The following is a 144,179-nucleotide window of genomic DNA, read 5'->3' as shown; positions in this document are numbered from 1 at the left end:
GAAGGTATCTGCCAGAACAATTATTCTTACTCATTTATCTGTATTTGTCAAGTGTAACTCTGTGCATTTGCTACACTGTGGATACTGGCAATAAAGAAATAGGTGAAAACAGACAGCCAGTAGTTTACAGTCTGGTTAAATTTCTGCACTTGCTCTGAATGAGAATTAGCTAGCTTCTCTTGGTGATCATCATTAACATAATAGTAGCTAACATATATGGACTTGGCACCTATGCACTGAAAACATTTTCATGGCATGTTCCTAATTATTATACCCATTTCCCAGATGAGGAAATGGAGACATAGATAAGGTAACTGGACCAAGATATGAAGCCTCCATTCATCGTGAGGGTGGGCATGAGAAGGCACAGATTTAGGATTCCTTCATCACATCCTCGATCTTGGGTGTTGCTTGTTCTTGATCTCTGGGTTAGAGTCTGAAGTAGGTCACGCTCTGTTAGTGCATTAATACAATCTAGTCTCCAACCACACTGAGGATCATTCTGAGGAATAGGGATTATATTCAGGCCCAGAGTAAAAGAAGAGAAATGGGATTGGCAGTATCTAGCTTTGGAATCTCAGGGGAACAAGAGAGGAAGGAAGAGTCTTAAATTTTGGAGAAGGTTACAGGTTTTCCTTTGGGTGGATCAGAGGGTGAGGCTCTTTTTATGAAACTCTTAAACTGTAAGGAGTCAACAGGACATCTAAATCTGACTTCCTGGGTTCAGAGGGTCAGCTGGACCTAACCCCAGTGGGTCAAGGAGACTAGCCAAACCTGAGGAGCAGGGTCTGGCCAGGTAGCTCAGTTTTAGTTAAGTTTTGTTCCTGTAATACTGAAAAAGCTTTGTGGATGTGATTCATTTTAATGAGATTTAGGTGTAATGCAACAGAGTTGGGGTTCCTCCAGTTTGTAAACTCTGAACTCTCTTATGGAGATATAATATCTCATAAAGTAAATCATTATTTTGATTTTAAAAAAGATTCCCTTGGGGTGCCTGGGTGGCTCATTTGGTTGAGCTTCTGACTCTTGATTTCAGCTCAGGTCATGATCTCAGGGTCCTGGGACTGAGCCCTGAGTCAGGCTCTGTGCTCAATGCAGAGTCTGCTTGTCCCTCTCCTTCTGCTCCTCCCAGCTCACACTCTCCTCTCTTTCTTTCAAATAAATAAATAAATAAATAAATAAGTAAAATCTTTTTTAAAAATCAAAATAAGATTCTGTGTTCTTAAATTACTAATTTTTAAATTGCTCCTTCCAAGCAGATTTACCACATTCTTATTTACAGATTATGTGTTTATCTTCATCAAGCCAAGGATGGTATTGCCTCTTTACAGCTTCATTCCAATATTTACCAAAATTTTTTTTTTTTAATTTGAGAGAGAGAGAGATCACAAGAAAGGAGAGGGGCAGAAGGAGAGGGAGAAGCAGGCTCCCTATTGAGCAGGGGCCCACATGGGGCTCAATCCCAGGACCCCAAGATGATGACCTGAGCTGAAGGCAAGAGCTTAACTGACTGAACCACCCAGGCACCCTTTACTGTGTACTATTTAAAATTAAAGTTGGAATCATTATACTCTGTATGTATATATTTGTATTATTTTCCCCCTAAACATTTTCAAGAATATTCCAGAACATTTTATGTCAGTGAAAAATTTATTACCTATTTTATTTTGAAAGGATGAATATTTTGTCATACAGATAAACTGTGATTATTTAATAATTCCTCTCTTACAATAACTAAGTTTTCACTCTTTCATTTTACTATTCACATTTTTTTAAAATTTTTATTTTGTTATATTAGTCACCATACGGTATATCCCCAGCTTCAGAGGGGAGGGGGCTGGGGGACTGGGATAGGCCGGTAATGGAACATTGCATCAAATACTTCACATTTATAACAGTGAAAAAAAATCAGGAACAATCTGAATGCTAATACACTTGACTATAAATCTTTCCAATAAGTTAATATCCTGGGAAAATATTGATATTAAATTTTTTTTTGTATAACATCTAACTATTTTGCAGGATGGTTGTATTAAATTTAATTAGTAACTGGGAAAGTTAACCTTTCTGTGCTTCACCTTCCTTATCTCTATTATAGAAATAACATTAGTACCTACTTCATAGGTTTGAGTTGCCATGTAGAAGGTACTTAGAACAGTGGATGAATAGTATTGAGAATGGCACAGTCTGTACAGTTGTTTGCTCTTTTGATTATGCTCCTACCAACATTAATGCCACTTTTCTGTGGCAAGTTTGACAGCTTTTCCTTTTATTATATATTTTAGAAATACTAATTTAATAGTTGAATGTTACCCCCTTTTTATTTGCACTTTTTTTAAAAAAAGATTTTATTTATTTATTTAACAGAGAAAGAGAGAGCACGGGGGGGGGTGAGGGGGGGTCGCGGAAGGCGCAGGGAGAGCAAGAGGGAGAAGCGGGCTTCCCTCTGAGTAGGGAGCCAGATATGGAACTGGATCCCAGAACCAGCATGATGTGAGCCAAAGGCAGACACTTAACTGACTGAGTCACCCAGGCACCCCTGTCTGCACTTCTCTGATTACTAGTGAAGTTTGACATGTTATTCTGTATTTGTGTATCTCCTGGTATTTCTTTTGCCTTCATTTTACTCCTGCTTTAACTAGAGTCTCATTGTTTCTCCAGTCAATTTTGTGACATCTTTTTATGGTGATCCTTTGTTGCCATTTATGTTACAAATATGTTCCTGGTTTGTAAGATACCCTGAAGACACCCTGTGCTTAGCACTAGTTTGTTGTTGTTGTTGTTGTTTTTAAAGGTTTTATTTATTTGTCAGAGAGCCCACAAGCAGGAGAAGCAGCAGGCTCCCCGCTGAGCAAGGAGCCGGATGCAGGACTCGATCCCAGGACCTAGGGATCATGACCTGAGCCAAAGGCAGATGCTTCCCAGACTGAGCCACCCAGGCGTCCCTGCACTAGTTATTTTTTATTGTAGTTCAGACAGGACTGGGAAGGCTTGAGAGAAGAGATCACGCTTGGGCAGTGGACTTTGCAGATAGATGCAGGGGCAATGAAAATGGCTGTGGAGAAAACGTCCTGCGCCAGGGATCAGACACCACAGGGTTATTCCTGATTTTGTCCTTTGGACAAGCCAGTTAATATATCTGAATTTAAATATACTTATCTATAAAATGGGCTCATATTAATGATTGCAGAGTATCTATCGGGTCAAATGAGTTCACATAGTCTAAGCTTTTGCATAAACTAAACAAACCCCGTGTAACTCTGAATTGATCGCTACTTTTTCTTTTCTTTTTTTTTTTTTTTGGTCATATACAAATGTCGGAAGAAAGCCTCCTTTGCATTTAGAGTCTGTTTTGCTTGCCCAGGATAGGATTCCTATTCCTCCTGACCTTGTTAGCTTCTTATGCAGGTATCAGCTCAACTGACCCGTTGGAACCTACCCCCTCACTACATGCGCTTTCTCTCCGCACACGCAAGCTGCTTGATGAGGTCAGATCCCGCCTCGTTCCCTTACAGCACAAGGACCTCTTTGTTGTAGCATTCCGCACAGTTATAGTTTCACATTGACTTATGTGACTACTTGGTAAGTGCCCATTTCTCCCTCTAGACTGGAAACTCCGTAAGGGCAGAGACTAGGCTTTTTTTGCTTACCCTAGTTTTCTGCCTGTTTACTATGCCTGAGTTGGCCCTTCGTTAATATTTCTCTAGCGACTGGCGGGACAGTTGAATATGCATAAAAGCACTTCAGAGAGCATAACAATATAAGGAACATGTAAGAAAAGAATATGTCATGCTACAGTACTGATGAGGGGACAAGCATGTCTGCATCAGAGAGTAGTGTGTAGAGGACAGCCCTGGGAGACAGGACTGGGAAGGGGGCCTGGGTTTGATCATGGAGAGCCCTGGACACCAGGTGGAAGACTTTTTGTGAATGAGTCATGAAATGGAGAGCCAGTGAAGAATTCTGAGCAGGTGTGGCCTATAAAAGACTTGGGTAAATAAGATGAAAAGTGCATGTCAGTAGAGAAAGATTCCTAAAGTATTAAATAAGAAATTAAAGATTTTATATTAAATGCCTTTCATATTCCAAAAGGTGATTTACAAAACCATGATTAATTAGAAATTTAAAAAATTTCTTTTTTTAAAAATTGCAATTTTAGGGGCGCCTGGGTGGCACAGAGGTTGAGCGTCTGCCTTAGGCTCAGGGCGTGATCCCGGCGTTATGGGATCGAGCCCCACATCAGGCTCCTCCTCTATGAGCCTGCTTCTTCCTCTCCCACTCCCCCTGCTTGTGTTCTCTCTCTGGCTGTCTCTCTCTGTCAAATAAATAAATAAAATCTTTAAAAAAAAATAAAAATAAAAATTGCAATTTTATGTTTTTCTCCATGGTATTAAATGCCATTAATATAGAGTGCAAAATTGGGAGTTTGGGACATGGCATACCTGATTATACTGAAAATTTTGGATTTAAGAACTAAAAGCAAATAGTGAAAGCATCACATGTTTGTAAAACAGAACAGAATTTATAGTGAAATGTAATGCAATTAAACTCTACTATATCTATGAAAACAATAATTTTGATGTAATTGTTCAAATAAAATTTAAATAACCTAAAAATTATATGAAGCAATAGAAAGGTTTACACTTTCTGGGTAAAGATTAATAATCCTAAGGGCTCCTGGGTGGCTCAGGCAGTTAAGCGTCTGCCTTTGACTCAGGTCATAATCGCAGGGTCCTGGGATCCAGCCTCCGAACTGGGCGCCATCCTCAGGGGGTCAGTGGGGCGGGGTCTGCTTCTCCCTCTCCCCACCTCCCGCTTGTGCTCTCTTGCTATCTCTCTCTCTCTTTCTCGAATAAATAAATAAGATCTTAAAAAAAAAAAACGATTAGTAATCCAACATTTGTTCATTTTCCCTCAACTCTTTTCTGATTTGATTATATTTTATTTTGATATATTATGATTTTTAAAACATTACTAACTGCCTTTGGAAAATTGAAATCACATAGCATTAAGCTAATGGATATTTGCATATATCTCAAGGTCTCTGAGAAATGGGAGCATTACAATGTGGGTGGTTGTCACAAATGCTGCTTGTCAAATATCTTTGGTTCTATATTTCTCAACACTTGTAGCATTGGATTTCTTGGCCCCCTTGTGATTGAATGGGGCCATATGCATTAGCTCATCTGGTTAGAGTTGTGAATAGACATGACTTTGTCACTTGTTGGCTGAGCATTTCATTGCAAGATGCTCCAGAGTGCCCTGCCCAGGTGTCACCTGGCAGCATTTGATATTGTGAGTGTTCTTTAGCTGGGATCCTGGAGTCATAAAAATAAGCAGAGTTCCTAAACTACAATGGACATGTAATATATTAAGAAATAGCCTTTGTAGTTCAAAGGAACTGAGATTTTTTAGGATTGTTTGCAATGTAACATAACCTACCATACCCTCATTCACACATTTGTGTCACATATAATCTATAAGTGAGAATGCTAGTAACAGATATATGAAACAGGGTCTAACTTTGACACAAGTCAAAAAATTTTTCAAAGATTTTGTCTGTATTTACAGTATTTTTTAGTCAAAAAATTAAGGATCTTCTTGATCCTCTGCAATAAAAATTAAAGTTTTTTTTAAATAGTACTAGGTCATTTAAAAATTTTAATAACTTGATTGAAATATAATCGACAGACAATAAATTGCACATTTTAGAGTGGACAACTTGATACATTCAACATACACATATAGCCTCGAAACCTTCATCACAATCAAAACAATGAGCATTTCCCTAACTCAAACTTTTCTTTAAGCCCTTTTCAGTTCTGCTCTCCCACTTTCATCTCCCTCACCTGAGTACTGATCTACTTTCCACACCATGTAGTAATTTGCATTTTCTTTAGTTTTACATAAAATCAGGCAGTATTTAATCTTTTTAATTTCTTTGCCTCAGCATAATTATTTTGAGATTCACCCATTTTTTTGCACGTGTGAATAGATCATTTCTTTTTATTATTGAGTAGTATTTTGTTGTATAGATATAACACTATGTGTTTATTTGGTCACCTTTTGATGGACATTTGAATTGATTCCAGTATTTGGCTACTAAAGTGCTTTAAGAATTCCAGTACAAGTCTTTATATAAAAATATGCTTTCATTTCTCTTGAGTAAATACCTAAGAGCAAAATGGCTAGAATGAATAGTAGGTGTATGCTTACCTTTTTAAAGGAACTCCCAAATTGTGTTTCCAAAGTGGTTGTTGTATTCTGCAATGCTACTAGCTGTGTATGAGAGTTCTAATCCCTTCACATCTTCTCCAACATTTAGGATGGTCAGTCTTTTTAATTATAGCCATTCTGTTAGGTATGTAATAATATCTAATTGTGGTTGTACTTTTCATTTCCCTAGTTGCTAATAATGTGAAGCATCTTTTCATGTGTTTATGTGCTGTTTGTTTGTTTCTGGCCAAAGATCTGCTTAAATCTTTGCCCATTTTTCAGTTTGGTTTGGAATTCTGTTCTTATTGTTGAGTTTTGAGAGTTCATTACAAAGAGGCATGAGAAAATTTGGGGAGGGATGGAAATGGTCATTATGTTGATTGTGGTGATGGTTTCACATATGTATACCTATGTCTAAAATTATGAAATTGTACTTTTTAAATATTTAGGGTATGTCAGTTGTATCTCAAAAGAAAGAAGGGGGCTGTGCATATTTGCAATTTTACATATTTATAATCACAAGGAAATTTAGTTAATTCTAGTAAGCTATATACATTATACATTTAAAATGATTGAGTAATTGATATACACACATTTTCAGGTTGAGATCTTCCTATGTCATGAGTTCTCACTGTTGCAATATCTAATATAGTTAAATTTGTCAATTTTACTACATTTATAAAAATTCATTAGTACTGAAAAAGTACTTATTTGTTAAATCTACCAATTAAAATACTTCAAAGGGAAATTAAATTTATAAATGTAGCTTTGAAAGTTTTAGCGTATTTAATTACCTAAGCTTTAAAAAGATAATAGATATTTTTCAGAAGCCACTTAAAAATGATTTTAAAAATTTGGTTAATTTTAAATGCTTTATAAATGGAACAAGATTTGCAAACAAATTTAGTTACTTAAAAGGAAAGCTCTAAGATTTTACTGCCTAAGGCAGTTTTTATTTTAATCTGGAGAGAAAAGCTGTTGTACTGTGGCTTGTACAGCAGACCTCAAGGTGGTATGAATAAAAGTTTGGTTACAGAACAAATGAGCTCAGTATTTGTTGTGTTGACCAGGAAAACCACAAAGCTGTTAGCACCAGAGGCATTTTTTCCTCACTTCTCACAATGTCCATCTCCTTCAATGATCTCTTACAGGGATGGTGAACAATTACACCGTCACTATAAAATTTACAGCCTACTGGACATGGAGATGTAAATATGTTGTATATATACGAACTGTGGACACCAGGCCCATCAGCCCTGTAGAATATGACCAGGCCTTATGTCAGTAATGGTGGTGGAGGTGGCTGAGGGGCTGGAGTTTAAAGACTCAGCTAAAGACATCCCTGATAAATAATGTAACCCTTTTATAGATCATAATATTTTTACCAGATAAATTCACAATTCCTTCTAAATATATACTGTTAGCACCCTTTCCCAAGTAGTTTTTTGGATTTTGCTCTTCTGGGCTACATCCTGGTCCACCTTCCTTCCCTTTCCCAGGGTCTCCTTTTCCTACGGGTGCCTGAAAGCCTTTCTCATCTCTTGGCAAAAAGATGATCTCAGAGGAATATTTAGGTTATAACTGCATGAAAGTAAGTCTGGAACTTTGATATTTTGAGGAACTGGGATGAGGTAGTTGGTTCTCATCCCTGGCTGGTGAGCACTGATTTTCTTTCTCTCAGCAAAGCAGTTTAAAAAATTAATCAAGGATACAATTCTTATTTTAAAATTCTAAATGTGTGATCTTCCTTGCCACCATAGAAGCTCTGAACAGTTGAGCAATATAAAGTAAATCATGGGGAAGTTTTAGTTTAATAACAACTGAAAAACCACTGTGCTTGAGATCTATGGCCAAGAGGCTATCCCTACCTGGACATCAATTCCTTCATCTGTGGAAAGAGGGGCCTAAGAACAGATTTAGTACCAACATCACCTTACCCTGATGAAGAAAACATAGTTGCATGGGGGGCAGAGGGATGCCTAGCAGTTTTAGAGATTCTCAAGTTGGTGGAAAGCAAAATAGAGTAGAGATTTGAGATTTGAATTGAGCTAGAAGGCCAGGATGAACAAAGATTTTGATTCTGAACATCCTTCTGGATCTGAAGTCTATTCATTACAGGGAACAATTACCCTCTGGTTATGTAAGTTGTTTTGTTTTTGCTTTAAACTACCAAAACTAAGACCTGGTAAGGTCAGATTTCACCAGAAAATCTTTGCCTTTTTAAGTAAGATCCACAAGGGCTCAAGAAGAATTATAGTGAAGCTTACTCCCATCTCCCCAAGGGATCTAGACTTGAAGTTTAGACCTGGGTACAAGTCTTGCCAAACATTTTTGTAAAAAAAATTTTTTTTTAAAGATTTTATTTATTTATTTGACAGAGATAGAGACAGCCAGCGAGAGAGGGAACACAAGCAGGGAGAGTGGGAGAGGAAGAAGCAGGCTCATAGCGGAGGAGCCTGATGTGGGGCTGGATCCCATAACGCCGGGATCACGCCCTGAGCCGAAGGCAGACGCTTAACCACTGTGCCACCCACCCAGGCGCCCCTTGTAAAAAATTTTAAGTAAGTATTTTTGGCTTTGCTGATTGCAACTACTCAACTCTGCCACCTTGACACTAAAGCAACCACCGGCAATACCTCAATGAATGAGTGTGGCTGTGTTCCAATAAAACTTTATTTACAAAACCAGACAGCAGTCCATATTTGACCCATGGGCCGTAGTTTGATGATCTCAGTGAGTCAAAAGAAGATTGGCATAAAAACCAATTTGTTGGTGGTCTGGTCTTAACCCTGTTCTCAGCCAAGTGTGTGACACCAAGAAGTCCCCTTTCCTTTTCTGGAATTCATAGTTAACGTTGAATGAACATTTCTTATGTTGCCATAATTTTATGAGTCTTATCTATTTAGTGCTCATAGTCTCTCAATATGCCAGTGATATTATTAGCTTAGAGCACAGCTAGTGAGTTTCAGAGTGACAGCTTAAGCCAGGTCTGTGTATCTCTAAAGCTCATATTTGTAATTATAACCAGACTGTCTACTAGTGAAGTGGTGGATTTGAATTTAATATTCCCTAATTGTTCTTCTATAATTGACACTCGGTTTTTGGTGGAAATGAGAGAGTTCTCTGTAGGATGTTTCTGACTTTTTCTGGTCTGATACTTGGGGCTTTTCTTAAGAGACTTGCTAAATTTCTTTTGTTTTGTTTGTTAGCTGTAAGCTTTTTGTGTTTGGTCAGCCATTGGAATGACACTTTAAGGAAACACTGATACATTCCTACTAAAAACAAAGTTAGCCAAACTTTCCCACCCTCTACAGGACGCCTTGCCTGTGACTGGCTGCCTCTTGCTAGCAGTGACACTTGGGCTTTAACTCAGAATTCTTATGTCTCATTTTTTAAGAAACTGCATTGCATTTTTTATATTTCTAAGCTAATGAGAGATAAAGCACATTCATTAAGGCAGCTACTCCAAAGGTGTCTAGGAGGCCATGCCTAATTTTTCTACCCAGGATGTACAGGCATTCAATGTTCATTAGCAGGACAATACAAATGTGAAATGCTCTAATTAACCTGTGCTCATTTAAAAACAAATTTTCCCATGAAATATCTTTAGAAATCAGATTAAGTGTAGGTCTACAGAGGAAAAACAAAGGCTTTAGAACTTGAGTAATATATTGAGCAATAGTAGACACTCAAGAAATGACAGAATTAATTTTTTTTGGCTATTGCTGTTAGGTTTTAATTTAAAGAAAACTATGTGTGATGAAATTACTGATTTAGAAGATATGTAAGATTTATAAAGCCAGCTAGAAAATAATTTGCAAGGTTACATCACTGTGTATGTGATCCAGTGGTTTTTTTTATCTATTGCCTTTAGGTTAAATATTTGATATTTAACTGAAACATCTATTAGAAAAAAAGCAGTGCTCTAAAGAAATTTTTTTCCCATTCTTTTGGAAATTGAGGGCTAGGAGGGGATGGATGTCAGCAAGTCAGTGATACAGAAGGAGAAATTGAAAGATAAACTAGAAGTAGGGCCAGGGGAAGAGGAGGAGAGTAATTTTCAAGATAAAGATAATTGTTCTAGAATCTAGCTGAGAAGGAGAGAGATGGAAATGAGAGAAGAAACCGAAAGTTCCCAGAAAGTTCATGGAACCTGTTAAAAGGCAGGAGGAAATGTAGGACAAAAAGAGAAGTTGAGAAGGAAGGAGGATGGCCGAGGAGAAAGGGAGATGGGGATATCAGAAAAGGAGGTAGAGGGGCACTTGGGTGGCTCTGTTGGTTATGTGTCCGACTCTTGATCTCAGCTGAGGACTTGATCTCAGGGTCGTGAGTTCAAGCCCCACATTGGGCTCCATGTGGAGCCTACTTAAAACACACACACACACACACACACACACACACACACGAAATGAGAAGCCACTACAGAGTGAAAAGGGTGGGTTAACAAAGAGCCAAAGCTCAGAAGGACTGGGCAGGTGAGAGAACAATCGTAGAAACAACTAGTGAGGAGAAAGAAGAACCTCAAGGAAAGAAGGAAAGGGGAGGAGGTGGAATGTGAGAGCAGGTTACAGGTGGCCCTCCCCAACTGCCTCCGCTTAAATGTCTCCCTCCCACACACTTCCACACTTCCTCTTCCTTCTCCTCTTCACTCAGTTTCAAACCTGACACCAAAAGGCAGCAAACTCATGAGACACTTGAAAGTAGGGCAGAAAGGCTTCAGGAGGAAGGCAGTAGTCATTAACGTCTCATGACCTTCTCCAGATTGGCAAATGAGTTTCAATTTAAATGCCAGCTTTAACTGATGACAGTGCCCAAGCATTGAGGAGTCTCCTGGGCTCAGCAGAAAAAGGTACAGAGAACAAACATGTAAGCTTCTCATGCCCTTGATAATATGTAGTGGTGTATCTGACAAGTGTTTGTCATTTCAGGGCTAGAACCTGAAATAAACTGAAAACCTTGTCTCTTAAGGGACTGGTTTTATCTTTTTTTCCCCTAAAGTTCTTTTCTGGTTTGATAATGATTTTCCCAATTCCTTATTCCCACCTCTCAATATAAATAAGTTAAAAGCTCTATTTTTCAGGCATCTTGTCCCCTGAGACCTTCTTAACTGTAGTCATTTATCACACTCATTTAGCAAACATTGGGCCTTCGCTAGATGTCAGACACATGGTAGGGAATAGGATTTCAAAAAATTATAAGATGGAGTTCCTGTACCTAAGAAACTGTAGTCAAGTGACATAGTCTGGCCAGTAATAGGGCAATTACAGTACTGCCTCAGGAGTGGAAAGCCTGGTGTGCTTCGGGACGGCATAGGTGGGACATCTCACCCAGCCTTGTAGGATGAGGGTCAGAGGACAATGAATGTCAGAAAAAAAGTAGGACAAATATTGAAACTTGAAAGATTCCTAAGAGTAAAGTCAAGGAAAGAGGAGAAGGAAAATTGAGTTCTAGGCAAAAGAATCATGACTGGGGAACAGGAAGTAAGTAGTTCAGCATGTTGAAAAGAAGAGACATGTGTTCAAATGATGTGTGATATGGAGCACTGTTGGTAAATCTGTTAAAAAAAAAAAAAAGAAAGAAAAGAAACCTCATTTGTAACTTTTGCCAATCTCCATAGTGTAAATATTCCCACCATGGCCAAATTCAAGCTACCAACAGTTTATCGATGGACTTGGAAATTCCTGCATATTTAACAATCATTTCCCAAAGGCCAGTAAGAACTGGCTCTAGCATAGCAGAAATAAGCAGTAGCCAGGTCAAGATGGATCTTCAAGTCCTGGACTTTATCCCAAAGGCTCTGAAAGATATCGAATATGAAAGTGGCATAATCGTATCTTTCCTTTAGGAAGATTGTGCCAGCCACTCTGTCGGGGGAGGGATGAGGACAAGGGTGGAAGCAGCCGCTTACCAGCCTTCCGGAGCTCAAACCTTAACTCACTCCTTCTGTTTCTGTGAATTTGAACAAATCATTCTGTGGTCTCTTGTGTTTGTTCATCAAGAAAGTATTGATAATATTACACAGGTTGTGGTGGTTTTTTGGAGCAGAAAGAGATTCTATGGAAACACTTTTTAAATGTAAAATTATTAATTCATTCTTCCTTGACTCTCCTCAGTCCCATCCCTTTCTCTTGCTCTGTCTACCTGTTGTTCCCATAATCTTCTCTAACCCTGAGTGGTACAGCAAGTAATACATTTGTTCTTCTTTAATATGCTAATAAGTAGTTCAGCCCCTCAAATAACTACCATAATTTCTAAATAGCAAAGAATATTAATATTTCAAGTAATATAATTTGTAAGTATGATTTCTATCAGTGACAAAGCCAGAATATTGCTTGTATTAAAATGTATGCTCATTTTTAGTTCCAGATTAGTGAAAGCATTTAAAAATATTTTAAATGACTGTTAAATGTCGTAAACCATAAAGGTGAAAAATTCCTTCAGATAGAATTTAAGCTTCGAGTGGTAAGGTCTAGGGAAGGTTAGATTACGTAAACTTTAGAGATTTTTTTACATTCCGTAGGTTTTATGATCTGTGATTGTAGAGGATGAAATATATCAATATTCTTCAGCCAAGGCAATGTTGGTGCTGCTGCTGTTGATAAAATAGCAGATTATGTTTGTTGACCTGACTATATGCTAAGCACTATGGTAAGAGCTTGACATTGATCATTTTATTAATCCTCATGACAAACTGTTGGTAGGCAGTACTATATTTACATTTTGCCAATGGTAAAAGTGAATTACTGAAAGAATATTTAAGCTACTAAAATCTTATACATCTAGAAGCTGGGTGGGAAACCTAAATGCGTTTGACCCCAAAATCTATGTTTTGAACCATTTTATCAGTGTTTCCTGTACTCTAATCATTCTCATACTATTTTCATGAATTTTTATCATATCACCTATACTATTATTTGCTTAATATTTTTCTCTAAATTGAATGATCTTAAAAGAAAAATTCATACTACCATCATATTTGGAAAGCTTGTATCACTTGGCATAAAGAAAAGGCTATCATAAGAATATAAATAGAATAAAATGAAACAAAACTGCCCACTGTCAATTTCATAAAAACAGAGATTATCAAGTCACAGAGATTCTAAAGTTATATTAACACCATCCTGAGACTTTCTCTTTGAAATAAGTAAAAATATTTTAAAAATTGTTAATGGAACTCTTTTTCAGTGGAAAAATGTGATTCAGCATTACCTCAAGTCAACTAAATCTTCTTGTAGGTTACAAGGGTAGGAGGTCCCAAAATTTGAGAACCACTGCTCTGCCCCACCACAGGGCCATGGCCTAAGATTGCTGGTGTAGAAAACTCACAGCAGCTCTAAGAACGCTATCACTATCCTGAGGAAGCAGAGACCAGGAGGCATGAGCATTTATTAGATGTAGTAAACACAGGAGTATTTCACAGGGTCCTGCCTCTGCCGTTTACTGCCTGGTTTTATCGCCTATAAAAAATCAAAGACATTTAAAATAAATATATTAAGGTCCCTTCTACCTCTATGACTTTAAATAATTTGAGAAACATTATTGAACTTGCTACTTTTTGCAGCCATACCTAAACGAAATTAAGAGGGACATTTCTTTACGTGTTATATTTGGTTTTGCTCCTGAAAGAATTTAAGGATGGTGGGAAATGATAAGAAATTGTTTTCAAGGACACGGAAACAAGAGAAATGAGAAGTGATACTAGGTTACCTTGCATCAGTAAACGTTTCTTTGCTCAGAGCTAGAAATCCCCAGAGCATGTGGTTGAGCTGCTTTCCTGAGTGGATCTTGGGGTCATCCTTGTGAAGGACAGGTCAGTTCACCAGAAGCTAACAGTAAAGAAACTGATGCCCAGAGATAAAAAGTGACCTCTTCAAAGTCATAGAGTAAACTGGAGTCAGGAAGGAGGGGAAAGGCTCCAGAATTCTCAGTTACCAGCAGGTACTCCCATCCATGGTATAATTTTGAGATTTTTGTATAAAACTTAGACCTTACACTTCTAGTCAGTGGGTTTTCCTATCTATTCAATGAAGGTTTCCTAATGGAATTACCTCCGGAAGGTCTTTGTTCATGTGCACTTATTCGTAAGATTTTCACCTTTCTCCCATAATGCTGTCTTAAATGTCACAGGGCAAAGTAGCTTAGCAATGTGTTAATAGGCAGTAGGAAAAAAAAATGCAATGAAATGCACAATTGAAAGGTACTGATTTAGTGTGCCCGGACAGAGCTTAAGAATTTGCATTTTTAGCAAGCATCCCAGGTGATTTTGCTGTAAATAGACCATGGACCACATTTTAAAAAACTGTGGTTGAAAACATTAAAAAGTACAGGCCTTGGAGACAAAAGAGTCTGATCTCAATTCTTTCATCTCTTATTATTTATATACCTGGGTCAAATTGCTTAACCTCCTCTGAGTTTCAGTTTCCTCATCTGTGAAATGGTCATGATAATAATAATAATAATAATAATAATAATAATAATAATAATAATAATACCACCTACCTCAGGGGCTTTCTGACGATTAAATAAGATTATATTTGTAAAGTGGCTAAGTACTTAACACAAGGGATCATGTTTATTATTATTTATTTTTAACTATTTAAGCTTTGGCTTGCATTTTTAATGATCAGAATATTCTGGACAGAGAGTTGTCTGTCATATCTTCAGGAGACATACGTTGTAGTTGGCTGTCAGGTCTTGTTAGAGCTGCCCTTGGGAAACTAGCCCTGCTTCCTATGTATGTCTTCATGCAATTCCATTTTTCTGCTGGCATGTAACATTTCTCTAATACTTAGGGTGTTAAGTCACTTCTACATAACAGAGTGAACATTAGTCTCCACTCTATTGCTGCTAAGCTGGAAGTATGCATATGTTTATTTCTTTTACCTATTTATGATGTCTCATTATATAGGTATATAGCCATTTGTTAACCCTGATCTCATGTGTTGGGCCATCCTCCCATTCTACTTTGTATAGTATAGAAAGAAAAATATTGCATATAGTAATTTACATGTCTGTCTGCACCTCTTTACCCCCAACACACAGACTTTAATGAATTTTTGTTGGTATACTCACTGTTTAGAATGCTACCCAGCATGTAGCACTTGCTCAGTGACTGTTTGTTAAATTGATTAATGAACTTTGTAAATGAATTTACTAAAAATAACATGCTGTTATTGTAATTTTTGCATCCTTTACAAATGATCATTTTCTGCCATTCAAGTTAATAGACCATTGAAATGTATGAATTGTATTGTCACTCTAAAATGTTAGGCATTGGCTTCAATTTTAAAGAAATTTATAAAGCCAGTGCTATCATCCAACTTTAGGACTTCCACTGAAGCATTCTTTCTTGTGGGTCCTATTGCTGCACCAAAGATATGCCCACGTGTTAGCCTCTAGTAACCATTGTCGTTTCCCTATTCAACAGTAATCCACCCTCCTCCTAACAGAAGACTGATTTTGTTCTCTGTTCATCTCCGCATGTAACCTTGTGCCTCTAGGAAGCTGACCTTACCCACAGCTCCAGGCTGGGCCTCATTGACATGAGGGAAATGCTATTCCCCTTGCCAGTGCTTAGCCTCAAGAATGACCTGAACTCAATACAGGCTGATGGTGTGTGTCCTGGGCTCTTGGGAAAGGTTCCTCTCTCCTAACGGATACCTGAAGGAGAGATGGTCTTTTTCTCCTCTGGCTCCATGCCAGGCGCTGCTGCAGCCAGTTGGCCCCTGCACCAGGAAGATGCGAGCCATGGTGCTGAGTCACCCAGTCTTGAAACCTGCTCCACCTCGGGACTTCCTGTTATGTGAAATAATGACTCCCTTTCTAAGATCTTTTAATTGAAACAGGAGGCTCCTTTCAGACAAGCCATTTTGCAAACCGTGTAAACGTAGTGGTTCTCAAGTTTCTGTGGTGAGGAGGGGTTCCTGGGGTTTTGCAAGCTGCTAAGGGGTCTGTATGCACATCATGTATCATCGGTAGACTGAGTAAATGAAGGTACAATTTCTGATTCACTAAATCCTAAAAATTATTTGATAATGTAAAAATAGGTTGCTCTGAGAACATCAAAGAGTAACAGAACAGTGGAAATTCACTCCTGGGGAATGCAATTTATGTTTCAGCGAAAGTCCTCAATTAGTAGTCTCAATTCTCCAGTCCCTATACAGGGAACCTTGCCAAACTTCAGATACTTGTTTGTAAAATGAGAAAAATACATCACTGATGTGTTTTCCTAGCAGTGTTCTGAGAAGTTAAACGAGATACAACAAATAAAAGGGCGTTGAAAGTACAAAAGCACATCCCACATGGAAGAGGTAATTTCTCTTATGATATTATTGCTAGAGCTAATCATTTGTTCATTCACTATGCTTCTCCTCTCCCACCCATCTCCAGATTGATACCACTTTTCAGGTAGCAATTTGAAAAACTTGTCCCTTTTTTAAGCTTGCCAAATTTTTCATTTACTTTCAATGATAATACTTCAGCATAAAAGTGTCACTTCATCAAATCTTGAAATCCTAGCTTATGCTAGACATTGTATACACCCAGAGAATTATAGCTGATTATTACTGTCCCATCTATAAATTAAAGACTCAATAAAACGTCTACATCCTCAGTTCAAAGACTTCCAATTCACAGGCTTTATATCTAGGTAGGGTTGGCACTTAAATTTAAGAAGGGAAAATTACACATGTATTTTCTACAAGAAATCCTGGCAGGTCTGGGAAAAATAAACAAAAACAAAAGGAAAATTGATTTGTTCTTTTAAAAATGTAACTTGAAACTGAAATCACAAAATAGAATACTGAGAAACAGAACAGTAAGCCTTAACATCCACAGGCTTGGGAGGTATAGAGGCATGAAGGTCAGGTGTGTGAACCTTGGCAGATGCATGCAAGAGGAAGGACAGGGAGATGACTGTTCATAGGAGGCAAAATGAGGGCAGGTATGGTCCACTCTCGGGGAGGGCTGCCATTATGAGACAGTGCAGCTGAATCAAACTAGGCACAGAAAGATAAAGCAGAAATATATATGAAGCCATCCTTCCAGACATGCATACATGCATATATACATGCATATATATACATACACACACACACACACATATATGGTACCTGGGATTTTTGTAATTACAGACTAGTAGTAATACTAATAATATGGAATATAAATGATTGCCAAATACACAATCTCATATTTTCCTTATGGGCTTGAGGCTTAGACAGGGATTATTAGTATTTTTTCATGAAAAAAGAAAATGAAGCTCAGGAAGACTAATTGGTTTATCTCAAGTTGCAGAGCTGGTCATGTTTGAATTGGAATTTCAGTTGCTATCTCTGGACTCAGAGTCCAAGGCTCATGCTCAGTCCACTGTCTGTCTGGGATCATAGAGTCTCAGATGTTTTCAGGAATCTTAAAGTGATATAGTCTAACCCAATTTTAATTTAAGGACTAATCCTACGTCTGATTAATTAGTTGGTCACAACATTATTTTATACTCTAAAGAAAAGAGAAATACAGTTACTGTAGCCAATGGGATACATCAATTTTTCACCATCTCCCTTACCAAACATATGTTCACAATACTAATAACACAGTAATCACACTAGTATCTTGCTTCCTTTTTTTCTATCTCATAAATAATCAGGTTTTGTACCATGCTAATAAGATAAAATATAAAATAATAAGAAGAAGAGCTTCAGGGTGCCTTGGTGGCTCAGTTGGTTGAATGTCTGACTCTTGATTTCTGTTTAAGTCATGATCTCGGGGTCCTGGGATTGAGCCCTGCATCGGGCTCCGTGCTCAATGGTGAGTCTGTTTGGGATTCTCTCTCTCTCCCCCTCTGCAACCAACACCCCACTCTCTAAGTAAGTAAGTGAGTAAAATAAATAAATAAATAAATAAATAGATAGATAGAGCTTCAGTTGCATAACTCCAGAGAGGAAGGAACAGCACATTGGATGCTGATGTCCAGCATTGACAGTGACTCACCATGTGACCACGGGCAAGTCATTTATTCTTTCTGTGCATCAATTGCATCATCTGTAATGTGAGGGAGTTGCAAGAGATGACCCTTGAGGCCTTTCCTACTCAAAGGTTCTATACCACTCTCAGGAGCTGAATGGAGGTGATTGTATCTCAAAGCAAGAGCACAGAATGAGTGGCTTCTGGAGGTTTTTTTCCTTTCCCTTGTGATTTTCCAGTAAAAATTAGCAAGGGTTGGTAGAAGTCTCCATATTCACTGATTCTTTTTTCAGTGGTGGTGATTGATCCTGCTTGTAGAGAAGTGTTGAATGTTCATGTGGCTTAGCCAAAACTGGTTAGGGAAAGCCAGGGTACTCTAGGAGGCAAATTTATTTTATCACAGTAAACTTTCAATACCATTAACAAAATCTTCCCTTTCGTGATTCCTATCCAGATTTACCTGGGATCTTGCTTCACTGTTACTTCATTCCTTGTTTCTCTCCTACCATTAATTATATAATTTTATTCAAATCTACTGGGTCATACCCTCTGGAACATTGGATGTGGTTACTTCATGCACTGAGTGGATTATTGTTCTACCCCAAGGGACATTGTGGTACAAAGATGTGGTGAGGAAGGATGAAGAGGCTGATAACATCTTAGCCTCAAGCAATTATACAGAACTGAATTTCTATACACTTCAACATAGTGATGGATCAGACTCAGTGCATTTAATTTTCTGTATTCCTTGCCTAACTTAAACGTGTTTGAAGCGTCCTTAATGTACAGTGTTTTGGTGTTTGAAATCTGAGTTTCATGGCCGTGCCACTTGCTAGCTATATTAAACCCAGAGTAGTCAAATTATCTGTGCCTTAGCCACCCTCAACTAGAGAGTGGGATTTATGATCTGTGTGGTGTCAGTTTCACGGAGCTTTTGGGAGGATCAAATAGATGACGTGTCATATCATTCCAAGCATAGCCTGGTGAACTTCAGTGGGATTTAATGACTGGGAGAGGCTGGAACTTGGAACTTCGTCCACCCACTTGGATGGGACAGGGGCAGGGACTCAGCTGCAGCTGGTGCAGTTAGGAATTTTAGCCAGTCAACACAGTTCAGTATTTCCAAGAAGGGTAGAGTGAGAGGCAGGTAGTGGTTAAGGTAGACTATCTAGCTGACTAGTTAAGAGCATGGCTTTTCAAGTTTCACAGACCTTATTTCACATTTTCCACTTATTAGCTGTGTAACTTGAGTAAGTATTTAGTCTCTGTGGCCTCGGTTCACTTATCTGTAAAATGAAAATAATAATACTTTTCCTACAGTACTGTTGTGAGATATGCATATAAAGCACTTAGCCGTCTCCCAGACACAGTATATTGTATTGCTGTTATCACTAAGCTGTTAGCATGAAGGGAGTTTACTGTTAAATTTTGGGGGAGTGGTTTCTCATGGACAAAGCCAAGCATTATGGCAGGAAGTGGAGAGGACATTACTTGGGCATCCCGTCAAGTGACAGCATCAGAGAACTCTATTAGTACGTAGCTGTGCTCTACCTAATGTTCTGAGCTGTGGGCAGGTAGAGAAAAAGCAATGCAAATCCCCAAGCTTAAAGGGTATGGCAGTTTCTTTGGGTAAATAAGACGTGAGGCGAAGCGGAAGTCAAGCAAGCTGCGTAGGCCCCTAAGGGTGAAGGAGAATATTAAGAAGAGTGCATCAGGGGGAGTCCTGAGAGTGCTAGGCTGGGGTGGATCTGAATGAGGAGCCCAGAAGCCTCAACAGCTAGTAGAAGAACATAGCAACCCAGAACTAGCTAGCGTCTGATAAAAAGATTCTGAAGACCTTTTCAAAACTACAAAGTGCTAGGCTTATGTAAGATAGTATTAGTAGTAGCAGGAGGAATGTGGACTCAGTTTCTTTCCAGGAGAAAGAGCATAGTAGGCAATGTTTGAAATAGGCCTGTGATGTCAGACAGACACCTGCAAGGAAGCACTTGCTGGGGAAAGGATTTACATGGGCAGCTAGCTGGCCTGGGAGGGAGTTCCTGCAGCACCAAAGATGGAATTGTCATGGGATACTCTTCCCTACAGTAGTTTTGGTGTCTGGGTCTGGAGAGAGATGCTTGGCTTTCATTCTTCCTCTGCATTCTTCCACAGACTTCGACTCTGCAGTGAATGAAACTACATGGATAGACCCTGGCAAACACATGTCCTAGTTTTCATACATCATACAGAGAGTTTTAAGTTTCATTAAGTACAATTTCTTTATTTGACAGATGAGGAAATTTGATGCAGTCAAAGGAATTTTGGCCTCTTAGCTGTGTGACCTATAAGACACTTAACCTTCCTCAGCTATTGGAGAAAATGGAGAATGATAGAGAAACTTGAAAACAGTACAGTATACTTTGTAAGTAAATGGTTAATCAGTGGGTCAGATTCTGAGATATCATAAATCTGGACTAGAGGATCAGTTTCTTTCCTGCTTCTGGGAATATGTTGACTGGTATTAGCTGTTTGCTTCCTAAATTAATGAAAGGTCTAAATCCTTGCTTTTTCCTGTCCACTCCCTAATGGCTGTGTTTCTCAAATATCATATTAATGAGAATTACCTGAGGAACTATAAAAGGCAGTTTTTATAACCTTTCCCTAGAGATTCTCAGTAGGGTGAGGTTAGGACCCAGGATTCTAGTGCTGGGAGCCTGGCAGTTACAGAAATATAAACTGAAATTTGTCCCTGGTGAGTGAATTTGCTATGAAATGCTGAGCTCTACATGTTGCAACACAAGAGCCCAAAGCTGAGAATCTGGAGACCTGGACTTTATTCCTGGCTAAGGTACCAACCCAGTACTGGATACAAGGTAGGGGTTCCATAAAAATCCGCCTAAATGAATAGATGAAATAACTTGTCCCATGACCTCGGATGTGTGCTATTTCCCCTCTCCAGGCGTCTCTTTCCTCGTCAGTAAAATGAAGGGGTTGAACTAGATAATCTCTAATACCATGTTCCGCTTTGCATTTCTTTGACCCTTCCAACTCTGAGGCCTGCTGTGGAAACAAGTAAGAGCTCGTACAAAGTTGTGTAAGCATCTTGAAAGCCGTACTTATTCCTTCCAGAAAATAAAGGTTCAGTAATATAATTTCATTGTCAAGTTGGCATCGTGTTGAGTTAATGCAGTGTGACTGATTTCATTTCAAAGAATGTCTCTATTTATTTATTTTTATAGTATATTTTTTATTATATTATGTTAGTCACCATACAGTACATTCCTGGTTTTTGATGTAAAGTTCAATGATTTAGCAACAGGGAGGTTATGTTGGTTAATTTCTTACGTTATTATACTTAAATTTTAGAAATTTAGAGATAACTCCTTTTAAAACTCCCATGCTTTTCTCATGCTATGAGTAAATGAGTATGTTCTGTCCCCAGTTAGTCCATGTTAGTCCAGATCCAACTATCTTTTACCATACCCTCCAGATGGTTTTCCCGGCTGCCCACCCCATTCTATCCTTTTGTTTTACATTCACCATTCTTTTCCCAAAACATATCTCTCTTTTTTTAATGGTATAAATCTTCAATGGCTCTCTTATTAGGGTATTGGAATGACATTCAAAATGTCTCATTATCTCTCTAAATTTCCAGCCCATCCTCTTCTGTCATGACTCCTCTCTTCAGCCACCCTGGAACCTTGAACTTGCGATTATCTGTCATGCTTTAGTTCTCTGTCCTGAATGACCTTCTTTAACTCTGTTTATTTTTCTCAAAATTTAGAACCTAGTTCAAACGTCACTTCTACTTTATGGCCTTCCTTGGCTACCCAGCCTGAATTAAGCTTCTCCCTGTGAACTTCCACAGTACTTTTAAAAGAGTATGATTCCACCAAGTGGAAAAAGAAAGGGGTCACTTCAGGCAAAAGAAATAGCAAGAACCAAAACATAAACTAAAAAATAATTATATGGTATAAATTTAAACATTACTACATATAAATAATAATAATAGCAATACTAATAATATGTACGTAGACCAAGCTTATATAGAATAAAGAGAATACAATGAATACTCATCTTAAGAAGTAGCATATTACCAAATATATTGAAGCTCCTAGATCTCATGGCCTTCTCTTCCTTCCAAAGATAACCACTGTCCTGAATGTGCTTTTTGTGATTCTTTTGCTTTTTATATACATTTATAAGTTTGTTCCTAGGTAATCCATTTAGATTTTTGTATGTTTTGAACTGCATATGAATGTTATTATACACTATATTCCCGCCACTTGCATTTTTTCTTAATGTTTTATTTGTAAGGTTTTATCTGTGTTGATAGGTGTGTGTGTGTGTGTGTGTGTGTGTGTATATATATATATATATGTTAATTGCTCTGTACTATTCTACCATGTGAATAAATCACAACTCACTTATGTAAAGCTCTTGCTGATGGATATTCATGTTGATTTACTTTTTCTTTTTCTCCTTTTTTTTGTTGGAAAAACTGATATTTGAATATTCTTGTACATGTCCCCTAGTGTGGGCATACGAGAGTATCTCTGACATGTTCATCTAGGATTTGCATTGCTTGCTCAGGTGGTACATAGATCTTCAACTTTTCTGGATAGTGTTGTTTTCCAAAGTGTTTTTGGAAGTGTGTAATATTAGTGATTGGTAATTAGTCATGAGTAAACTTTTGTGTTTAAGAAGACTATTGGGAAATAAAGCTGGAAAAGAAGGTTGGAATTAGACTTGCAGTAAGCCGAGGGGCCAGGGTGTTTCAAAGGAAGCCATCACTTGTGAGACCCTGTAGGTTACTCACCTTCTCTGAATCTTAGTTTCCTTCTGTCAAATGGGGGCAGTAATGCCTTCCTCACAAGATTGTTGTGAAGAGCTTGGCATGTGGTAATGGATCAGTAAGTTTTTAGAGATTAGTATCAGAAAACCTGGTGAACTGAGCATGATATATATAGATTTATATTTTAGAAAGCTAATGGCATCCAGGTGTAGAGTGAATGTTTTCGAGCAGGTAAAAAATCTTCATTAATCTTTTCTGATCTAATTCAGGGTTTTTCAACTTTGACACAATTGAAATTTTGAGCTGGTTAATCCTTTGTTTTGGGAGTGCTGTCCTGTGCATTGCAGGATGTCCCTAGTGTCTCCCTACCTGATACCAATAGCAATCCCTCTCTCTCTTAGTGTGACAATGAAAAATGGCTCCAGATATTGCCCAATGTCCCCTGGGGGACAAAATTTCAACCATGTGAGAACCTTTGATCTAATTGCAGTGTCAACTTACCCATGAAGCCTTCCTTGACTCCTTTAGAAAGATAGCGTTGTTCTCTTCCTACAACTGCCTTTGTATGGCATCTGTCACATAGTTTTGTCATTATTTGTCTATTTCTGTACAAGGCCACATTCTTGTAAACTACATTGATCATCATTTGTAAGCACTTAGAACTTAGTAGGAACTAATGTAGATTTTAAAAATGTGAATTATCGAATAAATAATTCAGTAATTATTACTGAGTGTATCCCTTGTCCTAGAGACTGTGTCAGGTGTTGTGCTGAAGCTACAGTGTTACACAAAATGGCACGGTTCTAGACCTTGTAGAATTTATAATGTAACGGAAGAGAAAGAATATGTATGTAAACAATAAATTAACAAAATAGTTACAAATGTGATAAATGCCATGAAAGAAATCAAAATGGTGCTTCGACAAAAAATAATCAGGGCCTTTATCTATTTTAGGGCCTTTAAGTTTTTCATGGGAAACAGTGACATTTAATTCGAGATATGAAAGTTGAGATAAGTAAGTTATGGAAAGAATTAGGTAGAATAGTTTTCCAGGTAAAAGAACTAACTCAAAACTCTTGGGTTAGGCGAGTTGGTGATACCTTACAGAGAAAGGTAGTGCAATCAGAGCCCAGCGAATACAGGTGAGAGCAGCACAGGACGGAGATGAAGAGCTGGCAAGGATGAGATCATTGTTGGCTGCAGTAAACAGTTTGTGTTTAATTATAAATGTAACGGAAATCTGTTGAATGGTTGCTTAGGAAAGGAGACACATGACCTGGTGTCATTTAGGTCTTTGGCCTGAAGCAACCTATTTTACTTCTCTGAGTCTTGGACCTCACAGGGGTGTTGTGAAGATGAAGTTAATTAACATGTGTGAAGCACTTCAGCAGTGCCTGGCATGTATTCAATGTGTCTGTATTATGTTTCTGATTATGATTACCTTTTTAAAATGCAATCTGCTCTTTAATATTTTGAAAATTTGTGTATACAGAATAGGTTGAAAGGGGGTTATAGGTTAGGACTGAAAGTAGGACAGCTATTTAATATTTTAAAAGTAAGGTGAGAGACATTGGGTGGCCTGATCTAAGGATGTAGTAGAGGTAGAAAGAATGTCATATTAGTTCATGATCATTAGAAGGTGGATCTTCGAGAATGGATGATGGATTGCATGTGACCACTAGGAGAAGTGGGAAATCAAAGACAAATGCTAGGTTTTTAGCATCTCTGACTGGGAGAATGGTAGTGTAATTCACTGTAATAGGACAGACTGCAGGTAGAGGTCAAGTTTGGGTAGGGAAAGTCAGGAGTTCTACCTTAAATGAATAAAAACAAGTGAGCAAGCATGCAAGCCTTAGTAATGAAGTTAAACATATAGGCATAGATTTGGGATTTTATGGATACACCCAATAAGATGTTGTGATCAGTTAGATGTAGCTAGATTTAAAAAATGTTAAAATGACTTCTACATTTTTAGCTGGGGAGGGGAAGCTCTAACTATAGGGAACAAAAGAGGAGGAGACTTGGGTGTGAGGAAGAAATAGTTTGGTTTTGGATGGGTGAGTAATAATGACTGATGGAGAGTTGGAAGTCTGGATGAAGGGGAACACTGATATGGAGATAATGATTTGGGGTTGACATCAGGTAGCTGAAACTTAATGGATCAGGAATTAAACTGTGAGACATACCTGGTATGAAAGCTAGGCAGTAAAGGAAAGAAAAATAAAGAAATGAGACTGAGGAAGAATGTTTTGTATGGTAGGAGCATAGTTGAAGGGAGTAATGGCACTGAAAGGGAAGGCAGAAGGTTCAGAGGGAAGTGCAACAATCATGTCAAATGTCTTTTAAAATATTTATTTATTATGAGAGAGAGAGAGAGCATGCATGTCGACAGACAGAGGGGCAGAGGGAGAGGGAGAGAGAATCCCAAGCAGACTCCATGATGAGCACAGAACTCAGCACATGGGGCTCAAACCACGACCCTGAGATTGTGACCTGAGCCGAAACCAAGAGCTGGACACTTAACCAACTGAGCCACCCAGGCACCCCCAATCATGTCAGATTTTTATGAGAAATTAAATAAAACCAAAAAAAAGAATTTATTTTTAAATAGCTAATGCTCAATGTTTTTCAGTACAATTGTAGGAAAGGAGCTAAATTAAATTTGGTGAATGCTGAACGAATGAGAGGCAAGAAAGTAGAAGCCATGAGTAGACACTGTCCTTTGGAGGACCTTGGGAAGACAAGAGGCAAGGGAAAACTGAGGGAGTAATTTATAGAGAAAGATAAAGCATGTTTGTGGGTTAAGGGAAGAACATCCTGTTGTGGTGAGAATATTAGAAGGAAATTTGATAAGGCAATGCACTGAAGACGTGGGAGAACTTGGACTACAGAGAAGTGGGTGATTAGCCTTGGAGAATTGTCGTCATCCTTCTCCTAAGGCAAATTGGAAAACAGAAAGCCTGACTGAAACTGTAGATGTATTTCAACGTGAAGAAAAGGAACAGTAATTGAAATTAATGGTTATTTCCATGACATTAAGGAGGGTAATGTTCCTTTCATTCAACAGATACTCACCTTGCATCTGATTTTTGTCAGGCACCATGATCGGTACACAGCAGGGAATATACCATACAGAGAGAATTGAGGCAGAAAGAAGTTAAATAAATGGCCTTGGTTCGAAGAAACAGTAAGTGGAATAATTGGAATTAAAAATTAGATGTGCCTGAATTTAGAGCCTCGTGTCTTAAATATAAGCTATACCCCCACATGAAAATAGCTGTCCTTTATTGATTAGGTTTGGAATTTTGCTAAGAGAACTGGTAGAGGCTCAAGATTATGTGTCACTAAAGGTAGGGTTGTACCTGATGTGTTCAGCGTTGAATTTAGGCTGGAATAGAGAGACAGCAAACTAAGACAGGATATTCAGTCAGCAATAATAGAAAGAGGAGAAGAAACTTTGGGTGTGGTGAATGTGAGGAGCAAGATGAGTGAAGGTTAGAGAGTGGGAAAGACAGAAAGAGGTAATCTGATCAGAAAGGGCACTTCAAGTTTTGCATCTTGGGGGTGGAGAATATCCACATAACGATGACGGCTGGAGTGTGGTTGTGTCGTATAGATCATAACAATCTATAGAAAATTTGTAGAAAATTCCACAAAGAAAGCCTCTAGGAGTACTCAAAGAACATGTAAATTGGGGGATAAAACAGTGCAGGGCAGATAACCCCATGTACCTTAATAAAATCCAAAGGGTGTATCTATATTTTATAGAGTTGTCAAGGATAGATAAAATTTTGTGGATTACATTTTCTTCAGGAAGGCAAAATATGTATGTATAGATTTTTAGAGAATTTCCCTCTCCCCAGACATGGTTAAACCATATGGCATGTAAAGGGTAAATTCTGAATTATTTGGAAAACTTGACCATATCGAATAAGTAATTCTCTAAGGTGTTGGCTTACTGATATCATATTCTTTAAAATTATTCCCATTACCTGTGTACTCGCTTCATGTTCTGGTCCAATTGTTTAACTGGTTCTTCTGTCACACATGGCCAAGTTGGCTATGTGTCTGTCAAGTATAGTGCCAGTATGTGCAGAAGTCCTCAGAATACCAAGAAACATCTCTGTTCTTTGGTATTCCAACTGAGCAGCCCTTCTACCATATTTGGTAAGCTCTTCCCTTCTCCAGATAACTATTCAGGAAATTCCCACCTGCATTCCACCTGAGAGTTCCAGCTGCTTCCTACCCACTCAGTATTTTTAATAGCTCCCAAAATAGCTTCTGTCATCTAGTTCTTTTGTCTTCCTCCTGATACAAGTACAATTCCTCAAGTAATAAAACCAATAATAAATACATATGGTAGTTTTCAAAATGCTTCCATAGGCACGTTTTTATCTTCACTCCAATAATGTGAGAAAGCTGGAATTATTTTAGCTTTACTGACTGATGAGAGAAGTCAAATGATTGTCCAAGGTTGTTTCCCCTAGTAACTAAAGATGACCAGCGTGAAAACCTAGGTCTTCTGAAGTCAACTCTCACCCCCAAGAGCTTCATTATTTCAAAGAAATATGAAGTTCAGAGTTTGAAGGAAAAGATTTTAGGAATCATCACTTGCAACTTTCCACTTATTGCTAATATCCCATCCTCAGTATCCTTGTAGATGACCTTTGGATTCTTCTTGGCCCTTTGCATTTTTATATGTAATATAAATTCAGCCACTCATTTTCTACAGTGTCTTACTAGAATTTGAATGCTATTGAGTTGACTTTGTACATTAAATTTGGGAACATTTGAAGTTTTTATAATTTCGAGTCTTTGTATCCATGAACATGTTGTATTTCTCCATTTATTTTAGCATTCTTTAATTTCTTTTCAAGTATTGTTTCATGGTTTTCATAGAGCTTTTGCACATCTTTCATTATATTTATTCCTAAAATGTTTGTTTCTGATGCTATTGTAAATGGCATTACATTTTTTTATTTAAAAAATTCTTTTTAAACAGTTTTTAAATTTATTTTTTAATTAAAGTATAGTTGACATATATTAGTTTCAGGTGTACAACATAGCGATCTGACAATTCTATGCATTATACAAAGCTTGCCAAGTATAGTCACCATCTGTCACCATATAAAATTATTACAATATTATTGACTGTATCTCCTATGCTATACTTTTCATCCCCGTGACTAATTTATTTTGTAACTGGAAGCTTGTACCTCTTAATTCCCTCCACTTATTTCACCTATCCCTGCACCCCTCTTCCCTCTGACAACCACTAGCTTGTTCTCTGTATTTATGAGTCTGTTTCTCTTTTGTTGTTTGTTCATTTGTCTTGTTTTTTATATTCTACATATAAGTGAAATTACATGGTATTTATCTTTCTCTAACTTATTTCACATAGCATAATATCTTCTAGTTCCATGTATGTTGTGACAAAAGGCAAAAGTTCTTTCCTTTTTTTATGGCTGAGTAATATTCCATTGTCTGTGTGTGTATCTTTTTTATCCATTCATCCATCAATGGACACTTACATTGCTTCCATATTCTGGCTATTGTAAATAATACTGCTATGAACATAGGGGGTGCATATGTCTTCTCAAATTAGTGTTTTTTTAAATTAATAATTGAGAATTGAATTGATGATAATTGGATTTGGATCTACCATCTTACTATAGATTTTACAAGTTTTCCCTCCTGTTTTTTGTTCCCTTTTCTCATTTTCCTGCTATTTTTGCATTGAGTATTTTTTATGATTCCATTTTTGTTCCACCATTGTTTATTAGTTATACCTTCTTAAAAATTTTAAAGTTTTACTCTAGTGTTTTCAATATACATTTTAAGCTTTTGCAGTCTATAATTAAATATTATGCCAACAATTCATCATGAAATAACCTTATAATAATGTTTTTATTTCCTCTCTCCAGTCATTCATACCATTGTGGTCATCTTTAATTTCTTTATATATAATAAACCCACAAATATATTTAACTTCAGGGCATCACATCATTTTTTTTTTTTATTCTTTTAGAGATTTAAAAAAAATTTTTTTTAAGATTTTATTTATTTGAGAGAGAGAGAGTGCAGGAGTGGAAGGGAGGGCCAGTGGAGAGGGAGAAGCAGACACCCCACCAAGTGAGGAGCCCCCTGCAGGGCTCCATCCCAGGACCCTGGGATTATGACCCGAGCTGAAGGCAGATGCCCAACAGACCGAGCCACCCAGGTGCCCTAGGGCATCACATCTTTTAAAGTTATTAATTTAAAAAATGTTTAAATTTGGGTTTGGGAGTTAGTAAAAGTGAAATTTCATCTCACTTCATTCATTTTTGTTCCAGATATCATGGACTAAGTTTGACATTTTTCCTCATCCTTTAAAAAGATAGGACTTTTCCCTTCTATGATACATTTTTGTTCTGTGAGATGTTAATATTCCAATCTAATGATAATTTAGTGGTTAAATGATTTTAGAAAATGCTATATAGCTAATCTTTCTCTAGGGATTTCACATGTGCTTTAGCACTTGAAAGAAGTCGTGCAGCTAAGCAAAGTTATTCAATTTGTTTTAATCAAGATTGTCAAACCAGGGGCACCTGGGTGGCACAGCGGTTAAGCGTCTGCCTTCGGCTCAGGGCGTGATCCCGGAGTTCTGGGATCGAGCCCCACATCAGGCTCCTCCGCTGTAAGCCTGCTTCTTCCTCTCCCACTCCCCCTGCTTGTGTTCCCTCTCTTGCTGGCTGTCTCTATCTCTGTCGAATAAATAAATAAAATCTTTAAAAAAAAAAAAAGATTGTCAAACCACATTTGACCTTGAAAAGCTTTTATCTAATGGTACAATTTGTAAATACTTGGTCTTATATGGAACATACTTTGAAGGCCACTGCTTTAGAATATGTAAAAGATTTTTATTTTTATTGTTCCTAAATTCAGAGGTTAAATTATTGATCATACTTCATTCAATCATCCTTTCACACTCCCCTCCCCTTAAAAATAAATTGAATGCCTACCGTGTGCCAGACATTGTCATTTATACAAATAATGGTGAAGTTGATCTTTAAATACAAATTATCCGCCTTCAAACTTCAAACCTGCCTTCAAATACTGTGCTTTTTCCACAGTATGGCAGGAGCCTCCATCAAAACTTCTTTACAATTCCAGGTAATTCCAAGTCATTATAGTGTGAAATGTAAAATCCAAACCTGGCTTTTTCATTATTCCATGATCTTGAGTAAATTTCTTCCCTGTTCTACAAGCAATTTTCCACATCTGCAATCCTAAATGTAATTCTCAGTGTACCAAAAAATGGCCTCTGAGTATAAAAGACGAGATTCCCATAGGCCTTTTAGTATACAGGCAGTTATTTTCTATTTTCATTTTCTTTTTAGATATAAAATTTTATACACTAAAATTTGTGAGTCTTAAGTGTACAGTTTGATGCATTTTTATGAATACATAGACCTGGTAATTATCCTTCAGATCAAAGTATAGAAATTGTCTTAAAGGTTTCTTTATGTAAAAGGAATTATATACCATGTAGTCTTTTTTTTTTTTCTAAACAGGCTTAATCCACTCTATTCTTCTTGTATAAAAACATTGGGGCGCCTGGGTGGCAAAGCGGTTAAGTGCCTGCCTTCGGCTCAGGGCGTGATCCCGGCGTTATGGGATCGAGCCCCACATCAGGCTCCTCCGTTATGAGCCTGCTTCTTCCTCTCCCACTCCCCCTGCTTGTGTTCCCTCTCTTGCTGGCTGTCTCTATCTCTGTCAAATAAATAAATAAAATCTTAAAAAAAAAAAAAACATTACATGGTGGCCATGTAGTCTTTTGTATCTGGCTTCCTTCTCTCCACATAATGTCTTGAGATTCATCCAAGTTGCTACCTCGTGTTTTAATGTCAGTAGGGCTTCATTCTCTTAATCAATACGATGAAATGGGTTGGGCTACATGGGCTCTAAGGGCTTCTTGAGTTCTGACAGTAAGTGAGACGCTCTTTCCACTGTTAGGCAAGAATTAAAATGCAGGAATTCTGACCTGAATCAGTTGCCATGATACCATAACAACATTGGGAACGACACCTTTCAATGTGTAATCCAGTGAGAGCTTTCATGTTGCATGTCTGGGCTGGGAACATTTTATGCACCCGTGTTATGTAAGGACAGAAACCATGCTCTATCACAGGATGCCCTCACTGACTTCTGGGTCCTCCCCTATTCAGCATTTTTTCTGTGTGACTTACTAAGTTGAATTACCTATATTACACTTCTAAAAGCTGTTGATAAACAGGCTTAGAATAGAACCCTAGTGAAAAGCTCCCTCCTAATTTCATTTAGAAATCCATATGTGTAGTGTTGAAGAGTTTAAGAGTTGGGTAGCTCAGTTGGTTAAGCGTCCAACTCTTGGTTTTGGCTGGGGTCATGATCTCGGGGTCATGAGATCAAGCTCCACATGGGGCTCCTTGTTCCGAGCCTGCTTGAGGTTCTCTCCCTCTCCCTCCCTCTCTGCCCCACCCTCCTCTCCATCCCTCCGCTTGCTTGCTCATGCACTCGCTCTCTCTCTCTCAAATAAATAAATAAATACAATCTTCAAAAAAAAGAAAGGAGTTTAAGCACTATCCATGGTGTTAGGAAAACTCATATTTAAATCCGAGTGCTTCACTTCTCCTGTGTGACCTTGAGCAAGTCTTAAACTCTCTGAGTCTGTGTTTCCTCACCTGGAAATGGAGATAAGGCTAGCTCCCTCACAGGGTTGTTGTGAAGAGCCGAATGAGAGAACGCATGCAGAGTGTTCACCGTGCCTGGCCCACGGGTAGAGCTTTGTCGAGGATGGCTATCAGCCCTGACAGACTGCAGAGTCACCTGCATCTACGCTGTTTCCCTGAGCTTCCTCTGTACGCCAGTCCTGTTTGTTCACATTTGCTGGGATAAAGGTGGGCATAAGCAATGAGTAGGGAACAGCCACAGAATTGTTAATCAATTCTATGAAGAGGGAAACTTCCAATAGAGAATGGAGTGGGACAGATAAATGAGAAGAGCAAGCACTGGTCTAAGGGATGAGAAACGGGTTCTAACAACTTGTCTGGTCATGAAACATTTCACAGTCTTGACTGAAGCACTAAATATCATTGGGGATAGCAAAATAGTTGAATGGTTTAGTCTGTGTTTTTCATTCAAACCCTATTCTGCCATTTATTCTCAAATTCCTCAAACTCTCCCAAAGGAAATTTTTGTCATATGTGAAAGCGATTTAATGTAGAAGTTAAAAAAATGAGGCTGGAGCCAGACAAATTGGGTTTGAGTCCTGTTATTGTCATTAACAACATCTGTACAATATCATACTGGTTCATTAATTTCTCTTCTTCTTGGCTTCCTGACCTATAAAATGTTAGTTGTCATGAAGATTGGTTAACATAAGAAGAGCCCTTTTAACAGTGCCTGATACAAAATAATAAGTCAACAAATGTTAGCTGTTATTCATGAAATGGGCCTGATGGTATCCACCCCTTCAGGTTGTCAAGGTCATCTAAATGAGACACCATAGGTGAGATGACTGACACAGATATAGATGACACTTTGAATCCTATTGCTATAGAAAAATAACAATGTATAAAAAAAGGTCCGGAAATGTGATCAAGGATAAGAAGATTTAAGGAAAAATAAACATCATCAGCACCAAATTAATGAATTTACTACTTTTTTAAATGGGAGCATAAGAAAAAAATGAGTAGTAGAAATTATGTTTGTGGTTTATGCGATCTATTTATATAAAGGAATGCTCTTACTTTTGCTCTGAAATAGGGGAAACCAAGAGGAAATTCTCAAGTCACACAATAAATAATAATGACAGTGATAATACCAATAACAATAATCATGAAATACATCCCCAGGGAGTAAAATCTGAGAAAGAGTTCTTTCTCAGGAAAGGTCCTTGCTTTATGGAGCCTATATTGTAGTGGGAAAGACAAATAGTAAAGAAGTAAACAGATTAATAACAAGAGGATTCCAGTTACCGATTATTCTACAAAGAAAATAAAATGAACTGTCATGAAAATGACCAGTATTGGGGATGCAGTAGATCGAGGGTCTGCTTAGATTTGGTTGCAAAGAAAGGTCTGTCTGGAAAAAAAAAAAAAGAAAAATTAAGTTGAGTTCTCTATGGGAGTCAACCCCTCACAATCTAGGGGATAAGCTTTCTAGGCAGAAGGTTAAGCAACTCTGAGATTCTAAGGTAGCAATGAGCTTGCGTGTTGGAGAAACAGGAAAAGGGCTGATGGTGATAGATTATAATAAGTGAGAAGAAACAACAGTACAGGTTGACATTGGAAAGATTCATTAGCATTTTGTCGGCCAGAGCTGAAAGTCTGGATCTAATTGCAGCGTGAGGTCTGATGGAGAACAATCAGAAGCTCTGAGAAGGTGGTTTAATTGATCTGATTTGTATTTTTAAAAGATATTTCAGACTACTGTGTGAAAAGTTGACTGGCACGGGGGTCAGAATGAAAGCAAGGAAATGAATGAGGACACTGGGGCAGCAGTCTTTATGAGAGATGCTTTGGTTCAGGTCACAGTGTGGAGGCAGGTATGTTAGGAAAACTTGACTTACTGGAAGATTAGGTCGAAAGGAGTCAGATAAGAATCATAGGTTTTGGTTTGAGAAATATATTTACTGAGATACACTCAGGATAGGTGGGATAGGTAACAGGGTACAGTTAGGTTCAGAGGTCGATGGGCTCAAGTCTAAATAGCTGAACTGTGAATACTCTATGGCTTATTTTACCATTTTCCTTTAGGTGTACGTTTAAGTTGTTATTTTCTTAAGTTGTTATTTTCTAGAGCTATACAACTATCATACTTTTATGTTTAGGTTAGTGAATTTGATCTGTTATATCATTGGCATAAAGAAGTAGATTACAGATTAAGATATGCACTTAAAATAGTTGTGGACTCTCTACCTTGCTCTTCAGAATGGCTGTACGGGTTTCCACAAACTCTTCCAGCATAGTCAGTGTCTTTCTTTTTAAGCTTGTAAATTCAAATTACATCCTATTTCAAGTTATTAAATATTCAGGACCCTCTCTGTGGCCAGCTAATGCTAAATATTTTGGGGGGTTGCTGGCGAGAGGGTTATCAGAGAGAACAAAGAATGAAATAATAATAATAATAGCAGCAAATACTTGTTGAGAGCTTATGATTGCCAGGAACCATTCTAAGTATTTTATATGTGTGCTAACTTATTTAATTTTAATTATTTATTTAAGAGATAGCTATTATTATTATCCAGAATTTCCATGTGAGCAAACGGAGACAAGGAGAGATAAATTAACTTGTCCAAGCTTACACAGTTAGTGGCTGATGTAAATCCAGACAATTTACTTCCAGAATCCATCCTTCTAATCATCACATTCTGTTGACAATCTATAAGACACCTGATCGGTGAATGTTTTATTTATATAAAGACAACAATGTGAGATAGCCTATGTGGTTCAGATGTCAGTCTGTGTAATAGTTAGGGAAAAATACGTGTGGGTTGAATAAGTCTATATTGATTTAGTTAAAACTCAGTTAAAGTATTGAAAGAAATTTTTTCTACTTTCTGCATCTCTGCTCAGTGGCCAGAAAATCATCTCCCTCATTATCACCATCACTGCCAACTACTGAGTGCCTACCGTGTGCCAGGCCCCGAGTTATAAACAATATAGGTATTAGCAGCAATCCTTACATTACCATCACATTTTCACAGATGGAGCTAGGTTAAGTGAAATGCATAAGATCCCAGAGATATGAAGTGGCAGAGCCTGTATTCAGTCTCAGTTTTTGTGTCTATGACTAGCTTTAAAATCTTTAATCTTTCTACAGTGACAAATGGAGGGTCAAGAAGACAGATTCAAAAGCTAGGTAGTCAAGGTCTAAGGATTCACACAGATTCCCATGTATTCCAACAGGTAAGCTGCACACAGATAATGTGGTCTTTGAAAAGCAAAGGTGAATAGGAAGATTTTGATTCTGAGGCTGGGAGGAGTTCCTGGAAGATTTTTGTGGATGAAATCACAAGGTAAGATTTAAAAATTAAGACTTTATTTTTTAGAGCAGTTTTAGGTTCACAGCAAAGTTAAGGGAAATGTACAGAGATTTCCCGTACATCCCCTGCCAACCTGCACACTCATAGCTCCCCCACTGAAGTGGAACATTTGTTACAGTTGGTGAGCATAAGATATCATCACCCAAAATCCGAAGTTTACATTATGGTTCACGCTATGTTGTGCATCCTGTGAGTTTTCAGAAATGTGTAATGACATGTATCCATCGTTATGGTATCATACAAATTATTTTCACTGCCCTAAAAATCTTTTGTGTTCTAATTATTAATTCCTAACCTTACCCCTAATCCCTGGCCACGACTGTTTTTTTGACTTTTTCCACAATTTCATACAATTGGAATCTGACAATACCTATCTTTTTCAGATTGACTGCTTTCATTTAGTAATATGTATTTAAAGTTCCTCAATATCTATTCATAGCTTTTTCTTTCTAAAAGCTAATTTCTTTTTAGACTGAATAATATTCCATTTTTTGGGTATACCAATTTATTTATCCATTCACCTACTGAAGGACATCTTGGTGGCTTCCAGATTTTGGCAATTATGAATAAAGCTGCTGTAAATATGCATTTACATGTTTTTGTGTAAAGGTAAGTTTTCAAATCTTTTGGGCAAATACGAAGGAGTGGTATTGCTGGATTGTATGGTAAGATTGTGTTTAATTTTGTAAGAAACTGCGAAACTGTCTTCCAAAGTGGCTGTACCATTTCACGCTCCCACAAGCAATGAATGAGAATTTTCATTGCTTATATCCTAGCCAGCATTTGGTGATGTGTCAGTATTCTAGATTTTGGCCATTCTAATAGGTATGTTGTGGTATCTTTGGTGGTTTAATTTACATTTCCCCGATGAAATATGATATGGAGCATCTTTTCATATGCTTGTTTGTTATCTATATATATATATATTTTTTTTTTTTTTGGTGGGGTGTCTTTTAAGGTTTTTGGCCCATTTTAAAATCAGATGGTTTCTTTTTTTTAAAACAGATTTTATTTGTTTTTTAGAGAGAGAGAGAGAAAAAGGTCATATGCATGAGAGGAGGGAGGGGCAGAGGGAGAAGGAGAGGGAAGGAATACCAAGCAGACTCCTCACTAAGCTTAGAGCTCGTCATAGGGCTCAATCCCATGACCCTGAAATCTTGACCTGAGCCGAAACCAAGAGTTAGATGCTTAACCAACTGAGCCACCAACTGCCCCCAAATCATACTGTTTCTTATCGTCGAATTCTAAGACTTCTTCATAGGAATGTAGATTGGTAGTAGAATGTAGATCACTGTGCAGGATTTGAGACTGTTGGGGGCATCAAACGTAATAATTAAGGTGAAAAGGTTTTAAAATGTCTGGGACCAACATTAATGACAGAAACTATTTTGCATGAACCAGAGAACACATAATTGTAAACACATTCAAGGTATTTAAATTTTTAAATCTGAGAGAACACAAAAAGAAGTTGCCCTTATCAGCAAGTATTCACTGTCTTTAGATACTCTATCACGTATTGTAGTTACCAACGTGTATGAGGCTCTGTTAACTATGTGTCTTCTCAGTTAACTACACACCTATGAAAACAAAAACCAACTCATAATTTAATCATTAAAATAATGCGTCAAATGGGTGATCAAGTCAATATGCTAGAGGAGGTCACTGCAGGGAGTGTTCCCAGGTGGACAGGAAATCTCTCTGAAGCAGCTGGGGCTCCTCTCCACTTCAGTTTTAAGGTAGCAGCCAGATTCCCTGATTGATATTCTGCTCCCATGATAACATTGCAACATAAAAGTTGGGAGGGAAATGAAAAATCAACTAATCCTACTCCCTCAGTTCACAGAAGTGGAAACTGAGACTCAGAGGGTGCAATTTTTGTGAAATCTAGCTTTTTGGATGATGAAATTATCCTCAATTCTAAATGTTTCTGGCTTTCAGATTAGCATGTCTTTCCTTTACTACAGGGAGTTTTTAAGTTGGGAGACCACTGAAAGAATGAGCTTTCTCATGTTTATGTCACTGTTTATATACTGGCAATTTGATTTAAGTTGAGTTGTGTGCCTTAAATGCTTTTTAGAACAAGGCGGGGTGGAAATAAATTAGCAAGTGAGCAGAAATAGAACATGAGTAGTCCTGGATAAAATGACACTCTTTAAATCTAAGGAAATCCTATATGATGAATCATCTTCATGCATTTCACATTATAATTTGACCTTTGAGAGTCTGATAGATATTAAACACAATGTGATTTAAGTCTTAAAAAGAGGGTGGGTGGGATCAGGAGTGAAAAAAAGAAGAGAAAGATCATGTATTGAACATCTTTTATTTGCCACTTACAGAGCTAGATTTCATTTAATTTTAATCCTCACACTATTCTGTGAGATCGACGTCATTATTGACATAGAACTTCTTATTAGTGAAGTGCCGAAGTTCATACAGCTGGTAAGTGGAGGAGACAAGCATGTGTCCTTTCCTCTGCAATAGTTTGCTTTATATGATTTCCAGATTGGGTGGGATCGTAGGTTTCTGTATCTGCAAAATGGAAATGATATTACCTTTCTCATTTATCTCCCACATTGGAACAAAAATATGAAGATATGGGCTAAAAATATGGAAGTATTTTGAAAAATGTCACATTATTATTTTCAGTAGAGGTGTGGGATAACAACCCATTGGAACTTTACATTTATTTGGAAGGCACCACAATAATGTGGGCTCTGTAGTCACACATTTCTAGGTTTGAAGGCAGTCTATACCACTGTCTAATTTTGTAATTTGGGATAAGAATCTGAGCCTCAGTTCCTAATTTTAAAATGGAGATAATAATAACTTATAGGTTTTTTGAGGAACATTAAATCAGATAGTGGTGGAAAAAATTGTATTAGTTAGTTGTCTTAAGTTCCAAGGAGAAGAGGTTTTACCCAAGGTACCTCTAGTAACAGGAATGTATTGTGAGGGTAACATGTGACAATAAAAAAGAAGGATCCCGGAGGGAAAATGTGGTATATACATACAATGGAATATGATTTCATCAAGAAGGAAATCCTGTCACATTCTACAACAGAGATGAAACTTAAAGACATTATGCTAAGTGAAACAAGACAGTCACAGAAACTTACAGAAACAGAAAGTAGAATGATGGGTGACAGGGGCTGGGGGTTGGGGGAAACGGGGAGTTGTTCAGTGGATATGGAAGTTTAATCATGCAAGATGAAAAAGTCCTAGAGATCTGCTGTAAAACATTGTGCTTATAGTTAACAATACTGGAGTCTTAAAAATGTTTTAAAAGGGTAAACCTCATGTTATGTAGTTTCTATCACAATAAAAGAAAGAAAGAAGAAAGAAAGAAGGACCCTAGAAGGACCCTGGAGGGGCTTTGGTTCACAATCAAAAGCAGTTCAAATAAATGATCCAATAGGAAAGACTGAGAATGTGCTTCAGGGACCTTCATAGACAAGGTACCAGAATTTTTTTTTTTAAGGTTTTGATATTTCATTTCACTCAGAGCATAGTTATAAGGGAAAAACTCAAGTGTGTTGGACTGCTATGCACATGCTTTCATGTTTAGTAATCTTACAATTTTGAATTCTGTATTTTGTAGAGAGGTGTGTCAATATATTTGCAATGCTTAGGACACCTGCCTTCATCTCTGGGAGTGATGGATTTTCTTGCCATCCCTTTCACTTGTTCTTCTGACACCACTATCCTGGCCACAGCTACTTTTCTGTATCTTATTTCTTTTCCCAATTATTGGTATGTTGATTCTTTCCATTTTACACTACTCAGATTCCAGCAGGGGGGATTATTTAGCTAAAATAATATCCATTGCCCCTATTATGCCCAAGCCCTTGTGCAAAGTATCCTCAGCCTATGGATTGGCACCCTTGGACCACATGTCCACCTTTGTCTGATTAGTAGCCGTGCCTCCCCATTCTGAAAGAACAGCCTAGAGCTTCTTTTTCCTCAAAGAAATTGGCTGGGGCAATTTTTTGTAGACATGTCTGACATCATGGAAGACAAAATCACTATTACTGTCATTATTTGAAACTAGAAGTTTTGGGTCTATTCTCAATATGGCATAAATGAGTAATCTCTTTTCTAAGAGGACAATGCAGTTTGTCTGAGGCCAAATGACTTGTAATTAGTAGCCAAGGTTGTAGTTTTTGTCTCTAGATTTCCATTTCCAATGTTTCTCCTATACAAGGTATTATCATTGTGATATCAACATTGTTCTTTTAAAAAGATTTTATTTATTTATTTGAGAGAGAGGGAGAGAGAAAGAGAGAGAGCACAAGCGGGAGTGGGGGAGGAGCAGAGGGAGATGTGGGGATCCACGTGGGGCTTGATCCCAGGACCCTGAAACCATGACCTGAGCTGAAGGCAGACACTTAACTGACTGAGCCACCCAGGTGCCCCTGAGAATCAGCATTGTTAAAGAAAACTAGCATGTGGCAACTTTTTCTTAGCAGTACAAATCTGTTATTGCATTCGTCACATTAGATGTTTATCGCCACTGAATGTCTGGATAGATAGTAACAGGTACCAGTCAATATAGACATACAGGTATACAGGTACATTTAAAAACCACAAGCTTGCAGTGTTCTTTTTAAATAACTGATAATTTTTCATTTTACTTTTTTCAAAATATTATTCATAAAGCTTGCCTCATTTTCAGTAAATTGCTAAGTCAGTTCTGTTTTTCAATGTCATTTGTGTTAACTTTGGCCAAGTTCTTTCGTTTAGATTTTATTTATATATTTGAGAGAGATCGCTCGTGGGGGGAAGGAGGGGCAGAGGGAGAGGGTGAAGCCAACTTCCTACTGAGCAGGGAGCCTGCCATGAGGCTCAGTCCCAGGGTACTGGGATCATGACCCCAGCAGAAGACAGACACTTAACGGACTTAGCCACCCCGGCGCCCCATCTTTGGCCAAGTTTTTAGTATTTCCTTATTGATTGTATGTAAGTGATAACCATTCCCACTGATTACATTCTCTAACTTATAAAGATATATTAGATTATTGTTCAATTTGCATGTCAGTGTGTATACTCAGAAAATATTTAAAGCAGAATAATCAAGATATTTATTTTAATAGAACATTAACCCAACCCACAGAGTTCCTGTAAAGAAAATATTTGCTATTTAGAAATATCATGTAGAAAAAGCCATGAGAAATAAAGCAGAATGAGACTCGAGATTTAGGTATTGTGCCTTTTATATTTGGGTCCCAATATCCTATTCTAATTGTATCTATCATTATTTTCATTCACCTTTTATTACAGCCTAATTAAACTCCACAATATCACTTTTCCTCCAAATATACTTCTCCTGAACCTCACCTGCATGTCTTTATGTTCAGATCACTCATCTCTAATGGCTTTTGTCAAATTTTGTATCTCCTATATATCTTTTCTTAATGTTTCAGCTGATAGTAAATTTTCCCAATCCAAACTCCCATGGTACTTTATCTTTTGCCAGTTATCCCTGTTTATTTCAAAGTAGAGCTATATTGGGAATTAGCCTAATCTACCCTATTAGATTAGAAGATCTTTGAGGGCAAGGTTTATAGCTGATTCATCTTTAGTAACTTCCACAGACTTTGAAATTGATGATCAATAATGACTCAGCAAATCAATTAATAATTTTAGTTTATTTGCTACTGAAGTGAGTACAATAAATGAATCATCTTGATACAGATAATGGAAAATGAGAAGTAAAGTTTAAAAATGAAGAAAGAGTGTAGGAAATCTCAGTAACATGTTCAGTGAGGAAAGATACAATTCTTCATAACATGAGTAATATTCAACTGATACAGAATTCAACATACTCAGAGCAATTGAGATGTGGGAGAAAATGTAGCAGGGAGAAAAGTCCACATTTGGCATCACTATGATTTTCAAACTGTTTATACCTTTTCCCTCTTTCATTTTGATCAATAAATATGTATATAACTTCTTTGCATGTACTCCCTGTACTAGATAGTAGATATACGCCGGTGATTTAGAAAGTTATCCTCTCTGTGCCCTTGCTGTGATGAGCACTGGGTGATGTATGGAAGTGTTGAATCAGTATATTGTACACCTGAAACTAATATTACACTGTATGTTAACTATACTGGAATTTAAATAAAAACTTAAAAAATTAGAAAGTTATCTTCTATGTAATGAACCGGGAAGCTGGGTGAGGCACACTGGTCTTTCCCTTTCTACTTGAAAACAAAACACTTTCAGCTGTTACATATGTGATGCTTACATTCATGATCTTATTTGAACAAATTTTGTTTAAACATTGAATTCAAATAGCAAAGACAGAAACATGTAAGCCCCAGAGAAAGAACAGAAGACCTGTAGGAAAGTTCTGAAGGAGCAAGAAGAGAGGAAGTTAGGGAAACAGTCTTTGGAGTGCAAATTTGAGATACACCATAGTGATAACAGTGAAGAGAGTCAGAAATACGAATAAACCTTTAAAGTGTGTCCAACTGTGAATACGTAGCTAGCTTGGTGAAGTTTCAGCAAAGGTGAGAAGCCACTCAAAGAACATCCTTGGAAGTTAGATCTCTGAGGAATTGGACTGCAGAGATGCTAATGACAAAATAATGATTGGAAAACAGGGAGGAAAGGGATAGAAAGAAGGCCAAAGTAAAATATCTAGTATTCTACATCTTCTCTTGAAAGTGTGTCTCTGGCTGAGACAGGTTATTGATGGATTCAGGATTTGTGCATGCATTCTGCACTCTTGGAGAAGACATGGTTTTTTAAATCAGAAATGAGAAACTGCCTAATCTAGTAAATCATTAAAAAATAAATATTACTTGGCTTTTCTCTCGGTACCCTTATACCTTCTGTGTGTCATAGCAAAATCCCTTGTTCCAGAAGCAACTGTCTAATCACCAAGATAATTAATAAAACTTTTAAACTAATTCTGGTTAAGAAGTATAGAGTAGGGGGCGCCTGGGTGGCACAGCGGTTAAGCATCTGCCTTTGGCTCAGGGCGTGATCCTGGCGTTATGGGATCGAGCCCCACATCAGGCTCCTCTGCTATGGGCCTGCTTCTTCCTCTCCCACTCCCCCTGCTTGTGTTCCCTCTTTCTCTGGCTGTCTCTATCTCTGTCAAATAAATAAATAAAATCTTAAAAAAAAAAGTATAGAGTAGGGTTTCTGAACATCTCTATTGGAGTTTTGGACTGGATAATTCTTCGTTGGGGGTGGGAGGTGCTGTCCTGTGCATTGCAGTACTGTTTAACAGCATCCTGGCCACTATCCATTAATGCCATAGAACATTCCTAATTGTAACAACTAAAAATCTCTCCAGACATTGCCAATGTCCCCTGGTTGGGGTAGGGGGAGGTAAAATTGCCTCCAGTTAAGGTAGAGTAAAGCTAACTAAAATGTAACCTACAGTCAAACCCATTGCACAAAATTCTGCATATGAGATGAGTCTCAGTTTATTCCCAAAATACAGGGTGATGAAGGAAGAGTCAATATCAGAATCAGGCATGAGTAGGTGATTGAAAAAGTGGTGTGGGAGAAAGCACATGGGGCTGGAAGTCAGGAGATGTGGAATGAGTTCCAACTCTGTCACTCTCTAGCTGTCTGTCCTTGAATCTATGGCTTCCCCTCATTGGCCTTACTGATAAAATGAAAATATTTGAATATACTAGAATGTGCCAAGACCCATTCCAGTTCAAAGACTACAATAAGTTTGTGACCATTCATAAATGTTCACCTGGTTCTTTGGGTACTGAATTCTCTCAAAGACTGTAGACTCTCTTTAGGGCTGAGTGTGTTCTTGTCAAGTCTAACCCAACAGGTTCCCCCCCGCCCCCTTCTATTTATCTTTCCTAACAGGGCTCATTGCTATATCTACCCTTGCTGTTTAATTCTGTGAGAAATGGAAGGGAAGAGTGTGCTCTGCCTAAGGCATCTGTTTTGCCTCACAATATTCATTTTTTTTTTTCCTTTCTAGAGAGGAAGCCTAGGGCTAAGCAGTTTTGGTTATGCAAGCACTTTTTGCCCAGCTCACAAATGTAATCCGAGTGGGCAAGGAATCAAGGGTGAACTTCCAGGGAAATTGTGGAGCCCAGTTCTCTCCATTTGCCTCTCTTCCCAGAACACAAACATTGGAGGATATTCTGCATTTCTGCCATAAGTAGGCTGCCATTTTCCATTGCATCACAACTTTAAGATGAGAGATGACTGTGACTCCCAAGAGTTGTTTTCAGAGCACACCAGTTAATTAGGTGACAGACAGCTGGGTGGAGTGATACTTTATTATTCTAGATGTCTCCACACCCAAGATGGATTTGGCCTGGTGCCAGCCACCCTCAGAGCAGTGGCATCTTACTATACAACCACACCCAAATGACAACAAATTATATTTTTTAAGAACTAACTTTAGTTAAAATTGCATGTATTAATTAATCTAAGGGCAAAAAAAAAAAAAAGAGTGTTAGCTCTTCCTTTCCTTATTCCCCACTCCCCTTCTTTTAAAGATTTTGAGATGTAATGAATTAGCCTTATAAGTGAATATGATCAAGATAAGAGTTGAGGCAGCTTGAGGCGCACGGTACCAGTGTGGATCAAGAAGATCAATGAGCTTTTGCTTAGCACCTTACAGCTCATGGACTACTTCCACTTTTATTATTTAATTTTATCTTCATGACAAAACTGATTTGTAGATGGCAATATTATTTGTATGTTTTAAATGAGAAAATGGACTCAGGGATAAAAATAAACATGTTTAAAATCACACAGATAAGTTATGGGACCCAGTTTTTTTACTCCAAATCTTATGCTCTTTTTCACAGTGGTTCCCTAAATGACTTGATGATAGAATGTTTTCATCGAAAGGGTCATCAGTTAATTCACTATCTACTGAATGCTGCCATGTACCAGGTATTGCTGACTTTGAAGACAATATTTTAAATTTTTTTTTGTTTATTAGACTTTATTTTTTAGAGATGTTTTAGATTCAGAGCAAAACTGAGTGGAAGGACAGAGGTTTCCCATATACCTCCTGCCCCCACACATGCAGGGTCTCCCCCATTATCAACATCCCTGCTGGAGTGCTGCATTCATTACAATTGATGAACCTGTCTTGACACATCATTATCATCGAGAGTCCATAGTTTATTTTAGGGTTCACTCTTTTTTTTTTAAAGATTTTATTTATTTATTTGACAGAGATAGAGACAGCCAGCGAGAGAGGGAACACAGCAGGGGGAGTGGGAGAGGAAGAAGCAGGCTCACAGCAGAGGAGCCTGATGTGGGGCTCGATCCCAGGACTCCGGGATCACGCCCTGAGTTGAAGGCAGATGCTTAACTGCTGTGCCACCCAGGCGCCCCTCACTCTTTTTTTTTTTTTTAAGTTTTATTTATTTCTTTGAGAGAGAGAGAGCATGGGCAGGGGGAAGAGTAGGAGGAGAGGGAGAGAGAATCCCAAGCAGGCTCCCCACTGAGCATAGAGCCTGATGCAGGGCTCAATCCCATGACCCTGAGATCATGACTTGAGCCAAAATCAAGAGTCAGACACTTAACCGACTGAGCTACCCAGGTGCCTCACTTTAGAGTTCAGTCTTGGTGTTGTAGATTCTATGGGTTTGGACAAAAGTGTAATAACATGTGTCCACCCTCATAGTATCATATAGAGTAGTTTCGCTATCTTAAAAATCCTCTATGTGAAGACGGTATTTTTATTACACAGGTTGGTATACTTAATTAGTAAAATTTAATTGGTCTACCTTCTTTTTGTCCCCATTGTCCATTTTCCAGTGTGCCTCACACCTCATCAGTAATTTAGGAATTTAATCCATTATTCACAGTCTTGCTTCAGCTAAAAGTGAGGACTGGAATTAAAATGCAGACTCCCTAATTCTACATTAGATTCTATTTGACTATATTCATGAACTTGCTAATGAGTTAGAGGTCTACAAGGAACTCATAACAATAGGAAAAGGCAGTTCCCCCACCCCCATCCTCAGATGGGTGATAAGACATTTCCTTTCTTTTAAAGGGGGAAAATATTTGAAGATTTAAGAGCTTAGAATGAGCTGTTTGGTTTCTGACCTGTTTGCAAAGGTGTCACTTTTTCATGTCTCAAATAACCTGTCAGTCCATCCAGCCACGTGTGGCTATTGTTCATTGAGGTTGACCCAATTCCTTGCAAAGGCCTTACCACCTAGAGTACAATAAGCTGTCCAAAGGAAGGGGCGCTGATGAGGAAATGACTCTTCTACCCTGGAGGCTATTCGTTTGTGCCCCTAAAATTAGGCCCTGGTTTTTGGCATTTCCCATTAAATATTCAATACTTTCAAAGACCCAGGATTGGATTTCCCCACTGTGATCCCTAATTCAACATTGTCAAGAGACTAACAAGACATTTCTAATAATATCTAACACTGTGCCTCTCCATACACCAGGTATCATTTTAAGTCTTTACATGAATTACCTCCTGTGATCCTCATGGCGGTCACAATTCTCAGTTTAGCAGTGAAGAAATCGAGACAGAGAGTTGAGATAAATTGTCCCTGGTCACACATCAAAAAAGCCAGTTTCTGAACCCAAGTAGTGTCACTGCAAAGCTGAACACTTAACTTCTAAGTTTTATGTCCTTCTGGCTCTCAAGTAGTCTTCACTATATGATTTGCACTGTTACCAATATAATAGCTGCTTTAGGTTTTTCACATAATCATCTCAATCTGCTCAACAATGCTGTCAAGTGGATGATACTCTTATCATGGTTTGCCTGAGGTCAAAATGCCAACAAGTCTCACATTTCCAAAAAATCACTGGTCTATGGTGCAGTTTGGAGAACTGATCTTCTCTACCCAGACATTGTCTGGCTCCACCTGTAGATGGTTCAGGAAAATCTGAAACATTTTATTTCATTTTGGCTGGAATCTTTTGTGCTCTCAATATTTTCTCCTTCTTTTCTTTTTTTAATTTTTTTTTTTTAATTTTTAAGCAATCTCTGTGCTCAACGTGGGGCTTGAACTCATGACCCCGAGGTTAAGAATCACATGCTCTACTGACAGAGCCAGTCAGGCACCCCTCTCCTTCTTTTCTACCCTTGAGTAACAAAAAATATGGAGAGTAAAAAGAGAAGCATGTATTCAGAAAGAAGTAAAGAGAACAGAAGGACACCACATGCATTGAAAGAGAAAAATAAATATTTAAAAACAAAGTAAGAATTATGCATCTGGTTACAATGGAGTAACAAGGAAAGGATATTTCCTCCCACCTGAAACAATTTAAACAAAACAGAAAAATGACATAGTTTTCTGACATTGGACATGGAATAGTGCAGGTCAGTGATCCCTGGGAGAGGGAACAAATGCTAAGTAAGCTACACATAGAAAACACAGGTAGAAGCTACCAGTCTCCCTGAGATGCAGATACATAGCTGAGAGTTGGGGAGAACAAGAGAGCTAAAGAAGCATAAGTAGTATTTTCTATGTGAGAGAAAAAATAACCCCTATCCTATACCGTAGACTGAAACTAGTTATTGCACTTTACAAGGCTGTTTATGTGGCTGGCAAATAAATGTCCACTATTTACAGCTCCTTGCTCAGAAATATTAAAATTACTTTTAAGGAAAAATATTTTCTTAACTAAATCAGTTTTTTAGTAAGGATTTGGAATCTGTTAATATCATGCAGAAGATATCACTCAAAATAAACCAAAAAACCCACTAAATTAAAAATCATTCCCATATTCAATTTTAATTGTAACTCCCGCAGCTCTGTTGGAGATATAGTAAAAACTGAAAATGTCAGATAGAAGAAATTACCAGAGCAAAATTTTGGTTCTCATAATTATTGAAGGAATGATTCATTCTGATTAGTTGAATTTTTCAGATGGGTGAGTTTATACCTTTTTAATCCCAGTTCATTTTTTTAAATTGAGCCTGATTTCATCAGGGAATCCCCCTCCAGGGGCTAAAACCTGTGTTATAGGTTAGCTTTACTCCATGGACATCTTTTTAAAAAACACTTTCACACTGGGGCATCTGGGTGGCTCAGTCAGTTAAGCGTCTGACTCTTGGTTTTGCAGTCGTGAGATCAAGCCCCGCATCAGGCACAATGCTCTGCACTCTTTCCCTTCCCCTCTGCTTTCCCCCACCCTGCTCGTGCTTTCTCTGTCTCTCTAAAATAAATACATAAAATCTTTAAAAAATAAAGAATAAAAACACTTTGACAGATTTGATTGAACAGTGATTTGTATTTTTTCCACCTCTTCCACTAGATTATAATCTCATAAAGATCAGAGATCATGTCTTTTTTATTCAAAAATTTAGCACCAGGCTCTCAAACAGTACCAGGCAAATGTAGGCATTTAGTCAATATTTGTTGTATTCATGTGGGGAGTATTACGGAATCCATTGGAATACCTTAACACTTCACTGTGGACTTACATTTTGAACGTTTCAAATCACATTTTAGGAACTTGGTCCCTTACCTGAGAACTCTATGATTTCTATTCATTCCTTTATTTCCTTTTTCTGTCTAATGAATCAAGATTGTGGCATCAATATGTTACTTGATCGAATGAAATCTAAATCTTAAGACCTAGATGTGACTCCCAGGTTAACCACCTACAAGCCAGGTGGCTTGGTGTAAGTCACTGTGCACACACCTCACTGGTATTTCTCTGTGTGTCCAAATTTCTTCTTCTTATAAGGTCACCAGTCAGTTTGGGTCAGGGCCCAACCCTAATGGCCTTATTTTAATGTAATCATCTCTTTAAAGGACCTACCTCCAAATACAGTCACATTCGGAGGTACTGGGTGTTAAGGCTTCAAAATATGAATTGTGGAGAGACACAACTGAGACCATACCAGTTGAGTGTCTGAGCTGAGTTAATTACAGGTGCAGGTGATGTGGTCTCTACAGTGTGTGGTATTTAAGGGCATGGGCTTTGGAGTTTGACTGCCTTTATTTGCAATGACAGTTATCAGTTGCAAAGACTACTGCTTACAGGCTGTATGACCTTGGGAAAGTTACAGTATTTCACCAAACCTCAATTTCTTTACCTGTAAAAAAGAATGAAATATTTACCCTTTAGGTCTGTTGTTATACCTGTCAGTAAGTGCACAATAAATGCCAGCAAATATATTTCTTTGCAAATAGTTTTATAAAGATTTATAAATCAAAAAACACATAAATTATCTTATCCAAATTTTGCTTATAGATATAACAATTTTGTTCTTGCTTACTGTATGCACAAACACATATAAATATTTCACACATAAAATTTGCAGTATTCTTTCCCCAAAATTCCTTATACTAGCTACTTCAAAGTTAATTCACTGTGATTTTTTTCAAAGGACTGTAGCTCCATGAACTTGTTTCCTATAGTTAAAGTGAATCCTAGGAGACTTTGGAATGTATGAATTTCCAGGTGATGGGCAGTGTGGAGTCACGTAACAGAGGTTCCTGTAACATCAACCGTAGAGATGTTGTATTTAAGAACCAAATATAAACTAAAATGCAAAACTTAATCCAATTAAAAATTAGATATTGAGACATTCTTGTTTTCTTAATCCTAATCTAATAAAAGCAACAATTATATCTATAAATAGCAGGTTCTGTGATCCAGCAGTGCCCATCCCATCTTGTTCTTAGATAAAAAGAGATGTTTATCTCTATAGTTTCTTAGCTTTTGTAGACAAACAGAAAGGAATTCTCAGAGAGGGAGTGAAGTTAGCTGTGAACAGAGAAGTGCAAGATAAGAAGGTGTGTAAAGGCTATTTTCCAGTTAGTGTCTTTCAAAAAAGAGAATACAGACATGCTAAATTAATGGGGGAAAATATGAGAATTCTAGGAAAGGAAATTAAGAATTAAGAAAATAAGAAATAAATTATTTCATCTTCCAAGATCTGTTAGAACATACACTTTTGAGTCATGATCACAACACACTTCTTTTTGCTGTAGTCATTATAAGTATATGGGGTGTGTGTGTGTGTGTGTGTGTGTGTGCATTTGAGCATGCAAGAGAAGGTATTAGAAGAACAAACTACATTAGCAGTAGCACGCTGTCACTAGTTTACAGAACCGTAATGTCTGGATTCTCTCTGAAGCCCCTGTAAGAATCTGGGTTAGCCACATTGGGTGTACAAGGTGAGAAGGTGGCAAGGCTGGGATTACTTTCCTCACTCGTTCCTGCTCTGGGGTTCATTCATGGTACCATTTAGAGCAGGTAAGAAAAGGATAACACCTACTTTGCTACCTCACATCATTGCATAAACAAATCAAGAGAGCTAATAATGGCAGATCATTTTGAAAGATGTAGGTGATCTTTATCTATAATATAGTTATTTATTAAACTATTGTGATCATCAAGGGTATCTGTACATAGGAAAAGAGAAGATTTGATCAACAGTCTGATAACTTTGGATTTTGGAAATCAACCTCTATGTTCAGTAACTAAACTAAACTACAAAACCTTGTTTACTTTTATAGTTTTCTCATCTCTTCCTTCTGTGTCAATATCCTTGATGTGAATTCAGATTCTGGGTCACTTGATAAATGTTCTGAATTGTAAAGTTTGTACTTCTTACAATCTAGCTCCATTCTCAAAAAAAAAAAAAAAAAAAAAAAAAGGTTCTACATGTCTGATGAATAATTAAAAGAGCCAAAGAAAAAAGATGGAATTTGGAATTTAAGGAAAAGTACTCACACTCGCCGGCTTGTCTGGTTGTCAGGTCCTTGTGTCCTCCACTCCCACTGCCCGCTGGGAACCTGTCCCTAAGCGGCAGGGGGGTGGGGAAGCCAGCAGGGGTGTGTGGGCTTCTGGACCCCTAGGCCCTAGAACACGCAGCCCTTCCCAGACCCACAGCTCTGCATGTCAGTCCCCAGCACTTAAAAAAAAAGAAGAAGATGTGGTATGTATATACAATGGAATATTACTCAGCCATCAAAAAGAATGAATTCTTCCCATTTGCAATGACGTGAATGGAGCTAGCATGTATTATACTAAGTGAAATAAGGCAATCAGAGAAAGACAAATACCATATGATTTCACTCATGTGGAATTTAAGAAACAAAACAGATGAACATAGGGGAGGGGGTAAAAGAGAAAGAAGGAAGCAAATCATAAGAGACTCTTAAATATAGAGAATAAACTGAGGGTTATTAGAGGGGAGATAAACAGGGGTGGCTAAATGGGTGACGGCTATTATGCAGGGCACTTGTTGGGATGAGCGCTGGGTGTTGTATGTAAATGATGAATCACTAAATCTTACTCCTGACACTGATATAACATTATATGTTAACTAACTAGAATTCAAATAAAAACTTCAAACCAAAGAAAAAAAGGAAAGGCACTTGGACAGTGAGGAGACGATGAGAGAATGTGGAGATATGTTAAGGGCTCAGGAAGAGCTAAGGAAAAAACAGAAAATGGATAATTTACATTGGATACAATAAGATGTACAAGATCATTTCTCCTCAAGGGGCAACAGGTGTCAGTGAAGTCAGGAGTGGAGGTAGGGGCCAAAGGGGCTTACATGGTATCCCATATCTTTAATGCCTTTGTCATTTAACTCTGATTTCTCTGGTGCGAATATTGCTGACCCTGCTTTCCCTGACAGGCATTTGCCAATCTACATGCTTTAACCTTAAGTTGAAACTTTGCTTTAGGTGTCACTCTTGTTACCAGCAGCGTTTTCATCCAACCACGGTGTTCCTGTCAGTAGGACATTTTCACTCATGTGACTGGAAGAGATGGTCATGCAACATTGTAAAATAACAATAAAGAAGAAACAGTTTTCAAAACCACACACAAAAAGCACTCTGATAACCCAAACCCCAATTTTCTAAAATCTCAATCCTATTCATTTGAATTTTGTAGTTTTTGGTACATGGAGTGATTAACAGAGTATGCAATGAATCACCTCTGGATTTAAAACATTCCTGAAATGAAATGGAGAAAGAGTCCTGATGCCAAGAGGCAGCTGACTGTCCTTCCAATACTGGGGGTGCTCCTTGAATCCTCTTTTGGCTCCCTCTCCTCATAGAAGAGGTTCTCAGTTCCACGCCTCTTATTCATCATTTCAGGATGTCCTGGGTGTCAGTAAGGAGCACTTTTCCAGTAAGAAGGAAACCAACTCCTCAACCTTTCCTCATAGCAGAGATTCTTCAGAGCTACGGTAATCTTTTAGTTCTTTTGTTCTACCCTCACACCACTTCCACTCCTGGGAATACTATCCATTTGGGCTAGATTTCAGGTTCATCAGAGGATATTACACAGTCACCAATTCTACTGTAAGGAGTTAAGCTTTCTTGCCACCAATGATAGAGTGTATTGTTGGGACTCACTTCATATGATCTGACAGAGCAGATAAAAAATAAAAAATTAGTACTTGTATGTCAATATTTAGAAGACACTTTTACAGAGAAAGCTAAGGAATCAATGCTGATTGAAATCTTGCAATGCCCTTGACAAGTTTTAAACAGCAAATGCTTTGATTTGTTTTAGGTATTGTGGTTTAGAACATAATAACAAAATGAAAAAGAGGACTTTTGTCTTGACTTTTTAATTTCACTTTAGAATATTTTGAGGATGTCATTACATGCTGAGTAAGCTTAAAATCTATTGGTGGGGTTAATGTCCAAGAGATGTTGCCTTTTCTTGTATCTTTGAAATTACCTAATAATACAGCTACATCATTGTAATGACATAAAAATGCAAGACCAGCTATCACTAACTATAAAACTTATCACTATTCTCAAAATTGTTCTAAGCCTCAGATACATACACACACACATACACACAAATTACCTCTAACTCTTACAACAATTTTACAGTGTAATTTTATCACCCCTGTTTTGCATATTGGGAAGCCGAGGCAGAGAGAAGATAAATGACTTGCCCAAGGCAACATAGCTAGTAACCGGTGAGTCAAGATTTGAACCCACGTCTACCATACGTCAAAGCCAGGTTCATTTCCATTACACTGTGTAGTTGCAAAGACAGGAATAGAAACAAATTTCCTGACTCCCTGTTCCATTCTCTTTCTATTAAGCTATGATGGATTCAGTTTTCTAATCTGTAACAATAATGTAGTGTGAACTTGCTTTCCATAGGTACTCATTTTACTAAACCATTGGAAAGAAACAAAGCACAGACCTTGAAACCAATGATTACACTTTTAGAGGAAATAAGTTATTTCATAAAAAAAAAGAAAATATTCTGGGTTTGATGGTGTTCAGAATATTGACATCATCCTCAAATTGTCTAAGCTTAGATCAGTTTTCTAGAAGAAACTACAAAAGGGCTTTGATGCCATAAAGGCCCAAACTTTCCTGTTGTGGATGTGGAGACCCTTTGGAGGACTGGAATCAAACCATTTGGCTCTGCCTTTTGCATAATATTTCAGGTGATTTCTTGAGCTATTAGAGTAGAATTAGCTGGTAAACAAAAGGCATTACTTGTAAAATGGATGAAGGAACTAAGGAGAAGATACTTCCTCTGGAAAAATGTTACATTGATAAATTTATATTTTTAAGTATTTAATTCTTTTCTTCCTGGGAGACTAAATAATGAGTCAGTATTGGAGTAAAGTTAATTTAGGGGGAAATTGAGCCACGCTTTTCAAACAGTAATTTAGGGAGTGATGGGCTATAGAAAGTTAAAGCTTGAGCCTCTAATATTTATGAATACAATGTTTGATTAGACTAAAAGATAAGGCTTTAGGATAGAAAATATCCTTCAGATTGAGAATTTTTGAAAGTAGTTATGTGCAAACTTCGATTTCACATAGTTTCTGCCTTTATCAATGTGTGATGGAAGCAGTGTATGGAGTTAAAAAAAAAAAAAAGTATTGAACTGTGGTCTTCCTCAAGTACCACCTCTGCCTCTTCCATCTAAACTATGTGCTCTTGAGAAAGTCATTGTCCCTTTTCTGAATTTTGGCTTTCCCATGTACTCAATGTTAAAATCTTTCTGGGTTATCTCTTTGAGTTGTTCACTCTAACTTGTACGTGAGTCCGTGGCACTGAATTGAGTCCTTTCAAAACACCTGCAGATGGAAGCACCAGGAATTCTAGCTTCTCTTACTCTCAGCAACTTTCTCCAGAGGTGGGAATCTGTAAGTCTCGACTTGACTAGTAGGATAACCCATCTGTCTTCTTTCCTCCCCTCCCACTTATGAAGGGAGCCCAGTTAGAAACATGTTTGTCTGCAAAGTTATGTCTGGTCTTGGTGAAGGATTCAATTCTTACATAGGAGTATGGATCATTAAACTTTAATAGAGTTCTTGGACTCAATCTATTGCCTTTTGGGAGAGGTATCATGAAAACATATTAGAACTGTGGAAGTAGACACTATCTGTTCAAATCTGCCACCTTGACAGGATGCTAAAGGATGGAAACTAAATTGATGTGGTATATTAAGTCTAGCATGACCTAGAACAACTGGTTTTGTAATGTTGGTTGTTATTATGGGTGTCACCAAGTATATAAAAAGTGAGCTGCATCGCCATGGGTTCAGTCTTAGAGCACCAGCTGGTGAGCAATGCACGGAGCCGACTTGTAATTGACTTACATCATCTTCAACATGAAGATAGCCAAAGTGCCAATGCTTCTGACCCTGGCCCTTTGCCTCATACAAGGTGAGCAATTTGCATGTAATCTAAGCCTCTTGCCACACATGGCAAAGCCCTGGGCAGGGACTTGTCTCCCTCCCCCTACTCCTCAAATGTGTGTGTGTGTATGTATGTAAGTATGTTTGTGTGATTATACGTATATGTTTATGTATTGTCTTGAAATATCTTGGCAAAAAAAGAGTTTTGAAGAATTATATATGTGGCTTAATAACTATGTTGTCAACTTTAGAAATGGCAAATAGTTTGACATAATCTGAATTTTTATCCATGATAAATCCTTCTATTAATTCTATATTCATTCTGAAAAGCTAATAGATTCTTCTTCATCTTCCCCTCACCAAGCATATCAATTCATACTGTTATGAATTATGTATTTGTACATATATATGATACGAAGCATATAAATTCATACTGATAAGAATTATGTATATGATATTTAAAACTTAGATGTATATTTTATAAATAATAATACTATATACACTATTAAAAAATCAAATTCAATCATCTATTCTTATTTTAAAGTAGTAGTGCCTTCTAGCATATTTTATTTTTGTGTTATCAAATCCTAAATGGATTGAAAGTGTTTCTCCTAAAAGGTAAGAGACTTTTGTGGGATGTAGAAGGTAGGTTTTTGTATTTGCTGTTTGAATTTGAAGGGAACATGAATTTCCTAGACTCAATCTTGCTCTGAAGCATTTGTATTTTTTAAAAGAAAATCTCAGAGATGGAGAGTCAGGAGATCATTATACATAAAAGATGCCACTTTCCTAAAATAAGTGTGTAAGTACAAACGGGAGTCTGTTAATGAGAGAGTATAATAGCTTATATTTTAATTGGATCTTTGTCAGATCTCTAATTTTTGTAGCTTTAATAAGGAGACAAGAAAGAATTTAGAAACTTTCATTTTATGTGCATATATGATATAAACTTTGTGCTACATTATACTTTCAAATTATAATTGACATAATATATTTGTTATATAATAATTTTAAAAGAGGTCTGCCATACTTTGCTGTGAAAGGATCTCTTTGAAATTAGATATTATGAAGGGGGTAAGAAAGAACATGAGTATTATTTTCCAAAGTAATTTGACTTTTATGAGTGACTAGACCTCCGTGAGTACATGTACTGATTTCCTGGTGCAGTGCCCTCATTTTGTTTGCCATGGTGAATTTTAATGTGTTCAAAAGCAATTTGTGGTTTTATAACATGCAGGCATTAAAATAAGCAAAGCACCGCACTGAGTGAATTGTTTGTTTGTTGAATATTTTACATTCCCTTAACTTTGGTTTCTGTACTTTTGTCCCAGATGCTGCCAGTGAGGATGAAAATCAGGTTAGTCCTGCTTCTTCTGTTCATCAAATCCATTCCAAAATCTCTAAAGAAAAATGGACTGTGGCCAACACCTTCACATTAATAATACAGACATATTATACTGATAGGTACTAATTGCTTTTATTAAAAATACAGAAACAGGTCTTTATGAAGGAAGACATGAATCACACACACACACACACACGATGTATTAATGATGATGGATGCCTGCAAGAGGCAATCTACCATGCTAAAGGAGTGCTCTCAAATTCCATAAACAAACCAGTGAATTAGTATTGTTCGATTTAATAGCTGAAAAAGTCATGACAGACACAGAAAGCAGAAATTAGTGTCCTTGTGGTCATTGTTTATAAAGCGGTTGTCTGTACCTTGTATATAGTCAGTGTATATATTTCATTCAGTAAACATTTACTGAGCATCTGTCATTTGTCAGACCCTGTTTGAGTTATTAGGAATAATAGAAAATAAAGAAAATAGACAAGAACCCTCCCCTTGTGGCGCTTACATATTAGTGGCGGAAAACAGATACGTTAATGAGTAAATTAGTAAAATATGCAGCACATTAAATAATGATTAATGCTAGGAGGAAAATGAAGCAGGATGGAAGATAGGAATTTTGGGGGATGGAGGTGGTATCAGTTCTTCTTAGGATACTCAAGTAAGTGTTCTATGAAAAGATAGTATTAGACCAAGGATCTGAAGGTAGTAAGTCCTGAAGATTTTTGCAGATGACAGCAGATCAGGGAGAAGAACCTGGGATGGCAGAGGCCTTGACTCAGGAGGGTGCTTAGCCAACTCTTAGAGATCTTTTGTTTGAGCAATAAAAGAATCATTTTCTATAGAAGTTAATTTTTTTATCTATTTGGGGAAAAAAGTCCAGAGCCAAATACACACACACACACACACACACACACACACACACACACACCTATGCCAGTAATTCAGCACTTAAAATAGTTCTAGGTATATAGCCAATATGTGCCATGTTTCTTAAAAAGCCATGAACATTAAAATAATAAAACAGTAAAACAATGCTTATCTATAATGAAACTCTTAGAACTATTGTTAAAATACTCTCTTGCTATAGTTTACTGTAACAGTTTTTTAAAGAAACTTATTTCAGGAATGTTCTAGAAAATTTCATCATAGCTTTTATTATTTCATCTAAATTTGCTGTGTAAGGAGAGGCTCGGAAACCTCTATGGAATAAGCAGGGTAATATAGTAGAGAAGGAAAAAAGTTGGATTTGGGGCAATCAAAGAGCATCTTACTTGCATGTTATACTGGCAAAAAGAAGAGTATTGTAAAATTTCACTGTGCATGAAGCCATAGTTTTCTTTTTCAGTCTTTGATAATGGGTGGTGATTCTGGTGGATATTTCTAATTTTGCAACTGTGACTTTTTATACCATTAAACTCTATTTCACTGGAAAATATCTTTTAAAAAAATTTAGCCACCCTTTATGTTGGCATAAGCAAGAACACAAAGAAGTAAATATGTCTCTGGAAATATTTCTTACAACAGTCTTTGTATATTTCATCAGAAGTGAAAACTACTGGGGTGCCTGGGTGGCGCAGTCGTTAAGCGTCTGCCTTCGGCTCAGGGCGTGATCCCAGCGTTCTGGAATCGAGCCCCACATCCGGCTTCTCTGCTGGGAGCCTGCTTCTTCCTCTCCCACTCCCCCTGCTTGTGTTCCCTCTCTCGCTGGCTGTCTCTCTCTGTCAAATTAATTAATTAATTAATTAATTAATTAAAAAAAAGTGAAAACTACCGATTTAGTCTTTCTTATGGTGCTGGAATTTTTATTTTCCAAATTCAGTAGTTTGAGTTCTTACTAGTTCCAGAAAAGCATGTTGAATGTTATAAACGCAAGCCAGCACAGCACAGAAAAGCACCATAGTGCCCTGCAAGGATCTTTACCTTATACTTAAATTTGTCATCACATTATTATAAAGCCAAAAGGAGCTTGTTAGTGCCCTAAGACAGGGTGGGGGTGATGCCAGCTCCTGGGGGATTTTATTCTGCTGAAGGAGGGTGGGCTACAGAGCAGCCAGTTAAGGAAGGAGTTTGGCCCTGGAGGGCTTTAGTTCTTCTGAGACGTGTGGAGAAAATACAAACAACAGCAATAACAAAATGGACATAAGCCAAAAGACCACAAGTAAACACTTGTTGAAAAGCAATCTCTCCACCTCGGGATGTCTTTTCGGTGTAGATCTGCTGCTGTTTCAACCCTCTCTCAGGGTTGGGTAATTGAGAGGACATTCCTTCTTTCCCAGGGAAAACCTACCTCCTGCTTTCAATTTGTATGGCCTTTTCCTGTTTGCCAAGAGAATATGTTGGATTATTTCATAACTCAGAAAAGCAGTATTGAGTTCTATCTTAACTAATTAAGCTAATTAATCTTAACCTTCTCTCTGGGTCTTGGTTGTCCATCTGTAAAAAAAAAAAAAAAAAAAAAAAAAAAAGCGGGTCTTTCTAGAAATTAGGCATTCAGCTGATTGTAATCCTAGAGAAGTCCAATTCAGGACTTATCCTGATTGGTAATGTTCTTTTTCAGTCGACCACTAAAAACTATGAAAAGCTTCATTCTAGTGTTTCATGAATCTTTGTTTTCAATACTTTAAGACCTGCCTCATTAGGGATATGTTTGGGGTTTTTTTAATAATATTTTTTTATTATATTATGTTAGTCACCATACAGTACATCCCTGGTTTCTGATGTAAAGTTCCATGATTCGTTACTTGCGTATAACACCCAGTGCACCATGCAGTACGTGCCTCCTTAATACCCATCACCAGCCTATCCACACCAGGCTCTTCTCTGATTCTAACACAAAGTTTTATCTAGACTTTCTAGAATCAGTTATATCCAGCAATCTAAGCAGTAACTTGCGAAGTTGGCATAAGATACTGTAGCATCAAGAGGCCCAGTCGTCAGTCTGTTGCCAGAAATTATTGCTGTGCTACTCAGATAAGATCACTGGGTGGTGATAATAATTTTAGAGATATTTTTGTAGGTCACCATTGGCAAAATTTCCCAGGGCTAGTCTCTGATATTATTTATTTATTTTTCTTCACCATTAATCATTCTGCAAGTGCTACCAATGGCCTCCCATGTTTAAGAGGCTAGGTGAAGTACATTATTATCCATTCGGCGGTAAGCACAGTTTAGGCAAGGGTGCTTCCGGCTTATTGCTATATCCATGCACCTAGCTATATCTGTGACACCTAGCAAAGTAAATTAATACCATAATGAGCTTTTGTTGACTGATTTAATGATTATTTTAAAGATATAGGAGGCTGAACAGAATTCTTTTCTTTTAATTCAATCAATTAACATACAGTATATTATTAGTCTCAGAGATAGAGTTCAGTGATTCATTAGTTGTATATAACAACCAGAGCTCATTACATCTCGTGCCCATCACCCTGTTATGGGTGCCGATCACCTGTTACCCCCCCTTTTTTTTTTTTTGGCAAAATCGAAAACCGAGAAACCACAGAACTTAGATTCCAAAGGCCTGCTCTAAAGGCCCACTGGATTTTCTAATAGGGAGTATAACATATTAAATCAGTACTTAGTGAGATAGTGCAAATGCACCATTGATTTTAAGAGTTGACAGATAGCAAGCCTTCCATAAAATATATTGAATTAACCTTTTCAGCAATCATTTTGTGTTCCTTTTGACAGCCATTGTTATTGACCTGCTGTGCAGTAGGTATTTTATGTGTGTCATATTCCAATAATAATAATCACAACAATAATAAAAAAGAGACAAAGAAGAGGGGAGGAGGATAATGTCACTATTGATTATCTACTATGTGTCAGGTACTTTGAAAGTTTTACGTACTTATAATATTTAAACCTCACAATACTTATGGAACCTATGAAATTATATCCTCTATTTTTACAGATAGGATAAGTTAGCCATGGAGAAGTTAATTTGCTAGGACTATTGGGCTTGTAAATGACAAACCTGAAATATAAGGCAGGTCTTTCCATTTCACTAATTGTTTTGGAAGAAAGCTTATTATGTAGATTTGGAAGCTCCAGCAGACAATCCAATCATCGCTTTTGTTTGTGTTATTTGTGTCGATTGAGTGAATGGCTTCTATACAAAGCAGGTATTGGTCTTTAAATAATATTGCTCAAGGAAGTTCTTGGAATGTAAAGTCTTGCTTTAATGAGATCTCAGTAAACATGCTTTTTTTCATCTTTTCCTTAGGTAACATGCGATGAGTATCGGGCATTGATGAAAAATGGAAAATTATTTTGTTCCCAAGATAAAAAACTTTTTCAAAGCCCGAATGGAATAGCCTTCATCAATAGATGTGCCACGTGCAAAATGATACTGTGAGTAAAATTCCCCTTTAAGTCCAGCTATTCTCTGGACTAGTAAATGTATTCTTTTTATCTTCTGTCAAATATATTTTTCTAAATCTTAAAGGTTAATAAATAAAAAAGCTTAGCAGATCATTCTGACACCTTTCATCAGGTGAATTTGGATAAGTGCCACCTATCTGAAAAGATTTTAACAATCACTGAAATGGTATTCCGAAGCATTCCAGAGGGTCCAGAGGGCCCAGGGTTAATACCTTACGTAGCACTTAGTCTTTTGAGGAAGTAGTTCCAATCTGAGTTTCCTGACTCTGGGAAAAAAGAATTCTTGGGTCTGTTAAGCCTTGACTCTGTTGAACCCTCGGACTGAGGAAAGCCCCCTGGGAATGATGCCAAACTCACCTTCTGGCAGCCAACCAGTAGAAAGACTTAAGCGGGACACACCCTGATCCTGTGAGCTGCCAGTGTCTTTAGACATTTTGGATTACACTAGGATGACATGGTCTGAAGAACTGATTTTAGCTTCCACCTCCTGGCAGCTCAGGAAGGGTGAGTGTCCTGGAGGTTTACTGACATCTATGCAATGCTTCTTAGCTTAATTTCCTTCTCTTCAATGACACCCAAAGGTGAAAGAAGGCTTGTTATCAATTGAAAATCCTCAAATCAAAGTGTTCTAATCTGTTTTTGAACAAGGAGGTCATCTTTACTTTCTGACCACCATCAAAACCTAACACTGATACCAAGCCAATACTTAGCTTATCCATTCAAGATAATTATGTTATTATAATTAGCTTTTTAAATGCCAGATGGTATGTCTCAGGGGATTTAATTTGACATAGTCAATAATATTGGGATAATGAAGCTGCGATCACACATGCTGCTCCTAGTGAAGAAATTGTGGAAGAGGGAGGAGGAAGGGAAGATTTAGGGGGTGGGGATGGGGGAGACTCAGGGAAGCTGAGCAGTTTCTTCTTATTCTCTTGAAAGTTGAATGTAAACCACCAGATGTATTATTTACTATAAAGCTTCCTTCTTGTTATATAGGATGTCTTGATAGGAGACTGAAACTATGAATATAGTACATTTACTGAAAAATAATTTAAAACAAAAATGAAATGCCTTGAGACATACAAGGCAAGTTATTTATCTCGTTGAAATCACTCATTCAATTATTGTTTTTATTACCTATTTAAATTATGTTGGAATAAACTTGGTTTCTTAAACTGGAAAGGAGATGTACAAGGCTAGAAGCTATCCTTAAATTTCTGAATTTGCTCTATGGGACCTTACAGTTTAGAACCAAAATCAAAAAAGGCAGATAGATTTTGGTTCCGTGTGAATATGGTATTTCAAAGAGACTGTTCCAACGATGGCAAAGATGGCTTTTAGAGTTGGTGACCACCTGGATGTTGGAAGCATTTAAAGGGGTCGGGGGGCGGGGGGAGTCTGTTGATTGTGCGGTTAAAGGTAGAGATTCTCACCTCCTGTAGAGTCATGTCTGAGATATTTTTCAGCATTGAGGAGAGGTTGATGGTCGCTTAACCAATTTCTGCACATACCTACCTCCACATCTGATATACTAGATTGAGCTGAGGAAAAGAGTCAAAATTAAGATTGACGTGCATGCTATTATCCCCCAAATTGTGAAAGCGTGTCTAAGCTATGTTACTCCCTGCTGTTCTCCAGGGAAAAAGGAGCAAAATCCCAGAGAAGGGCCGGCTATTTAACGAGAGCCTCCCGGGCCACTGCCCCAGAAAAGGTGAGATTATTTGAAGTCAACTTGTCGTAATTGCTTTCAAGATTATGTTTGACTCTATTTAGAGCTATTTGTTTATTTCCTAATTACTAGGTCATACCTGTTGTGAAGCCAACTACTTAGAAGGGAGGGAACATGGCTTAGTCCAGGGGTGGGCTAAATCTCTGGTACATCTTGTCCATATGCCCAACCCATGACCCAACTCTCAGAAAACACTCTGGGCACTGACAGACGCTAAGAGGTGGAGTAAGTGAGCATGATATCTGCCTTCCATGGCCATTGCTCATTCCTCCTGTCCTGTCTCAGCTTCAGTAAGAACCTTCATGGAACTATCAGAACTAATTCCAAATGTCAGAATTCTTACTGTCTGTCACTTGGGTAATTTATGTATCTCTGGGGTCTCAATTTTTTCATCTGTGAACTGGAATGTGGATCAAATGAGAAACTAACTTTAAAACGGCAGATATAGTGTTTAACATATATTAGCAGGCATTTGATTCATTTTTTTTCTTTTATTCTTTTACTTCCTACTGCATGTCCTTTCTGATACCGGGAGAGTTTCTCTAACTCAACTAGAGTTGCTTATTTACATCTATTTTGCAGTTTGGAAAACAGGCTGATATTTGTTTGAGAAAAGTATTCTGTGGTAAAAAAAAAAAGGTTTTTAATAAAAAATGGAATAAAATGAAAGAAACTCTACAGATGCAAGCCCCCACACAATGATTTCACTTTGTAATTTTTTTATTTCTACAAAGATTTTTTATTTCTACAAAAAAATAAGAATACTCGACCCAGATTGAGGGAAATTTCTGGCCTATACTATGTCACAGTAAGCTGTTGATGAAGCTGGAGGTTATCACTTTGAATCCTGACAACTATTCATAGCACTCCAGATCTTCTTTCTGTCCCTCCCCTCCTGTTCCTGACACATAATTAAAACAATCAGTCAGAGGAGACACACCCAAATTACTGTAACATCCCGGGTCTAACCAAGCTAAAATTTTCCCTATCAACGTTACTTGGGAATGTCTGAGAATCTTAGCCTCCACAGTAAATCTGCTCAACCAAATTCTTGAACTCAGCTGGTCTCACTTTTAAAACAATAACACAGTCACCATTCAATTGGTCAATCACTGCAGATCCTTTATCTGAGCAAAAAGAGCAGCTTCTATGCTGTACAAAATCTATGGAGGTCAGAAAAGTTTCCTGGTAAGTTCCAATTCTGCCTTTAGTTGTCACATTTAGAGAGAGGCTCATTCACTGAGATCTAGTCTCTTTCTCCACCCTCTCTTCCCCATCTTTTTCTTTCATGAGAAACTGATCAGTGATGTTTTAAGATATAAAATACAAGCAAATGACAAACAAAAAAATGAAATACACACACATACCAATTCTAACAAAACTATTTCTAAATATTGCTACTCAGATGTTTTCACATGTAGGCACACATTTACTGAATTTTAATCAAATAAGATTTTTAAGAAATAAAACTTTGGAATTCTAAGACATACCTTTCTGTTATCATTTTCTGCATGAGTTATAATTTTTACCTCTTAAGTCCTTATGGTTACTTGTTTTGCTACCTAGGAACGTACTTACTTATAAATTAAGGTAGTCCATGTTTGGCTGTGGGCCCTTTGGGTAATTTCTGTTTAGATTTTTACTTATGTTTGAATGGATTCATGTAATTACACTGTTTTTGTTGTTACTTTCCCCTATAAGAGAGAAAAATCTACCTACTTTGTCTGCTTAGATTCCTCCCATCAGAAATCAACCCTGTATGCTCACTTTCAGAATAAGGTGCTCTTCCTGTTCAAGAATTTTCCTCCTACAGCCTCTCTCACTTGCATCATCAATTTCTTCTTCACTAGTACGTCATTTTTTCACTTTCCAATTCTAATATCCAATCCATCTCCAACTCTCGTTGCTATTGTCTCCAAAGTCTTTCTCAAATATGACTTCTTTTCCCCATTTTCATTTCTATCACCCGTAGTCCAGTTCCTCATAATCTTTAATGTATTTGGTCCATGTAGAAACTTTTATTTTCTAAATTGATTGATTCATTTATTCAGTACTTCTCATTGATGTAGATTGCCAACTGTGCAGGGTATTAAGTTCGTATGTGTGTTTCTGAGTTCCCTATTTTGTTCATATGAGCTCATTGCTTTAATAACTAATAAGGCAGGTCCCCTTCCGTTAATTCATCTTTTTCCAAGTTGACTTACCTATGCATAGACATGTATTTTCCCACATATTAGAAATAAAAAGTTTATTGAGTTTATGTAAAATCCAGCTTGAGTTTGGGAACCCAAAGTGATTAGGGTACAAAGAACTTATAAATTAATTGAGTAAAATTGACTTTTTATAATATTAACCTGCCCAACTCAAGAGCACAGCATACTTTATCATTAATTCATGGTAATTTCTGTGTACTTTATGAAATCGATTAAGTATTCTCCACAAATTTTTGTAATTTTTGCTAATACCTAGAAAATTCGTCATTTTATTGATATTTGGTTTGGTATTTTGTTGTTTATGGTATTTCTATCTGGTTATTGTTGGTATAGACAAATTCTGTTGATTTCTACAGGTTGATCTCACATTGAACAGCTTTATGATATCTTCTGTTAATTCTGATAGTTTATCTATTAATTCTATCATTTTTTTCTTGGTAGTTGATCACATTATCTGCATAATAGGAGATAAAAAGTGTTTTATAACTTTCTTTTCCATTTTATCACTCCTATATTTCTCTTTCTTTTCTTATATCATTGGCCAGGATCTAGAATTCTGTAGTTAAACAGTAGTGGTGATAATGAACATCAGATTGCCCTCTCTTCATATATTAAAAGGAATATATCTAGAGTTGCTCCATTAAGTATGTTTACTGTAAGTGTTTTTTAAATAAACTTTAGCAAGTTTAGAAAATTCCTTTCTGTTCTTAATCTTCTGAATCTGTTTTGATCATTATCAAATGTCTTTTCTACAACTGTTGAAATAATTTTCTGATTTTTCTCCTTCAGTCTATTAATGTAATAAATTTCTTGATAAATTTGCTTATGTTAAACTATTAATATTTTCTTAGGATAAATCATACTTAACCATAATACATTTTTAATACACTGTTGAATTTTTTTAGAAAATTTGAAGCTATTTTTATAATTAAAATAATTAAAACTATTTATATAATTAAAATTATATTTTGTAATTATAATTTAATTCTTATTTTTATTTAGAAAATTTGCTTATGTTAAACTATTAATGTTTTCTTAGGATAAATCATACTTAATCATAATACATTTTAATACACTGTTGAATTTGGATAGTTAGTATTTTATTTAGAAAATTTGAAACTATTTTTATAATTAAAATACTTAAAACTATATAATTAAAATTATATTTTATAATTATAATTTAATTATTCTTATCTGGTTTTGAAATCAATATAGAATTACTCTGAGTGGTAGCACCTAAGGCTATGGCTGACTAAGGAGAACAGCAAATCCTTTATCCATAAAGCAACTATAAATTGAGACAAAACTGACCAAAACAACCATTATAGCACTCTGGAAATTGACCAATAGCCTATGTCACTCTGACAAGCATTTATGCTTGAAAAAGTGCTACATTTTGCATTGAAACAATGAAGGGTCTATGATATTCTTGTTTAAGGATACTCCCATCTCACTCCTGTTGCTTGGTTGGTATGGAGGGTTTACCTTCTTAGGGCAGGCTCTGAGGGTCAGCAACTGCAGTCTTTATTAAAGGAATTTAGAGTAGTGGGCAACAATCATATCCAGAGATGTTTTCAGTGGATGTCATGATCTTCACTAAGAGTAAGGATAGTGGCCTGAAGTTGTAGCATGGTTGAGGCAAGCCTATTTCTGGCTGGGTCTTCACACATGGGCAGCAGAGAGCAAAGATGGACCAAGCAATTCACAGAGTTTTAGTTGACCATAAGACTGTGCACACGCACTTAGAAAACACACATAAAGCAGCTCTTTCTGCCCACTTCCTGTCCCCATACTTTAATAAGACCATTTTTTTTTGCACTGGAAAAGAAAAGAAAAGAAAACACATGTGAAAAAAACCTTAGTGGAAAGCAAATGCTGGGGTGGATGTAAATATATCCTGCATTTTGAATGCCCTCCCCATTATATACAGGCCTATGTATAGGCAGTGGAAGCCTTACTAGCCTGAGGTGTTTGAGCCCAAACTGTGTCTCATCATTGGCCAACCACTAAGTTATAGAGATACAGAAAGAAAAACCTAGAGAGCCAGTCTTATTTTTTTTTTAAGATTTTATTTATTTATTTGACAGAGAGAGAGACAGCCAGCGAGAGAGGGAACACAGGCAGGGGGAGTGGGAGAGGAAGAAGCAGGCTCCCAGCATGGGAGCCTGATGTGGGACTCGATCTCAGGACTCTGGGATCATGCCCTGAGCCAAAGGCAGACGCCCAACAACTGAGCCACCCAGGCACCCCAGAGAGCCAGTCTTAAAACAATAAAACTATAAACATTTTCATAGCAGACACATCAACAGCTGTAAACTATGGGACAGCAAGAAATCAGAGAATTAGCCCAGCCAAATATGCAAATAAGCAATAAGACAGCAAAAATAATCTTTATAGTGAAATCATCATCCAGAATTTCCAATCTTGAACAAAAATTATGAAATATGGAAAGTAACTGGAATGTATGACCCATACTCAGGGGAAAAAGCCAATGGAATCTATCACTGAGTGTCTCTGGATATTAGTCACAAAGACTTGAAGCAGCTATTTTAAAAATATTCAAATTCTAAAGAAAACTATATCTAAATAATTAAAGGAAAGTATAGTAACAATGAATAAACAAATAGAAATTTTCAGGAGTTAGAGATGGAGGTAGACAAAGGTATATATCTCAAGCAGAAATTCTGGAGTTGACAAGCATAACTCAAATAATCCTCAGTAGAGAGGTTCAAAAGCAACTTCAAGGTTGCATAAGAAAGAATTAGTAGGGGCTCCTGGGTGCTCAGCCATTAAGCGTCTGCCTTCAGCTCAGGTCATGATCCCAAGGTCCTGGGATCGAGCCCTGCATCGGGCTCCCTGCTCAGTGGGAAGCCTGCTTCTCCCTCTCACACTCCCCTTGCTTGTGTTCCCTCTTTTGCTGTCTCTCTCTCTGTCAAATAAATAAATAAAATCTTTAAAAAAAAGAAAGAAAGAAAGAAAGAAAGAAAGAAAGAAAGAAAGAATTAGCAAACTTGTAGAAAGATCAGTAAAAGTTAATAATAGAAGTAGAGAAAAAAATATTGATGAAAAATTGAGTCACAGAGTCTTTGAGGTAGCAAGCATGCCAAAGCATGTGCAATAGAAATAGCAAAAATAGATAAAATAGACAGAAAGATTATTTCAAGAAATAATGGCCTAAAATGTATCACATTTGATTTAAAAAAATTACTCATTACTTTCAAGAATTTCAGCAAGTCCCAAATAGGATAAATATAAAGAGATTGAAACTTAGGCCTATCATGATCAAAATGTTGAAATCAAGAGAAAATTTTTAAAGTGGCAAAAGAAAAACAACACATTCTTTATACTGGTTACAATTAATGACTGGCTTCTCATCTAGAATAGTGAAGGCCAGAGGACAATGGAATGGCATGCTCAAATTGCTGAAAGAAAAAAAAAATGTCTATCAATATTCTATATCCAACAAAATTAATCTACAAAAATTAAGTCAAATAAAGATATTTCCAAATCAATGAAATCTGAGAAAATGTGTTGCCTTCATACCTGTCTTTTAAGTCATAATAAGGATAGTCCTTTAGCTGAAAGGAAATGACTTCTGGGTGGTAACTTGGACTTCCAGAAAGAAATGAAAAGCACCAGAAATGAAAAATATATGTGTTAATATGAACTACTTTATAAATATATTTCCCTTATTTTCACCTAGTTTCTTTTATTTTTTAAAAAATTTTTTAAGATTTTATTTTTCAAGTAATCTCTGTACCCAACATGGGGCTTGAACTCATGACTCCAAGATCAAGAGTCCCATGCTCTACTGACTGAGTCAGCCAGGTGCCCCTCACCTAGTTTCTTTTAAAGATAAAATATTATATAAAGCAATAATTACAATGCTGTTTTATTGGATATATAGATAAAATATTTAAGATAACTATTGTGCAAAGGAGAATGAAGGAAATAGAGCTGTATTCAGGCAAAGTTTCTGTATTTTGCCAGAATTAAATATTAATCTGTAATAGACTGTGAGAAGTTAGGAGGCATATTGCAATTACCAGAAAGAAATTGCAGTTGCAGTTTCTGGTAATTGCAATTACTGGAAAGAAATTGACATATATAGGACACTATTGACACTAGGAACTAACTGAAATATAGAGAGTGTTTCCCTAATGATTGCAGAAGGTACATTTTTTTCAAGGAACAATGAAAAATTCTACAAAATAGACTAAATACTAGGATATAAAATACATCTCAATAAGTTTAAAAGAATTAAAATCATACAAAGTATGTTTCCTGAAAAATAGAATTGAATCGAAAACCAACAAGAGGTAGAAATTAGGGAAATCCCCAAATATTTGGACAATAAGAAGCAGCATGCTTCTAAATAACTGATGGATAAAATAAACAATCTTGAGAGAAATTAGAATATAATTTGAACTGAATAAATACAAAAAACACAATTTGAGACTTATGAGTTTAGCTAAAGCATTGTATAGAGCTTTAAATGTCTAAATCAGAGAATTGAAGGAAGGTCACTAATTAATAATCTTAACTTCTATATTAAGAAACTTAGAAAAAGAAGAGCAAACTAAACCTCAACCAAGCAGAAGGAGGGACATAATAAAGATTAGAGCAGAAATCAATAAAATAAAATCAATAAATCAATAAAAATATCTATTGAAATAATAGAAAGTTAATAAACCAAATATTGGTTCTTTGAGAAGATTAACAATGCTGGAAAACCTTTAGACAAATTGATCTTAAAAAAAAAGTGAGAGAGCGAAAACAAAGATTACCAAAATTGGGAATGAAATGTGATAACAATATATAACCCTAGAGAAATTATAAGGATTATAATAGAATATTATGAATAAATTTGTGCCAAAAAAGTGGCCAACTGACATGAAATAGACAAATTCCTAAAAATACATTAATCACTAAAAACTGACCCAAGAAGAAATAAAAAATCAAAATAAATGTATAGTAAGTAAACAAACTGAATCCATGATTAAGTGAAAGAAAAGTTCAGATTTTATTGCTGACTCCCACCAAACGTTGAAAGAAGAAATAATATTAATCTTTTATAGACTCATTCAGAAAATAGAAGAAGTAACACTTACCAGCCAGTATTATTTTGATACAAAATCCAAAAGAAGATATCACAACTACAGAGGACCACTGACAAATATTACTCATAAACATACACAGAAAAATGTTTAAAAAATATTAGCAACGAGAATCCACAACAACAAAACAAAAAGATAAAACCATGACCAAATGGGAATTATTCCAGGAAAGAAAGGTTGGTTTAACAACAGAAAATCTAGTACACCATATTGATAAAGGACAAAACTATATCATTTTTCCAATAGATACAGAAAAGGCATTTAACAAAACCCAACACTCATTCAATATAAAAACACTCTCTCTGTTTCTCTGTCTCTCTGTCTCGCTCTCTCTGTTTCTCACCCACACTCACACGCACAAAACTACCAATAGATAAAAACTTTCTCAGCTGATAAAGGATATCTATCATAAAGCTATAGCTAACGTCATACTTAATGGTTAGGGAGTGAATACTTTTACCTTAAGATTGAGAAGAAAGCAAAAATGGTTGCTCTCACCACTCTTATTCAACACACCTCTTCTATTCAATGTTGAACTGGAGGGTATAGCCATATAATAAGGCAAAATTTCTTAATTAAAGACGCTTTGCTTAGAAGGAAAGTAATTGTTTTTCATTGTAGGGACATGATACTATGTATAGAAAATCCTAAGAATCCATAAAGAGGAACTAGAACTAATAAATGAGTTCAGCAAGATTTCAGTATATAAATCAGTAATGCAAACTCAATTGTATTTCTGTATACTAGCAATGAACAATCCAAAAATTATCATCAAGATGGCAATTGTCCCAAAATTCATCTATAAATTCAACATATTCCCTACAAAAATCTGGCCGACTTCTTTTTTGGTAAAAATCGACAAGTTGATTTTAATATTTATGTAGAAATGTTGGGACGCCTAATAGTAATGGACTTCAAAATGTATTATAAAATGACAGTGAACAAACAGTATGTTATTGGAGCAAGGACAGGCATAAAGATCAGTGGAGTGGAATGGAATTGATATTCTTTACATTTATGGCCAAATATTTGACTGACTTGTCAAGATAAACAAATGCTTGGAAAATTTAATATCCATAAAAATAAACTTAGATTGTTACCTTACATCATACACAAAAATTAACTCAAAATGAATTGGAGTCTCAAATTTAAGAGCCATAACTATAACATTTCTGGACTAAAAGATAACAGAAGAAATTCATGAATTTGGGTTAGACAGACTTTTTAGATATGAAACCAGAAACATGATCCATAAATACAAAATTAATAAGTTGGACTTCATCAAAATTGCAGGCATACTTCATTTTATTGCACTTTGCTTATTGTGCTTCTCAGATGTTTTTTACAGATTGAAGGTTTGTGGCGATCCCGCATCAAACAAGTCTATTGATGCCATTTTTCCAATAGCAGTTGCTCATTTCATGTCTCTGTGTCACTCCTGGTAATCCTCGTAATATTTCAAAATTTCGTTATTTTAAATTTGTTATGGTTATCTGTGGTCAGTGATCTTCAGTGGAGAAGAACAATGAGATTAATGTTGTTTTTATGGCCTCTAATGCAACATCCATTCTGGAGCCCATAGATCAAGGAGTAATTTTTACTTTTAAGTCATATTATTTAAGAAATATACTTAGTTAGGCTCTAGGTGTCATAGATAGCAATTTCTCTGATGGCTTTGGGAAAAGTAAATTGAAAATCTCTAGAAAGGATTCGCTATTCTAGATGCCGTTATGAATATTCGTGATTCATGGGAAGAGGTCAAAATACAGTATCAACATTAACAGGAGTTTAGAAGTTAATTTCAACTTTCATGGATGACTTTGAGGGATTTAGGACTTCAGCAGAGGGAACAACTACAGATGTGGTGGAAATAGTAAGAGAACTAGAATTAGAAGTGGAGCCTGAGTGTGACTGAATTATTGCAATCTCATGATAAAACTTGAACATATGAGGAGTCACTTCTTTTTTTTTCTCTTAAGATTTTTATTCATTTATTTGAGGGAGGGAAGTCGGGGGGGGGAGGTACAGAGAGAGAGAGAGAATCTCAAGGAGACTTCTCACTGAGTTCACAGGCCGACATGAGGCTCCATCCCATGAGCCTGAGATCATGATCGGAGCCAGAACCAAGAGTCAGGCACTTAACCAACTGAGCCACTCAGGCGCCCTGAGGAGTCACTTAAGTGGGCTCTTGAGCTGGAATCTACTCTTGGTGAAGATGCCGTGAAGATTGTTGAAATTACAATAAAAGATTTAGAATATTCCATAAACTTAGTTGCTAAAGCAGTGGCAGGGTTTGAGAAGATTGACTCCAGTTTTGAAAGAAGTTCTGCCGTGGGTAAAATGCAGTCAAATCGCATCACATGCCACAGAGAAATTATTCAAGAAAGGAAGAGTTCATCGATATGGCATACTTGATTGTTGCCTTATTTTAAGAAATTGCAACAGCCATGCCAACCTTCAGCAACCACCCCGATCAGTGAACAGCCCTCAACATTGAGACAAGACCCTCGACTAGCAAGAAGATGAAGACTCACTGAAAGCTCAGATGATGATTAGAATTTTTTAGCAAAGAAAGTATCTTTCAATTAAGGTATGTACTTCGTGGTTTTTAGACATAATGCTGTGCACACTTAATAGACTACAGTATAGTGTAAACATAACTTTTGCATGTACTGGAAAACCAGAAAATGCATTTGACTTGCCATATTGCAATATTTGCCTTTTGCGGTGTTCTGGAACCAGACCTGCAGTGTCTCCAAAGTATGCCTGTACAAACATTTGGGCTTCAGATGAAATCATTGAGGCAATAGAAAAGCAAGTATGGACTGGGAGAAAATATTCATATATGGGGTAAAAGACTTCCATCTACAATATATAAGGAACTCTTGCAACTCAATTATAAGAAGACAACTCAATTAGAAATAGCCATTACACTAAAAATATCTTAATGGCTAGTGAACACTTAAAAAGATGTTTTACATTATTATTATGTAGGGACATGCATATTAAAATCACAATGAGGTGCCATTACACACCCACAAGGATGGCTGTAATCATAAAAACAGAAAATACAAAATGTTGTTAAGGTTGTGGACAAGCTGGAACACTTACAGATGACAGGAAGGAGTATTCAAGAGCGCAACTACATTGGAAGACAGTTTGGCAGCTTCTTGAGAAGTGAAACATAATTTACCATATAACCTAACAAATTTGGACCTAGGACTTTACCCCACTGAAGTGAAAACATATGTCCATACGAAGCCATGCATGTGAATATTCATAACAGCATTCTTTTTAATAACCCAAAACTGGAAACAATCTAAATATCTGAAGGTCTGCCGGTGATGGATAAACAAAATGAGCTACATTTATAGAATGAAATATTACTCAGAAATAAAAGGAAACTACCACTGATACCGTAATGACATGGATGAACCTCAGAAACATTTTGCAAACTGCAAGATGCCAGAATCAAACAATTGCATACTTATGATTCCATTTATAAGAAATATCCAGAAAAGGTAAATTATAGTCAGAAAATTCTGTGGCTGCCTAAGGCTAGAGCTGGGAACTGGGATTAACTGCAAGTGGGCACAGGGGAAACTCTTAAGGTGACAGAAATATTTTAAAAGTGGGTTATGGTGATGGCTGTACAACTCCATAAATTTACCAAAAATCATTGAATTGTACACTTAAAATTCATGAATTTTATGGTATGTAAGTAAAAGCTCAATAAAACTGTCTACAATTATTTTTCAGTTTACATACCTCCTCAATTTTTGGAATAACTTATAAATTATTATTACTCAATGCAAGTTTTCCTTTTTTCTTAACAGTTCAGAAAAATGTATTTTAAAGGTTTTAGTACTTGGGCGTTTTGGGGAGGGAATATCTCAGACCGGAATATCAATTGGGTTAATGCTTATTGGTCTATTCATCTTTTCTTATTAAATCACTGTAGGTATTTTACACTTTTTTTATAGCCACATCTCTATTTTAGTTTTCAGATGTTTTAGCATATAGGTACTGATAATATACTTTTGTTGTATGTATATATCAATTTTTATACAGTTAATTACAATGATCATTGCATGTATTTTCATTTCCATCTTCTCTCTTACCAATTGTCATAGAAATCTGAATATCAGCTTTTTTCTCTTCTCTATTATTTTTGTTATCGGTGTCACTTATTCCTATTTCTTTATGTTTGCTCTGCTGCACATTTTGTAATGGATTGAGCAATACCTAGTTATTAAAATTTAAGAATTTTAAGATTCTATGACAAGGGTCTATAAAGACATTAATGATCATCTATCTCAAGATTTGTGCTTGAAGTGTTTCCATTTGTCACTCTTTGCTAAACATTCCTTAATTTTCCTCCCTTCCAAGTAATACATTATTTGATTTTCAAATATGTTGCACTTTGTCTATTTTAAACTAACTGATTTTATTGAATTTTGGGCAGAGAACATAGGCCATATGACTGACATCAGTCCTTTGGAATTTCCTAAGACTTTCTTAGTGGCCTAATAAATATTCCACTTTTATAAATATTTCCTATGTCTTGGAAAAAAATGTTTATTTGCTGTTTCTTGGATGTAGTTTTCTATAAAAATCTAATGGCTTAGGCATCTTAATTTTTTCCTTGATCTATCAATTTCTGAGAAGTATATGCTAAAATCCCTAAGTCCAGTTACTGATTTATCGATCACATTTTTTTGGTTGCAGTCTGACGGAGGTAGAGCCTGTACTATTAAGTGAATGTATGCCCACTGATTATTATACCTTCATGTTCTGTTTTTCCTTTTACTTTATTTACTGTCCTTTGTCCCTTATGAAGCATTTTGGGCTGAATTCTCTATTTTTAGTATTAATATTACTGCATCTGCTTTCTCCTTATTCATTTTTACCTTGTATCTTTTCTTATCCTATTGTTTTAATATCTGTGTGCTCTTTAATTTTAATTTTCTCTTATCATCCATACCTGGTTTGATCCTGTTTTTCGATTCCGACCACAAATTGTATTTTAATTTGTGTGTTTAGCTCATTTACAGATTGTTTTCTGTTGTACTAAGACTTGGTTCTCCCAATTTTTCATATTTTCAGTTACCAGACTTTTAAAAAAAATTATTTTAAAAGTAGTTTCTTCCTTCCAGCTTTTCTTTGATGATGAATTAAAGGTTGCATATCTATTTTTGCTCTTAATATGACTCCCCTTAACCAAATATCCATATTTATAAGTATATATCATCACTATTACTAATGTCTTTGTTTATTGTTAATGTCTGTATCTTCTCCCCTAACATATGTTAGCTTGCTTTTATTTGGTTAAAAATCCCTAAACTTCTCTAATTTGTTATTGACCAGATTCTTTGAGTTGCTATGGCTCTTTCTCTGTTTCTCTTGTTTTTTCATTTTTCATTGATTCTAGATATGTTCCCTGTTTCTTCAAATATTTTTCCTATATATGATTGCCTCCTTTTTGGGACTTCTAATTCTATTCACCATGTTCTTTAGATTTTCTCTTCTATTTTAAATTCATTTTCCTTTACCATTGCTTCCCTGAGAGTTTCTTGATCTAATCTTCTGGTTTAGAAATTTATTAGGTACTTGTACCTATCCTACTTTTATTCTTTCTATTGTTTTATTTATTACCATTTAAATATTTTCCATGTCTAAATCTTCTACTTTTTTTCCCATTATAACTTCTTTTTTTCTTGTTTCCTGTTGCAGATATTTTCTCTTATCTCTCTAAAGCATAGTTATACTCTTGAAAAATTATTTTTCTATGCATTCCAATAATTGTGCTTCAGCTGATACTGGATATTGCTCACATTACCATATTTCTTTTATTTTATTCTTCACATATACAGGTATTTTACTCTAAGATTCCATAATAGCTTTAGTTATTTTTTTCTGCTGCAGTGAGTGAGATGGTGTTCAAGGCTACACTCAGTCTCTGCCTCTCCTGGTGAGTATAAGGAGAGGAAAAGGGATAAAGCCTAGATCAGAAGGTTCTGGAACCAGAGTTGCCCCTCCAGTTTGTTGTCACTCCACCAGGCTGGGAATCCATCTGTAAGCTCTCAGAAACTGTTCGCATTAGGAAGAGGTGTCCTCTGTAGGTTGTGACCTACCAGCCCTTGGAGTTTGGAGGGGGAGGTGGGGGTGGAGTAGTAAATACCCACACCTGTTCTCATCACCTCACAGCTGGGCTTTTTATCTGCCCTGTCATCACCCTGCCAACACCTGTGACCTAGTATGCTGCTGTTGCTTTTGCTGGTGAAGGGGGATAGCAGTGATTGTCCCGAGTTAATAAAATCAATCCATATCACCCATGCTTCGTTAGTTTCTCCAGAAATGACCTTAGAGAGAAAACCAGCAACTCTCCTGCTTTTCCCTTATGCTTCAGCCACACTTCTTTGTGCCCCTTAAACAGGACAGTCTAGTTTCTATCACAAATCCTTTGCAGTTGCATTTTGCTATGCCTGGAGTGTCCTTCCCTCAGATCTCTAGTGGCTGGCTTCTCCTCATTAATCCCATTTCACCTCGAATGTTACCTTTACAGAGAGATCTTTTTTGATACTGTATTTAAAATAGCCACCATTCTAGTTATTGTTCAGATTATTTTTAATAGCATTTATTTTAATTTAAAATTATCGTATTTATGGTCTTTACCTTCTCATCAGAATATAAGTTCCTTAAAGCACATATTCCAATTTTTTTTTTTTTTTTGGCAGTGTCTTAGTCTAGTAGAAGGCCAGAGCCTAGCAAATGTATAGTGGATTTTGAGGAACAAATGAACAACCGAATAAATGAAATAACACATATAACCATTACTTATCTCCACTCTATTTTAACTTCTTCGCAAACAGATGACATGAATAGTGGGTTATGTTCCATAGCTTTTTTTTTTTTCTATTTTAAATTCTTTTTCCTTTTTTATTGTCTTTTGGAAGTATTCCTCAATGTAACCTTTTGGTTCACAAATTGACTATGTATTTGTATCCACTGTTCTTTTATTCTTTCTATTGTGTAACATATTAGGTCACAGGTCTATAATCTAAGTGTTCCATATCTATATTTAAAATATTTTTGTTATGACAGTAACATCAAAAATTTATTTCGTCGTGCGATATAACTAAAAATTTCTCCAGTGTCATTCTTTGCTTTTTAGATAGAAATTAAATTCAAGTTAAGTCTAGGTCTTCTTTAGTTAGCTCATGTCACAATAGTGTTGCCAAATAAGGTTTCCTAAGTATCCATTCGAGGCTCACCACAAATCTGTAGTACAGATGGGGTGTGAATTTCCATTTGCCAGATAAGTAAAGTAAGGTTCAAAGAGGTGGAGTGAGTGGGTGGCGGATGTGAGAATCAAACCCTAGTCTCCAGTTACCACTTAGTGTAGTTGTTTTCCTCACCATAGAGGTATGTCCCTAAGTATGTGTCCTATTATTTGAGCTGAGATTTGGGAATTTCTTCCATCATCCCCAAAACATGTTTCATGATTGGCTTGATAGTCAGCAGAGAAAATGTTTAAAATAACAACAATAACAACAGTAAGTGGTTATAATATGCTATGTGCCATTGTAAATGCTGTGCATGTGTTTGTACACCGAAACCTCTTTAAAATGCTTAGAGGTTAATAATATTGTACACATTTTGCAAATAAGGACACTCAAGCACAGAGGGGTTAAGTGACTCCCACATCAGACAGCCAGTATGTGGCCGAGTTAGAATTATGAACCCAGCAATCTGGCTCCTGATCACTACTCTAGTCTATAATAATAAAAACTTTATTGCAGCTTAGAGTTCAAAGAGAGCTTTCCTATCCATTATGTACTAGATTTCATTACCACTCTGTAGAGAAGGCAGGCAGGATGTGACAAACAGTATACTAAGTTTCAGAGGGGTGACTGGGCCTACCTCACCCAGACAGCAAGTGGCTGAAATCAAATAGCAATTCTTTCTCTTGAAATCTAATTACATCTCTGTTCTTGGGCCATGTTTTATTTTCCATGAAGTTATTCATGCACTATAGTCTCTTCAGTCTGTTTTGTTCTCTAGTAGGTTATATTGTTGTGGGTTTAAAATGTTAACCGATTTATGTATCTAGGGAATATTTTATCTTTTATTTTGATGTTCCTTCATAATGTCTCTTGCAGTTGAATTGTGATGATTTCAGGAAAGAAGAGAGAAATGGGGATTTTATCTGTACCCTCGATAACGCAGCCGTTTGCGGCACAGATGGGAAAACCTACAGCAACAAATGTGCGCTGTGTGCTGAGAACGCGTGAGTATCTGCAGCAGGCTTTCTCCCTAAAGCATGCTCTCCATATAAGTACATGACACATTTTCCCTTACAGTCTTTAAAATATCAATTCATTTTGTAGGACTTAGCCACCCATAAATTATTAGGACCACTCCTTTTACTATTCTTGAGGGAAAAAATATGTAGTGCAACACTTTATATTTTACAAAGCACTTTTGTATGCAGTTTATCAGATAGTAATCAGTGTCTCTGTGAAGTAGACATCTGATAGAACTAAATCTACGTATCTACCTGCATGCACATATAAGCACACGTGTATGTAATACCCTTACATACATATGCATATACATACAGACATCTGTCCATTTCTGTCTATCTGTGAGTATATCTTTTTTCACAGAGAATTATTTAATTATCAAATGATTTTTTTAACTCAGTGCTTGGTAATTTATAATATTAGAATGGATAATTGGAACTTTTAATACTGAACTTCTTTTCATTGATTCGACCTTTGTCACATAGCTAAAGCATCTCGCTGTCCAACATTTTGTCCCCGTTTGGTGCTTTCTCCACCCTCAGTGCTAAGTTTGGTTGTCAGTTGTCTTCAGTAAACAAGACGGTACACCTGCTTCACAAGTTCAGGCCTGTGGCCTCAGTCCTGAATTGTCTGCTCTTTGGTTTTTGCAAATATAGTAACAACCCGTGCTTGAAGCTAGTAAAGGATATGATAAATATTCAGTCTTCAAGGTTCTGCAAGCGTTATCCTTCTTTGTAATAAGTACCTTTACCAAAACATAACTGAATCAAATCACTGTGATCCATTGCATCATTGCATTTTCAGAGATGCACTCTGAAATGATGTTCACCTCTCACCGGTGGTCAACATAAACGGAAAACACAGACAGACATAGGGAGAACAGTCAGGTTTTATTAGATATGTATTTTGTAATACTATTATGAGCACACTGTACATTTAATTACTACTATGTTTTATGTGGGGGATCCTGTGATAAATTCTTTAAATCTCTTCAGGTCTAAGTTTCTCACCCCTAATTTCTAGTATGCTTCCTTCATTACACAGTGAGAGCCGTACTGCTCATTGTGTTTCTTCCTTAGCTTTGTCTACTAAGAGACTGTGCAACAACATTGGGTTTCAATTTTTTTTATTGTTTCCCTCAGATGATATCTTTTGACAAACTTTTTTCCTATCACTTTTAATAACTTCATTTTCCTCTTTATCTTGTTTTTGTTGTTTTTTTAATTGTTATACAAATGCTGTGGTTTTAAGCTGTCTTACCTTTTTAAAAAGCAGGAAGTAAATTTTACATTTATGGTTCTATTTTCAGATAGTGTTAAAGCTCTATTAGACTGAATAAACTTAATTCTTGGGACTTTAGGTACTTTCCATGACAACTAAAATATTAGTCAGCATAACCCAAACAAAGAATAATATAGTAGGATCTTAGATCTATAAACTTGTATTTGTTTATTCAAAACAACATCATCAAAAACAGCATAGTTCTTTGAAGGCATCTAATACCTAGTTATAAGGTGTACTTTTTCCTTCTCTTCTGATATGGATCCTCTTTAGACATAGGAAAGAAAATTCTAGAAATAATATTTATAGGTCTGACTCTTAATAGTCCTCCAACATAATTCTATTTCTTTAACTACAAGTTATAAACACAGTCTCTCATTAGAAAGAGTAAGTGTGGAAAAGAACGCAATGTGACATCTGTTTTCAAGGGCAAAGGAGAATCATAATACAGTGACAATAAGTTATTTTTGAATGGTACAAAGTTATGTAATACTAAACTTGTGTGTCTACTAACTTTCAATTCCAGTAAAACCAGGTCCCAAGTTGGCATAAAAAGCGAAGGGGAATGTGAGACCAGTAATCCAGAGCAGGTGAGGACAAGTGTTAAAATGGTGGGAAATCTTGGGAGGCTGACTTCAGAGAGAAAAAAGATGCTCTCCTCTTCTTTCTTTGGTGAGGTGTTAGGACGAAAGCAATTCTTGCTTTACCTAAGATGGGGCACTGCTTGCTTAGATGAAAAGCAGTTGATAGTTCCTGCAACTGGAGCAAGTGACTTTGGTAATTAGACTTTTCAGCTCTATTTCTGCTTTCTATGAAAAAAAAATCCATCCATCCATCCATCAAAAGGAAACTACACTTGTAGTTGAAAGGGCATTATGCTTCAGTAACTTAATCTGAATTGAAACTCTAGCACTGTTACTTGCTGTCAGGAGATTTTGGGCAAATTACTTACCCACACCGTCCCAGTGTTTCCATATCTAAAAATGAGGTTTGGATTAAATAGCTTTTCCCTATGCTAACATTCTGTGAACTTGTGATTATAGGAGAAAGAAATGAGTATCTCAGACATGTCACACTGGACTCTTTCTAGCTGACTGTTTTCCCTAAGTCAACGTTTGGTGCCCTGTCTATGCTCTTATAGCACCTACCAGGACAGTTAGCACGTCATATTATAAATATAACATATAAATATTTCTTTGTGTCATCCAGTAGATTGTGAGCAAGTGCAAGGACTGTGTTCCACCTTAGTTCTAGCCATACTAGGGTATCTGTGTTACTAATAAATGAATAAGTAAATGAGCACCATACGTAACCTCATGAATTATGCAACACTTACTGAGCTACTTCTAGGCATCTGGCACTGCTCTAGGTGGCTAGTGTGCATTGGGCAGAAAAGCACTGAGTACTATAAAATTTCTGAAAACAGTGTGGAAGGCATTACATTCAGGATGATGAATGTTAAGTTCTTTTCCCTGTTCTTCAGGATCTATGTAGTGCGTTTCGACCTTATGTGAAGGATGGAAGACTTGGATGCACGAGGGAAAATGATCCAGTCCTTGGCCCTGATGGCAAAACACATGGCAATAAGTGTGCCATGTGTGCTGAGCTTTTGTAAGTATCATCATCACCACGTAGCCCAAGTAGGTGGATTTGATGAGGACACAGTTGGTTGCTGTCGGAGAAACGCTCCACAGAGAGATACAGTCCCTTTCATGAAGCATACAATTCTTTGTCTTCGTGAGGTGAAATAGTCCTTGCTCTCCGAAGGGTTTCTTTTCTTTTTAATTCATAGTATCTGCTAGAGTTTCTTAAAAGGCATGGATAAGGTAATTATGTTAATTATTAAATCCAAGACTCTTAATTTGCTTAATTATAACGATAGGACAATGCACAGTATTTTATAAGGCGCAATATTTTACAATTTAGAAAACACTTTCCTGGAATAATCTAGGTCAGTCTTTTGAAGTGCAGTGCTTCATTTGAATATGTAGAGACTCTTACTAAAAGCGACAGTCTAATTTAAAATAATAATAATAATAATAATAATAATAATAATAATGTCATGTGGCTGCCTTCATTATTACTAGAAAAGGTGGAACTTTAGGAAAGGGAACGATAAGCTTAACTCTCTCTGAGTGCCTGGACATCTGTGAGTACTGAGGCTGAGATGTGAAGAAGATCCAATGAGTCTTTAATATTCTGGCTGTTAAACAAGATACAGACACTCTCTATGTCAGCAGGCTTTAAGGTGCTCCATTTACTTCCATGGATCTTTAAAATCAGGACAGAAGAAGATCTAACAGATTAATAAATTTCACACCTGCCTTTGAAAATTACAGTGTGCTGCCAGAGAATTCAAGGGCACGTCCTGTCAGGTTTACAAAACAGTGATTATATCTGTTTTCCACACAGGAAATAAGCCTAATTTCTACTTTCTTATCTAGGAGACATGTGCTTTTAGTTTTCCAACCGCCCCAATTCTGTGACTTTCTGTTTGTTTTCATGCACTAGCTAAAAAAAGAGAATTTGACCTCTCTAACTCGCGGTTTCTTCCTCTGTGGAACTAATAATGCCTGTCTCTGGATGGGACTATAATTAGGTAATAGATACCAGAGGACTTAAGCTCAGTTCAGTGTCACTTTTTTTACAGCAGTGATTTTACATAAAGGCAAGCAAATACTTTACAAGGTTTGGAAAAGGTTTACATAAGGGTGTGGATGGCAGTACTTCAAGTGCTGAGTTTGGTTTCACCCTTGTCACAACACTGTGTTAAAAAGCTCTTGGTTCTGCCAGTTAAAGGGAATTTTCCCCAATGATCTTCTGTTTGTTTAAAGGGAATTTTCCCCAACGATCTTCTGTTTGTCAATCAAGGAGTCACACCCACCTACTTTTACAGAACAAAGCTTCTAATTGACTGTTAGTGAGTCAGTGTCACACCCTTCCTTATCTTTGGCAATTTTCTGGCTCCAATTCGAGACTGGGAAAAGCTTGTCTCACGTTAAGTGGATTGGTGTAACAAGCTATGGCCAAGGATATGAAAGTGCCTAGCACAGAACTGAACACTGAAAATATGATTGAGACATAAACTGACCAACTGTTCTCTTTCTTAACAGCTTAAAAGAAGCTCAAGAAAATGCCAAGAGAGGTGAAACCAGAATTCGACGAAGTACCGAAAAGGTAAATTCCTCACCAACATAATTTGATCTTGTGGCCAAAGTATTAACAAAGTTGGGCTTGAATCTTGGAAGTAATTCAATAATGTCATTGTTCTTAATTTTTACAATAAATTGTTTCCCTTAATTTCAAACTTCCCCAAGTTGACTGTTTCAAGTATATTAATCATTAGATTCAGAATTAAAATAGCGTTTCCCACCTAAAGTTCAAAAGCTATTCTTAAGAAAAAGAAAGAATATAAATCAGAAAATATGCAAATTAAATTCTGCTTAATTTCCACCAGACTTCTCTCTGGCTTAGATTAATTTTGCTTTGAATAACTTTTTTAATAAAACATAATATAAATTAGACAGGAATAACTTGAAAATAATTCTAGAGTCTTTTGAACAGTGTATGCACTGGTGCCATTTGATGTATCCTCCCACTGATGTAAATTGGACTTATTTGGTTATTACAGTGAGGCCTGCATTTACAAAGGTCTTGCTTCTGTTTAAACAAAAATATCAAATATTGACATTGTGGTTTTTAAAGTACCCTTAAAATTGAGTTTTTTCAAATTATTATATGGTTTAATTGTTTAGTATAAAAAATTATTCCTTTTAGCAAATGAATAAACATTGTAGGTCATAGCTTGAATTTCCTAAACCACCAAGTTTATTAAACCCTACTTTCACTGTAAGTGATAGCAGTTACTTTACTTAAATGACGACTTTTTTGTTGAGAAGTCAGAACAATTTAGTTTTACCCCTGGTTTTGTTATGCTCTGGCTGTGTGAAACTGACCAAGTCATCTCTTCTCTCTGGGCCTCAATTTCTTTGTCCCAAATTAAGGAGTTTGGAAAACAATCTCAATTTTACTTTCTTGTTGGAATGTGATTCCATATCCTGTACTCTTTTGTGTTAATACAAGTGTAGAGGCCTCTTTTAGGCAACAGGCTTGAACAATGGAAACTTGATCAAGGCAAAAAGGCCCACAGCAATCCCCTGCCTGAATACAAACAGGCCCATCAAGCAACCACCTCAAAATATCCATCAGCCCTAACTATCTAATGGGCTACTTAACACCGGGACATAGGTACCAAAAAAAGAAAATTCCGTGCATTCCCATACCTCCTCTCCTTCCTTCTTTATATACAGCCCCCACCCAGTGCCTCATGGTCATCTTTGCTGTCCTTTCTGCCCTTTCTTGTGGTGTATCCAACAAACTTTTATCTCTTTTGTTCTGCCCTAGGTGAATTTTTTCACTTGCCTATGCCACCAGCCCCCACTCCATCAGGTTGTCCCATATTGGGGGCCCCCATCCAATCGGGAGAGATAGCACAACAAGTATACTATTTTTTTGGATGATGGTCATATGTTTTCCTAAGGATAGACACAATTCCAGTTTTTGGTAGTCAAGGACTAAACTTCTACATCATGGTGTTATTCAGTCAAGCAAATTTCCCACCCTAAATAGGGTGTTCGACAGAGTTTCAATGAATGAACATGGAGCAATCAGTCCTCAGTAATTTGTTGAATATTAACTGAGATTTGAAAAGCGATTCTTTTGGTTGTTAAATTTCAGTTAAAAACTTTGGGTCATCTTGTAATATTGAGCATTTTATCACTCGATAAACACAGACAGTTTTTTTCCATTATCTATCACTAGGTCTTGTTTATTTTTCTCTCTTTTTCTCTGTGGCTGGGGTCGTTGTTTTGGTGGGGTCACTGGACATGATTGTGTTGAATACGGCTGCTTTATAGTGATGTCTCAATATCTGCCCCATAATTAACCTGTCATTGGGTTGCTCACAAAAGCATTTCTTCAGAATCTCCTTGGATGAATCACAACTTATAAACTGAAATTATCATTGTTTCTCTTATGGGAACCATTGAACAATTTTCTTACCATGCTATGATTATCAAGTGATTGTCTTCCGTGTCTTTATTCCTAGATTGTTACAACCAGGAAGTTTGGAGCACACCCATTGCTCCTCCAAAAACAAATGTCTTCTTATTAGGAGTCAATTAGGATTCTCTTGTAAAGTGTCCTAATGAAATATGAGTTATTTTTTAAAAATTGAGACTATTACATCTAGAAAAGGCCCTAAAGAGCATTATTCCAAAAACTTCATTGTATAGTTGATAAGATTGAGGTGTCTAAGGTGATGGGCCTTTGCTGTGATTTCCCAGTTAGAGGCATAGTCTAGCTGCTCAGGTCTTCCAGCTTCAAACCATACTCTTTATGCTCATGTTTTCCTGGCTGAAATGGGAAGATTTTTCACATAGTTGAAAAAGGCTTAGAGAAGCATTTTTTTGTAGGTTGTGTTTTGTGGGCTATGTAGTAATATATGCCATTATAAAACATGTTTATTAACATAGAGATTCCTAAATTTAGAGTAATTTGGAGTAGATAGACATAATTATAGCTGTAAATATAAAGTTTAGCCTTCAATTCAGATAGTAGAATTTTCGAAACACAGAAAAACCCAAAAGTACTAAACCAAAGCATTGGGAAACCTGGATACAAACTTTTCTTGAGTTATTTGGGGAAGTCACAGCCTTTTAAATTTAAATTTTAGTGTTGGTGTTTTACCTCTCTCTAGTGGGGAGTGAAGGAAAATTAGATTCACTCTCTGTGCTTTCCACCTACTGTATTAGAAATGGACATCCATAAATCAAAGTGGACATCGGTAAAGGATGCCACAGTCACAGAGAAGACAATGGATGCCCCCTTATTCTTTTTCCTTGCAAACCAGATTGGATTGTTCTTTATTTGATCCATATTAAATAGTGTTTAAGCATCTCATCTTATAGATTATTTATTCTGCCTGTTGGCAACTTTTTTCTTTTGTCTTGACAGCTGCATTTTGTTATGTCTTTCTTGGAATTTGTTGAAAAATCTTTTATTTTTTGTAATCCTTTTTTCATAGACTTGAAAGTTAATAAGAACTATCTGATTTTATGAGATATTTGCTCAGCTTTATTCTTTATAAGGCTCTTTTACCTTTTTTTTTAAAGATTTATTTATTTATTTTAGAGAACACGTGTGCAGTGGGGGAGGGGAGAGGGAAAGAAGTAGACTCCCTGCTGAGTGCAGAGCCCAAGGGGGGCTCGATCTCAAGACCCTGAGATCATGACCTGAGCCAAACCAGAGGTTGGCCACTTAACCAACTGAGCCACCCAGGCACCCCACGGTTCTTTTATCTTTTAATAAATATACCACATAGTAGATACAGGTAACTAATAATTTATTATTAGTTATACTAATAAAATATATACTAATATATTAGTAATAAAATATATACTAATAATAATTTCATTACATAATTACTATTTCTTATTAATCCTCCTTAATATGTTATACATTTACCAACACCTTCTAGGCCTGACATTCTTTGACTATAAATCCATGATATACATTTTCTATGTGAAAGAGTAGAAAAGTGCTAAATGTAATTACATACCTTTTTTGCAGGATTTTTGTGAAGAATATGAAACCCAAGTGAGGAATGGAAGACTTTATTGTACACGGGAGAGCGACCCAGTTCGTGGCCCTGATGGCCGAATGCATGGCAACAAATGTGCCCTGTGTGCTGAAATTTTGTGAGTACAGATGTGGGTTCTTTGGAGTGATGGGACAGGTAAAGTGGAGATTAATGGGAATGGTGAGTAAGAACAATGTTGAGGTGCAGCTTTGTTGTTGAAAATTTTTGAGCAGTTTTCTGTCCTCTGCAAATCCTGATATCACCTAAAATAGATCCTAATGATGTATGCCTGAGTACAAATGGATTCTATTTTCCAGTTAGAGGACTGGATTACAAAACATTTCTTAATATTTCCTCCCAGCACCTTTGTGAGCCTTTTTACGAGATAGTTATAATACAGAATGAGGGTAAAAGTTGGTACCAAGACTTTGACTGTTTTCCTTCAGTAATTATCCCATTGTGACATAATAGACATTGTCTCCCACAAAAACTTCATGTTTATATGTGACTTGCATTAACTTTATCTTTTCATCTTGGGCATCTGATCTGGGGGGAAGGACAAATCCCACAACATATAAATTACAGCATTTATGGAGATGTCTCAGACCAGGTCTCATCACTCTTTCAGATCCTTGAACTCTCGAAGCTCTCTCCTTTACGCTGTCCTACTACCAGTTTGTCTCAGTCTTGGCCAGCTAGTGTCTCTTCTTCTGTGGATCACATTTCAAGATTATTCTTCTTTGGATAAGACCTCCTGAAAATTTCTTAATTGAAATCAATCTTTATAACTCTTAATAATTTTATTTCATAGCAGTCATCACAGCTAGTAATTGTGTAATTATTTCTATGATTCTTTGTTGACTGGGTTCTAAGTTCCAAGAACACAGGGTATGTGTCTGTTTTATATATAGCACCAGGCCAGCACTTGACAAAATATAGTTACTAGCCAAATGTTGAATGAATGTGTGAATGAAGATCCCTCCTCTCAAGAAGCTTAAAGTTAAATAGCAGAAATAAGCCATGGACACACACACACACACACACACACACACACACACACACGTTGCAAGACAGAGTGAGAACTATCCCATAAGAGAATATTCAGCTATGAAAATATAATGACAGATATATTGTTCATTTCCACTTTGAGGTCTGGAATGTCTTCTTGAAGGAGGTAGAATTTAAGTTGGGGAGATTTAAAAGAAGGCAAGATGACAAAAATGGTCATTGCAGTGGAAGGAAATGTCATACGCGAAGGCAAAATAAAAGGGATTCTTTGGAGAAAGAGTGAAGATTTCAATCTAATAAGGAGCCTTAAGATGATTGGAAAATGTTTGTTCTAGAACTCATGAACACATGGCTGTTTTTCCACCTGCACCTAAATGACTTTAAAAAAATTTTTTTTTTTTAAAGATTTTATTTATTTATTCGACAGAGATAGAGACAGCCAGCGAGAGAGGGAACACAAGCAGGGGGAGTGGGAGAGGAAGAAGCAGGCTCACAACGGAGGAGCCTGATGTGGGGCTCGATCCCATAACGCCGGGATCACGCCCTGAGCCGAAGGCAGACGCTTAATGACTGAGCCACCCAGGCACCCCCTAATTTTTTTTAAAATAAGATTTGCTTATTTATTTGAGAGAGAGAGAGTGAGAGAGAGAGAGAAAGCACAAGCAGAGGGGGAGGGGCAGAGGGAGATGGAGAAGCCGACTCCCTGCTGAGCAGGGAGCCCCATGTGGGCCTTGAGGCCAGGACTCTGAGATCATGACCTGAGCTGAAGGCAGATGCTTAACTGACTGAGCCACCCAGGAGCCCCCTAAATGACTATTTTATAACACAAGGATTTGAAGCATCTGTATTCATTTATTTATTTTGGGTTTTTTCTCCAGCAAGCAGCGTTTTTCAGAAGAAAAAAATAAAGCACATGAAAACCTGAGGAAGACTGAAGAAAAAGTCAAAATTAAGAGAGAAACGGAGGTGATGATTAGTTTGATCGATTTAGTTATGACTCTTGTGGGGGGTGTGTGCATTTTACTCTAGAATGCATTTTCGATATTGGTTCTTTTTCCTCCACTACTGATGGATTCTCTGCAAAGTAGTTTATGGTTGACATTTCATAAGATTTATAAGAATAATTCGACATTACAATTTTTAGCTCTATTTGGAGGAAATTAATCAAGTCATATTAGTAGAATAGTTCCTAAACAAAGGTAATGTATCAAAGCATTATCTGAATTCAAAGTTTGGTATGTGTGGTAGTGTTCTGGAGGTCTTCTTTGTAACATTTTAATATTCTCCCTTTAAAATCATACCACATTCTACTCTCCAAACACTTCTTAACTAGTCATTTGTCTTTTTCCTCCTGCTGCCAACTTAGCTCATACATCTAATGGATTTCCTTTGTGTTGATTCATTAGCATCCTGCCTGGTCTCTATGCTTCTCGCCAACATCTTCCACAATCCTCGAGATTCAATGCATCTTCCACATTGTTTTTATAGAGTGGGAAATATTTCCATGACTCAGTGGCCTTATGAAAAGCCAACATTTGAGGGTATCCTAGAGGGTATCTGGACCATTTCACTCCTTATTTTTAACAGCAAGTGTTCTCCCACCTTCTGTAGTGTGTAGTTCACAGTTTCATAAAACAGCGTGCTTCAGGAGTTCCCCTTCTGACTTCATGTAATTCCATCGTATTGTCTAGGCCTCACTTTCAACTGATTTCTTTCCCTCAATCCTTTAATTTTATTTCTCAAATCAAAACATTCCTTTTACCTTTCATTTCCAGTTTCTCCCTTCCTCTTTGTCTTCCTGGTTCTTTTTTCTTCCTTCCACACTTCTTCCCTCCCTTCCTTTCCTTATTTTCTTCTATAGTTTCTCAAACTTCAGTTTCCATTCACTCAAATCCTCACATATCTGGCTGGGTGGTCTTTCTAAAACAGAGATTTGCTCATATTCTTCTCTTCCATAAATATTTATCATTTTCCAATTTCCTAAGAGTAAAGTCCAAATTCCCTTCAAGGTTCGGTGATCTAGTTTTGACTTATCTTCAAGGTCTCCTTTTTGACCACTTCCCAAACCTTCCTCTCTTTATCCAGCTAATTCTTTATTCCTGACAATAATAGATTATCTCAAGATAACATGATCTTTTATGCCCCTCTGTGTTTGCACATATGTCATAATTCCTCTTGGAGGACCTTTTGCCACATTGTTTACCTAGACACATCCTAAAGATACAGAACTCAGCTATAAACTCTTCTCTGTACTTCCATGAATCATTCTTCCCTTTGTGCTTGTACAGATTTAACTCAGACCTGTGTCAAATCTCTTAGTTTTTTATACTGTAATTCCTTATCCTGTCCACTTGAGTGATACAAGAGCTAAATCACATTTATATTTATATTCCCTTAATACATTTGTTGAATACTTAAATGGGTGACTTTTAACACAGAGAGAAATATCTCAAAATTTTGGGATGATCCTACATCCTAAAAGTTTTATTTTTTATCCTTAGTTCCTCTTCTCTGTTATCTTTAGTTAACAGCATCTAAAATGTATAAACAGAGGGCATATGGGTGGCTCAGTTGGTTTAGTATCCCACTCTTGATTTTGGCTCAGGTCATGATCTCAGGATTGTGAGATTGAGCCCCATGTTGGGCTCCATGCTCAGCATGGAGTTTGCTTGAGATTCTCTCCCTTCCTCTCCCTCTGCCTCTCCCTGCCCATTCACTCTGACACTCTTCTCTCTCAAATAAATAAATAAAATCTTTAAAAAAAATGTATAGGGGCACCTGGGTGGCTCAGTCGGTTAAGCATCTGTCTTTGTCTCAGGTCATGATCCTGGGGTCCTGGAATCAAGCCCCATGTTGGGCTCCCTGCTCGCAGGGAGCTTTCTTCTCTCTCTCCTCCCTGCTCTTGTTCTCTCTCGGTATCTCAGTCTCTCGCTCTCTCAAATAAATAAATCTAAATAAAATAAAATAAAATAAAATGTATAAACAGAATAGGGAACTATATCTAAGCTGTCTCATTTTCATTATTTAGAAACTCTGCAGTGAATATCAGGATCATGCAAAGAATGGAATACTTTTCTGTACCAGAGAAAATGACCCTGTTCGTGGTCCAGATGGGAAAATGCATGGAAACTTGTGTTCGATGTGTCAAGCCTTCTAGTGAGTATAGAACGTCAGAGTGTCTAAAGAATGCCAGAGAAGGGACTTAACAGAGAGTCTAATAGAACTCTAACTACTTATGTAAATGGAGAAACTGTGGCTCAAAATAGGAAAGGGAGTTGAATAAGTTGACTACTTAACATTGAAAATGTTAGCAGTAGAGTTGGGAGGAGGGCCTAGAGCCATTTACTCCAATATGTCTGCTTCCTGACACTCATTCTCTTACCACTGGAACATCCTGACAGCCATGAGCTTGTGCAAATATCACATTCTCCCTACTGCTGAAGCTTCATATGTGAACCTGTGGTACAAGTTTATAGGCATCTCATCTTCCAGAGAGGTTAGGGCCCAAAGGAAGCACTTAATGCAGATATTGATTATTAGAGTTAAGGTTGCCCATCAAACAATCATGAGCCCTTACAAAATTAAAGTAAATATTACTTTATATAATGTGACATTTCTCAATAAGTTAGAATTGGCAGTTTGCTTTCAAAATTTGGAACTACTCCCAGTTTATTTGATTGAACTCAGATTAAGTAGTTGATTTACATTTCGAATCTATGGTCTTTTGTTTTGATTGATAGCCTTGTGTGTTTGAAATAGCATCAGTTAACTGTACATACCATGCAATTCTGTTGTAAAAAGCAAATATAGGCTCATTTGGTTTATCAATGTATGGAAATTATTGGCCTTTTTCCACCCACACTGCATTTTGTCTTTAGATAACACAGCCATGAGTAAGCAATACATTTAAGGTGTATTAATAAAGCTAGGGTGTGCATGATGTGATAGACTATAAACTTGAGAGGAGAGACCTCGGTTAATTTAGTCCTTTCCTAAAAAGTATAGCCAAAGCCCTATCTGCCTCAGCTGCTCTTTGTAAAACAAGGGAACCAGTCTATGTGCTTTGTAAAGGTCACTTTTAGCCTCCAGGTATAATGTCGCAATGATACTAGTTTTGATATCTCCTTGATGGACATTGATGCTATTTCTTTTTTGACCACAGGCAAGAAAGGTATTTTATAGAAAACAAGCTTTCCAGATCCACAATCACTATCTTTCTTTCAATGTTAAGCAAAAAGTATGAAGAAGTTATGGTATCTTACCATACTGGAGGCTGTTTTTTTGCTTCTCATTGGTATGTAGTGATAAAAGGACAAAATTGCTCTTCCTAAGGAGGGAGGACAGATTAGCAATGCAAGAATGTGGACAAATAATTGCCTATACCTGGGCCAATGGATTCGTCTCATTTTTTCTCTCATTTAGCCAAGCAGAAGCTGAAGAAAAGAAAAAGGTTGAAGCAGAAGCAAGAAATAAAAGAGAATCTGAAAAAACACCCTTATATGCAGTGAGTGGAATGCCCCCATTGAGTCACACTTTGCATTCTAATTTGAACATATTTCAGAGTCTAAAGGGTGGAATATTGGCACTTGGGTGGCTCAGTCAGTGAAGCGGCTGCCTTCGGCTCAGGTCATGATCCCAGGGTCCTGGCATCGAGCCCCACATCGGGCTCCTTGCTCAGCAGGGAGCCTGCTTCTCCTTCTCCCTCTGCCTGCTACTCTGCCTACTTGTGCTCTCTCTCTCTCTGTCAAATAAATAAATAAAATTTAAAAAAAAATAATAAAGGGTGGAATATTGTCCAGTAAAAATTGCCAGGAAATCCTAACCATTTAATCTGGAGATGACATTGAGATGAATGCTATGGGAACTTGATCAATTCTTGCTGCTTCCAAGACTAACCTTGTCGAGTAAAAATTATTTGAAGTCTGAAAAAACTAGGTTCTAGCACTGGTTTCATCACTTATAGACTGTGTTAGCTTTTGCAAACCACTTCCCAGAGACTGTACGTGTATATTTTCTACATATGAATTTTTAAAATTTCACATCTGAATTGGGATAAAAATACCTTCATTCCGCACACGGAAAGCCTGTTTTTACCTCTGAGATGTTACAATATTTGTTTCCATAGCCTTCTATAAGTTGTTACTACTTATTTTTTAGAAGATGAAAGTCTCCTGCTTTTCCCTCTAGGTTCTATTCTTTCCCTTATTCAACTATCCTCCCTAACAGAGCTAAGAGTAAAGCTTCACATAGTAATCAGATCACAATACTGTTCTGCTTAAAAGCCACGAAAGGCTCATCATCAACTATAGGGTGTACCTCAGTTTCCTTCTCTCTCCCTTCTTATTTGGCTTATCTTTAATCAGAAATTCATATTCTGCTATATGCCCGTGTAGTTTCCTACTTTGTTTCCCAGCTTAATGGTCTCTTATACATATTCCCCAATCCTTTTCTTACCCACGAAAATGCTGTTTACTCTTCAGTCTCACTCAAATTATTCTTGTTATGTGACATCTTCCCGGGTGTTCACAGTCAGATCTCATGGTCCTAACCTCTGTGTTCTGAGATTTTCCTGTACCTGTATGTTTGCATTTACTTTATTCTTACAAAAAAATTTTTTAAGATTTTGTTTATTTGCAAGAAAGAGGGAGAGCGCAGGAGAGAGAGAGCATGAGCAGGGGGAGGGGAAGGGCAGGGAGAGGGGCAGGGCAGGGGGAGGGACAGAGAGAGAGGAAGAAGCAGACTCCACACTGAGCTGGGAGCCTGACCTGGGGGTCCATCCCAGAACCCTGGGATCATGACCTGAGCCAAAGCCAGACTCGTAACAGACTGAGCCACCCAGGCTCCCCAGCCCTTATTTTAGTGTGTTTAGATGATAGTGGAGTTTACTTGTCCACGTCTTTTATTACACTGTGACATCCCATTATGTCTTACGTGTTCCCGTCTGTTAGCAAATGATGAGTTCTGTTTGTTGTGTTAAATTTTACTCTTGAGAGAAACACAACTAAAGTCCTGGTGTCAAAGAAGCATAATATTAGTTTCTGCCAAAGTTGATGTTCCAGTCTTCTGCTTGGAATAGGAATAAAACGTATCCCCAGCTTGCTTTCTCTGTCTTGGCAGGAGCTGTGCAGTGAATACCGCAAGCTTGTGAGGAATGGAAAACTCCCCTGCACGCGAGAGAACGACCCTATCCAGGGCCCAGATGGGAAAATGTATGGCAACACCTGCTCCATGTGTGAGGTGTTCTTGTGAGTAGCACTACGCCTGGGAAAATGAGGGAGAGTTTTGTCCTTTCTGCTTCATTTTTTATTTTTTAATTTTAACTTTGTTATATTTTATTTCTTAAATTGTGTTTGTTTCCTGTCAACGGCATCTTTACACAATGTCATAATTATCAAAGAATAATTCCTGCTCTGTCCTGAGAGAGGGGCAATGAGGTCCACATGTAGCTGCTTCTCGTACCCTTCTAATGCAGTCTGGCTTGGTCACTGAGGTACGGTGGGTACTTCAGCCTCGTCCCTGTGTTCTAGGATTCTCTCAGTCATGTCATGTTCTTGAATACAGGTTGGTTGTTCTGATGAGGGGAAGGGAAGTTAGGAACCATCTATGTTGCCATCATGGTGAGATCACTCCTATTCAACTCCAAAGAATCATTCTTGCTTATCAGTCACTGGTTGAGTTCCTTTGGAAGTGTACAGGATGTAAAACAAGGATCTTACCCTTGCAGAGCAGGCTGTGAAGTCATCTGAAATCACACAACACATCACAAAGCGAACATATCGATATGCAAATCGGTACATTAGTTCATACACAGGACCTGGGGAAATGACTTGGAATAGAAATGATGAGTATCTGGTGAAGTGAACCCCTCCTATGTGTCTCGTCAGCTTAAACAGCTGTGGTAAAGCCTACTCTACATTCCTAACCCCACAGTTTCTCCTTCATGGTGATCAGGATTTTGCTTCATAGCACTAAGCACAGTTAATAGCTGTAAATTAGTACGTGTGACTATATGTTCAATATCTCTCTCTTCTACTAGACAGTTGTTGTTATGGAAGGGATTCTAGAAAATGTAAGCAGTGAGTTCAGATTAACTTTCTGCTGCATTTCTGTGTTCCATTATGAGAGGACCACTTCAGCAGGAAAGCAAAAACTATTTAGAAGAAATGAATAAAAACCATGTCCTTCGAGGACTGTTAAGGCTTGGTACATTTATCAAGGGGGGAGTCATGGTCTTGAAATATCCAAGTAGCTTTTGTTTTTAAATGTGGAATCAACACTAGTTCTAGGTTGTCTCTGTGGATGAAAGTGGAAACAATGAGAGAAAGCTCTGGAAGGGGTCTGGCTCAATGCCAGAAGCAACTTCCTAACCGTCTGGGGACTTCAAGGGTAGAATGACCTGTGTGGGGTTTCAAGGATGATAGAGGTAGAGAATTTACTAGCAGATTAAAGCAAAGCTAGACAGTAACCAGACATACTGAGTATTAGAAGTTGTGAGTAGTGGGAGATCAAAAAACTTCCTGTGGATTAGGGTTTAAATATGTGGTGTACATTTATCAGTTCTGTGTCCTTGGGAAAGTGATCCATTCTGTCAGTTTTCTCATTTGTAAAAGGGGTTATAAATAGTAGTTTTGTAACATGTAGTTGGGAAGATTTCATGGAATGAGCCCCAGGTCAGGCACATAGTAAGAATATAGTAAGTTGTGTTTTTGTTGTTGTTGTTGTTGTTGTTGTTGTTGTTTGTTTGTTTTGTGTTTTTTGTTTTTTAAAGAGAGAGAGAGAGAGAGAGCACAAGCAGGGGAGGAAGGTGGTGAGGAGCAGAGGGAGAGGGAGTAGGGAGCTCAATGCAGGGCTCAATCCCAGGACCCTGGGATCACAACCTGAGCTGAAGGCAGACATTTAACTGACTGAGCCACCCAGGTGCCCCAGAATTTAATAAGTACTAACTGTAATAATTAAATGGTATTTGAGGTCACTTTCAACCTGGACATTCTATGATCCTTACTGATCTCTTTTTTAATCATTCTTTTTTAGCCAAACAGAGGAAGATGAAAAGAAAAAGAAGGAAAGTGAGTCAAGAAATAAGAGAGAATCTGAAAACACAGCCCCCTTTGAGGTGAGGGGAACTTCTCCAGAAGTTGGAGGCGGAGGCATGTGGACCTGGCCTCCATAGATGGCATTCAGGAAACTCATAAATCCCCTGAAACTGTAGGAAACATTTGTACAGTCTGTGTTTGTTTATATGTGAGCATATACCCATGTGCATATGTGACTATTTCTTGGTCGAGGATGTGTAACTTTTATCATTTAAAAATAGTCATGTCTTCCCAGTTAAGAACTATTCTAAAATAAGCCAATTGCTGTTCCCCATTTAAGAAAAAAAGTCTGAACTTCAGCTATTTTTCCAGTCTGCCCCCACCTGTGTTCAAAACCTCAAACTTCCTTCCTCAATTTCACAGGAATTGTGCAGTGAATACCGCAAGTTAAGGAAGAATGGACAGCTTCTCTGCACGCGAGAGAATGACCCCATCAAGGGTCCAGATGGGAAAATGCATGGCAACACGTGCTCCATGTGTGAGGCCTTCTTGTGAGTAGAGCTCAGGACTTCAGAAAGAGAGGGAGAAGGAACTGAGGGAAGTTTTTAAACAGTTGCAAATAATGCATTTTCCTCTTCAGGGCAGTGATCATTTTTGGGTGTCACATTTAAATGAACTAAAACACACACACACACACACACACAGAAGAAAACACAAAACGAAAAAGCAAGTGGAGAGCTTTCAGATGATGATTACTGTGATCTGAAGAGAGCCATAATAATTTGTTTTAGGATATTTTAGAGGTAACTCGAGATCTTTTATTCAGAGAAGAGAATACTCTATGATAACCATAAGAATTGCTTTTAGTTTTCTGAAGGATTATCAGCTAAAATAGGAAATGGATGAGATTACATATAAAATATCATTATGGTGCATGGAAAATTTTAGGAAGAAGTTTTTTTTTTCTGTTTTAGTTCACTACCTTTCTTCTTACTCACTCTGTGTGACCTCAAGGAGTAGAATTAAAATGGTTGAGAGCTTTAGGGACACAGATTTGGGTGCAAAATGAAGATGAATTTTATAATAGTTGAAGTAGGTGAAGACTGTTTTAGAAATGGTAAAAGTTGGATGCTCATTTTCAGGCGAGTAAAATACAACTGTAGAATAAATGACAAGATGTATCCTCTCAAACAAAAGTCTATGATATTCCTTAAGGTTTTTTTATCTTATTCCCAAGGGATACTCCAGTTGATTTTCTATATACCCAGAATCTCTGAAAGGATTCAGTCATTCAGTCTCCCCTGGTGGAGAGCATTATAACCCTGAAGATTTGTCCAGTAGTGTTTGGGCATAGAAGCACTAAAAACCAAATCATCATAACCATCATTTATTGAATGCATGTAATCGGCATATACTTGCTAAAAGTTTTGCTACCTTAATCTTCACAATAAACACATGAAGTGGATCTTTCTTGTATTATCGCAAGATGACAACATAAAGGCCCAGAGAAGTTGGGAATGAGAAATAGCCGTGCAGAAAAAAAATGAAGAAAATGATGTTTTCCATTGTATGCTGTAAATGTAATACAATCATTTAGCAATGCCGTTATAACTTCTGGCAATTAATTATATTTGCCTGTAGTTAGGTTTGTCTCAGTCTCTTTTTCTTTACATTTCTTTATATTTATCTTTCGGTGACAAGGAAGTAATTCTGCCACCTAGTGGTCAGCTCTGTTGCTTCCTCTGATAATTTCCCGGTATGGAAAGAAAGTGCTTCTTTAATTTTTTAGTCAACGTAGACTCATGGTAAAGCTTAGATCAGTTTCCATATAAAGAAGTATGAGAAACATCACAGTTGGAGGTATTTTAGTAATTTTCTCCCATCACTATAAAAATTCCTTATCAAAAAGAAATATTTACTATGTCATATTTTGTGGGTATGTTAGCAAAGGCTCTTGCCTTTTTTGAGAATAATTTTTCCCTCCATAGTCTTTTTTTGCACATTTTAATACCATATGCAAACTGTCTTTTCACCTTTTTTTTTTTAAGATTTTATTTATCCATTCGAGAGAGAAAGGGAAAGCATGAGCAAGGGGAAGGGATAGAGGGAGAAAGAGAAGGAGACTCCCTGCTGAGGCTCGATCCCAGGACCCCGGAGATCATGACCTGAGCTGAAGGCAGACGCTTAGCTGACTGAGCCACCCAGGCACCCCGTCTTTTCACCATTTAAAAAAGTTTTAATTTAGGGGCACCTGGGTGGCACAGCGGTTAAGCGTCTGCCTTCAGCTCAGGGCGTGATCCCGGCGTTATGGGATCGAGCCCCACATCAGGCTCCTCCGCTATGAGCCTGCTTCTTCCACTCCCACTCCCCCTGCTTGTGTTCCCTCTCTTGCTGGCTGTCTCTATCTCTGTCGAATAAATAAATAAAATCTTAAAAAAAAAGTTTTAATTTAATCAATGAGCAAGTCTTACGTTGATTGAAACGTAACATTTTTACATATTATTTACACATTTTTACCTTTTATGGTGAAAACTTTATACATATTTAACAGGATTAAATTGTTTAGATTATAGATCCAGTTGTGCTAAACTTGATTTGCAACACTGTTAGTTACCTAAAATGGTTAAGAGCTATCACCCTCACTTTATTTCCTTCATATGCCTTTTTTTTGGAGGGTTCACTCTTAATAATAACTACAGTGATGATGATAGCGATCATTTATATCACCTTTGTCAATCATTTCATTATGTACCAGATATTTCCTCTAGTTGCTTTACACGTATCAGCTCACTTAATGCTCACAGCAATCCTATGAGAAGAATGTGGTTATTACTCCTCCTATCCCTTCCTTCCCCTTCCTCATTTAAAGATGAGGAAGGCACAGAGAGGTTCAGACATCTGTTGTGTTCCTTATGGCTCTGGACTCTGTCCTCTTTACCACCATGCTATACTGCCTCCCAGAAGCCAAATATTAGCACTTTGTAGAGAGCTGTTGCAGATGTAAAAGAATCAGCCAATAGGAAAATATTACTGCAGTGTACTTGCTGGCAGCTAATGGGTTTACTCATTAAGGGACTTTCTCTTGCACACTAGTTTCTTGAGGTGAAGTGAATCATTTCAGTTTATTTTCCAATAAAATTACAAATTGCTGTGAGTGGATCCTTGGGGGTGCTTGAGAATTGTCAAAGCAACGAATGATCAAACTGTAAATGTTAAGAATCTACTGAACTGTATTAAGACCCATTTCTTTTTCCCTCTTTTTCTTCCCCTGATCCTTATAGTCAGCAAGAAGAAAGAGCAAGAGCAAAAGCTAAAAGAGAAGCTACAAAGGTAATTTTTCTCGGGACTGCTAATGCTATGCCTTGACATTTTTTTCTTCTTAAAGTATTCTAGATACCTCATTAGCAGAAATGTTTTCCTTTTCAATTGCCATGCCTGAAATGAACAACAGCAGCAAAAAGCCTGTCACTTGTCAAAAGGGGTCTCAGTAGAAGTTTCTAGAGTACTAGTTTTATTGCATGATAATTCACATTTTGAGTTTCATTTTATAAGAAGGAGAGGGTTAACTTACTCCGTAAGGCATATTCTCCATATTTGGCTTCTCACAAGTAGCACAATAAAATCTGACTGTATGTGATGTCAGATTACTCTCATATAACGGCCATAAACAAAATTTACCTTTATGGATTTTATTACCTAATAAATGCAAAATATAGCCTAATATTTATTTGGGAAAAGTAGACACAGTTTAAAAGTCTACCTTTAAACCGACTCACTTTCTCATGAACTTTCTTTCTGTTAGTTGAAACCATCCTTTTATTGGTAATTTAGAATTGGACACTTGTTTTATCCATAATATCTGATGAGCTGCTAAATCATCTTAGATTTTCCAGTCAGTCTTAACACATTTTTTTCTTCCTTCTGCTCCTACTGTACCTCTCCTGTTTGAAATCCCCTATCCCTCTTCTTTTTCAAGGAACTCCCAGAAAGGTGTCAGTTTCTCCAAGGGCTCATACTTTTCCTCTCCTCCATATCTTTATTTTAAATATATCTTTATTTCTTAATTTAAGCATGTTTTTCTTTTCCTTCTCAGCCTTCTTAAAGACAAATTGAGATTCACTAATTTTTTTGCACATTATTCTTATTTTAATTTTTCCAGGTTTATTGAGATATAATTGACATACAACATTGTGTAAGTTTAACATTGTGTATATTGTCTTGGTTTGGTACACTTATATATTGTAAAATGATACTCCCTTAGCATTTCCTAACACTTCCATCACATAACGTTATTACATAAATACATCTCTTTTTTGTGGTGAGAACATTTAGGAGCTACTCTCTTAGCAACTTTCAATTATACTGCGTAATACTGTTGTATTGTTAACTATAATTACCATGCTGTAAAGCAGATCTCCAGAACTTATTCATCTTATAACCGGAAATGTATACCATTTGACCAGCGTCTCCCTATTTCCCCCACCCCCTGGCAAACACCACTCTACTTTCTGTTTCTATGAGTTCAGCTTTTTCAGATTCCACATATAAGTGAGATTGTACTGAATTTTTTTTTCTGTATCATTTATTTCACTCAGCAGTGTCCTCTAGTTTCACCCGAGTAGTTGGAAATGCAGGATGTCCTTCTTTCTCATGGAAGCTCAGCAGTATTCTCATTCCTCCAGGAAGCCTCTTCTTCTAGGTCCATGGAAGCCCCTCCCCTTTATAGACTGTGACATGTAACATAACACAAACATATACATTGTTCTCTGCTAATTTTGTCAGCCTTCTTCTGCACCTAGAGTGTGAGCAGAATGATGATGAGAAATATTTCTGGATCCATTCTAGTGCAAGGACAATTCTGAGTCCATGATGGAAGCTTTGTAAAGACTTATCGATTTACTGCTCCTTGTGATCGCTTTTTGTTTTTCTTCTACTCTGCGTCACTTATTCCTCAGAAGAGGCAAAGGTGCAGAAAGGGTAGACAGTCATTCTGAGAAAATATTTTCCAGGAGCTCTGCAGTGAATTTCGGAACCAAGTGAGGAATGGAATGCTTATATGCACCAGGGAGAATGACCCTGTCCGCGGCCCCGATGGCAAAATGCACGGAAACAAGTGTGCCATGTGTGCAAGCCTATTGTGAGTACCTACCCTCGTCTGTCCCACTGAATCTCTTCATCATTGATCACGTCTGAGTCTCAGTTTCTCAGAAGTGTGTAGAATATATACCATGGCTTGTATGCTATGTAAGTTTAAAAGCACAGAGACAAGACATGAAGTAATAATGAATCACACAGTGACAATGTGATTCTGTATCCAGTTATCCTTCTATCCTCTAGTTAAGTCATGGGAAAGTCTTAATTTATATTTTTAACACTTGATAATCATCATTCATAACTGAGACCATAAGTTTGATGATCTGGATACAGTAATATCTTTGTCTCTCTCACCCCTGACATTTTATGATTCTGTGAATATATTCAGCTCTTGGCTAAGGGAAAACCAGTTGCATAGAGGTTTATGAGGCCAGTAGGAAAGAAGTGTTAAAATAACCTGAATGAGAGAAGGAATGGAGAAAGTTGCATTTATCCCTTCAGGGACATTACTGTGCACAGCTGAAATAAACACTCTGTTAAGTGGTTTAGCATAGAGAGTAAAACCTGTACGAGGCAAGCCCATACAATACATGTTTATTGAAATGTCTTCTTGTGAGCCGAGTCCAAGGGACTCTTAGGCCATTGTCTTGGTGAGTGGGACCAAAACTCCATTGAGTGAGACAGTATAGGAGAAATTGACTATTACCTCCTCAGGGTCTCCTCCTTCTTAGATTCCTCATCCTCTACAGAGTCTCAGGCTAAGGTAAATGCTGAGGAAAGTGTTTAAATAATATCTGTTGAAAAGCTGCAAAGTTATTGTTGTCCCTTAACTTTCACATGTCCTTGTCCAGTCTCAGGTATGTGCACATATTTCCTTAAAGGCGAGATTGACAGACTATGCCAGTAGTGTACACAGTGACCTGAGATTTAGGACATCAAGGCTCTTTTCTCACTTGATCCATTTGTCCATGCTGTGCTGATGACTAAATGAGATGTGATCAGTGCTACAGAGTTTCCAGCTTTGATAAGCTGTGTATCAATAGAAAATGGCAAGAAAGCCAGAAGCTTAAGCTCATGATCAACCTAACATATTAATTGTTGAATCTTCTTAGACTTGGATAATTATTCTAAAACTTGAACTTCAACTTGAATATTAATCCCCTTAAACTAATATCTAAAATTTTAATTTTATAGTGAAACATGGTTTATTTTGACTATGGGCCCATCGTCTGTCTTGGTATCACCTCTGGCTTTCCTCACTGATATGGTTGCTATTTACATAGGAAAAGTTGCACGATTTTTAGAAATCAAGGTGACTGTGGCTTCTTTCAGATCACTGAAGTCACTGATTGATGGAATAAGACTGATGGAGTCAAAACTACTTGAGGGTTTAATACTGATAAAAGATCATGTTAGTTTTTTTTTTAGGGTGGATTGTATTTCATTATTATTTTGTTTATTATCTGCATTATTTGGCACAGTGATAGTATCTCTTAGACTGGGTAGATTTTTACTGAAGAGTGAATCTGACCTTGTCTGGAAGATCCTCATCCCTTTTTAAAATACATTATCATAGAGAATGGGAAATCCTGCTTAGCTTGTATCTTTTTTGTTTTTAATTGCAGCAAACTTGAAGAAGAAGAAGAGAAAAATAACGTCAAGGAAGGAAAGGACAAAGCAAAGCCTGAGAAAGTAAAAAGAGAAGCAGCGCAGGTAACTGTTTTAGATTTTAGAACATGTAAATATTCCATTCCCCTAGACTAGCCTCCCGCTCCTGCCTCCTCATCCCAGTGTCCTTAGTGACTTTACAGACTGAGAACATTTATTTGGATCCTTGTGTATGAGAAGATTCCTTCTTCCCTCTGATTTAGTTGCTTGTGTATTTGAGAAGGGTTCAGTCACCATTTTCTCCACTGACCATGTGAATTGTATTATCCCCAAGAAAGAAGTACATGTAGATGGCTATCTTGTTGTCTGAATACAAACCAATCGAGGCAGATTTCAGATTTTTCTCTGTATCTTTTTATATAAGGATGGGTAGTTCAAAACAAAACAAAACAAAACAAAACATACAAACCCTAAGTTTTAATCCCAATTAATTTCCTGTGAGATTTTGGGGAAATTACTTAACAGCATTTTTGAGCCTTGGGTTTGCATTCTCTCATGATGATGATGATGATGATGATGATGATGATGATGATGGCTATTAATTATTTAGTTGCTGCTATACGCCATAGGGTATAGCAATTTTAGGGCTGATCTTTGTAGTAACCATTCAAGGTATGTATTATTGTCTGTATTTTATAGAAGAGGACTCAGAGGCTCAGATAAGAAGTTAGGAAATATATAAAGTTAATAATTTGAGAGCCAGCAGTTGGACCACAAGTTCTGGCTATAATGTCCATGATACACCTTAGATCTTGCACCCTGTCACCATTTGTAAGATTCTGACGGGGTGTGCCTCAGGTCTTCATTTCTCCTCTCCTGTATCCTTTTATAATTTGGAAGACCTGACTTCTTAACTGTTCTCCCTGCTCTCACCTTTGTTTCTTACAATCTACCCTCAACTCAGAAACCAAAGTAATTATTTAAAAACATAAGGCAGGTTGTGCCACCCAGTGGCTTCTCATCTCACTCAGAGTAAGAACCAAGGTCCTTCTAGTGGCTTACAGTGCCATGCATGATCTGACGTCTGCCACCTCTCAGGCCTCATTTCCTACTTTCTACCCATCGCCACCCTTGTGCCAGCCACAGTGGCCGCCTTGTTGCTTCTTGGACACACCAAGCATTGATTCAAGGTATCCGTCTTATGGACTCAGTCACGTTATGGTAAAAAACCTGAACTCTGGACTTATGCTGCCAGGGCTCAAATACTGGCTGTGTCTCCCTACCAGCAAGGCAGACAGTTTTGTGTCTTATTTTCTTCACTTATAAAATATTATTATGTGTATTATTTTTATGAAGTCCCGAGGAACTTACCCATATGTATCAGCACAGTCCCTCACATGCCTTAATTCTTCAGTATTATACATGCAATGAACTTTACTTTCTGTATGGCCCCCTCATACTCAGACATAACTATCCCTTTCTTCTGTCAAAATTCTGGTCACTTTTCATGGCTCAGAATAAGTATTAGCTGCCCTCCAAAGATTTTCCCCATTTATACAATATACTTAATAGCTCTATCATCTATTATGCCAGCAATTTTCCTTTATTTCTCAATTACATTGTTGGTTTTATTCTAACTTATAGATGCTTCTATGCACTTTCTCCAAAGACTCTAAATACTCTATATTTGGTTTTTATGGTTGCTCTAACAGATTACCACAAACCTGGTGGCCTAAAGCAATACAAACCTATTATCTTTGGTTTTTACATTAGAATTCTGACCTGGGGGTGCCTGGGTGGCTCAGTCAGTTAAGTGTCTGCCTTTGGCCAAGGTCATGATCTCAGGGTCCTGGGATCAAGCCCCACATTGGGCTCCCTGCTCAGTGGGGAGCCTGCTTCTTCCTCTCTCTCTGCCTCCACTCCCCCTGCTTGTTCTCTCTCTCTCTCTCTTTTTCTCTCACTGTCAAATAAATAAATAAAATCTTAAAAAAAAAAAAAAAAGGCTGACCTAGATCTCACTGAGCTAAATCAAAGGGTTGGTAGGGCTCTGTTCCTTTCTGGAATGTCTAGGGGAAAATTTGTCTCTTAGCTTTTTCTCACTTCTAGAAGCCATCGTGCTCCTTAGCTCTTGGACCCCTTCCATCATCTTCAAAGCCAACAACGTCGCATCTCTGACTGTTCTTCTGCAGTTGTAACTCTCTCTCATTCTCTCCTGTCTCACTCTTCCAATTTTAAGGACTGACCCCTGCAGTTACATTGGGGACACTAGGATAATCCAGGAGAATCTCCCCATCTCAAGGTTCTTAATTACATCTGCAAAATCCCTTTTGCCCAGTAAGGTAATATATAGGATCTGGGTATTAGATTGGACAAATTTGGGGGGTAGAAGCTATTATTCTGCCAATCACAAATTTTTTCTTTTTTTTTTTTTTTTTACAAAAGGAACAATAGATAATTCTTCTTCGTATATCTCACGGTACCTAGCCCTGAATAATATTTGAGTTGAACTGAAGGTTTTCTAATGATATCAGTAACATAATCTTACTTTGCAGATAATGTGTGACCTGGGTCCCTGAAAAGTATCTTGGTAATATTGACCTTCTACCTCACCATTTTGGTGCATCCACTACATTTGGGAGCATTCCATCACAGTTTTCAGAGGGGTGCTGTGGAGGAGTTATCCAGTATTTAATTACCTGATTCTTAAATCCACCTTCATTTGGCAGGAGCTGTGCAGTGAATACCGTAACTATGTGAGAAACGGACGACTCCCGTGCACCAGGGAGAACGACCCCATTGAAGGCCCAGATGGGAAAATGCATGGCAATACGTGCTCCATGTGTGAAGCCTTTTTGTGAGTCGAGCCTCAGCCACTGCTGCTGAGTGTGGGAGAAGATAGGCCTGGGGCAGGCAAGGGAGGTCATACTGAAGGTTTTCTCGAGGAAGTAGATTTGGAAGCTATCTTTGCGTGGTGTTCAAGGATTTACAGTTATAAAGCCATATACTTTGTGCATTTCTTTGAGGTATTCTCAGTGTTCTAAAATGTACTTGAATTGCTCCAGGGAGGACCATGTGCTCACAGCAGATTCCCCCAGAGTTAATGGCATATAAGGACTGGGATACCTGTTCCCTGCATACATACTACCATGAATAATCCAAAGATGTGATTACTAGGCACTAACAAATTGAAAATTTGCTGACATCTAGTAAATATTTTCAAGCATCCTCGTTGCTTTTTGGAAAGAAGAACAATATCTTTATTTTCCAGAAGAATGTGGTGCTAAAAATTTGTTTACTGGTTGCTATGACCCATGTGTCTTATTTTTTAAACAACATTAAAAACAAAAAACAATATGGAGAGCTGTGCATGTACCTTCCTACTCCCAAGCTCAGTTGATAGAGGTATGGAAATAATGAGATATTTCTATCTGGAGAGATTTCCCCTTTAGGATAATAGGTAATAGGTGCTAGGAATGATTCTCCCCTCTCCCCCTCCTACAGCCAGCAAGAAGCAAAAGAAAAAGAAGCTGAATCCAGAACAAAAACTAAGAGAGAAGCTGAAAAGGTAGTTATCCTGGAAGGTTAATACCACAGTGAAGGATGAGTTTTTGCAGTTTCTCTATGAAAACAAACAAACAAACAAAAACAAAACATAACAAAAAAAAACCATGGAATTACTGAAAGCCTATGTAAGAGAACTCAAGGTTCAACTAGTCTAGGATTTGACAGAATTTTCTTAAAGGACCAGATAGTAGACATTTTAGGTTGTGGCCGTTCAGTCTCTGTCCCAACTCTGCTGTCATAGCTGTTAAGCAGCCATAGGTAATAATGCAGATAAAGGGGCGTGGATGTGTTCCGAGAAGACTTTATTTACAAAACTAGGTGGTGGGCCAAATTTTGCTTATAGACCATAGTTTGCTAACATCTGATTCACCTCATTCCCATATTTTTAATTGAAGATTTAAAATCCAGAGAGAAGGAAAAAACTGCAGTGGGACTGTTGGCATCAGATTCCACATCTTTATTTTTCAGAGTTCTCACAGTTAAAAAATGGAAACAAAAGAGTTCAAACCTAGACCTCTAGACCCAAATCTAGCATTATTCCTAATCCACTGTGTCGTTTTGAATGACCACATTAGATCACATCAGTTGTGTTCTTCACTTTATCTTTAATTATTTCTGGTGCCAGCATTTTGGGGGAAATAAAAATAATACATTGGCACACTAGAATAATCTGGGATGATATGTTCTGGGTTTCAAAAAAGTTAATTCAAGTAGATTTTTTTCAAGTTTGAGGTCATTTGTTTGTCCCGATCAAAGATGAGTGGCCAGTTCTCAAAGAACCCAGCTTATTAAGGGCTTCTTTCTTATGTGTGGGTGCAGATTCAGTATGGATTTGGGGCTAAATCTCAAGGAAAAAGAAAGAGAAACTTCTTTTTAAGTCATGTGTGTTTAGTAGGAATTGTATGAAACAATTGTCAGGAAGAAAAATACCCAGAGGTCATTTTCTGTTCCTGTTTTACTGGGAAGCACTTGGAAGGAACCTAACAAAGTAATTTATAAAAAATACCCACACTCTTGCCTTTTCTCCTCCTTTAGGATACATGCAGTGAATTTCGGAGCCTTTTGCAAAATGGAAATCTTTTCTGCACACGAGAAAATGATCCCGTGCGTGGCCCAGATGGCAAGACCCACGGCAACAAGTGTGCCATGTGTAAAGCTGTCTTGTGAGTGCACAAATGAAGCTCGTGCCGGGGGGGTTGGCAGAGTTGGGGAGACAGAGAGCCAGGAAGATAATGTCTATTGTGTTTCTCCTTTCTTCACATATAAAGGGAGCAAATGATTCCCTGTAGAGCATTTTTGGGCAAATCTTTCTTTATAAAGGCCAAGTTTCACAATTCTAGAACTAGACAATATATGACCAGGGTATTACATTCTCTATAAATTCTGGAATAGAGCCTACCTATTAATAGATCACAACATCTTTCTTGGTAAGATTTTAAGTCCTTTGCTGTCTGATGGATCACTTCTTTACATTATCTTTTAAATACCTCTGGGAAGATAATAAACATATTTTACTGTCAGTTTAACTTTCTACCTGTGTTCTTGAAAATATCACATTTTTCGCAAAATGAAAAAAGTTCTTTACACAAAGTTCAGAAGTACACATAAAATATTTCAGTCATTCAATAGCCATTTACTGAACATCGACAACGTATAATGGGAATAATGATTGTACATAGATGGCTGAAATAGACTTCTCAGAAACCATACAGTTGACTAAGGATTACACATGGGTACAAGTTCACATAATACAGTGGAGGATGGGCGCCCAGGTGACTCAGTCAGTGGAGCATCTGATTCTTGGTTTCGGCTTAGGTCATAATCTCAGGGTCTTGGGATCAGCCCCACATCAGACTCTGCACTTAGTGGGGAGTCTGCTTCTCTCCCTCTTCCTCTGCCCCTCCCTCTGCTCTCTCTCTAAAGTAAATAAATAAATATTTTTTAAAAATACGAAGGAGGACTTACTAAATGATAAATGATGTATTCAATGTGTTCTAGTACTTCAAGGAAGAGAGAGTTAATAAGTTTTATGGGAGAGTAGACCTGGACTTTATAATTTGGATAAGAAGGGAACAGTCCAGGAAGGAATGGGAGGAGAAGAAGGAAAAAGCATAGTAAAGCTCTAAAACTTAGGAAACAGTATTAATAGTAAAGAACAAGTCATTTAATTTCATTAGAACTTAGCCACTTTGCTGGGTTTGAATGCCAGATCATGGATCTATATATCGTGGGAAGCTGCTAAAATTTTTCAGGTAGGAGAGTAAGTGGCATAAATATGGTTCCTTTGGGAAGATTGATATGTTGGCAGTAAAAAGGGAAAAAAGAGAGGGAAAGGACTGAGATTCGGAATGCTGCTGGTGGTGGAAGGGGTTTGCAGGAATCCGGAGCAGTAACTAGAGTGAGAGAAATCAGAGAGAAGGTGAGACGTGAAATAAGTGTCATGGTGGCAACAACTGTGGGAGCTGAGAGGCGGGAGCAGGGCCATTGTTTTGTTCTTCATGAAAGGTAGAAAATCCAGGAACAAGAGCACATCTGGTAGAAAAGATAATTATTCTTGGACCTCTTGGCTCCGAGGTATATGAGAAGAATCCAGGTGGGAGTCACAGTGAGCATTTATGAAGGGCTGATAAGTCGCTCACGTGGTCTCAATTGTGTTTCCGTACATGTTGGTTTTCCTGTACAGCAGGGAGAGCTCTTCCAGGCAGAAGGACTCCACGTAATTCATCTTTCTGTTTTCAGAGGAGGGCCTGCAACATGGTAGATGTTCGGTAAATGCTGGTGAATTCTATACAAATCTAATTTGGTCACAGGATGAGGAACTCGCAGAAATGCAGTCCACTGTTAATCTATTATTCCCTACCTCCCCCTTTCTAATCTCCAGCCAGAAAGAAGATGAAGAAAGAAAGAGAAAAGAAGAGGAAGATCAGAGAAATGCTGCGGGGCATAGCTCGCACGGCAGCGGTGGACGAGGGGAAGCTCAGGTGAGAGAACCTCTGATTTGCACAAGCAGGGTGGACGCAAGTCACTGACGAGGGGAGCGGATGCCATGCTGGGTGTGAAAGCGTCCTTGGAAGGACAGGGGACTTCCCCCTTGAAACTGTAGGGTAATATCTCGGTAATTTTTCATCTCTCTAGGGCTCATTTTGACTTCTTTAAACCTGGAAATAATTAACATGTTGACATCATCCCAGTCTCCTGACCCTTTTTTACATAATGTAGCTCTCATGCCAATAATTGATCACAGGAGAGACCATGGCATTCTCTCAGGAGAGACTTCTAGGCGTTCCACGTCAGCATCACATGCTCTTCCTTTTCTATTATTATTCTCTCTTTCCCTNAGCGCAGCTGGGTGTTAGAGGCAGATTTTCTGTTGGGATCCAAGGCAGCACAATATGGTGACAGCAGGGTTTTCAGAGCCAGATAGTCTGGGGTACGACCCTGCCCCTGCCAGGCAGGACTCGTGCAGCATGGAATGAATTACTTCATCTCCCTGAACTCTAGTTTCCCTTCTTCAGCAGCACTCTTACAGGGATAAAATAAAATAAGTTAGGCAAGTTTTTAACACATTTGCTGAGACATTTTGAAGGGTCAGAATGACAGTAATTGCCTGTAAGCCCCCTCCTCGGGCCTGTGCACACCGCTGCATAAGATGACAGCTTTGATTTCTCTTCTTACGACCTTGGGATATCAAGACCATCTTTTTGCTTCCAAATCTGACACAGGCTCAACATATGTCTTTGATAAATTCTGGCTCTTCTGTTTTTCCATCTTTCTCCTTAAGGAGGCTACATCCTCACTGTTAGGGAGAGCTGGTAAGGCCCTTTGTCTCTCTTCTCCACAGTTGGCTTGAGCCTGTCTTCCTTAGCAACTTTTTTTTTCTATAAACACCAGATAACAAATATTTTAGGCATTCTGAGTCATATAGTCTTTGCTGCTTCTATTCAGTTCTGCCGTTGTTGTCAGAAAGCAGCCATAAATATACCTGAGTGAGTGAGGTTGTGTTTCAAGTTTTATTTATAAAATCCCATATATAAAAACAGGCAGCAGGACAAATTAGTCCTGTAGACTATAGTTTGCGGACCCTTCATACATGCTATTAAATCACAGCCAGCTTGATAATTTCCCTGTGTAGAACCTTAAAAGCAGTGTTATTATCCATGACAACTGACATCTTAGAATATGGGTAATTCCAGCCCCCTTTCTCTGTGGAGAGCAGTGGTAAGGTGTTACATATAAGAGGAGGTATATCAGAACTTCTCTTACTCAAGTGGTTTTGAGTGAAGTTTGTTAAACTTAACAGCAGTACACTAGTTCAGGTAATCCAGAGACCGACTTTCCTCTCCTTTTTCAGGACCAATGCGCAGAGTATCGGGACAAAATGCAAAATGGAAAACTCAGCTGTACTCGGGAGCGTGATCCCGTACGTGATGCTGACGGCAAGTCGTACAACAACAAGTGTACCATGTGTAAAGCGATACTGTAAGTACTTCTGTCCACCGGCAGTGTGAAAGATAGTCACCACCTCCTCCTGAATGACTGGCTCTTTCTTGTTTACTTACCACTCCCTCCAGGAAAATTATTCTTTTTTGTTAATTCCCAATTATTGTCTCTTCTTCATGTATCCCCTAAGGAACAACAAGCCCTAGAACTGGCAGCTAATCAATGTCTGATTCCTAGTCTATTTTTTCTATCATAATTCTGTGACCTGTCAGTGCCATCATGGTAGATAGTTGTGCCTTAGAACATATAAGGCCTAAATCCTGTGGAGAATTTGTGAAGGTCATTTGGGATAGTTCATAGGCATAGTTGAAGAGGGTTGTTTCTTATGTGTATACAACACATTTATTGTATAATCCAAGGTGTGTTTCTTCTATTTTCCCATCGTGAATGGGAGTCCCCTATTACCCAACTCAGCCACACCTGATTTGTGGTACTGAGGCAAGTAACAGAATCACTGCTGTGTATTAAGGTAGTTTTCTAAGTGACCTCGATGGGTACTCGTAGTTCTAAAATTTGATGCCTATAGCATAATGCTATTAAGTATAGCATTTAATTGATGTGTGTTTAACAAGTAATGCTTCTCCACACATACACCGTTTTCACCTTTCTCCTCGAAAAGAAATTACAATCTTGTGACAGTATAGGCCATGTGAGAAAATCTAATTAATGCAAATGTTGCATTTGACAGATGAGAAAACCTGAAATTTTTTTTAAGTTCATGGGGGCGTGAACTTCAGAGCTGAAACCAGAATTCAGTTCCTCTGAATACCAGCCTAATATTTATTCACATTATGAAAAGTCTTTAATAGAAGCAGGGCAGTAGAGCAGAACAGTGCTGGGCTTTTAGCATCAGATGATTTCAGCTTCATGTTCCACGCCAGGTTATTTCACTTCCCCAGGCTTCCTCTGCTTGTAATTATAATGGGGGTAGAGGCAACAATAATCATCAGAGCCACATAATATTTCTTTTGAAAGTTCAATGAGAAGAACCATGTAAAACTCTTAATACAGTGCCTTGCACAAAGTAGGCACGCAGTAAATGTGAATTGTCACTCTTAACACCATCATTCGTGTTCAGTAATACGTAACAGCATAACTAATTTATGATCTCTTACACTATGCTGTTACCCTTTTGCACAACTTCTACTTTGCAGATATGACTAACATAATCGAGATAGCTTTTTACTTATGACTTTGTTTCTTTTTGCATCACATATTAATAGTAGATAATTTGGTTAAGGAACAAATGATTCTCAGATGCAGAAAATTATGAGGACCAAATTTTGCCATTGTAATCAGTGTCTTCTACGTTATAAGATACTCACCTGGAGTATTTAACAAAACACAACACAAATGGAATATTTTTTACGATCTTTGGAAATCATTCATCTGACAATAAATGATTTTTGATTGTCTGCTATGCAACAGGCACTACTCATGGACAAGCATTCTTGATGTGAACAAAACAAAGTTCCTGCCATGGAACTACAATATAATATAGAAAAGACAGATTATAAACAAATAAGGAAATAACTACATGGCACAAGGCCTTTTAGTAATGAGGAAAATAAAGCAGAACAAGGCAACAGAAAGGGATTTCAGTTGCTGCTTTGTTTGTGGTGTTCAGGGAAGGCCTGATATGTGAGGGATACCTGTAAAATTGAGTGAAGTGAACCATCTGGACATCCGGAGGAAGAAAGTTTTGTTTGTTTTTTTTTTTAAAGATTTTATTTATTTATTTGACAGAGATAGAGAAAGCCAGCGAGAGAGGGAACACAAGCAGGGGGAGTGGGAGAGGAAGAAGCAGGCTCATAGCAGAGGAGCCTGATGTGGGGCTCGATCCCACAACACTAGGATCACGCCCTGAGCCGAAGGCAGACGCTTAACCACTGTGCCACCCAGGCGCCCCTGGAGGAAGAAAGTTTTAGGCAGAGCAAGAACTAATGCAAACTTCTGAAGATGTAAAATTACCAAGCTCAAGAAACAGAAAGGAGGTCATCATGTCCCAAAATTATTACATGGAAAATTGTAGAAAATGAATTTGGAGAGATCAAATAAGGCATTTTTAGGCCAAGAGAAGGACATTGGATTTTATTCTATATGTGATCAGAGGTCACTGGAGCTTTTGATCAGAGCCGTGATTATCACTAGAATTCCACTAAACTGAATCATTACTGTACCCTCTTCTTCCTATAGTACTTGATTAAAATGTCATGACTTTATATATGTTTGAATCTTCAGGATATGTTTTACTACCACTTTACTACACAAAGGGAACTCCCTAAAAAATATATATATATTCGTGTTATATACATTCATACACATGTTTGTTTTGTGTACAAAACCAAATGAAACTTTGAAAGAAGAATGACCTGGCTTGTTAAAAATCAGGCTAGAATCCCAGTCTAGATCTTGTCAGTAAACCTGTTGGGATGGTCAGTGGATCTGAATTTTTAAAAATCTCAGTGTTTCTTAATGCACATGAAAACTTAGGGGACCACTGACATAAATATTTTATCAGAAAAGTAAGAGATTAACAACAACAACAACAACAAAACATGATCCTAAGGTACTTTCTAGATTACTTGTTTTCTATCTTGGGCTCCATACTTTAAGAAATAATATTCTAATGGGTTGCCTTACTCATCAGAGCATTAGAATGGTGAGTTGGTGGTGAATTAAAAACCACAACTTATGATGAAAAGATGAGGACACTGGGCTTAAGACCTGAAACTTGCCTCTGAATATCTGATGGGTTAATATCAAGAAGAGGTAATGGAATCAGCAAACCTGTTCTGTGTTGTCCTGGGATTGTGAATGAAGTAAGGCTGAAGGACAGAAGTTAGACAGAGTTAAATCTGGACACAAATAAAGGACACTTTGAAATTACTTGAGTTGATCTACCTATAATATCTACCTTACATACCCTATGATGAGGAAGATTCCTAATAACCGAACTGACTATCTGCCTCAGGGATGCACAGAGATTCTCTGTGAAGGAGGTGGTTTAGGATACCCAAACTTAAATGCTACTTCCAAACCTAAGTCTGGGTTAACAGGATGACCATTGACTCTTTTCTCTTCCAGGGAAAGAGAAGCAGAGGAAAAAAATCAGCATTCCAGCTACAGATCAAATGGAACTGAATCTGCATCAGAAAAGGTGAGTCGCTAACTAGATTTTGACAAGAATGGTCTTTCTGTAAGTCAATGCTTGGCAATCAAAAATATGGAAAGAGAATGTCAATGTTGCCAACCAAGATCTTTGCCCTAAGAAGGTCAGAAGCCATCATACACGTCAGTATTGCTGGTAACTTGTTCAGTGTAGAAATTTAATGCCAAATGGGAATCTTTCAGTCTAACATTATTGCAAAGCACTTTTAAAATAGTAGTTTACTTTATTGTCTCAACAACCTGGTCAAATACATTTTTTAACTTTATTTTATACATAGGGAGAATGAGGCTCAGCTGCTGTAACAAATTACTATTAACAGTGCCTTAAAATGACACAAATTCATTATCATGCCTTTCTGGAATTTGGAAGTCTCATTGTGTTAAAACCAAGGTGTCAGCAGCACTGTGTTTCTTTGTGGAGACTCTAGGGAAGATCTGTTTCATAGCCTCTTCTAATCACTAGAGGCTGCCGGCATTCCTTGGCTCGTGGCCACCTTTAAAATCAGCAGTGGCCAGTTGAATTGTTTTCATGCTGCATCACTCTGATACTGACTTTCCTGCCTCAATCTTTAACTCATGAGAACCTTTGTGATTACACTGGGCCACCCAGATAATTCAGGATAATATCTCCATGTTAAGGGCAGCTAATTAGCCATCTTAATTCTATCTTCAGTCTTAATTTTTCCTTACCATATAAGACTAATTTTTACAGGTCCCAGGAATTAGAATGTGGATGTGTTTGTAGGTCATTATACTGCCTCCCAGCAAGTTAAGTGGCTGCCTAACTCTAGAATCAAAATCTTCAGATTTTTCAAGCCCAATCAAATACTATGTGAAAACAGTCATTTCCAGTATAATCTTTCTGTCTTTTTAGGACACGTGTGATGAGTTTAGAAGCCAAATGAAAAATGGACAACTTATCTGTACCCGAGAAAGTGACCCTGTCCGGGGTCCAGATGGCAAGACACATGGCAATAAGTGTGCTATGTGTAAGGACAAACTGTGAGTATTTTCAAAAATGGGCCTTTAATTGTGAATATTGAAGTATGATAATCATTTCTCAGCAGTTTGAGAGAATGACTTCTTTTTAAAAACAGATCTAATCACTAATGAGTTTGCTTTGGCTGAAATGTTCTTTCCATTTTTTCTTCAAGGGAAAGGGAGGCAGCTGAAAATAAAAAGAAAGACAAGGACAACTTGAGAAACACAGGAGAAAAAAGCAATGAAAACCAGGTAGCATGTGTTAGATATACTAATATCTAAAGCTGGAAGCTTGGTTGTAAGGTTAATTCGTTAAACAAATATTTATGGAATGCTTACTCTGTCCCACTCATTGTGTATATAATAATGAACAGGAGAGCATGGCCAGATCTTGCGAAGAAATAGCATGCTATTCAATGCCCTGAAAGCAGCTCTGATACAATTACCACCTATTTGCAGGACCAATGACAATCAACAAACTATTGATATTATCAAAAGGATTTCTTCTCTGAAGTTTTATTTTTTTTTAAACATTTATTTATTTATTTGAGAGAGAGCATGTGCGTGTAGGTGCGGGGAGGGGCAGAAGGAGAGACTCTCCAGCAGACGCCCCGCTGAGCACAGAGTCCAACATGGGGCTCCATCTCACCACCCGTGAGATCTCCACCTGAGCCAAAACCAAGAGTCAGATGCTTAACTGACTGAGCCACCCAGGTGCCCCTCTTCTCTGAAGTTTTAAAACAAATAATTAAGCAAATAGATACCAAAATTACAAACAAGAAAGCAAATATCAAAAACTTGAAGCTCCAGATCATAAATTCTTGACTTGGCGTTCCAGTGCCATCTTGTATTCAGTTAGGGCTTTAAAAATAACGTTTGATGCTTTACAGCACTAACACACAGAATATGACACAGCACAATCTCTTCTAATCCATCCATGGACCCCAGATAGAAAAGAGAAATCATCAAGTTTCCCCAGGGAAGTTTTCTGGTTAATGAATGTTCATGAGGGAACTTTTCATTAGGTCTTCTACTGACTTACAAAATGAACCATTAATAGTAATTTTCTTTCTTAAAAAATATGTTGGGAATATCTATTATGCATTTTGGTAAATGACTGGTCTTGAGATAAGATTTTATTGTACAACTTCAAATCATCTGTACTGGCCATCTATTCTATTTATAATCTTGGTCAATATTTTTCTTTTTTTAATATCCATTTTAGAAATTTCAAACAAAAAAATGCTCTATATATTCATATATGAAAAATATCCATTTTGTGTGTTTGTGTGGCAAAACGAGAGCTATGGTCTTATCTACATCTGCAAAGTTAAATTTTTTACAAAGCACATGCATTATCATATTTAAGCCTGCTGTTCTGAACAAAAGATTCACAACAGCTATGTTTCAGTTTCAAAAAGAAAAGAAAAGTTTATTATTAGTATAGAAACCTAATAGGAACAGAAGAGGAAGGCAGCTGAAAATAAAAAGAAAGACGAGGACAACTTGAGAAACACAGGAGAAAAAAGCAATGACATAGATGAAAGTCATAGTAGGCAATAAATGAGAATAAGGCAAAGTTACATCAAATCAGGTGCTTACAACATCCAACCTTCTTAGCTGGGGAAGCCCATGGGAACAGCCAGGCTGGAGTCCCGGCTGAGAGGCCTGGGCTGAACATCCTCCTCTCAGGTGAGACTTCCAACCAACCCTCCCCATAAGGGCCATATTTACAGGGCAAATAATAGGGTTTGAAATTAAACATTTGTCTGCCTACCTGCAGTTTACAGTGAACTGCATTTCTATGTTACCATGTTTCTATATTTTCAAGGAGCCTGGGCTATGTCTGTCTGCCTCCCCTCCTGGATTCCCTTCTAGGGGTCCAGCCCAGCCTTGAGCAGGAGGGGGTGTGAGACAAGATTTGTGGCTCTTGGCACCCAGAACAGAAGGGCCGTATGGAGGGCAGATAATATATTTCAAACAACCAGGCTCCCAAGGTTGTTCACACAGCATGAGTCTCACAAACAGCGTTCCTTAGCCTGCCTGTGTACATGTGGGTCCATGTGGTCGGTTATGAGGGACAAATCATAATAAATTTATCCATACAGGCCACCTACCCAGTACAAACTTCCAGTTCTAGAATAAATGTCAGGGAGATATAATGTCTACATGGAAATACAGTCAGTAACATTGTGGTAACTTTGTATGGGTACAGATGGTAACTAGACTTATTGGGGTGGCCAGTATGCAGATGTCAAATCACTATGTTGTATATCTGAAACTAATATAGTATCAATCATACCTCAGTGAAAAATAAATAAGCCTTCCCCAAATCTATGCAGTAGGTGGTATTGTTCCAGTTTTTCAGTTGAGAAAAATTCAGATAAGTTAACTACACAGAGATGATCGATAGAAGAGCCAGAGATTGCACCCATAAAGCAAAGACAGAAGTACGGGCAGACGGATGTTATCATAAACATATATGTGTGTGAGATTTTGTGTAGCTGGAAAAGTAAATAATTCTAGCAACTTCCAAAAATGATGGCTGTGAGAAATTTAATATTTTGATCAAGTATTTAATTCCAGAGAACTTTTTTAATGCTGCAGATAAAAGTAGGTCTAGAGTTTTCATGGGTATCACAATTTAAAGAAAGGACAGGGGCACCTGGCTGGCTCAGTCAGTTGAGCGTCTGACTCTTGATGTTGGCTCAGGTCATGATCCTCAGGGTCATGAGATCGGGCCCCACGTTGGGCTCTGCGCTCAGCGTGGAGTCTGCTTGTCTCTCTCCCTCTGCTCCTCCTCCCAGTCACCCTCTCTCTCTCTCTCTAAAATAAATAGATAAAATATCTCAAAAGAAAGAAAGAGAGAAAGGGAAAGAAAGGGAGGGACGGAGGGAAGAAGGAATGGAGGGAGGGAGGAAGGGAGGAAAGGAGGAAGAAAGGAAGGAAGTTGGGAAGGAAGTGAGGAAAAGAGGGAGGGCTGGAGGGAGAGAGGGCAACTGCCATCCACGTTACTAGCAGTATTTTTCAAGGTAATTTTCTCGTCTTTCCTTTGGCTCTTTGAGCTTACAGGTAGTTTATGACAAATTTCTGTAGATGTCCAAAAATTTCATTAGAGGCCAGATCCTGTGGATTCATTTTCACTGTCTTCTTTTTAAGGTTCTTATTTTTCAGTGAATATAAAAGGCAGCTTTATCTTTTTACAAGTGTTTAGGAGTTTTATTCTCTGCTAGGTAAAAGCACAGAAAATAACAAAGCTTGTTAGCAGATCTCTGATCACAATTCCAACATTGACTTTACTTAATCACTCTGAGCCTTATTTTCTCCTCTATAAAATGAGAATAATGAGGGTTTATCATCTATAAAATGAAGATAATGAGTGTTTTATCTTGTGTACTCGTAAGTCCATTAGGGCACACAACAAAATGCCTGGCATATAATAAAATATTATTTTGTTCTTGAGGAACAGAGCTAAATGTCTTGCCAAAAGAGCGTCTATCAGTTCATTCCAGGGCTTTCTTATGTGTGGAGTAATGAGTACAGCTTCAGGGAGATAGGTTTGGAGCTCAGCCTGCTAAAAATTATGTTAATACAGTACAGGCTGCCTGACGCAGTAGTGAAATTCCCCTGAGACAAGGTAATTATTGGAGAGGGATGCTATGGAGAGGATTCTAGCTTCCTAAGCAAATATTGAATAAAGAGCCTTTGAAACACATTCCGTCTCTAAAATTTTGTTTTCTCTAGATTTTTATTCCCCCCACCCCCAAGTATTATGTTATATCTCACAAATCATGTTTGAGTTTTAGAGATCAAACTATCATGGTAACATCTTTTTTCTGTTTCTCTTGGCAGGATCAGTGCCACGAGTTCCGGAATATGGTGAGAGAAGGGAAGCTTATCTGCACCAGAGAAAATAACCCTGTTCGAGGTCCATATGGCAAGATGCACGTCAACAAGTGTGCTATGTGTCAGAGCATCTTGTACGTGAAGAGGTTTATTGATCAGTGTGATGGGGTGTGCTTGTTTGCAAGAAGATCTTTTTAATTTAAAACTTAAGGCCCTGGGCATTGCACATGAAAAACATACTAGGCCTTCACTTTAGAAGAGGACAGTGAGCTTCCAGGACACTCTTGCCAGAAATGTTTATTTTGATGATGAGAAGCATAATTAGACCCGGAGCATCTGGGACAGGGAGACAGCTGTTGGATGGTGCCCAAATCCCTGGCCTTCAGAGAGGAAACACATCAGCTGAGTCATGCCCCATGTGCCACATAGTTCCTCTTGTATGTAAAGGAAACAATTTCTACATGATAGACTTCTCGTAGGGATTCAAGGAGATAATGTTTTTCAAATATTTATAAACTTGAAAGCAATATAAGTACATAAAGAAAATCAATATTAGAGAGTTCAGTTCTAAATTAATATGAATAAGAGAAAGGAGAAATGAAGCAACTCTACATGAGAGCCATATAAATATTTTATTAAGGAAAAAATGCAACGTCCTTTTAGGAACATAGCATTCTGGATGACAGTGTAGTAGCCGAATTTATGAAAGTTGATAGCATTGCCCCAAATGCACTATGAAAATTCCAATAGTTAAGACTCAGTAGTTACCAAAAAAAAAAGTATTTTAGGTATTTTTTAGATATGAGAAAATAATGTTAGATTTGCTACGGTTTAGAATTAGAGAAATATTTCATTTAAAAAACTCGGCAAGAACCCTAAAAGAAAAACAATCCTATCCTTTTTTATTCTGCAGCGAGCGAGAAGCTAGTGAAAGAAAAAAGAATGACGAAGAGAAATCAAGTGCCAAGCCCTCAGATGACGCAAAGGTCATTTCTTAAAAGATGCGAAGATAACTGTTTTACCTTTCATCCTCAGAATCTGACATTCTCCTCCAGTTTTTTGGATAATAAAAATGCCAATGTTTTGCTTCAAAGAAAATAGACTGCTAATATTTCATTTTGGTTATAACAACATTTTTGTCTGGCTTTAAGGTTTAATATTTTTCTCAGTTTTGTAGAGAATTTGCCCACAGTGTGCATCAAGTATTGCTCTCCTCTTTGGGAGAAATATGGATTGAAAAATAGAGTGTTAAATTCTTTACCACCTCAACTGCATGCTTTCTTCTGACACTAAATGTGAAATGAGGCTTCGGGTAGCTTGTTGACATTGATTTTTACAATTCAGGTAATATACACTAATTTTCCCCTTTAGCTTCTCTCCTTGATGTCTTTTTTTTCTGTTTCCTCCAGATAGCCTTCTTGGCATCAATGAATCAATAGTGTGTATGTGTGATGCTGCCTTTTCTATTTACTTTTCAAGACTGCAAAGAAGACATCTTCATTCAGTCCTTTGCAGTAATAATCACATTGTAGCATTAGATTCCTGTGATATTGTCCTTTGGTCAAGAGTACAACTCATGGGGGACGCCTGGGTGGCTCAGTTGGTTGAAGCATCTGCCTTTGGCTCAGGTCATGATTTCAGGGTCCTGAGATTGAGCCCCCGCTTCGGGCTCCTTGCTCAGGGGAAGCCTGCTTCTCCCTCTGCCTACTTCTCCCTCTGCCTGCAGCTCCCCCTGCTTGTGTGCTCACATGCTCTCTCTCTCTGACAAATCAATTTTTAAAAAAATCTTAAAGAAAAAAAAAAAAAGAGTACGGCCCATATGGAAAATAAGGGGAAGGAAGGAAGCTAGGAAGGAAAGGGTGAGGGAGACATGATCTATCAAGTGTTCGCCCCTGCATTTCCAGGCCCCGGGCAGAGAGGTTCAGAATGAAGCAGGGGATGGAGAGTTTAAAGTCTGGGCGTTCCTTAGTCTCCATTGCCAGGATAGGGGCAGTGAGTCTGAGCTTAGAGCTAAGAAGGGACTTTCTAAAACCAAGTTTTAGAAAGGGGAAAAATCCTGTTCGTTTTCCCTTTCGCATTTTCTAGGACGAGTGCAGTAACTTTCGGCAGTACGTGAGAAATGACCGGCTCATGTGCACTCGAGAGAATGACCCTGTGCGTGGTGCTGATGGAAAACTATACAAAAATAAGTGCCACATGTGCAGAACAGTCATGTGAGTAAGAGGATCCTGTTACCCCTCCAGCTAGTGGGGAATTGCATTTTTTTTTATTTAATTTTTTTTTTCGGTGCAAAAGGTGTTTTTATTAAAGCATGGGGACAGGACCCATGAGAACTGCATCTTTAGAAGTTGCCAATTAAATAAATGTGTGCTCATGAATCCATGGCGTCTTTAAAATAAGTCTTTAGATTCAAGGCCCTTAAGTTGAGAACACCTGATACAGGAGACAGGAAATCCAGATGTGAGTTCTAACCAGCATAGTTCCTAGCTGTGTCCCTGGAGAAAATGTTTTTTTAAATCTCAGGATCATAGCTATAAGAAATTCTTCCAAATCTTTGTTCCACAACTAGATCAGACTCAACAGAGAATTCTTTTTCAGAAATACAGATTTTTACCCCCAAAATTTATTTGGCAGAAAATTCAGGGCTAAGGAATTTGTTGTTTAGAAGGGGTTTTTAGGTTATTTTGATGAACTACCATATTTGGGGACCAATAGACATGATAGATACTGATGACGATGGTTATGAAAACACTGTGAACACAATTATAATAATAAGCATTTTTTTTAACTCTTTGTAATATGTTTCTGGAGACAGGAATTACCAATACTACCCTCTTTTGATGTTCTAGAAAAGCTAAGCTCAAGGAATTTAGGCAACTTGTCCAAGGCCATACATCTATTAAGTGATGAGTGCTCTAAACCAGTTCCCCATTGTGTACTTTTCTTTACACCATCCTCTGGTTGAATGTTCTGTGGTTCTGTCATATTTTATTTAGGATTGCACAGCTTCACACTGGAAGTTATAGGTGCTAGTCTTTGTGCCTATAACTGTAAATTACTTTTTGTCTTCTTCTGCAGTCAAAAAGAAGCTTTGGAAAGGGCAAGAATTCTAGAGAAATCATTCCACGTTAGATCTACAGAGGAAAACAGCCCGGCTTCCTCCATTTCTTTTCTGGTAAGAATGACTGCTGAAAAGCTACGTGTTAAGTTAATGCATTTATGTTTGGGGTCTGTTGACACTCCCCCTCCATGAGCTTCATTTCCATAGAGAGGCCTTGGAAAGGCGAATTCAGCATAGTTTCAAACCCTTCGTAGGTAGTTCCGTGCTCAGTGAGAGTTCTGGGATGACTCATCAATGCAGTATTCTGTACTCTTTTAGATTATTAGCCCTGTCCCAAGCCAATTTAGTACACGATTGAATTTTAAAACGTGGATGTGTCATGAATGTGGCTTTATTGCACATATGGTCAAATAAGTAGTTAGGAGCCTCAATTCTGTCATTTCAGCAGGCCAGAAACACTCCTCACCCAGCTTCCTCTCTTTCCCCATCCCCAAATCAGCCCTCTTCCCAATAGCCTAGAGAAGTGTGTGGAGCATTTTCAGACTTGTGAAATTCCACTAATCCACGATTCACAGTGGTTAAAACTTGTTTATTCAAAATACAAGCTGATGGCCATCAGTAACATATACCTTAGTGTAAATTAGCCTAACAGGTTTGCTTTTTTAGAGCTTTGCCAAGTCAGGAATAGAAAGGAGCAAAGGGAATAAGAGCATATTCATGAATATATTCATGAAGTAGCATATCAAATTGGCCTCTAAAAGTGAAACTTTAGCATCTAATCTGATGACCCAGAAAAAAAAGAAAGGAAAGTATCAAACATGAATTTAATCTTATTATTTGCCCAATTTAAGCAGGATAGTAGATGACTTGTACTAGTGAAATATATACTAATTACAGATTTCTGGTAAATTAGAAATTTACTACCCTAGGAATCCCATAAACATGAAAAGAAACTATTCACAGAATCTGTTCTTTTTTCCTCTAGCTTTATTGAGATATAATTGACATATAACACTGTGTAGATTTAAGATGTACAATGTGTTGATTTAGTACACTCTAATGTTGCAAAATGTACCACTGTAGTGTTAGCAAACACCACCATCACCTCACATAATTACTATTTTTGTGTGTGGTGAGAACATTTAAGATTTATTCACTTGCCAAATTTCAAGTGTAGAATACAATATGATTAACTATAATCACCATGCTGTACATCACACCCCCAGAACTTATTCATCCTGTAAGTGAAATTTTGTACACTTTGACCAACGTCTCCCATTTCCCCCAATCCCCTTCCCTGGTAATCGTAATCGCCATTCTACACTCTGTTTCTGAGTTTGCATTATTAGATTCCACATGTAAGTGATATCATATACAGTATTTGTCTTTCTCTGTCTGACTTATCTCAGTTAGCATAATGCCTTAAATATTCATCTAAGTTGTCATAAGTGGTAGGATTTCCTTCTTTCTCATGGCTGAATAATATTCCAGTGCTGTGTGTGTGTGTGTGTGTGTGTGTGTGTGTGTGTGTGTGTGTAACATGTATTCTTTATCCACTTACCCACTGATGGTTGTTTCCGTATCTTGGCTATCGTGAATAATAAAATCTGTTCTTTTTTAAAAAACATTTTACTGAAGTATAATAGTCATATATAAGAAGTATGCTTAGCATGAGTGTGCAGCTAAATGCAGTATCACAAAGTGAGCACAGCTGTGATATTAGCGCCTACATCAAGAAATGGGATACGGCCAGCAGATCAGAAGCCTCATCAAGGTTCTTCCTAATGTACAATCTGGTTTTGAGCTGAGCTTTCTCTTGGAGAAGAGGACCACATTCATTATTCATTTTGTCACCCATTCATTCATTTTACAAATGTTTATTGAACACCTATTATTTTCCAAACATTGTTCATGAATATGAGAACAATAGTCATAAGCAAAGCAGACAGAACTCTCTACATTCATGGAGTTCATGTTTGAAGAATATAGATAGTAGATACTATGAATAAATAAAATGTAACTCCAAGGGGAAAATAAAATAAAATAATGATATAAATACTGGGATCAGAGTGGGGCAGGGAGTACAATTTTAAGTAGACTGTACAGGAAAGCATTCTGAGGTGACATTTACGAGGCCTAAACGGATTAATACCATACATGTGAGGTGAGAGAACAGGATTCCAAGAAAAGAATAGCAGAGCCCCAAGGAAGGGGTCAAAGGACAACAAGGAGCCTGGTGTAGTGAATTAGAGGGACCTCAGAGAAAGCCATAGGAAGCCATATTATGTAGGATTTTGTAGACCATATTAAAGATATTGACTATTATTCTGAATGAAGGTTTTGAAAAGAGGAGTGATGTAATCTGATTTATTTTTTAAAAGAATAACTCTGCCTCTTATATTGAAAATATACTACAGGGAGGCAAGAGCAAAATCTGGACAGCTGGTTAGTCATAGCAGTAGTCAATGGAAGAGATGATGCTAGTTTATACCATGGCAGTAGTGGTAGAAGTCACGAGAGGTGCTTGGATCCTGGGTCTGCTCTGAAGGTGGAATCAACCACAATTGGTTCAGAGTTGATAGACTACGTAAGAAAATACTAAGGATATCTCCCTGCCCCTCTCCCCACTTGCATGCACGTGTGTGTGTGTGCAGTTGCGTGCTCTCGCTCTCTCTCAAATAAAATAAATAGTGGGAAGAGAGGCAGAGAGGTAGGGAGAGGGTCAGACCAACTCCACACTGAGCATGAGCCCAAAGTGGGACTCCGTCTCATGACCCTGAGATCCTGGCCTGAGCCGAAACCGAGAGTCAACCACTCAACAGCCTGAGCCACCCAGGCATCCCTGGGTGTTTGAACCATTTATCAAAACAAACTAGCAAACAAGTACTTCTTTATGCCTCTGGAATGAATACCTGGAATGAATGCCTCTGGACTATTAGATTTCCTATTTCTTTGTTTCAGAAAGTGGTTTTGAAGGAATTTTTAAATTTCATCTAAGTTGTCAAGTTTATTGGCATATAGCTATAACGTTTCCACATTATCCTTTTAATATCTATATATAGTGAAACCCCCATTTTATTTTTAATATTGGTAATGTATATTTCTTGCCTTTTTATCAATTTTGCAAATGGTTTATCAATTTATTAATCTTTTCAAACTACCAGTGTTTGACTTTGTTCTGTTTTCTATTTCATAGATTTCTCTTCTGTATTATTATTTTCTTTAAGCTTAATTTGTTTATTATTTGCTAGCTTCTTTTTTTTTTTTAAGATTTTATTTATTTGACGGAGAGAGAGAGCACAAGCAGGGGGAGCAGCAGGCAGAGGGAGAGGGAGAAGCAGGCTTCCTGCCGAGCAGGAAACCTGACCCAGGGCTCGATCCCGGGACCCTGGGATCATGACCTGAGCCAAAGCATCTGCTCAACCAACTGAGCCCCCCAGGTGCCCCTATTTGCTAGCTTCTTGACATGGAAGTTTAGATCGTTGATCTTAAAGCTTTCTTCTTTGCTAATTACGTATTTATTTACAACTTTGCCTCAAATCACTGCTTTAGCTGCTGTGATTTGGTTGTTTATATTTTTATTATCATTCAGTTTAAAACATTTCCGCATTGCATCATGATTACTTTGAGTCATGAGTTATTTATAAGTGTGTTTGTTGATTTTTAAATAGTGAGTTTCTACGACCTATGTTACAGTTCCTTTACTAATGTTGTATTCAGATGTGATTAAGAAAATCAAAAAAAGATTTTTCCAAGACCATCCCTCCTGAGTGCCATTGAAAAAATCTAATTTATGTTTTACTTCTTCAGGACTCCGAGATGTGCAAACAGTACCGAGTATTGCCCAAGATGGGTTACCTTTGCCCAAAGAATTTACAGCCTGTCTGTGGTGATGATGGCCAGACATACAACAATCCCTGCATGCTCTGTCATGAAAACCTGTAAGTATACAGGTTGCACTATTGTATCTTCGAGTGTAGAGGTTCTTGACTACGGTGTTGACCCACAGGACTGCATTCCTATCAATTGGAGTTGCATTGCACCAATTTACTAATCGTAGCGATTAAAAATTCAAATTTTGTGGATGATCTTATTCAAATATAAAATAGAGAGGATTGAAGATGATCCTTTTGATTAAGTTGCTTTTATATACTTTACCGAGTATAGAGAAAGGAAAAGGTGGTGGGGTTACAACAATTAGATAAAGTTTCTATTAGCCCGTGTACAGTCATGGGAATGTGAATATCATCCACATGTTGTGTAAAAAGAAAAAAGGTGAGAATCATTGCTATGTTGAGTCTGTGCAGCCTGTAATCTCTTTTGGGCCCTCTGACTACCTGATAGTCACATATTTCTCATCCTCTCCAAGTCTTCTTCTTGGAGCAGAGACAGTATCATTCAAGAGAAAGCCCCCTGGAACAAATGGCGGCCTAGGGTGGGCTCTCAGATTTATTGCTATCTGTGCATCTGTGGGCATAGTATCTCATCATTATCAGGTTCACTTTTTCCACTGGGGAAGTGCAGACCATTCTGTGAGCCAGCTGGCTTCACTGGGTTTTTTAGAAGAATTGCCATTTTTATTTAAAATTAAATAGGAGGGATTTATTTTACTACTGTCATTATGGGTTTTAGCTTTTTGCTTTTCTGCTCAAATACTGTCTTACCCTCACCTCCATTCACATGCCTCATGTTTGACCAGCTGTCAGTGAAAGCGTGGTGACAAATCTTGACTCTTCCATCCCACTCCCACCCCGCCCCACCCCAGATTTACACTGTAGTCCGTGTATGTTCTTGCCTTCTGGGGACACCATAAGCAAAGCCCAGAATGTGAGGATGGGACACTCTGCAGTTTATACACTTAGAATAATATCTGAATATGAGTGCTTTATGTGTTCTGACATGTGTAGGTAAGACACTCGCACATTCATTCTCTCGCTGAATCCTCACTACATGCTATAAGCGCTATTATCTTCATTGTACAGAGGGTGAATCTGAGGTTCAGAGAGTCCAGGTAATTTGTTTAAAGTCACAAAGCTAGGAAGTAGATCAGATGAGATTTTCACCTTGTTGGTTTGGATATAAATACAGTTCTCTTTTCTCTCCACTACACTACTGTTATATCCAAAGTAGTAGTTCTTTAAACATTTAGGGCTATGGAGAAAGTTACCTCTTTCCAGAAAAGAAAAGAAAATGAAGCAACGTTAACAATTTGTGTGCAGGTATTAAGGAGGGCATATACTGTAAGGAGCACTGGGTGTTATACGCAAACAATGAATCATGGAACACTACATCAAAAACTAATAAAGTACTGTATGGTGACTAACATAACATAGTAAAAAAAAGAATTAAGAAATCTCCATTTAAGAAATGAATGCAACCGTTCAGGAATTTGTTACTATGTATGCCTTATATCTTCAGCCCAGAAATTCTTCAACTTCCTTTATTGCATATGTCAGGGCCTAAATTATCCACCCAGTGTTCTTTAAGTATTCCATTAACTGTGTAAACCCATAACAAGTGATACTCTAGTCAAGGGAACTTTGGAGTCAGAAACTTCAATGGTAAAAATATTAACAAATCATGCCTCAGGATGGATTGTTTAGCTAAAGGAACTGGTAGTATATATTATAGAGGAAAGATCCAGGCTATCCCAGGCAAGAGGAAAGAGTATTGGTTTCTGTGGTTTTAGAGGGAAGCCATTTCAACTTGAGCAATATCCAAAGACAAGTCAAACTGCCTTGATAGACAGTGAGTTTCCGATCACCAGAGGCAAACAAACAAATGTTTGATATGCAATATTTCTTAAGAGAGAGACATTGTAATTCATGCCTTTTAAGATTTTTTCCAGCTATAAATTTCAAGCTGTATGATTATGTATTATTATATTTTATAAAATCAATAGTCTAAATATATTTTATATATTTTTATTATATATATGTATTGTATTTTGTAATCCCTCATTATAGGTATTCAGTAAGATGAAGCTTCTTCATGGGATCCAGTTTTCCTGTCTGTAAAATAATGGCTTTTGGAATAGATGGTCTCCAAGTTTATTTCTAACATTGAACAATTTTATGAGTATGTAGGTGAATGAAATGTGATGGAATGAATCCAGGACTGGGGAATGAATCTGGAGCTGAATCTGAAGAGAGACAAAACCTGGGTGATTCCTACTGGGAAGTAGTTGAATTCAGATCCCGGGTTCTACCTGTAATTTCAGTTCTGGTTTGATGCCCAGATGTCACCCACATTGATCCTTGTTTGTTTTCTTTTCTCATCATAACTGTCAGTTTTTCCATCTTTTTAATTTCCTCTACTCTGTTTTAGAATACACCAGACTAATACACACATACGCAGCGAAGGGAAGTGTGAAGAGAACAGCATCCCGGAAACAACCCCTCCCAATGTGCCAGCATCTGTAAGTACACTGCATTCGCGGTTACAGTGCCAGAGCCGATTGGTTCCGCTTCTGTGTCTGCCACCGACTGATGGACATTTCTCTGGCTAGGGCAATGATACTGGGTCAGATAACCCCAGAATTGGTCATGTCTTCATTGTGAAGATCATTAAGTAATTACCGAAATATGCAGGGATAATAATATAATAGTTAATATTTTTAAATGTTTACTGTTAACTGGGATCATTAGTAGATTGTTTATGAGCAATGTCCCTCACATAACACTTTTACAAAGTAGGTTTTATTTCCTGTGATTTTCTATAAAAAGATGAGAAAAGATTGAGAGAGGTTGCATAGTGACGGAACTGAATTTCAGCCATTTCCATGTAACCCCCATGTTCTTGCACTTCGCATTGCATTCAACTGTTTCCCAACATGAAAAGTTGGCCTTTTCATTTAAATCCCTGCAAGGATGTTTTGACAGACATTATTGAGTTTGATTCTCCCTGGCAACTGCATTCGAGGATGCTCTTCCTCAGGCAAGATGATATGTAACTTGGGAGGAAATGTAGGAATTTTCAAAGAAGAGAAAATGTTTGTTACCAGGCAAATATGGGTTTAAATTCCAGTTTTTTATATCTCTCATATATGAGACCTTTGGCAAATCAAAGATCTAAACCAAAGATCTCACCAAGTTATTGAAAACACTCAATAAATACTGACTTTTAAACATTTGGCACAGTGTCTACGAACTAAGGGCATTTATTATTATTATCACTATTATTATTATGCCAAAGAGACCAAAGTATGAACTTAGACAAAGAGAAGAATCCATAGTGTAAACTTAGAGAAATGGATCCTGGCATAGCACTTATATATGTTTATTATAATGGATTATAGTTTAATAACCTTATATTTGATGTTAAAATATATTTACATTCAATAAAAACAAAATATTGTAATAAATTACACTTACTAAATAAATATTTATTATTATTCACAACTGGTTTCACTCCATGCCATGGCCACAAAAAGCTCTGGCAATAATGCAATTGGAGACTACTCTGCCAGATTTGGGGCTCCTAAGCAACACTAGATGAGACCACATTCAGAAGAACTACTCAGTGAGTCTTGATATGGAACACTGGAAAAACAAAAGATGGAAACTAGGTGGTTTTGGTTTTACATTAGCAGCTGGAAGGCAGAGTATTGGGGTGAAGCCAGACGACCTTCATTTTCCTCATGTGCACTTGACAGTCATCGGTATATTCGAGGTCTTTACATATCCATAAAGAGACAGTTTCAACTTTTGCTCTATCCCCATATTGTGTTTGCTGTCTTATTACATATAAACTCGTAGTGGTTTGCTCCTTATTTTATTAACAGAATATAATATCCCTTCCATCTCACAAACATACCTGATTACATGTAATTCAGGATGGTAGATAAAAATAATCTTTATGTGAATCCTAAAGATCATACTTTAGACCACATCTTGCTGTGATCTCATGTAGACAACTTGACAAAACTACTTTATGAGAAATTTGCCGTAGGATAAAAATGATAAGATGTGTTTATTCAAATAAGGAAGAATCTTGACAGGGCTAAGCATAAAAGGTTTTATAAGAGAGTTTCTTCTTTTCATTTTTGGGTGTTTTCTTTCCACTAGAATTATGTAACATATTATTAATGATAGGACTTACTTATGGTGTTAGATGATGGAATAAATCATTAGAACAAAAGGTGTCCTGAACATGGGTTCAGTTCCCTCTGTATGATTCAGGGGTGTGATTTTGGATACACTAAAGTGGGACAAGTGGGTGGGTCATGGCCCAGCATTGCTCTGATGACTATGACGCATGCATATCCTGGAGGCTGAAGGTGATTGCCTGAACTTTGTTCCTGTATAGATTCTCTAAGAGAGTCCGGAATTTGAAGAATGAATACAAGGCCAGGCAGTCAACAACTTTCCTAGAAAAATAAACTGAAGATCCTAGAATGCGTACTCATGCTTAAGACCTAAGAAGTATTTTCTGTTATTCAATAACTACTAAGATTTATGTAGCTCAGAATTTTATGTGCTCTTTCCTGTATGCACCCTCACAGTAGGCCTGTGGTTAGGACAGGGATTATTATCTTTCCCATTTTACAGAAAATCAGCCTGGGGGAGATCCTGCTATTATCAAAGTTATTCAACATTCTATTTTGCATCTGGTGTAGATTTTCTGGCTTCATAGCTTATACTCTGCCACCATCCCTTAGTTGTCAGGAAATTCTGAAAACCAGGGGCTCTAGAAAAGGGATTACATATCTCAATTAAATAAAAATTAGCTACCTTGAAAGGACATTTCTCTGTTAAGGAAAATACCAGTACTGTTTTGTGAGATGAATAAATGACTATTCTCAATTCCATAACAAAGATTTTCAAAGATATCACAAGACCTTCGATTGCCACCCTCAAACCGAAGGAAATCTCCTGGGGTGGATGTGAGAACTCAGATGGAGGTCTGGGCTTGGAACGATAGTGCTGCTGGTGTTCCAGGTGGTACTGGCTGACACTGTGAGGTTATATTAGCAGAGTAAGTTATGATGTTAGCAGCAATATGAAAATGCTATGAGTAATGAACCATAAGGTATCTTTGGGAATGAGCTTATTGGTTTGGGGGAGGGTGGATTGTAATAATAACTTATTTAAAAGTATCATTTTATCTCACTTTGTACAGAAAGCTAATATTGGATGTCTAGTAGAAATTATCCCTCTGAATTTTAATTGTCTGTTCATTATCGATTCCTTGATGGCTTGTCCTGACTTCTTGACAATCCTTGCTCTGTAACCTAGCACATGCCCAGAAGATACTAGAGAGCAAATGAATAAACATGTTTTGGGGGTGGGGGGAAGCTTCCTGAGGCCCTTACCTTCTTTTGAAAAATGTTTAGGTGTTGATTTGATGTTTTGAATGTCAATTTCAAGAGTGTGTGAATATTGGATAAGTTAGGCAAGGAAGATAGCTGATTAAATTCTTATAGCCTCAAACAAATTATAATAGCAAAGCATTAGTTTTGGAGGAATTGGATTTAAGTTCTGATCCAGTGTGAGACCTTGGCAAGTCACTAACCTTCTCTGGAGCTCTGTTCCCTCCTCTGACATTTACCTCTTTTCATTACCATGAGGGTCACATGTGATCAAGGGCAGAATTAGTGTGGTAGTGTGTAGGTAGTGTGTACTAGGTGCCCGGTATTCACTGAATCAATTGAGTAAAATGCGAAGTGATCATAAATGGTGAGTCCTTGGCAGACTGAAAGGATGTATGGATTTCTTTGACTGAAGTACACCTATAAATATATAATCCACATTTCTATAATATCTCTCAGTTTCTAGCACCTAACCTATCCATCTTCTCTTCCAGGACAAATAATGGAAGAATTGGTGAAAGCCATGAGGGAAAATATATGCCCCAATTCTGAATCGCCTAACCCTCACCATCTGTATAGAGAAAGAATTCTTCAGAGCTTGTCTTATTTACTATAGAAAACAATACAGAGCTGTTGGGGGAATGGACTCACTGACTTTCAGTCTTTCCCGTCTCTTTCCTCCTAGATTCTGTGATCTGAGTACACAGAGACATCTCCATTTGTCTGTACTTGAAAACCTCCTGGTCACAATGCTATCTGTTCAACTACTTGTTCAATAAAAGTAAACCCAGCAGAACACCATTTCTGGGATTTCTTCATCACTGCCTGGATAATAGGAACACTGTTTTTTGTTTGTTTGTTTTTGGTGTTTTGTTTTTTTTTTACAGAAGCCGAAAACTCTACCCTTTTGTCTTGCTAAGCTATTGGTGGACACAGAATGCTCACTTCTTTTCAGATTCAAGTTGCTGTCATAGTTAGGAAGACATGTTTAGATGAGAGGTAGGGAGGTATGGGCTCCCCGGCATTCAAGAGCTGTATAAGACCAAACCAGCTATGAATCACCTTCGGTACCTGTCACCTGGCAGCTCTCCTGCCTCGCTTCTGTACTTCCACAGAGCATAACTACCTGTGTCACACAGATACCGTCCAAAGACACAAACCAGTAGTTTCTCATATTCAGTCATGTTGCGTATTGACTATTTCCTCTATCAGGGCCTCGGACCCATGGTCTGGGGCAAGACTAAGGAAATGAGAATTAACAGTGTGTCGCATATCTCTAAAGCAGCACGGTCCATTAGAAATAGAACTCAAATCATGTGTCATCTCCAGTTTTCAAGTAGATACAAAAGAAATGGGTAAAATCAACTTTAATGATATATTTTATGTAGCCCAGTATGTCAAAACTATTATCATTTCAAAATATAATCAATATAAACTTTTATTTTAACCAGGTCTTTGATATTAGTATATGTATTTTATATTTCCAGCATATCTGTTTGGACCAACCACATTTCAAGTGCTTAATAGCTACATGTAGCTAGAGTCCACTAAACCAGACAGTGAGCTCATGCACGTGAGAAATCAACCAGGCAATACAAGCAGTAGGTAGGGGTGAGACGGAACAACTTGTAAGCTCCTGCCTCAGTGCTGAAACTCTGTTGTGCTCAGCATCTTGATACTGGCGTCCTGTGACTGTACCTAGTTACGTTGTTCACTTACAGATATTGGGCTGGTGCTGAATACATCCTAGAGAGGGGGAAAGCTATGCAGAATCCATCATGATTGAAGTTATTCTCAGCTATAGAAGAACTGTACCCAGAATGGCAGGTCTACTTGGTTTGGGGAAGTTAATTTTGTATTTTTCACCTCTGCCCTTGTCTTTTAGGTAAGTTGTCCCTAGGGCAATTGTAGTAGGATTTTGTGATCTTTGTCCTTTGTAACTGTGTGAAAAATCAATTCCACACTAGTTTTTTTCCCTATGTTATCATCAAGAAAACAGAAAAAAAAAAAAGGCTTGTAAATCATTTTTCAAGCATGAAAATACTGTCATTTCAAAAAAAAAAAAGTGAGAAAACAATGTTGCTATTTTCTTTGGCAATTCCAGAATATAAGGGAAGGGTTTAGGGAGTCTGTAACATGAGATTGTATCTCCTTCCTGGGTAGTTCTAGGAAATCCAGAAACTCTGGATGGCTAGGGTGTCCATGACTAAGACATATTATTTTTTGAGAAGTAGTTGCTTTTTTAGTCATTTTGAACATTTTATTGAGCTATAAACAATAAACCCTTTACCTTCTTTCATTAGTATTTTTATGATGATTATGATTATTAGGTAATATGCACAGAAGCCTTTGTTATCGCACACTTAAGACTTAACCAATCCTTGATAATCATTCTGCGCCCCAGGGAAAGTGTGGCTTAGGAATAGGGTGAGGTGGAGGATAGGATGGTCTGAAATGGAATGACATATGGGGATGGAGAAAGGCCCAGGGACCCAGGGAAGGTCAAGGGTAAAGTGGAAGGAACAGACATCAGGAATGGGATGGGGACCAAGAAAAATAGACAATGGACTGAGGTACAGGGATTGGGGTTGAATGTGAAGGTGTTGAACACATTACTTGGGATTCCTAAAAAGCTGAAAGTTGATTTTTTTTTTGGCAGACACAAACAGATGAATATAAAATGTCATCTGTGTCAAAATGTTCACAACAAAATAACTGCATTAAATATCAAGTAAACTAATTTTTTTTTGAAGTGAACTAATTTTTTTAGTTGCTTCTTGAGTTATGGCTCAATGGATGGGAGGCAAATGAAAACCAGACCCATGTCACTGAGATTTCACAAACCAGCCCTAAAATTCTAGCCCAGGAGGTGACAAATGATCCTGAGTTGAAACTGAAAAAGCAAAACTATATCACCTCTACTTGGTCGCTATCACAGACTTACACATTGCTCTATATAACTGATGCTGTTTCAGATTCCATTTTAAGAATATAGGTTTTCAGAGGTCTAATACTATCAAACTCCTTATTTTCTCATGTAAGGAACTCACCTGAAGTTTTCTCCTCTCTCAAGGCTTCAAAAACACCCAAGGAGAGCATTTGTCTAGGCTATGGGTAGGCGGATTTTTTTGGTAAACAGCCAGATAGTAATTATTTTCGGCTTCGTAGGACATATAGGCTCTGTCACAACTGCTCAATCATGCTGTTGTGTAAGTAAATGAATTTACACTATGTAAATAAATATACCTGTCTGTGTTCCAATAGAGGTATATTTATAAAAACAGGTGGTGAGCCAGGTTTGACCTGTGGGCTGTAACTCAGTAATGGGTGAGAATCTGACTCTTGTCCTTCTTTGTAATTTACTGGTCTTCTCTTCACCCTCTTTTATGCTCTTAACCACCAACCACACTTCTCAGTCCATAATAATAGAAAATAAAAATAGAATAGTTGAGTAGAATTATAGAAAATAATAAATGTTGACATTTCTAAACATTTAATATGTGCTTGAAGCTGAGACAAGCACATGGCAAGACTCAGATTTGTACCCCAATCCAATATTCTTTGTGTCCTTCTTGTTTGACTTTGACCAAGGCCAGTGTCATATATTATACAGAGAGAGAATGGTAAATAAAGTGAGCATGTCCTGCAGCCTTTACAATGACAAGGGCTGTTTACCTCCTGGGGAAAAAAGCATAGCAAGACATTCTTGTTCTTTCTTTGATGGCATATGGCACACAGGTGCCTTTTTCTTTCCAGTATTGAAATTAAAGTTCTATCTAAATAGCATGTGACTATAAATCACTTTTGAGCATGAAGAAGGAACAGAGAGGACTTTGTCAAATGAGGATTAGTGACAGGAAAACAGTCAAACAAAATATTTGTCATCCTTGATGGAAATTTCATATGACCATAGAGCTCCTTCCAGATTATTTTGAGGGATGATGCACTGTCTTCCTTTAGTTCATTCTATGCCATTAACTAGTTTTCCTTGTATCTTTCCTTGCCCTCTATCACAAAGCAATCAGCAGAAAACAGTGTATACTTTTCCCATTCTTATCTGTTACAGTGCTTGTAATATTTTTTTTAATGAATTTTAGACCCTCTTTTTTTCTCCAATGGACTTTTCTAATGGCCTTCGAGCTGACTGGCTTGTCTCCATCCTTTATAGCTCTCTCTTTAAAAAAAAAAAAAAACTCCAAATGACCTCTTCAAAGCACTGATCTGTTTAATTCCCCAATTTAAATTGTTGAAAACTCCTACTAAACCACCACACTGTACTAGAACAAAGCAAAACGAGACAAACCTGAAGCCTAGGCATTGGCTTCGGTCTACTTCCACCCCTTTCATCCTCTATAGGGTCGATCACCACTGATAAACTCTGGTTCAAGCCATCATCATCACTTCATGATCATCGCTAATAAATGATCTCCCTCCTTCATCCTTCTCCCTTCCACTGCATTCTTTACTGTACTTAGAATAATGGTCTGAAATCCAGATCTGATAGCATTATTCTTAAAACCTATAAGTGGCTTCTCTAACGCCCAAGATAAAGTCCAAACTCTTCTGACATGCAAGGCCTCTGTTCACCTCTCCAGCCTCCACTGTTATATTGTCTTCTTTCCCTTGAATAATTTTCTTGAACTTCTTCCTTCATGTCCCCTCCTAACATACTCTTTTTATCTACCCCTGGTCCTTCTCCCAGTTTTTCTTCCATCTCACAAGATCCATCCCTCCAAACTCTAATTTGTTATTGCTCGTTGAAGGTATAGCTTTTTTCTGGAAACCTTCCATGACCTCTTTCCCCTTAGAATATGATTTAGTTGGGGGCACCTGGCTGGCTTAGTCAGTAAGGCATCTGACTTTTGATATTGGCTCAGGTCATGATCTCAGGGTTTTAGGATCAAGCCTCACAATGGGCTCTGTGCTGGCTGTGGAGCCTGCTTAAGTTTCTCTCTCTCCCTCTGCCCCTCCCCACCCCGCTTGTGCACTCTTTCTCTAAAAATAAATAAATAAATTTTTACAAAAGAATATGAATTAGTTATTCCTTTCATATGCTCCCATAATATCCTCTCCTTACACCTGCATGGCCAGCTGTGTTGTGTACTTGTTTATCTAGAAATCTATCTCTCTCTCACTAGACCGTGAGTTTTTTAAGAGGAAACCGTTTAACATTCATGATTATATCCCCAATGCCTGGTACAATGTCTGGCATGGAGCAATTGCTTCTTAAAAGTTATTGAGTAAAACTAGACCCTTAAGAAAAGGGAATATAGGACAAAACTCTCAGTTCTGGTCAATGACATAAAGCCTACAAGGATAGGGGAAGACCATTATATTTCAAGGAATTTAGAGAAGGAACTGCATTCCCTTCCTGGTACAAATAAAAAAATGCTGACACTAATAGCTGGAAACAAACTAGTTACATGAGAACATGAACTTCTGTGTCTCTCCACTTTGTCCCCGCCCTGGAAGGCTAGATTCATGAGGTATTTTTCAGAAATCCTAGCAAAAGCTGCAGCTAAAGAAGAATGCAATGAGTAGCATGATCCCAGAAAAATATGCTGTGAAGTGTACTGTTGTAATTGGCATTGTACTTCCAAATAATTAATTGGTTTTTATCAGCTAAATATGTAATACGTACTGATAAGGTCACAATCGGGAAAAGATCATTTTATTTCAGGTTGATAATATCCCAGAGCAACAGGGCTAGAGAAAAATTAAAGATAATTTATCCAGCATGTTTCAAATATGGGAATTCTGAAACCTGGAGAGGGAAAGTGATTTTCTTTTTTTTTTTTTTAAGATTTTATTTATTTATTCGACAGAGATAGAGACAGCCAGCGAGAGAGGGAACACAAGCAGGGGGAGTGGGAGAGGAAGAAGCAGGCTCATAGCAGAAGAGCCTGATGTGGGGCTCGATCCCATAACACCGGGATCACGCCCTGAGCCGAAGGCAGACGCTTAACCGCTGTGCCACCCAGGCGCCCCGAAAGTGATTTTCTGAGCTTATCCAAGTTGGTCTAAATCAGAAATACAAATTCAAGTAAGTGTGTTTTAATCTCATGTTCCTTATACCACTCCCTCTGGCTTCATGAACCCCAGTTCCATGCTCTTCAGACAAATAATGTTATCTATCTTCTTATGTTTGCAGACAAAACAGTTATATTTTGCATATGGTGATCCAGAAAATTGCTCATTATCTACAGAAATGGTCACTTGTGTTTATTCGTGGAATAATTCAATTCCAAATGTATGGAATGTGTGGCAGGAGAAAGTAACACATGCTGATTTTTTAGCGTATAGGAATGGGATTAATAATAATGAAAAGTGAATTCCAATGGCTTGACTTATGTGAAAGAAGTCCTGGGAGCAGTAATAAAATGAAAAGTTTTCAACAATTATATTTTTACTTCTGGATCCATTTTGCTCCTGGAATTTTAAGTGAGAAAGTTGCCAGAACTGCTGTTGCCAAGGTCTCTAAAAATGAGTTAATGGACAAGTTGTGTTCACAGGGGATATTTGCTTAAGTCTCAGCCTTTGATCACAGGACAGATATGGCTACATCAAGCAGGAAATGCCACATCCTTCTCCACCCAGAAGCTGTTCCTATGCATTCAAAAGAGCAATAGATAGTTGAATGGGATCCAGATATAAGTGCCCACTGAAGGATTGCTGGTGGAACTGCAAAACCCCAGATTAGCACTTACCCAGAAGCACAAGATAATATTCTAAAGAAGAATGGAATGTTGATAGTCATTTAATATCAATATGTCAAACATGAAATAATAACACAACATCAACAATAAAAGCAATAGTTAAAAACTGTTAACTACTCTTCCCTGTATCTTTCCTTCCCCTCTGTCACAAAGCTATAAAACAGTGTGTACATTTGCCTTAGAGAATATTTGAGTTAAACTGGACAAAAACAAATAATGGGAAAGAAATGATTCTTAATGGCTTGTGTGCTTTGGAAAGTAACCAAAGGAGAAGCAATAAACTTTTCAAGAAAAATGAAAGGGACCAAGTTCTAACACTGACTAACACTGCTGATTGGCAGCAGCCCCGAAAGGCAAAAGACTGCCGAGTGTATGACTATAAAAGGTGTCTGCCAAACCCGGATTCAAGAGTTCTCAATCGCAACCAAAAGTCACCACGTCCCATAGGTGGCACAGAATCAAGGAACTAACTACCTCAGGGAAGGAAACCATTTACAGCTGGCTTGGACCATCAGGATTCGGGCAGCAGCCTTGACTATCCAGAGCTTAGAGGGCCTCTCCTCATTTTCTTGTGCACTCCTTAATCATCTCAGATCATCATCAACTTCAGTAATGAATGAGACCAAATATCCCCAAAGCCCAGCAGAAGACTTGGAATCAGACACAATTTTATTTAGAGTAAAAGGGGGAATAGATAGTTTTGTACATCTACACTTATTGATCACCCCTACTATGTGGGGGAATCATACTGGAGGTTGCTAAGAATTCACGTGCAGTGCACATCCACCTCGAGGGCTGGCTACCCTAGAATCACAGCCAATCAATTCTTTCTGAGATAAAATCTTAAGCCTGTTAAAGAACTGGTAACAGAAATGGGAGTGAATTTGAAGTCACTTTGAAGTAACTTTTGATCTAGGCAATGTGTTGTGATGGTATTGAGTTTACATAATCCTACATACTGTTATTGTTTTTTATTTTTATTTATTTTTATTTAAATTCTATTTAATTAAAATGTAGTGTATTATTAGTTTCAGAGGTAGAATTTAGTGATTCATCAGTTGCACATAACACCCAGCGCTCATTCCATCAGGTGCCCTCCTTAACGCCCATCACCCAGTAATCTCATTCCCCCACCCATCTCCCCTCCAGCAACCCTCAGTTTGTTTCCTGTAATTAAGAGTCTCTTATGGTTTTTTTCCCTCTCTGTTTTTGTCTTATTTTTCCTTCCTTTCGCCTCTGTTCATCTGTTTTGTTTCTTATATTCCACATATGAGTGAAATCATATGATATTTGTCTTTCTCTGACTGACTTATTTTGCTTAGTGTAATACCCTCTGGTTCTATCCATGCTGTTGCAAATGGCAAGATTTCATTCTTTTTGATGGCTAAGTAATATTCTATCGTGTATATATACTACATCTTCTTTATCCATTCATCTGTTGATGGACACTGGGCTCTTTCCATAGTTTGGCTATTGTAGACATTGCTATTATAAACATTGGGGTTTATGTGCCCCTTCAAATCACTGTGTTTGTATCCTTTGGATAAATACCTAATAGTGCAATTGCTAGGTCGTAGAGGAGTTCTGTTTTTAACTTTTTGAGGAACTGCCATACTGTCTTCCAGAGTGGCTGCACCAGCTTGCATTCCCACCAACAATGTAAGCGGATTCCCCTTTCTCTGCATTCTCATCAACATCCGTCCTTTCCTGGGTTGTTAATTTTAGCCATTCTGACTGTTGTGAGGTAGTAACTCATTGTGGTTTTGACTTGTATTTCCCTGATGCCAAGTGATGTTGAGAATTAAACTGTTAGACAGTTACTGAGTAGGGGCAAAAAGAAGAAAGAAAAATGCAGTCTTACTAGAATTTCTTGACAGGGTTAAACTCTCTGTCATTCTGATTGGAATTTCCAAAAGGAGGAAACATGGGAAGTAGATTTTTTTTTTTTTAGAGATAGATTTATAAGCTGTTACTCTTGAACTCTGAATTTTAAAAAATAATAAACAAACAAACAATACTTATATTCTTCCTGGAGAGAAAGGCACACACTCAAATGAAAACCTAGTTGGTGAGAGATTAGGTGTGAGTGTGAAAATCAGAGAAGAAATGACGATTCCTAAATTTTCCTGGATTGGGTTGCTACTGACAGATATTAACAAAGTGAAACTGAAGAGAAGCCACTAAAAATGAGATTTAGCAACAAGGTCTTCTAGGAACATGTTGAACTGGAAGATCCTTTGGGGTGTCAGGAAGGTAATATCCAATAAGCAGTAGAGAACTGAGTCTAGGGCCCAGGTGGCAGATACTTACTCACGTTCTCTGGGAAAGCAAGTAGGGGCAGACATCCCATGTTCGCGCAGGGCTGTGTAATGGTGTGACAAGATATGGCATAGCAGAATCAATCTTGTACTAGAATCTGGGGATCTATGTCACTGAATGGACAAGATACTCTCCCTTCCAGGGCCTCACTTCCTTTTGTGTGTGTCTTCTAGATTAGTTTCCAACTGGATTTGCATGGAAACTCACGCTATGTGGTGGAAATGCAGGCCCTCTTGAATCCTGTCTTGCTTCTATTTAAGTGACTGCCTTTTTAAAAATCTGTTTCATTTCTCGCTCGCCTCATAAAATTATGTTTAGGGAGAGGGAAAATTCCATTTCTTACTTAAATAACAGTGATGAAAAGTTTGAAAACCACAGACCCAGGTGCTTGCACCTGACCTAGCCAGCTCTACCATCACTGAGCCATTTTTCTTTTCCTTTTTTTTTTATTATGTTGTATTAGTCACCGAACAGTACATCATTTTTGATGTAGTGTTCCACGATTCATTGTTTGCATATAACTCCCAGTGCTCCATGCGATACGTACCCTCCTTAATACCCATCACTGGGCTAACCCATCCCCCTACCACTCTCCCCTCTGAAACCCTCAGTTTGTATCGTGGAGTCCGTAGTCTCTGATGATCTTATTTCCCCCCTTTCATTTTTCCCTTCCTGAGCCATTTTTCTTATTTTTGTCATCTACTCAGAACTTGGTCACTCTAATCAGATGCTCCACTATGACTTAGGAAGAAGATCATTTATCCGATTAAGAAAAGTTTCTGGAGCACATTTCAATGTAGTATACATATTTCAAATGCTGAAGAAGCACTGAAATATGGGTGAGGTGTAAGTATTCAAATTCCCCAATAGAATAAACCAAAATTATAGAATTATGTTGGAGAAAAAGAGGTGGTATTGGAGAATGGAAAGTATGAATGAGAGAGACACGTCTTAAAAAATTAGAAATAAATGCAACCAGTTACTGGGAGATCATAAGTTCTGAAGTTGAAAGATCTGGTTTTGGTCAAGATTCTGTCACTCATTAGCTGTCTGCTTTGGGCAATTTGCTTAACTCCTCCAATCTTTGAGTTTGTCCTTTGGGAATTGACTCTAGCTTAACTCTGTATTAACTCTATCTTCTGGAGAGCTGATGTCTTCACATGAGATAGTGTCATCCACATGAGATAATAGAGGTGAAAGTGCTAAGTAATTTGAAATCATTAGGCCTGCATTATTTTTTTTTAAAGATTTTATTTATGTATGCGACAGAGAGACAGCCAGCGAGAGAGGGAACACAGCAGGGCAGTGGGAGAGGAAGAAGCAGGCTCCCAGCGGAGGAGCCCGATGCGGGACTCGATCCCGGAACTCCAGGATCACGCCCTGAACCGAAGGCAGACGCTTAACGACTGCGCTACCCAGGTGCCCCATAGGCCTGTATTATTGAAAGAATGTTGGTTATGTGAATGGACAGAACATATATAGATGTGAGCACAGGAGAACATGTCAAACAGAATATCACAGTTATAATCTTAAGAAACATGAGACACCATGCTAAAATCTGGATTTCAATATAAATATTGGTTGCTGTTATTGAAGTAGCATATCTTAGTAAAAAAAAAAAAATAGGAGAGAAGTATAGGTCTAGAATTCTAGAGAACTGGCTCTTCCAACTGTGACTCTGTGACTAAATAGAAAACAATCTTTCTGTGTTTGTTGTCCCATCTGCTAAGTAGCAATAATACTGGTCTGCATATTTCACAAGTTCCTTTTAGTCACTTAACAAGCCTTCATAGAACATTGTAAATTATCTTCGAACTCTAGAAAAGGTATTACAGTGCTAAGTATTCGTGTCGTATGCTACTGTACATTTTTAAGAAATGCTCTCATTGCTCCTGTTTTCTATTTCAACTTTCCTGCATTTCATATAATCTTCAAACCCTTCATACATGTCATTTTATTGTTTATTTCTCTTTACTACACCTAGGATTTTATTTGTTCTCAGATACAGCCATGCTGTTGTATTTGCTAAGAAACCAGAGGATTATTCTGCAAGACGGTTCTGGTAGGTGAATTTCAGGGTATAACTGTTCCAGCTGCCTATAAATCAAGTAACAAGGAAGCTTTCCTTGACAAATGAAATTAACATCCTAGCTTGGATTAACAACCAATCATCAGTGAAAAGGTCAGTCTTGAGGAAGGTGGGACCCTGTCTTACGCATGTGCGTATATATATGTGTATGTGGGCCTCAGAGCAGCCAGCCTCACTCGTCATCACTATGAAGACTGTCACTGCTTTCGCCATCTTTGCTCTTGTAGCCACTGCGTGGGCTGCCCCTCCACCTGGTGAGTTAGGACTCCTTTAAACATCAATGGCTTTGTGTTAATTGTAGTTTGTTCAACCTTCAGTAACAATAGATGTTAAAGTCAGAAGAAAAATTGAGAAGTTAATTATTTGGATTTGTCTGATAGCAAAGGGGGGCGTGAGGCTCAGACCTTTTAGAAGAGGAAGAGTGACTGAGAAGGAGAATAAAAGGATTGTCATGGGAATAAAAAGTACAGCATAGGGAAAATAGTCTGTAGTACTGTAATATTGTATGGTGACAGATAGGAGCTACAGCATGATGTGGTGAGCACAGCATAATGGATAGACTTAGTGAGTCAGTATCTTGTACACCTGAAACTAATGAAACACATTGCCTTGGCTATGCTTCAATTAAAATAAATAAATAAATAAATAAATAAATAAATAAATAAATAAATAAAAGGACTGTAGGCAGCCTGCTCAATTCCTGATCAAGACTCCAGGTTTCTGACTTGCCTTTCAGAAACAACTTATGCAGCTTTGAGACCTTAACCCAACCCTACCCTGGACTTGTTCACAGGAATACTGGATACCTGTGACAGCCCTTTCTCCAATGACTAGGGATTTCCCCCACGTTGTTGTTTTTTGAAATCAGAGTCACATACATTTCTGGCTTCGTCCTGAATTGGCCCTGAGTAAAGAAGTGACCTGTCTTAGGTTTGGCCTGGGCAAGGGATGGCAGAAATGGGTTCTAGTTACTGTGAACGATGAATTTAACCTTGCATTTCTAACTGTGGAATTTGCTCTTTCTCCGATTCCTTCTGTTCTAATGCATCTCATGCCAGTCTCTTCCGGTGATCAAGCAGTGGTAAAAAAGGTGAGTGTAACCTTCTCTGTGGGGTCTTGGTAAAAATGAAATCAGAGCTGATGTGTAAACCGAGCTGTGAAAGTAGCGAAGCTAGCTCACTCTAGATGGAAATAATTCCTAGGAGGGTAAGATCATTCCTACTCCGCTTCTCCTGGTGGTGGTTCTTTCTTTAAAAGTCAAAAAGGAATCTCTTTGCAAAAGGAGAACAGCAGATAAAGTAAACTGTTACTTTAGGTGACATTTTAAACTGTTCTGAGTATTTTTCCCTTTCATTATTCCATCGTACTCTCACTGTAACTCAAAAAGGAGAGACTAAAATTTCCTTCTGAAACAGCTAACTCTAATGTTATTTACGGAATGTTTCACGTCTGACCTGTCTGACCTAACTACCCGGAGCACAGCACCTGATCCAGATAAGGTCTTCTAGACGTGTTTGCTGAAAAGTTAAAGAGGCTAGTACTCTTTCCACTCTCTTCTCTGTCTTACCAACTTGATACGAGAAAGACTACAGAATTGAAGGAAGACAATGTAAGCCATTTATTTTTTGTTCCAATTATAGGTGGACTGTTCCAGATACAAAACAAAAGGCTCTGACATTCCATGCCCAAGACACCTGGACCCAATATGTGGCACAGATCATAATACTTACAGCAATGAATGCATGTTTTGCATGCTAACTAAGTAAGTATCATACTCAATTTGGATCCCCTCATTTTTAAAGATCATGAAGTCCATATTGGCCAAAATCTGGTTGGTTTCTAACAATGTGGTTTGATAAATCCTACCTTTTGTCGTGCTCCTCCAATACCGTTTGGACATTTGCTTTGTTCAAATAAAAAATAAATAAGTCTAGCTGTATCTCTAAAGGAGATATATTTCTTTGCTATCCAGCCAAATTCTCGTTCACATTATACACTATTCCTCAGGCATTAGCTGTTACCTATAGACATTTTATTTCCTCATTACATTTCAGGAAGCTGAGTCTCAGGCAGAAGATGTACTTGGTCAAAGTTCCATAATCTTCTGTTGTGCCTTTCTTTTTTTTTAAATGTTTTTTTATTATATTATGTTAGTCACCATACAGTACATCCCTGGTTTCTGATGTAAAGTTCGATGATTCATTAGTTGTGTATAACACCCAGTGCACCATGCAATACGTGCTCTCCTTACTACCCATCACCAGTCTATCCCATTCCCCCACCCCCCTCCCCTCTGAAGCCCTCAGTTTGTTTCTCATAGTCCATAGTCTCTCATGCTTCATTCCCCCTTCTGATTACCATCCCTTTCTTCCCCTACTGATCTTCCTAGTTATGTTCCATAGATGAGAGAAATCATATGATAATTGTCTTTCTCTGCTTGACTTATTTCACTTAGCATTATCTCCTCCAGTGCCACCCATGTTGCAGCAAATGTTGAGAATTCGTTCTTTCTGATAGCTGAGTAATATTCCATTGTATATATGGACCACAACTTCTTAATCCAGTCATCTGTTGAAGGGCATCTCGGTTCCTTCCACGATTTAGCTATTGTGGACAATGCTGCTATGAACATTGGGGTGCATATGGCCCTTCTCCTCACTACGTCTGTATTTTTGGGGTAAATACCCAGTAGTCTGTTGTGCCTTTCTTACTGCATAATGAGAGCTCAGAAGACAGCTCTCTCTACGTAGGCTCTTTGCCACGGGTGCTATTTTAAGACTTTGATCTATCCTTCCTACCCCAGAGAAAATCCATGTTGCTTCTTATGGTTATCTGGAAAAGTCTAGGGAGGAGATTGAAAGTACAAATGGATAGTTGGGACCCCCACCACCAGCAGCCCACAAATTACATATGAGTTCCTCACTGTAAACATCTCAGCTTCTAGGAGAATGAAAGAATGGTTATTACCAGCCATTCCAGAAATTTGGAATTCACTACTTTATGACTAATGATTAAAATCATGGGCTTTGGCGTCACACATCTGCATTAGAATCCAGACTGCACTTAGGAGATGTGTGACCTTAGGCAAATACCCAATCCAGCTCATGCTTCAGTATTCTCATCTGTAAGATAGAAATTATAATAGTGTTTAGGATCCATGGTGATAAAACACATCAAATCTTAGCTATGCAGCTAATTCAGACTGAATACTTACAGGAATGAGCTCTTCTTCCTTCTCATCATTCTCTCCTTCTTTTCTCACCCTTCTGAAATTTTATAGTCAAATGTAATAACAAGTGTTATTCAGAATGAAGTCTCTCAGGATATGCAAACTCATGTACCAATAAAAACACAAGAGACTAAAGATGAGATTTTACTGATTTTATCATCTCATAGCCTCCTTTTAGAAGACAGAAATCTTATAGAAAGAAGTGACTGTAACAAAATTACATAGACTATAAATGCCAGAGATGGATTTAAACATATTTTCTTTTTCTTTTTTTTTTTAACCTTTTTTTTTTTTTTTACAGATTTTATTTATTTATTTGACAGAGATAGAGACATCCAGCGAGAGAGGGAACACAAGCAGGGGGAGTGGGAGAGGAAGAAGCAGGCTTATAGCGGAGGAGCCTGATGTGGGGCTCGATCCCATAACGCCGGGATCACGCCCTGAGCCGAAGGCAGACGTCTAACCACTGTGCCACACAGGCGCCCCCCATATTTTCTTTTTCTTAACTGCAAAAAATGTTTTCACACTATATTATGCCTTTGATTTCCACCTGAATATTCATGGACTAATTTTTTTAAATGCCCAACCTCCTCTTAGTGTTGATCTTATTTTCTTATATTTTTATTCGTTTACAAAAATGATCATCCATCAAAGGTGTTAATGGTCAACATTAGCCAACCTGGGTAGAATATTAACCAGAGCTCCTCATCCTCAGTACAGGACAGAGAGTACAGAATGATATATGACTATATTTTACTCTGTGGATTGTGAAATGTCAAGTAATGCATTACCCTTTCAATAAAATCTTCTCTTTCAGAAACAAAGGATTTCAAGTCAGAAAACTTCAGGATAAAGAATGTGTAAGTATACACAGAAATTTCATTTATTCTTAATATAAAATGTTACAATAATTCCTCCCTTTATGAAAGTTTTAAAATAGACATTCTAGAAATTGTCTGTGAGAGAAAGACAATTACCATATGGCTTCACTCATTTATGGAACATAAGGAATAGCCAGGAGATTGGT

The 144,179-nt window shown here is 37.6% G+C and overlaps 1 protein-coding gene across 1 annotated transcript; it reads left to right on the top strand.

Annotated features, from left to right (window-relative positions):
* Positions 1-53,438: 53,438 nt before the first annotated feature.
* Positions 53,439-129,600, top strand: SPINK5 (serine peptidase inhibitor Kazal type 5). The gene is given in 35 exon segments (XM_040622261.1): positions 53,439-53,622; positions 54,926-54,951; positions 59,177-59,304; positions 60,976-61,048; positions 76,559-76,686; positions 78,510-78,573; positions 79,467-79,594; positions 81,097-81,160; positions 84,614-84,741; positions 86,510-86,597; positions 88,660-88,787; positions 90,054-90,135; positions 91,749-91,876; positions 93,663-93,744; positions 94,088-94,215; positions 96,946-96,994; positions 98,674-98,801; positions 100,384-100,471; positions 103,093-103,220; positions 103,868-103,931; positions 104,966-105,093; positions 106,812-106,911; positions 108,282-108,409; positions 111,518-111,590; positions 112,476-112,603; positions 112,756-112,834; positions 116,435-116,562; positions 117,342-117,414; positions 118,333-118,379; positions 118,381-118,420; positions 118,514-118,641; positions 119,507-119,603; positions 123,300-123,430; positions 125,817-125,907; positions 129,294-129,600. Coding segments are annotated over 35 exon segments (3,267 nt in total). The 5' UTR covers positions 53,439-53,567; the 3' UTR covers positions 129,303-129,600.
* Positions 129,601-144,179: the final 14,579 nt, after the last annotated feature.

This window comes from Ursus maritimus, unplaced genomic scaffold (assembly GCF_017311325.1).
Source record: "Ursus maritimus isolate PB19 unplaced genomic scaffold, ASM1731132v1 scaffold_5, whole genome shotgun sequence".
NCBI classification, from domain to species: Eukaryota; Metazoa; Chordata; class Mammalia; order Carnivora; family Ursidae; genus Ursus; species Ursus maritimus.
This window is presented reverse-complemented; position numbering and strand designations above follow the sequence as displayed.